The sequence below is a fragment of the Hemiscyllium ocellatum genome, chromosome 4, assembly GCF_020745735.1.
Source record: "Hemiscyllium ocellatum isolate sHemOce1 chromosome 4, sHemOce1.pat.X.cur, whole genome shotgun sequence".
Classification (NCBI taxonomy): Eukaryota; Metazoa; Chordata; class Chondrichthyes; order Orectolobiformes; family Hemiscylliidae; genus Hemiscyllium; species Hemiscyllium ocellatum.
Genome location: NC_083404.1, coordinates 51475415 through 51619593, shown reverse-complemented (window position 1 = coordinate 51619593; position 144179 = coordinate 51475415). Strand labels below are relative to the sequence as shown.

Sequence of the window (144179 nt, the reverse complement as noted above, 5' to 3'; positions counted from 1 at the left end):
AACCAGCTGTGAAAGCCACAACACCACACCATGCCAGTCTCTGCCGTCTGGAAGAATGCCCAACACAGTAAGAAGATCACTGACCTGCTCCTCTTCACAAGGTTAAGTGTCACCATTTTCTCTCCAATACCTCATACTCATTCCACCTCTGCTAATGTACCCACCATCCACCAAGTTTCATGTTGTACCATTCTCACTATTGCCTGCAACATCTTCCCTCACTTGCTTTCACCCACCTCAGACCCTGAAACACTGACTCCACATGCTGTCTGCACTGCCTAGGCACTTGCTCATGACACCATCTACCTACACCAACAATAATAGTTGTATGACCTACTTTCAACTCCCTTAATCCTGTCTCTCTCTCCCTCTCTCATTCCATGAAGTAAACAGGCCTCAGTAAGGCAGAAAGAGAGAAGAGGTAGTGTGTTACCCGATGTTTGGCTCCTTGGCCCCTATAACAAGTCGATCCTGCCAAGTAGTCCCTGGACTGGTATTGCTGGCATTGGAGGATGTCCTTGACCTACTCTTCTGGGCACAACTGAGCAGAGACAATCCCCTTTGACTTAACTGAGGTCTACTGACAACCATGACAAACTTTCATGCTTTGTAACTGCGCTAAAATGGCACAACAATATAGGAGTCATATAAGCCTTGTATCTCTGGCTGAGGGGTCAAAGCCGTCAAAGCCTAAAAATGCAAGACAGGGCAAAGCAAAGTGGGAATGGAATGTGCACCCAGGTAGGCTCAAAGTGAACAAATGTTAAAACAGTAAGGAAACCTCCCAGAGATGATACCTGGTGTAGTCCATCAGTTGGATGGATGTCCCTTTGCGCGGTGTCAGTGCTGCAGAATTACAATGACAGCTTCAGCCTGAAGTGCAGCACTGAAGTGCAGAAGCATCCTGTAAATGGATCAGAATATGCTATGAGGGTTCTCGGAGGCTGGGAGAAAGTGAGGAGTGCAGATGTTGGAGAACAGATTTAAAAGTGTGGTGCTAGAAAAGCACAGCAGGTCAGGCAGCATCTGAAGAGCAGGATAATCAATGTTTCAGGCATAAGTCCTTCACCAGGAATTTGTGTGGGGAACTACGGGGCTGAGAGATAAATAGGAGGGGTGGAGGTGGGGCTGGGGGTAAGATAGCTGGGAAGGCGATAGGTAGATGCAGTTGGGGTTGATGGTAATAGGTCTGAGGGGAGGGTGAACTGGATATGTGGGAAGGAAGATGGACAGGGAGGACAGTTCAAGAGGGCGGTGTCAAAATGGAGGGTTGGATCTGGGTTGAGATGGGGGAAGGGGAGATTAGGAAACTGGCGAAATCGATGTCGATGTCGTGTCCCACGGCGGAAGATGAGGCGTTCTTCTTCCAGGCATCAGGTGGCTTGGATTTGGCAGTGAAGGAGACCCAGAATTTCCATGTCCTTGGTGGAGTGGGAAGGGGAGTTAAAGTGGTTGGCCACAGAGCAGTGGGATTGTTTGGTGTGTGTGTCCCAGAGATGTTCCCAGAAACGTTCTCCGGGTTGGCGTCCTGTCTCCCCAATGTAGAGGTGACTAGATTGATAGGCTGGCATATGTCAGATGCCAATGTTTGTGGATATGGGCGTTTGTGTGGCTGGTGCCCAGGGAACATCTCGTGAGATATTGGTGCCAGCTTCCAACATAGAGGTTGTTCGAAGTAAGCGGTGAGCTGAATCTGCCAGGTGCTGTCTCTTGTTGGATTTTCCTGGCATTGAACCTGTTCGTCAAGTTTGACAAGAAGGGAGGCTGAATATTAATGGAGCGAGTTATGACGTTATCAAGGCATTTAATAATCAGTAACATTACCAATAATTGGCGAGTCAATGATGCTGAGCAAGAATCTCACCCTGTCGATCGTGAAAAGCATAAAAGAATACACAGGCTGCTCACAACCTCAAGATGGGCCTTGTCAGACACATCTTCTGATTCTGCAGCTTAGTTTGCCATAGTCCACATCATTCCAACCCTTATAAGATTTTATTCTATGCTTTTAAAATAAGCATTGGCAAATTGTGCCAGTGTGGTTGGTCAGTCATGATCTATGCTTTCCTTCACATACTCGGTTGCTGTATTGCGTTGGCATCTAGAAATTCCGTCAGTAGCAAGGCCATATTTGAAACTTGATTGTACAATCTGGAGAAAAATGGGGTTAACATCAGAAGCATGTGTGATGATGATGATATAGAAATTATTATGTGAGAGAGTCAGAAATGAACAGAAGTTCTAGCCAAGTGTCAAGGTAGTGTGTTTAACTATAAGTAATGACTCATAGAGTCATACAGCATGGAAACAGATGCTTAGGTGCAGCTTGTCACAGAGACCAGTCATCCCAATCTGACCTAATCTCATTTGCCAGCATTTGGCCCATATCACTGTGAACCCTTCCTATTCATATACCCATTCAGATGCCTTTTAAATGTTGTAATTTACCCACATCCACCACTGTCTCAGGCATACGCTGCGGGATTTCTAGCTTCTGACCTGCTGTTATAGCCACAGTATTTATATGTCTTGTCCAAAACTATTTCTGGTCAATGGTAATACCCAAGATGTTGATAGACAGGAAATCAGTGATGACAATGCCATTGATGTTAAGGATGAGACAGTCACATTTCTCTTGTTTGAGAAGATCTTAGCTTAGACACTTGTGTCGTGCAAATGTTACTTACTGTTCATCAATCTAAACCTGGAATTTATTCAAATGTTTTTGCATGAAGTCCCAAGGTCTTGAGCAGCATTATTTTGAAAGACAAGACAACCCCAAGCACTCAATGAAACACAGTCCAGCATTCCACATCTTACTTTTCTTCTTGAATGTTGCAGTCTTCTCAATAAATTTCAGTTCAGAAAAGAAAGCGCATTTGGAAGGCAGCAGTCAGAATAGTAAAACACTGAAGTAATTCTTCAAGGTGAATCATTGATTTTTTTTAGGTCCTCCTTTGCAGAAACAGATTTGCTAACAGAGGTCTAAACTTCACAAATTAGCAGTGGTCGCAGATGCATTTGAAACAGATGGCAATTTAGGATTCATTCTTTTCAAGCAAGGGCTTGGCAATGCAGCATGGGAATGTGCTATGATTGGCTCTGACCTGGTGATCGAGAATAGACTGATAATACTCATAAAGGCCCTGCCTGAGGAGCAGCAATCACTGTCGGATTGTCCTTCTGCTTGAACATTTAAAGGATATATTGGTATTGGAGGCAGTTCAAAAAAGGTTCACTAGGACCTCATCTATTCCTGCGATGAAGGATTTAACTTGACAAGAACAGCTCAACAGTTTAGGCCTTTATTCACTAGAGTTTAGAAGAATAAGGATGAATTAACTAAAACTTGCAAGAGTCTAAGAATCTGACACACACTTCTATACAGAAAAATCCTTCACGATTATTATGCTTTCCACAAACTGGTGAGGCCATAGCTAGATGCTTCTTTGTTTGTTGCTACCACAGTTATTAGACTTGTAAATGCAACTAAAACTGTTCAGTATTAAATTATTCAATTAAGTATTTATTGAAATAGCATTTGCTATGCCTTTGTTGAAAAGTTTGAAAGTGCTCTGGCCCCTTTCTCAGCCCATTTCCCCACTTTGTACCTCTTTTTTACAGCCCATACTCCTTTTTCAGCCTTACTAGTACTTTTCAGTCTTTCTGATTCTTTTGCATCCTTTCCATCAGCCCTGTTCATTTTGCACACATCTCTCTGCCCAACCCAATGGCCTTTCTTCCTGGGTCTTGGCTTCCACAGCCTTGATTTCTGTTCCATCCCCCTGCTGTCACATCCTCCCTCAGGCCCCATTAACTTCATACCCATTCCCTCCAATCTCTGTCTAGACTTCATTTTAAAGTAATTTACTCACACACTATCATCACCCAAGTTTTTAAGGGTTGGTCTCTTTTTTACAGAAACATACAATTGCTAGAATATCAAAAATAGGAAGTATTCCAAAGATAATGTATGATTATATTTGTTTTTACTTGCTGTATATGAGAATGATGAGCATCCTTGTTGCATTATTGCAGCATTTTCATCTGTAGTAAATAGGAAGGCATTTTCATACTTGGTAAAGCAAAGTAGCACTCTGTGAGAACAGCCCTTTCTTTATTTTTTAAAATTTGTTTCCCTTGAATAAATTTGAATTCACCTGGTGCTGCTCACCAGCTTTGCTAATTGTGGGTCTACCTGACAATTTTCCAACATCTCTTCGTGTTCCTCCTTCTATGCTTTCTTCCCACATGAGTACCAACCCTGCATCCCCTAGGAAGTCACCCACATGGCTCACCTGTGAGGGCAATTCTGCTCAGTAAGCACTTGCCCTCTTTTTTTCATGGATTCCTGGGAAAGTGTTCACAGCTGCAAGGGATCCACGGGACACCATTTTGAGAATTGTTGGTATAAAATGACAAACAATCAATTCTTTTCTACTAAGAGCTGTGGAAAATAATTTGGGCTCTTCAGATTTAAAATAGATAACATTTTAGACATAAAAGAGATAGGAAATGGCATAAAAGGTACATCTGGAACATTAGTGAACTAGTAACCAGTGAACAGCCAGATAGAGCATGCAGAGAGTCTGTGAGAAGGGATAGAGAGTTGATAGGGAAAAGTTGCAGTCAGTGTGATGGGTTGGAGTGTGTCTATTTTAATGAAATGAGTAAAAGGAGTAAGGGTGATGAATTTAGATGGATCAGTACCTGGAACTATGATGTTGCGGTCATTACGGAGATGTGGATATCACAGGGACAAGAATGGTTGTTGGATGTTCTGGGGTTTAGATATTCCAAAAGGAATAGAGAGGGAGATAAAAGAGGTGGGGAAGTGGCATTGCTGGTCAGGGATAGTATCACAGCTGCAGAAAGGGAGGTTGTCGAGGACGGTTTGTCTACAGAGTCAGTATGGGCGGAAGTCACTTTATTGGGAGTTTTCTGCACAGCCTCCAATAGCAACAGAGAAACAGAGGAGCAGATTGGAAGGCCAGGTTTGGAAAGGTGCAGAAATAACAGGGTTGTTGTCTTTAACTTCCCTAATATTAATTGAAACCTCCTTAGTTCAAATAGTGTGGATAGGACAGTTTTTGTCAGGTGTGACCAGGAAGGATTCAATATATAGATAGGTCAACTAGAGGTGTGGCCATATTGGATTTGATGCTTGCAACAAACCAGGCCAGGTGTCAGATCTCCTGGTTGGAAAGTACTTCGGTGATAGTGATCACAAATCCCTACAGTAACAGAGAGGGATAGAAGCAGATGGTATGGGAAAGCATTTAATTGGGGAGGGGGAATTACAAAGCTATTAGGCAGGAACTGTGAAGCATAAAGTGTGAAGAGATATTCCCAGAGAAATGCACGACAGAAATGTGGAGGTATTTTAGGGAGCACTTGCTGATATTACTGGATTGGTTTGTCCCATTGAGGTAAGGAAGGGACAGTAGGTTAATAAGGTATATGGAACATCTCGTCAAGAGGAAGAAGGAAGCTTCCTTAAGGTTGAGGAGGCAAGGATCAGACAGGGCTGTAATAGGTTACAAGGTAGCCAGGAAGAAACTGAATGTTGGACATAGGAAAGCTAGAAGGGGGCATGAAAAAACTTTAGCAGGTAGGATTAAGGAAAACTCTAAGGTATTCTAACTTATGTGAGGAACAAGAGGATGGCCAGAGCGAGGGTACAGAAGCACCATGCTGGAAGAACACAGCAAGCCAGGCAGCATCAGGAGATGGAGAAATTGACGTTTCAGGTGTAACCCTTCTTTAGGACCAAAGAAAGGTTCAACTCAAGACATTGACTTCTCCACCTCCTGATGCTGCCTGGTTTGCTGTGTTCTGCCAGCCTCTTGCTTGTCAACCTTGGATTCCAGCATCTGCAGTTTTTTTGTCTCTCACCAAGAGTGAGAGTAGAGCGATCAGGGACAGTGGAGGGAACTTGTGCCTGGAGTCGGAGGAGGTCCTTAATGAATACTTTGCATCAGGATTCCCTACTGAAAAGGACCTTGACATTTATGAGGACAGCGTGAAACAGGCTGATATGCTCAAACAGGTTGATGTTAAGAAAGAGAATGTGCTGAAAATTATGAAAAACAAAAGGCTAGATATGTCCCCTGGGCCAGAAGTGACATTCCCTAGGTTACTACAGGAAGCGAGGGAAGAGACTGCTGCACCTTTGGCAATGATCTTTGTGTCCTTGCTGTCCACTGGAGTAGTGCCAGATGACTGGAGGGTGGCAAATGTTATTCCCTTGTTCAAGAAATTACAGACCAGTCAGTCTTACATCTGTGGTGGGCAAATTATTGAAGAGGATTCTATTAGACAGGATTTATGATTACTTGGAAAACCATTGTTTGATTAGAGATAGTCAGCGTGGCTTTTGTGAGGGATAGGTCATGCCTCACAAGCCTTATTGAATTCTTTGACAATGTGACAAAACACATTGATGAAGGTAGAGCAGTCGATGTGGTGTACATGGATTTATCAGGTGTTTAATAAAGTTCCCCATGTAGGCTCATTCAGAAAGTAAGGAGGCATATGATACAGGGAAATTTGGCTGTCTGGATACAGAATTAACTGGCCCATAGAAGACAGAGGGTGGTAGTAGATGGAAAGTATTCAGCTTGGAGCTCGGTGACCAGTGGTGTTCCACAGGGATCTGTACCTCTGCTCTTTCAGATTTTTATAAATGACCTGGATGAGGAAGTGGAAGGGTGGGTTAGTATGTTTTCTGATGACATGAAGGTTGGTGGAATGATGGATAATGATGGACAGCTATTGCAGGTTGCAATGGGACTTTGACAGGATGCAGAACTGTGCTGATTAGTGGCAGATGGAGTTCAACCTGGAAAAGTGTGAAGTGATTCATTTTGAAAGGTTGAATTTGAATCCAGAATACAGGGTTAAAAGTAGGATTCTTGGCAGTGTGGAGGAACAAAGGGGTCCATGTCCATAGATCCTTCAAAGTTGCCACCCAAATTGAGTTGTTAAGAAGGCGTTTAGTGTGTTGGCTTTCATTAGCGGGGGATTGAGTTTAAGAGCAATGAGGTTATGCTGCAGCTCTATGGAGCCCTGCTTAGACCACAATTGGAATATTGTGTTCAGTTCTGGTTGCCTCATTATAAGAAGGATGTTGTTGTTGTTGTCTCGAGGAATTAAGGGCTACGGGGAGAACGCTGGTAAGTGGAATTGAAATGCTCATCAGCCATGATTGAATGGCGGAGTGGACTCGATGGGCCGAATGGCCTTACTTCCACTCCTATGTCTTATGGTCTTATGTGGAAGCTTTAGAGAGGATGCAGAGGAGATTTGCTAGGATACTGTCTGGACTGGAGGGCATGTCTTATGAAGAAAGATTGAGGGAGCTAGGGCTTTTCACATTGGGGTGAAGAAGGATGAGAGGTGACTTGATAGAGGTGTACAAGATGATGAGAGACATAGATAGAGTGAATAGTCAGAAACTTATCCCAAGGTCAGAAATCACTATCATAACAGGGCATAATTTTAGGATGACTGGGGGGAAGTTTAGTGAAGATGTCAGAGGTCAGTTCTTTACACAGAGAGTGGTGGTGTGTGGACTGCACTGTCAGTGGTGGTAGTAGAGTCCAATATATTAGGGACATTTATGTGACTCTTGGATAGATGATAGTAAAATGAAAGGTATGTAAGTTAGTTTGATCTTAGAGTAGGATAAGAGGTGGGCACAACACTGAGAGCTGAAGGGCCTGTACTGTGCTGTACTGTTCTAAGTATTACTTTTTAAATTCATTCAAAAATTGATGTATAATGGATTGGGCTCCAGAATGATCAAACACCCTGGGTTAATTGTAGAGTACAAATTGGGTGGAGGATAAATGCTGGGACCTTTATTAAAAGGAAGTAGAATGGCACTCCATGCCTAAATCTAATTTGTATTTTAATGAAATATCTAACAAGAATCTTTTGAAATCTGATGATGAGCGAACTGATTCAGGGGGGAACCTCACAATCTGTCAATAAAGGAATAGGGAAAGCAGGCATGATAATTATTTTGCTATTTTCATTTTCTGTATGTTTTATATCAAGAGTAACTCAGAACTTTCAGCTGGCTATGACAATCTTAAACTTCTTGTTTAGCCTGTCACACATTAACATTGACACGCACTGAGATCTAAACTTAAAGTATTCAGCTATTATTGTAACAAGTTTCTGAAATTAAATTCCTGATAAACTGCCTCTGGGCCTCCCTCTGGCAGTAGCTGTAAAATGCTGCCAAGGGTAGTCCTAAGGCTGGAACCAGTCAGGCATGGTTTTCGCTTCCTCCATGATTGTGACAAGAGAAAGAAGTTGAATTTGTAAGCTATTTTCATTGGACAAAAAACAAGCTACAGCTTGAAGTCACAGGAGCAGGACTGGGTTGTTCAGGCTGTAAAATACATTTTAATGCTGGTAGTATTGACGGGATCAAGATTAGTTTCACTGTTTTGGCATTTTTGCTTCAATTTCCTTTTTCACCATTATCCAACAACATGTAGGCCCCACCCTACCCTTCCCTCCAACTTAAAAAGCATTTTACCACCATCAATAAAGTCAAGAACTTGTATCTATGTATCACCTTAAACATATTAAAACTTCCCAAGGTGCTTCACTGGAGTGTTGTCAAATAAATTTTGATCAAATCCATCAAAGAAGATGTTAGGGTAAGATATGGTCAATGACGTAGTATTTAAGGAATGCTTATAAATAGGAAACATAGCGGGATGGAGAGGTTGAGGGAGAGAGTGTGAGATTTATGCAGTTTAAATTGATTAAGCTAGGCACAGCTGCCAAAAGAGGAGTATTCAAAATGAGGATGAGTGAAAGGTCAGATTTGAAGAAGAAGAGAGATCTCAGGGAGTTATAGGACTGAAGGAAGTTATAGAGATAGGCAGAGATGTGGAACTATTTAAAAACATTGATGAGACTTTTAATATCAATATGTAGCCAAGCTGGGAGTAATAATGCAGGTCAGCTGACACCAGTTTTGAATACCTTAGTTGTTTCAAAAGAACAAGTAGTTATAACTAAACATGCCCCAAAATGGAATACCTTCTCCTATTAGGACAGATTTAAACCCATAAAGAAAAATTAATTGAGGTGTGGAATGTTTTGGAATCTGTTGCTCTGATGTTCTAGCGTCAAGTCACTAATGAGTTACTAAGCAAGCCATATGGTTGTCTCTGAAGTATTGCAGACACAGCTTGCTAAGGAAATACAATCTTAAGATATTTCTTTAATAAATCTTTCATGAGAATGTCGAAACACATTTTTGGATCATTGGAATCTCTTCTGGGGTTGACGTGACCTGTATAAGAAGGACGATTGCACTAGAATTGGAAGGGGACTAATGGCAGGGAGATTTGCCCGAGCTGCTCTAAAGGATTTAAACTAGTAAGAGGGTTGGATGGGACCCAGTGAGGTAGTGAGAAAAGAGATCAGTCTGAGACTGATACAGCTGGGGAAAAGGAATAAATCAAACAGACAGGCAAGGCAAGAACAAAGCAGAGAATGAGGTAGGACTGATAAATTAAACTGCATTTATTTCAATGCAAGCAGCCTAACAGGGAAGGCAGATGAACTCAGGGCATGGTTAGGAACATGGGACTGGGATATCACAGCAATTACAGAAACATGGTTGAGGAATGGATCAGACTGGCAGCTTAATGTTCCAGGGTATAGATGCTTTAGGAAGTACAGAAAGGGAGGCAAGACAGGAATGGTGTTTTTGATCAGGGATAACATTGCAGCTGTACTTGGGGACATATTCCTGGGAATACATCCAGGGAAGTTATTTGGGTGGAATTGAGCAATGAGAAAGGGATGAGCACCTTACTGGGATTGGACAAAGATTCCCCCCACCCCACAATAGTCAGCAGAAATTGAGAAACAAATTGGTAAAGAGATCTCAGTTATCTGTAAGAATAATAGGGTGGTTATGGTAGGGGATTTTACCTTCTAAACATAGACTGGGACTGCTGCAGTGTTAAGGGTTTAGATAGAGAGGAATTTAAGTGGGTACATGAACATTTACTGATTCAGTATGTGGATGTACCTACTTGAGAAGGTGCAAAACTTGACCTACTCTTGGGAAAGAAGGCAGGGCAGGTGACTGGTGTGTCAGTGGGGGAGGACTTTGGGGCCAGCGACCATAATTCTATTAGATTTTTAAAAATGATGGAAAAGGATAGACCAGATCTAAAAGTTGAAGTTCTAAATTGGAGAAAGGCCAATTTTGATGGTATTAGGCAAGACCTTTCGAAAGCTGATTGGGGACCAATGTTTGTAGGTAAAGGGAGGGCTGGAAAATGGGAAGCTTTCAGAATTGAGATAATGAGAATCAAGAGAAAGTATATTCCTGTTCAGGTGAAAGGAAAGGCTGGTAGGTATAGGGAATGCTGGATGACTAAAGAAATTGAGGTTTTGCTTAAGAAAAAGAAGGAAGCATATGTAAGGTATAGATAGGATAGATCGAGTGAATCCTTTGAAGAGTATAAAGGAAGTAGGAGTATACTGAAGAGGGAAATCAGGAGGACAAAAAGGGGACATGAGATAGTTTTGGCAAATAGAATTAAGGAGAATCCAAAGGGTTTTTATAAATCCATAAAGGACAAAAGGGTAACTAGGGAGAGAATAGGGCCCCTCAAAGATCAGCAAGGCGGCCTTTGTGCGGAGCCGCAGAAAATGGGGGAAATACTAAATGAATATTTTGCATCAGTATTTACTGTGGACTGAGGTGTCAGTGGGGGAGCACTTTGGGGCCAGCAATCATAATTCTATTAGTTTGAAAATAATGATAGAAAAGGACAAACCAGCTCTAAATGTGAAAATTCTAAATTGGAGGAAGGCTAATTTTGACAGTATTAGACAAGAACTTTTAAAAGTTGATTGCATCGGCTGGAAAATGGGAAGCCTTCTGAAATGAGATAACAAAAGTCCAGAAACAGTATGTTCTTGTTAGGGGGAAGGGCAAGGCTGGTAGGTGGAGGGAATGCTGGGTGACTCGAAGAATTGAGGTTTTAGTTTAGAATAAGATGGAAGCATTTGTCAGGTATAGACAGGATAGATCGAATGAATCCTTAGAAGAGTATAAAGCAGTAGGAGTACATCCAAGAGGGAAATCAGGAGGGCAAAAAGGGGACATGAGATAGCTTTGGCAAATAGGGTTAAGGAGAATCTGAAGGGATTCTACAAATACATTAATGACAAAGGGTAACTAGGGAGAGAATAGGGCCCCTCAAAGATCAGTCAAGCCACCTATGCTTGGAACCACAGAGATGGGGGAGGTACTAAAGGAGTATTTTTCATCATTCTTTATAGTGGAGAAGGTTATGGAAGATAGATAATGTGGGAAAATAAGTCGCGAGATAAAATGTCCATATTTCATAGGAGGACATGCTGAACATCTTAAAATACATAAAGCTGGATAAATCCCTGGGTTCTGATCAGGTGTACCCTAGAACTCTGTGAGATGCCAGGGAAGTGATTGCTCAGCCACTTGCTGAGATATTTGTATCATCAATAGCCACAGGCGAGGTGTCAGAAGCCTGGAGGTTGGCTAACGTAGTGCCACTGTTTAAGAAATGTGGTAAGGACAAGCCAGGAACTATAGACCAGTGAACCTGACATTGGTGCTGGGCAACTTGTTGGAGGGAATCCTGAGGGACAGGATTTACACATATTTGGAAAGGCAAGGACCAATTAGAGATGGTCAACATGGCTTTGTGTGTGGGAAGTCATGTCTCACTAACATGATTTGAGTGTTTTGAAGAAGTAACAAAGAGGATTGATGAGGGCAGAGTGGTGGATGTGATCTACATGGACTTCAGTAAGGCTTTCAACAAAGTTTCCCATGGTAGACTGGTTAGCAAGGTTAGATCTCATGGAATACAGGGAGAACTAGCTATTTGAATAAGGGACTGGCTCGAAGGTAGAAGACAGAGTGTAGTGGTGGAGGTTTGCTTTTCAGACTGGAGGCCTGTGACCAGTGATCCACCGCTTTCCGTCATTTATATAAATGATTTGGACATGAACATAGGAGGTATGTTTAGTAAGTTTACAGATGACACCAAAGTTGGCAGTGTAGTGAACATCAAAGAAGGTTATGTCAGTGTATGACAGGATTTTGATCAGATGGGCCAATAGACCAAGGAGTATCAGATTTAATTTAAATAAATGTGACATGCTTCATTTTAGAAAGGCAAATCAGGATTGGACTTATACCCTTAATGGTAAGGTCCTGGGATGTGTTCCTGAACAAAAAGACCTTGGAGTGCAGTTCATAGTTCCTTGAAAGTGGAGTTGCATATAGATAGGATAGTGAAGAAAGCTTTTGGTTTGCATACCTTTATTGGTCAGTGCATTGAGTATACGAGTTGGGAGGTCATGCTGCGGCAGTACAGGACATCAGTTAGGCCACTTATACAATATTGTATCCTGATCTTCCTGTTATAGAAAGGATGTTGTGAAACTTGAAGGAGTTCAGAAAAGATTCGCAAGAATGTCGCAATGGTTGGAGGGTTTGAGCTTTCAGGAGAGGTTGAATAGACTGGGGCTATTTTCACCAGAGCGTTGGAGGCTGAGGGGTAGCCTTTTGGAAATTTATAAAATCATGAGGGGCATGGATATGGTAAATAGACAAGATGTTTTCCCTGAGGTGGGGGAGTCCAAAACTAGAAAGTGTAGATTTAGGGTAAGAGGGGAAAGATACAAAAGGGACTGATTGGGAGGAGAGAGAGTGACATGGTGGTTTCATGAGTAGAGGAGTGATCCGGGGTCTCAGGCTAACATTCTGTGCTCAATTCCTATTGCATCAGCTTGTGGAATGTTAATTCAATTTGAAAAAATCAGCTCTGTGACCAGGGTTCTGTCACTGATCTTTATAAAAATCCCTCCAGTTCTCTAATGCCCTTTAGGAAAGCAAATCTGTTGTTCTTACCCTGTCAGGCCTACATGTGACTGCAAATGAACAGTGGTCTACATCTCATCCCATGCGTAAGTGAAGAGTGCACTTGACAAAGTAAACAAGGCCACAAACAATCTTGAGACAGGATATTCCCAGGAATTGTTCATCATAGCTAGACCATAATCAGTAAGAGTAGGCAACAACAGCTTCTCCACCATAACCCTTAGCACTTAGTACCCCACAAGGCTGTGTACTCAGCCCCCTACTATACTCTTTATACTCAAAACTGTGTGGTCAAATTCCACCACAACTCTATTTACAAGTTTGCTTACAACATCACCATTGTAGGTCAGATCTCAAACAACGACGAGACAGAATACAGGAAAGAAATTGAGTGCTTAGCAGCATGATGTTAAGCCAACACAGTCTCAATAAATGTCAGCAAAACAAAAGAACTGGTCATTGACTTCAGGAAGTGGAGAGGAGGGCACTTCCTCAGTGATGCTGAAGTGGAGATGATCAAGAGCGTCAAGTTCCTGGGAGAGATGATCACCGGCAATATGTCCTGGTCCATCCACGTCAACATTATGGTCAAGAAAGCACAACAATGTCTCCACTTCCTCGGGAGGCTAGGGAAATTTGACATGCCCACAAGGACTCTTACTAATTTTTTATAGATGCATCATAGAATACATCCTATTTGGATGCACCACAGCATCGTTTGGCAATTGCTTTTCCCAACTCCGCAACAAACTAGAGAAAATTGTAAACACAGGCCACTCCATCATGCAAACCAGCCTTCCATCGATTGACTCCAGCTATATTTCTTGCTGCTTTGGGAAAGCAACCAACATAATGAAAAACCCCTCCCATCCTGGTTACACTCTCTTCCACCCTCTTCTGTCCAGCAGAAGGTATAAAAATTTGAATACATGCATGAATAGATTCAAGAACAGCTTCTTCCCCGCCATTATCAGACTTGTGAATGGACCTCTCAAATGTTAATTCTGATCTCTCTCTCTTTCTCTGCAAATCTAACTTTGTGTTCAGCACTCTGTCCTGCTACCCTAATGCACTTTGTATGGTACTATCCGCCTGAAGAACATGCAAAACAACACTTTTCATTGTATCTCTGTACATCTGACAACAATACATCAATCAATCAAATGTGCAGAAATGTGGTTAACTTATAAGTGCTCTCTGAAATGGCCCAGCAAACCACTCAGTTCAAGGGTTATTTAGGACATGCAACGAATATAAGCCTCGCCAGTGACACCTACATCTGATGAACACATAAAGAAACCAAACAGTGTCACAAGATCTTTTATAACCACCTGCGAGAATGAACGGGGTTTCAGTTAAATGTCTCATCTTAAAGAATGGCATCACTGCCAACCTGGATTTAATAATCAAGAATCTGAAATGGGACTTGAAGAGATGATTTTCTGACTTAGACATTACAGTGATAACAACTGAACCCTTAAAAAGCTCAGTAGTTAGTAATTGTAGAGAGGAGAGTTGAAATATCATTGAGTTATTTTGGTTATAGAATTACTTGAATCCTGGTGAAGTCTGTTGAATGACAGGCTGCCATAAATACCTATAACATTTCTCAAATAACTTTTCTAGTGCCACTGCAGAAAGTGCAAAAAAAGATTTACAAGATTAATGCCAGAATGGAGTGATTATACCCATCAGGAAAGACAGAAAAAGTTTGAGGAGACTCTGGTGATCTGGTTTGGTCGGGTAGATGTGGGAAGGTACTTCCACATGTTTGAGAGACCCATGCTGAGAGTCAAAAATGTAAGATTGCCACTCATATATCCTATAGGAAATTGAGAGAATTCTTTGCTCAGAATGTGAACATCACCATCTCAAGAAGTGGTTGAGGTGAATAGCTTCAATTCATTGCAGGAAAAATAAACACATTAAGGGGAAAGCATTCCGTTAGTCATTGGAGGGGCTTGCTGTCCCTTTAAGAGAACAGGTTTGGTCACCTGAAGCAGGAACTTTCAGCCAGTCTAGGTCTGACTTGTAGCTGAAATGACATATAACAAATTGCTCCTGGTTCAAGTGCTACTTATGGTCTAATTATGATTTATAAATTGACCTAAATGTAATAGGAAGGAATACAAGTCATATTGATTTAGCTAGGGGTGAAAGAAGGCTTGTTTGAAGCATAGCCAAATTTGAGCACAAGAACTGTTTCTTGTATAAGCTATGCAATTTTTGTGTAACTCAGGACATTCATTTGATACCACCTTCTGTGCATGTTAACAGCAGAAGTTACTTGAGGTTTATCCGTCCCACTAGGCGATTGGAACATGTTTGTGATGCAACAGTAACAATTATACACCAACCCAAGTGAGTGCTAGAGCTTATAAATTGTTCTTTGTGTTGGTGATAATTTTACCTCAGGCAAAGGTTCTTGTTGAAGATAATATGTTTCTAATGATAAGGGCGTGGTATGAAGATCTATGGTGAAATATTCTTCCTCGTCTTGTGCTAGCAGATGAGAAAAATCTACATGTGAATTTACAGCTAATGGTTAGGCCTTTGCAAACAATATTTGAAAGTGTTCTTTCTCCCCTACACATACACTGAATCAAATCTGAAGCCGTGAAAGAATTTTTGGGGGCAGGTGCTGGAATCTACACTTCAGGAAATGATTAGCAAGTATCTTCTAAACAGAGTTTTATGCAGTACCCTAGTCACACAGGAATGCTTTCATACTGAAAATAAAGCCAAAACACTGCAGCACAGATGCTTTGAAGTTAACCTTAAAATTCCTCCAATCCACTGGAATGTCAGATCTACATTATTGTTAATCATGCATTGAATTGGAAGTGAGAAATGATGGTTCCGTCTCCTTTCATAATAATTATAATCTGGTGGCAAGCTTTATTTTAGTTATCTCTTCCATTGCACAGCCTTCTGAGATATTTTCATATAACCGTGGCCTCCTGAATATCCATTATTTTAATCTCTCTGTTGTCAGCCTTCAGTTGCCTAGGCCCTAATTTCTGGCACTTCCTTCCTATGCACTTCTCCATCGGTCTTTCTTCCATCCAGAAGTTTGTGAACAGCTACTTGTCAATCAAGTGTTTGATCATATGCTCTAATATCTCCTTGGTTGCTTTAGTGTCATATTTTGTTTTTTGGCATTCCTACTTAGGGCCTTGGAATAATTGATTGTGGTTAAAGATGCCAAATGAATATAGTAGGTGTGTATGAACTGAGGCTCATCAACTGAATTCAAATGACATTCAGTGAAATGGTTTGGGCTTCTCAACAGTGGCTTGGAGTGGACACATGGCTGGCCCCCAAAACATTTCACAGTCATTTTGCACCCAGTTTAAAATTCTCCCTCAGAGGTTTTCAGTGCTGGACTTTGTTATTGATTATGTTACTGTGTTGACACAAATGAGTGAGGGTTCACAATCTAGCCCATCTGCTTCATTCAGTACATTTGGGATACAGTTAATGATAAACATTGAAGCCAATTATACAAATTCAACAAACTAAGCCACTAAGTTTCTTTTTAAGCAACAGCAACTTGCATTTATATAGCACCTATAAGGCCATAAAGCTTCCCAGGAGTGATTATGAAATAAAATTTGACACTGAGCCACATAGAATAATAGAATGACGACAGCCTATTGGCCATTTGGCCTATCATCTCATGTTGGCTCTCCAAAATGGCAATACAGCTTGACCAATCCACAATCTTCTCATAGTAGCTGTGTAAATCTTTTATTCTATTGGTGTCATCCAATACCTTGTTGAAAGCCTCAATTATATCTGTCTACACCACACCCTCAGGCAGCATACTCACTTAACCACTTCAGTGTAAAAAAAAATTTCTCACGTCACCATTGCCTCTTTTGCCAAAAAAAGTACAGCTTTAGAGATCTTTCATGGGTATAGTTCGTTTGAAACAGATTGAGGAATGCATGTTAGCACGACACTCCCTTTTGCAAATTAATCTGATGTTACATTCCACTTCCAGTTTGTTTTTGTTATGACATTTCAATCAATGAATATCGATCACAACCTATAAAAGTTTGCGCGTGTGTTTATATTTAGAGTGGAAAATATAAAAAAGATTCAACATGCAACTACTGACAGGTTCCTCGTGAGTTTGATTTTGTACATTACTGTGAATGCTACATTTTCGACAAACTGTATCTCTGGCTTCTCAGAAACAAAATGGAGAAAGAATACCTATTGGCACTCAATTCGGGTTCGATTAAATTCAGTACAGTAAAAAAGGAAACAAAAATGTTTAAAGATGTATGGAAATCTGAAGTAAATACAGGGGATAAATAGACATCATTCAAACAAAAACAGAGATTAACGTTCCAGATGTTGATGTTTTGTGAAGCACTTAACCCTTAGTTTGAATTAAAGTTCACTGACAATTAGGCTGAGTTTGCAAATGATGGATTGATTTCAATAAAATCAGGGACTTCTGTTCTTTGGTATCATTTAAATTGAAATCCAGGTTTGAGTTTAATTTTGGTGAAATGCCAGGATATAGAACTTTAGTGTAATATTGAAATGTAATGATAGGTTTTGGGTGCAATTATGATGAGGATGTAGTCAATTTTCTTGTCTGTTGTAAAAATAAGTACATCTTCAGGAGGGATAACTGGATCCACCACAGCTGGTTTGTAACACAATTATTTGATAGAATCCATACAGAGTGGAAACAGGCCCTTCAGCCCAACAAGTCCATACCAACTAATCTACACATCCCTGAACATGATGAGCAATTTAACATAGCCAATTCACCTAGCCTGCACATCTTTGGATTGAGGGAGGAAATCAGAGCACCCAGAAGAAATCTACGCAGACACAGGGAGAGTGTGCAAACTCCACACAGACAGTCGCCAAGGTTGGAATTGAATCCAGGTCCCTGGTGCTATGAGGCAGCAGTGCTAACTACTGATCACCCTGCCATTCCTCAGCTCTGAGGAAGGGGCACTCAACCTGAAACATTAACTCTGATTTCTCTCCACAGTTGCTCCTCTTATTGACAAGAGGCCAGGAGAAAAAGTCACCTCTGGAAGTCAGGGAATGATAAATGACCAGAGAATGAAATCTATGAGTTGATGCGACTTAAAACAAATGGAGATGCATTAAACAATATTACCTAATGCCATCTAATTCATTGTAGATGCTTACAGCATTCAACATTTCATTCAAGGTGAAACCAAATTATTGAAATGGTTACTTTTATGTTGTTTCAGACAGAGCTTCTTGAAGAACCATTTTCTGTCTATGTTCTTGGTGGTTGCAAAAGTCATGTAAATGCTACATCATCATATTTCACCTTGCGTTTTGGGAATGTTTCAATACAGTATCATATTTTATACTGATAATCACAGCATATTAACAAACAATTAATTGAAATGCAGACATGTAAAAACATGCAAACAACTAACTACTGTTAATATCCAAAAGATTTGCAGTTGTAGGTTTGCTTGCTGACCTAGAAGGTTCATTTTCAGACATTTTGTCACCATGCTGGAAACATCTTCAGTGAGCCTCTGGATGAAGCACTGGCCTGCATTTTATTTATGTGTTTAGGTTTCCTTGGTTTGGTGATGTCTTTTCCTGTGATGATGTCATTTCCTGTTCTTTTTCTCAGAGGGTTGTAAATAGGATTCAATTCAAGATGTTTGTTGATAGAATTCTGGTTGGAATGCCATGCCTCCAGGAATTCACACACATGTCTCTGTTTGACTTGTCCTAGGATGGATGCATTGTCCTAGTCAAAGTGGTTTTCTAGCTGTTTGTCCAATGTAGTGTTTGTTACAGTTCTTGCAAGATATTTTGTCAATGACATGAGTGTTGCTTGTTGCCTGTATATAGGGTCTTTCAAGTTCATTAACTGCTGTTTTAGTGTATTGGTGGGTTTGTGGGCTACCATGATGCCAAGTGGTCTGAGTAGTCTGGCAGTCATTTCTGTGATGTCTTTGATGTAGGGGAGAGTGGCTAGGGTTTCTGGACGTGTTTTGTCTGCTTGTTTGGGTTTGTTGCTGAGAAATTAGCAGACTGTGTTCATTGGGTACCTGTTCTTTTTGAATACTGTGTATAGGTGATTTTCCTATACTCTTTTCAGTTCCTCTGTGCTGCGGTGTGTGGTGGCTTGTTGAAATAATGTTCTAATGCATCTTCGTTTGTGGATGTTGGGATGATTGCTTCTGTAGTTCAGTGTTTGGTCCATATTTGTTGTTTTCCTGTAGACCATAAGACCATAAGACATAGGAGTGGAATTAAGGCCATTCAGCCCATCAAGTCCACTCTGCCATTCAATCATTGTTGATGGGCATTTCAACTCTGCTTACCAGCATTCTCCCCGTAGCCCTTAATTCCTTGTGACATCAAGAATTTATCAATCTCTGCCTTGAAGACATTTAGCGTCCCGGTCTCCACTACACTCTGCGGCAATGAATTCCACAGGCTCACCACTCTCTGGCTGAAGAAATGTCTCCGCATTTCTGTTCTGAATTGACCCCCTCTAATTCTAAGGCTAGTCTCCTAGTCTCCTCGCCTAACGGAAACAATTTCCTAGCATCCACCCTTTCCAAGCCATGTATTACCTTGTAAGTTTCTATTAAATCTCCCCTTAATCTTCTAAACTCTAATGAATACAATCCCAGGATCCTCAGCCATTCCTCATATGTTAGAAGCTAGTTTGAAGTTCCCCATTGGCTGTTCGCTCTACTGCAACATCTAAAATTGGCAGTTTGTTGTTGTTTTCTTCCCTTTTGGTGAATTTATGCCCTTAAGGATATTATTGATGGTCTTGAGGGTTTCCTCTAATTTATTTTGTTTAGTGATGACAAAGGTGCCATCCATGTAGCGGACCCAAAGTGTGGGTTGGATAGTTGGCAGAGCTGTTTGTTTGAGTCTCTGCTAAGAACCCTCATATCGGAGATCCCATGGGTGTTCCGTTGGTTTGTTTGTAGGTTTTGTTGTTGAAGGTGAAGTGGATGGTAAAGCATAGGTCCAGTAGCTAGACGATATTGTCCTTGCTGATGAAGTTGGTGGTGTTTGGTGTGTGTGTCTTTGGTTCTTCTAATAGTGTAGTCAGTGTTTCCTTGGCCAGGCTGATGTTGATGGATGTGAACAGGGCTGTTACGTCAAAGGAGATCATTATTTCATCTCTTCTCTCTTGGTGTCTTTGATGGTCTTCAGGAATTCTTAGGTGGAGTGGATGGAGTGGTGTGAGTCTTCTACTCAGTATTTTAGTCTTTGGTGTGGCTCCTTGGCCAATTTGTAAGTTGGTGTTCCAGGTAGCGAGACTATTAGTGTGAGCAGGGCTCCTGGCTTGTGAATTTTGGGTAATCTGTAGAAGCATGGTGTGTTGGATTTGTCTGGTTTCATTTTTTGGACGTCAGTCTTATTTATTTCTCCAGATTTCTGAAGTTTTTTGTGTAGGGCTGTGATTTGGTTCTCTAGTTGTGGGGTCAGGTCTATCGCCACTTGTTGGTAAGTCTTGGTATCTGCACACAGTGTGTTCGCTTTCTCAAGGTAGTCTCTTTGATTTAAAATGACTGTCAAGCGTCTATTGTCTGCAGGTAGGATAACAATGTTTTAACCTTTTTTAGTCCTTCTAGTGCTTTTCTCTCTTGTGTATTAAGTATGTTTCCTTACTTGTTCCTGCTTAGTGTTGGTGCGACTGTCAGTCTAATTGTTGCTGGGTTTCTTCTGTGAGTTCGTTGTCTTTTAGTGTTGTTTCTAATGCTGCTAAGAAATCTTTCTTGCCCACATCCTGGAAGTTGCAATTTAATCCTATTACTAGGACGGCATTTTTCAGTCTTTGTTAAGGGTTGGTCACATAAGTTTTTTTAATCCATGCTTCTGTGTTGATATTTTGTGTAAGTTTGTCTAGTCTTTTTTGCAGGTGTGTTTTTTTTCCCCTTTTCTGTGTTTGTCGCTGTCTAATGTCACTGGTTTGTTTGACTGTGTCTGTCCATTCATGGTCTGTTGCATTTGTGAGTAAGGCTTGGCAATTTATCAGCGTTACCATAGAAACAGATACATTCAAAGCTTGACTGAGATTTGAGGTCATAGCACAACCATATACTAACGTAATCAATTTAGTTAGATTACTTCTCAATCTTTTATTACTGACAAATCTCTAAACATCAAAATATTCAATAAATGATTTTTGGTTGAGTTCTGAGGAAAGGTCACTCGACCTGAAATATTAACTCTGATTTCTCTCCACAGATGTTGTCAGGCCTGCTGAGCTTTTCCAGCAATTTTTGTTTTGTTTCTGATTTACAACATCCGCAGTTCATTTGATTCTCCTCTTCAACTCTCCTCTTAGGCGGTTACAATTCCTTTAGTTTCTAATATGTTTCCAATAAGAAAAATCAAGTGTGTTACAAGGAAAATACTCACAAGACTGCAACATTCTATCCACTTTCCTGTATGTCTCAGAAACGAGGACAATAAAGTAAATAACTAACGATTTACGGGAGAACATAGAGATTTTTTAAAATGAGTGCTATGACAAATATTAAAATTTCCATACGTGAGCTTAAGTCTTAGGAAGAGGTGCTTGAAGTTGCAAAGGGTTAAAAGGACACAAAATAATGACATCCAGTAAAGAAAATGTCAGTTTTCAGTCAAAATCTATAGAGATTTCTTCTAGAGAGAAATACTGAGTAAAGCAAAAGGAGGACTCAGTTTAGGTTTCGGATAAGGGAATGTCACAAAGTGGTTGTTGATGAGTTGGACTGGAAGTCAGATGAGTGCAGTTTAACAACGATGGCATACCTCCTAACATGAGTAGCAACAAGCAGCAATATCAATGTCTAATGGCCAACTTGGGGCATAACTAATACCTGTTTCACGATGTTTTGTTCCTCGTGGAGCAAGTCATGTCCTGAGCCATTGCAGAGTTACTTACACAGCCTACTAGATAACTCACCCTTACTGCACGTGGGCTGGAGGTCCTGCCAGCTTCAATTCAAACAGTATAATGCCAGCATATATATTTTAAATGCCATATTTCTGCATCCTGGTTTTCTGTTTTCCTACTTAATGTGTACTGAGTTATGCATTTTCTGTCTAACAGATGTATTTTTATTTTTAACTTGTCAGGTCTTCAAATGATCTTTGGAAATGTTTATATTAATTTTGTCATGATGTAACTCAGTACATTGTGCTGATAATCATAATCCCACTGTTTCTCAAATTATCACAAAATGTACAAATGTATAAAATCCTAATGAGACCTCTCGAGATTTTCTTGACTGACTGCTATGAAGGACAAAACAAATTTGCACCACTTTTCAAGGTAACTGAAAAAATAACTATTTATTGTAACACACTTAACTTTAACAAGGACAGTGATAAGAGAAACTCCTCACGTTCCCAATTGAAACTATAACCCTGCACAATCCCAACCACACATGACTCAATCAAGATTAGGACAGATAAAAGCCAAATGGTTTAATACATATGCTATGGGTGGAAAACAATACACAAAGGAAAGTTAGTTTTCTCACAGTTCTTTTGCTTTTTGCAATTATGAGATTATATTGTTTGGAGAGTGACAGTCATCCTTCAGTTTGATGGTTTATTAAATAAACTTAGGTATTTTTCTTGCATGAATTCTTTCTTTTAAGCTTGCTTGGGTTTTCTGTCTTTTTTTCTGACAAGGAGAGGGAAAGAGAGACAGAGAGAAAAGCCTTCTGCCTGCAGACTGGATGCTTTTCCACTCTCCACTGCTCTTGGCGCTGACTGTTTATGTTAAACTCTGCATCTCAGCCAACAGAGGGTCTGTCAGAATAACCTGAACTTAAAAGGTTCTTGTTTCATTTCCATTTCAAACTCTCCATCTTAATGCTTCCAAAAACCAACGTTGCATTAAACAGCTCAATAACATGCAATGCTTGATTGGCAAGTTGCAAAATGTTTCTGGTTTTTCAATCACAGCAGTCCCATTTCCAATTCAATGTATAGGTTTTGCAGCTTCTTTTAAAACTCTACATTTAATCTTGTAACTGTAGGCAGAACCAAGACAGCAATGTTCATATTGTAAAAGAGACAGAATAAAGATATGGGCTTGAAATTGGGCAGCACTTGCACATTTGAGGACAGTAGAGAGGAATGGAAGATGGGACAGGGTAGCAATTGAATGGATAATGGGCTGAAGGTGGCTTTTGAGAATAGAAGTTTTGAAGATGGCAGGACTGTGGAAAGAGAACCATTATTAATCTTTTGAACAATGGGTTATGGTGATCGTTCTATAAAGTTCTCTGAGGATGGAAAGGTTGCAAAGAGATGGAGAGTCTGATAGAAGAGTCAAGTTTGATAAAAGGTCTGACATTGTGTGGAATAAATTATTGACTGAATGAAATGAGGTGAGTATAGGCAAACAATCTACAAGATGCACTGCAGCAACACATCCAGACTCCTCTGACAGCATCGTCCAAAACCAGAATCTCTACCATCTAGAAAGCCAAGAGCAGCAGAGGGACAGGAACATCATCACTATATGATGCCCTTCAAGTGACTTTGAACTCTTTCACTGTTCTTTCACTGTCACTGATAGATCCTAGATCACTGCCCCTAATAGCACTGTGAACGTATATACAGCACATGAACTTCAGCAGCTCAAGAATGTGGGTCACCACCATCTTCTTGAGGGCTACTAGAGATGGAAACAAAATGTTGTTGTTATCAATGGCTCTTGGATTCAAGAACCAATTGAATTTTCTTCAAAAGAGTCAAGACTGGTTGATTTATTTCCTTCAGAATTTTATTGCATTCTGACTCTAAATATGTTTATAGAGCTCTTTTAAGAAACACAATAATGTATTTCATGGCTATCGGATATGGAATAAGGCTTTTTTTAAAAAAGTGTAATCCAGTTATTAACAATTTTAAACTCATCATTGTTCTGGACAATTCCAAATCTTAGCATACTTACTAACTTTTCACTTTTCAAAGTTGGACATCAACACACCTTTAAATATTCAGGCAGACAGGAATGCTTTCCACTTTGAGCAAACAAAAGATGAATTAACTTGCTACTGTTCATCCATAAAGGCCACTACTGGCTGCCTCCCACATGCACTGTTTTTGACAAACCCAAGGCTGTGATTGCAGAGGAGTAAGTAGAGAGAATGATTGATTCATAGAATTGAACTAAAAAGGAACACTGATCCCTCCTCTGATCCTTTCAGCTATTTCCCCACTGACTATGCCAGTATTTGCAAATGTTTTGCATTTGTTTATGTTTCCTGATGCCAATGAGATTGTCAAATCCAAATAAGCTGTGTGCACACAAAAATCTTCTTGAGGATTCTCCTAACTGGCTTTCAAATACCAAAACAATTCACTCAGGCAGTATCATGGCTGAAGTCATTAATGGAAGCAAAAGCAAATTCCCTTATCATGAGGTTTTGCAACCAGTTTTTAAACAATGATCAGTAAAATTAAGATCACTACAGGAGATTTGGAAAGAGTGAGGCAGGGGACTATGTCAAGTGAGCCAAATGATGAATTGAAGTCTAGACATTCATTTAATAGATAACAAACAATTGTAATCAAATTCCATCAGAATTTAAGATAATAATATGGAATTCTGCCAACTCAAAACCCAGATACTCACTCTACATCACATTCCTAATTCCGTTCTCTCCCAATTACTTACAGAATGCAAATTCTACACCTCAAGGCGCTGGAGCAACGTTGCACAAGACCCTGCAAATCTACTGGGAAAACAGATGCACCAACACCAGTACCTTCAATCAGGCCAACATCCCCAGCATGGAGGCACAGACCACCCTTGATTGGCTACAATGGGCTGGACACATTGCTCGCGTGACTGACACGAGACTCCCCAGGAAGATGATCTACTCCCAGCTCTGAAATGGCAGACATGCCCCAGGTGGACAGAGGAAGCATTTCTGTGATACTGTCAACGCCTCACTGATGAACACCTGGGAATCGCTGGCCCAGGACCATCCAAATTGGAGGAGGAGCATTTTGGAGGGCATTGAACACCTCGAGACTTGTCATCAGGAAAAAGTGGAAGCCAGGCAGAAACTGCGGAAGGAGACCACTGCTACACCAATGCCCACCCACCTCTTCTCACAACCACCTTCTGTCCCAAGTGGAGCAGATCCTGCTGACGCCGCATTGGTCTATATATCACTCACTGACTCACCCTGAGAGTAGAAGAGAGTCATCCACGTCTGAGAGGGACAGCTCATGATAATGATGACAAAATGCAAATACTATTTTGAATCTTGGTGTCCTCTTTGACTACAAGCTGAGATTCAAATACCAATGTTTCATGTCTCTAACCTCCCTTTGCCTCTATAGCTGATGAAACTTTGTGCTTTTACAACTGCCAGGTTCAACTTCTCCAATACTCTCCTCAATATTTGGTATACTTAATAGCTTTTCATTCCAAGCTCACTGATCAAAATCTTCCTGCCCTTATAAGATCTTACAATATCTCCTGCCCATAAACTTCCCCACAGTATTGCCCACTACTCTGAGGTCCTGACTTGCATTCTCTACACATTCATTCTACTTTGTTTACTAAACCTCTCCTTCCTTCAAATCTGCTATTGGTGGTATTTCATGTCTCTATTCTTTGATTTTTTTTCTCTACTTAATCTTGCTACAATGTTCCATATCTTCAAAGATATCATCAAAATCCATCTATTCAAGGACACAGTTCATATCCTGAACTCTTTGAGCATAGTGTTGGCATCTACTTCACATCACACTCACTTCTTTAGATGCAATGGATGGTGACAACTAAGTTGTTTGCTCAGCTACTTTAAAAGACAATTAAGAATCAACCCACATTATGCATCTCGAGTCACATGGAAGTCAGTCAAGATCAGGATGTCAGATTTCCTTCCCTAAAGGACCTTAGTGAACTAAATAGGTTTTTATAACAATCTGATGTTTACATTACTGGTGATAATTTTATTTTCAAGATTTTAATCATTAGTTTAATCAAATTCCACCAACTGTCTTGGTGGTATAGTACTTTAAACCATGTTCCACCAATATTAGCCCTGGCCTCTTGGATTACTAGAATAATTCCAGTGTTGTGCAATAGATATATCTACACCAGATATAAAGCAGTGCTTCAAGAATGGGTGCCATCCCCACCACCTTCAAATGGGCAATTAAAGTGAGCAAAAATGCAGACCTCATCAGTGATGTTCACATCCAAGAAAATGATTTTTTAAAACGAAGCAGCTTCCAAAATTTTCTATTCACAGTAATGTATAAACACTGTTATTTGGATCTTCAAGGCTAATCAGTCACATAACCAGCCTCTCAGTCTAGTTGACTCCACAAGTATTCCCTTCTTGCTTGCCTTCCCAATTAACCCCATTGGTTTTCATCTTCCTCACATTCCCACCCAGTCCATTTATTTAACTACTCATCTCCCTACTTTACCCCCAAACCCTAGGCATACTATGACATCATGCCCCATACTGAGGTCAGGATGGTACTGACTGTCAAGAACTTCCCACGCCCTGTGTTATTACTTTCCTTCCAATGCTCTATACTGCCCCTTATATAATGCATTGCCCTCTTCATAATTGTTATCCTCTTTGCATGCTGTCTCCAATCTCCACGGTTGAATCAGCCCCTTCCATATCATACAGCAGTGGCCCTTGCGAATTCTCTTGACTATTAGTCAAGGATGAACCACCCATCAAATGACTCCAACTGATGCCTGACCAGACCCCAGATTAATCTGTGTGCAGCTCATTTATTGCAACTCCTAGACTGGTTACACTGGACCTGGAAGGCTGATGGTGTCCAAACCCCTGGACAGCTATCCTTGACTCACTCACTCACTATACCTTACTGAAGGTTTGACTTGATTAAGTAGAGACATGCTAAGGTACATCTTTGAAAGCCATTAAGGAATGGTGCAAAATCTGAGGAAAGCAAGAGAGGTTCTGTAATTGTCAAACATGAGCAATTAAATCCAAGGATCACTCAGCCAGCACAATGCTTGGAATGAATACCAAGCTAACCAAGTTTGAGAGCCACTACTGACACATGACATCCCAGACAGATTATGGATGAAGCTCATTCTCACAGAAACTGATTACCTCATTGTCATGGAGAACAGGTGACTTTCACTAAGAGGAAGTTTGGCCTGATGAAGGAAGCATATGAACTGAGTGTGTTGTGCGGCTGTGAGATCACACTTATTATCTTCAACAGCACCAACTGGCTCTTCCAATATGCCAGCACAGACATGGATCGAGTCCTATTCAAGTAGAATAGCAACAATAGCCCTGAGTTTGGGAATGAAGAGTTTAGCCGCTTCTTAAAAGATTGCGAAATTCAATACCAGCATTCTCTCCACAGTATGTCAATGAAATAAAAGCATGAGGTGACAGTGAAAATCACCAAATTAATCAGAAAGAAACTGAACGGACCCTGAAGAGGTATGTAAAAACCAAGCCTCAAATGGACAAGCACACCTACTGAAGGCATGAAGTCCAGTACAAAGGCTATGTCATACAACACCCAAACTATATTCCAATGGTAAAAGCCTTAAGTTCTAATAGGCAGTGGACAAAATGGTCCAGCTGAAATGTTATTTTTCTTGTTTTTCATTTAGAGTTCTAGCCTTTTAGGAAACTGATGACTGGCATTTCTATGACTCTTCCTACCCCTTATAGCTACTTTTGCTCTTTTGCTGCTTTGTCTACTTTTTCTTGTCCAGGAAATTGTGAGGGCTGGTCTCACTCAATGTATCAAAATGATATAGAATGCAGAAAACCATAAAAGAATTGAAAATGAATAGGATGTGCATTGCAGACTTTGTCCAGCTGACAGCAGAATTATATTTTTAAGTATTCTAATTGTTTTTCTCATTTATGAGTCATTTATGCAGATTGGCCTTCATTGGATACAGCCATAAGCCATGTCTAGAAAATGAGGGGATGACATAGTGGTGGGATGAGGGTGAGGCCAATATCCCATGTTACCAAGTAACCAGCTTCTGAGTGTGTAAATGAGATTGAGGTCCAGCCCATGATGAATGCAAGAAACTGGACATGGACTCGGCATCATATGAAAACCTTGTGATAATGAAGCTGTATGCCAAAGGAGTGGTATCACTTTCTGTTGAAGAAGATTCTTGGCTGGTGATAAGGAGTGCACAGGAGAATATGAATGTAGTCTACAGCACTTTGGGCACATGGGAAACTACAAAGGCTGAAAAAGGCAAGGGTTGTCTTGCCTACTTTGCCTGGTCCACAGTGACATCGATGGAGGTCTTCCAGCTGGTGTGGTGAGTACTGCTAAGGTCCATAATACAATGCAAACTGTGACATGGCATCTATCATTGATGTCATCCACTACATACTGGAATGATCCATCGACATGAGGTTTAGGGCAACAGTTATTGGCAAATACGATATTGCTCCTGAAAAAGTTAATGCATGCAAAGCTCACTGAACATACACAATATTTACAGCTTCCTCTGTAGTGGTCTTTTCCTCCTCCAGCTTCTGCCAGCAATCCTTGCACATTGCTGCCTCCTTTCCTTACAGCTAATGCTCTCCTAGACTGAAAGGTATGACCCACAATACCTGCCATGAGTAATGTAAAAGTGTTTTAAGCAAAAGTTAGTGATATTGCTTTTTTTTCCATCCTACTTCAATCCGGATAAATGCATGAATGCACAATTCCATACCGCAGGAGATAAAAGGTGCTGATTGGTTGACATGTTGATTGTGATTAGCTGAGGTGTTGCCATAAACAAAGCAACAGGGAAGAGTGGGTTCCTCAAACTCCTGGATAATTCAAAAAAGGCGTAAGGTTTGAACGTATTCCTTTTGATTGTAGAGAATGGATCACTGTTTAAGAATGTATGTCTCATCCAGCATGTTTTAAATAAGCCATATTACGAAATTGACTTGAATTGTTTGTCAGTGTAACTATTGCATACACAGAATTGCTCAGTAAGTACTAACCAATCATGGAATAATGTTTAACAATAAACAATGTGCTTTGGCTTTTACAAGCAGGGGCTGTTTGAGTAAGGTCTGTAATCTGTTAATTTGAAACAACCAAAGGAACATGCTGTATGATTCGATCAGCCAGTTGCTGAAATGCACTGCCTGAAATTACACCGGCACTAAATTCCATACCTTCAAATTCTTTGTCCTATTCCTTTAAGCTGTTAAATCTAATTGAATTCTATTATTACCTGCAAATGTGCTCCCACTGAGACCCTCTCCACCTGACCCAGCTTCATTTCTGGAACTAAATCCAGAACTACCCCTTAAGAGGTTGGGCTTACTATATATTAGTGAAAAGGCTCCCCGAATTTATTTTAAGAATTTTGTGAGCGCTAGACTCTTTGCACTGATTTTCAACCCACTTAATATTGGACTTATATACAGTGACTTCTGCTAATGTTCAGCATCTAGGATTAGCCATTAAAAATTACAACAAAATACCTGAAGGCTGCCAATGCCTGTGTGGAATTGCAGACTTCTATTAATTATTGCCTTCAAAAATGAATGCTAACTGGAAAAAATATCCCTGCTCAGTTATCAACTGAAAAGCTTTCCTGTATTCAATTCAAAACATGTTACATTGTTTAACATACTGAGTGAGAAACGTACAAATATTTTAAATGCAACTGAAATTTTAATTGCATAAAAGTGAAAACATGCTCATAACAAGCAAGTAAAAACCTGAATTGACAGAGAACCAAAAACAATTGTACCCTTGTACCTTCTGCTGGGAGAAGGTGTGGTTTGAGAGATTGTCTGACAGGCCCTCTCTGAGTACTGAACTCTTTTCATTGCCTCTTAACGGATAACTAATGTACAAATAAACTGATTGTACCACATCACAGCAACAGAATAGTTAGTAATAAGATCACAATAAAACAAATCATCTTGTGACTCACCTCTATTGCATTTGCAAAGTCTGGTTTATTATTTTCTAAACCTTCAAAAAGTGGCCGATTTCAGACATTATTAATGTGGGAAGACAGACTCTGCACAGAAATAAGGGAGGAAAAATACTGACTTATCACTTTCAAAACCAAAATTGAAACTATCTCAGTGATCATTGACCGGAAATACTGGAAATATTCAGCAGATTAAACAATAAGGCAGCATGGTGGCTCAGTGGTTAGAACTGCTGCATCACAGCGTAAGGTTCAATTCCACCCTTGGGTGACTGTCTGTGTGGAGTTTGCACATTCTCCCCGTGTCTGTGTGGGTTTCCTCCAGGTGCTCTGGTTTCATCCCACAATTCAAAGATATACAGGTTAGGTGAATTGGCCATGCTAAGTTGCCCATAGTGTTCTGGGACGTGTAGGCTAGGTGCATTAATCAGGGCTAAATATAGGGTAGGGAATTGGGTCTGGATGGGTTACTCTTCGGAGGGTCAGTGTGGACCTGTTAGATTTAATAGCACATTAGGACATGAGAACCATGGACTTAGAACTATTACCATGCCAGGACTAATTAAAAGAATAATTCGTAAAACAAATTGAATTTTCATAAATGGATATATGACTATAAAAATATGTTAATCTTTATAATGCTCTGATTAGGCTGCAACAATAGTATTTCAACTAGTTCTGGTTATCACACTTTAGTAAGGATATAAAAGCCCATGGGAGAGCATAGTGGAAGATTACCAGAATGGTTGCAAGGATAATGGATTTTACCGACAAGGTAAGATTGGAGAAATTGTTATTGTCCTGTTTGGAGTATAAGGAGGTGAGGGAAAATAGAGGTGTACAAGATTATGACATATCTGCAGCATCTCTTGTCAGGACAATGTCACCAATGCAAAGGCCCTGGACTGTGGAGCATGCTCAATCTATTAGCATACACTCATTGCTTAACCAACAATGTTTCGACTGGTTCAACAATATTTTTCAAATGGATGAAGGGAATATTTAAAAGTTATTCTAAACTTTGCCCACTGGTCAGAACCCCTGGGCCTTCATTCTCATTTACAAAGGCACCCTCAAGCAAGGTATGGAGGTAGTGGATATTGAGAGTGACAACTGTGAGACAGTTACAGATGGCTGTGACCTCTGATGGCTGACTGTTTAACAGGTCAATGAGAGAGATAAATAGTAACAAAAAACTCAGCTGGCAAAGAAGATGGTCCAGAGAAAACAGAGATCAGCAAACCCACTCCTTCTCAGCCCACTATCTTTCTCTGCAGTAAACGCTACAAAGGCTACTTTGCCAAACTGGAATTCCTGAGCCACATTAGATGATACTTAACACAGAACTGACCACCAAAGGTGCAAACTGTTCTCTCATGAGATGGATGGTTGCCACCAGATTTAAAAAAGATAAACAAAAGCAATTTATTCCCATTTGCCTATTGTACAAGGACTCGGCATGAGCAGAAATTTAATATCTTTGTCAAACAATGCAGAGGAGATTTTCATAATGCATTTAGAGTTCATGTAATTTACTGCTTACAAGGAGTGGTGGAAATGGAGAAGATGTATGATTTCAAAAGAAAACTGGATGGGCACTTGAGGGATAGAAGCTTACTAGATTTATGAGGATACAATGAGGGAATAGTAATGACTGGATTGCAATACAAAGTGCTTGCATAGATGTAATAGCCCCATTCTGTGCTGTAATAATTCTATGGACAGGATCCATAGCAAGCCTGGAGGTGGGAAGACTCTTTAATTATTTAGGATAGTAGTACACATGAACCCTGCTCCTTCCTGCCTCTGTCAGTATTAAGTGCAAGACAGAAAGGTCCATGGTCAATGGTCCCACATCAATGCCTATTAAGGCCCTTAATTGGCAAATTAATGACCGTTCAAAGACCTCGTGTTACCTTGTGCAATAGCCAGTTGGCATTCATGTAAGTTAAAAATTGAACAGTGAACATCTCATCTCTACATGGAAAGGCCCTGTGGCCCTCACCCCATGACATCCCCTCAGACTCTCCCACCACCTGTGGCCCATCTGTGATCCTGGGACTGGATGGTATTTCTCCTAATACAGCCACGGCTCTCCCTGTGTCACAACTTCACACATGTTCTTCTCGGCCGGCAAGACTTCTAACCCTGCGTCTTGAAGAGAGGGATGATAGTGGCCTTGTCATCACTGTTTCATTGGCTTCAGTGGGTCTTCTCAAAAACAGCATATAGGTCTCCTGCTGAGTCTGCAGCGAACAGGTGAGACCCTTGATGTTTCAGCAAGTATCTACCCCACGAGTTTGTAATAGATCTTCTAGGTTTTCTGGACCCTTAGTAGTACTTACATTTTCTTGGCCCATGAATAAACAGTATACATTTCTTATTAGCCATGGTGTTAAATGATGTAAAATTCACCTTCATCCTGAGATAAGAGCCCGTCTTATAAAATAATTGCTTGACATTATTCTTTTTGAGTAAATGTCAATGTTTCTCATTCCTGTTCATAATTAGATTAGATTCCCTACAGTGTGGAAACAGGCCCTTCGGCCCAACAAGTCCACAGCGACCCTCCGAAGAGTAACCCACCCGGACCCATTTATTTACCCCTGATGAATGCGCTTAACACTACGGGCAATTTAGCATGGCCAATTCACCTAACCTGCACATCTTTGGATTGTGGGCGGAAACCAGAACATCTAGAGGAAACCCATGCAGACACAGTGAGAATGGGCAAACCTGGGTCCCTGGCGCTGTGAGGCAGCAGTGCTAAACCACCATGCCACCCAAATGTACAGGAGATATACACAGATTTAGGTATTTACACAAATTCCACAATATTTTGCAAATTATTGTTTCTATGTATGAGAGATGTCTCAGGACATGCACAGAAGAAACAACTTATTGTGTATTCCACATTGCTTTAAGGAACATATGGCATGCATATTGACAGCTCTGCGTACTGTAAAACATTATGCTTTAAAGTATTAAGTTTGAATTAACTGATAGCAGTCAGCTTCATACTCGTTACTGTATCTTTCATTTACACAGAGTGGCCACATTGATAAATTATCAGGAAATCCAACCCTGTTACATGCGGCAACATACAGGTTAGATTTTCCTCCATGTCCTACCTTAAACTGAAGTTACAAAACTGAACTGCCAGGACAGAAATGGAATACAATGATACGAAAGGGCTAACATTTGACTGTTTTCTAAGAGGGTGTAAGGCTGTTTTCTCAGCCAAGAATACATTATGACAATAGATGATGCAGGATACTTTGCTCAGAGTATGTGAAATCTGTCAAGATCTATCAAATAAATCACAGTAATTGGTCAGACTGAAATGCAATGTACACACTATGTATTGCTATTGAATTTAATAAAGAACATGCACACTTACTCATTTGTGAATTCAGGAAAGCTAAATTGTATTTGTATAAGTTAAGAATGAACACTGCTGAGATTCCTTTCTTCATGCCCTCTGTTTTCCTCAATATCTAATTCAACTGCCCATACTTTAGCTTTTCAAGAAAGCAATATTTTCATAACACTATTTGAATAAAGTTATTCAACCTGACCATGTCTACTGATACTTCTAGTTAATTATGATTACATTGTTGTAATATTCACCTTTAGCCTTTGCCTGCTAAGTTTAAGGGTATAGTCAATGTTAAACCAATGGTCAATGAATTGTTGAACTAAGGCTGATACTATGCCAATGGCCAACTTAATCAAAGACATACTATTGCATATCATGTCATAAGTTGCAGGAATTTTAATTATTTGATAACAAGTGCAGCAAAACAGTTTGTTTTACAAAGGAAAATACCTCGGTATACATAATACTTTGCAATTGGTACTATTTTACAAAACTAAAATAGACTTATAATTACAGACTTCACTTGGTAAATATGGTCACAAATATCTGTAAAATGAGTGAAATTATTGTTGATAATTTCAGGAGTTAACTTCTTTTTATCCGTAGGATAAAAACTTATTAAGTAAGGAGAAGTACAGTTATTGATAAGTGATGAGTAGTATTTTTTCTTTTACAAAGTTGTCTTTTACTACTGTCAAATTATGTAACATAGAAATTTGGTTTGTCTCATAGAGACAAGGAAGGTATAAAAAACTTAGAAGAAATGGAAACATGTAATAACCGTTTACATTCATAAAGGCTAAGGGTACTGAGCTTTTAACGATAGAATACAGTAATGCCCTGCTGTTTACAAGGGGACGCATGCTTGAAGAACCATCACAGTCAATAATTTTCGAATGCGCATATACAATGCATGTACATTGTGCAAGTTCACTCCCAGAAAATCAAGGATGAGTGATCATTAGAATCTCAATCGACAAAAGGTGCAGAGTAGGTTTTGTGTGGATAAGTGAACTTGAGAAGGGTGGGCATGCAAATGGTGGAACTTCCCTGTAACGTAATATAAACAGAATGCTGGAGAAACTCTGCAGGTTTGGCAGCATCTGTGGAAAGAGAAACTGTGTTAACCTTTTAAATCCATTATGGTTCTTCTTTGGAACGGTCTGAATGTCCAAACCATTTTCAGATGCGGTTGTAATTCCAATCTTTAAATGCATGTTTAAGTACTATGACTGTATGCTAAACAAAGCTATGATACCTGACTTCAATACTCAAGAATCCCATTGGAAACTTCATGTTAACATCTTCCTGTGCATTCAAATGTCATAATTGCACCTTTATATTTGCATTCATAATATGATGAATGGAACTTGATATATTTCCCTCTATATATTGACCTATTTTCTTTTCTGCATGGAAGGTGATATTTTTTGCTATTTCATGTTGAATACACTTGTACCATCAAACTACTTTTGTCAATAGATTTGATTACATTATGAATGTGACTTTGCACACAAAACCTAACCTGACTATTGTGCATTTGGTTGGAACTGTTAGCTTATTTTTTTCTGCTTACAAATTCTACAATGAGAGATATGCATTGAATTTAATACTAGGTGTGTGCATGTCATACATGTTTATGAAGTGATTTCAAAAACCCTTCACAGGTGTCAACATGTTCCAGTAATATAGCCTACTTGTTTTTGATTACTGCTTTGGATGACAAACATCTATGCACGAGGAAATGTCCTATTTTAATATTACAACAAATCTTTTATACACATCTAAATATTTTAAAAGCTATTTGGGTTTCATGTGGAATTTTTGACTTCATTCAATGTCTAATATGAATTTTCATTAAAAAATATTCTGTGTTATTGTGAGGATTCTCCATCAGATATTTGGATCTTGATAATTCTGCTGAGGAGGACTGTATGATTTGAAAAGTAAATTAGCTGTGTTAAAGATGAGATATACATGATATGATTTTCAGGTTTGTGTATTTGCTTCTCTCAATATTCACCTGAATACATCTAACAGCTGTAGAATGCTGAATCTATAATTTTAAGAAGTTATAAATTATTTACCTAATAGGAGCAACTTCCTTTGGATGATACATTTAAAGTTTATGAGGAATTGCCAACCTACTCTTATTGCAAGTTGTGTTTCCACACTATCATGTGATAGCCACTTCACTTTTCCATTTTTATGTGGCTTGCTTTGCTACATAAAAATCTTCAATGAATTCAACAAAATATACATACTTTCTAGGATCAGATATGGATATTGTGGATCATACATTCTGTATTGTTGATAGCACTAAATCTTGAAGGTTGATGGGACTGACAGCAATATTTCCAGTTCATTAGATGAACTGGAGTTGGCTCTGTGGAGCAGAATCTTTGTCATGATTTTAACAAACCATTTAAGCCACTCATAACTTACCAGCATACTTGTACTTTTTGTAGGCTTACAAATTATACAGTACTTCATACAAGGTTTCTTGTTATTATGCTGGAGTGAAAGAGACAATAAAAAACATTACAGTAAAGCGTCGAGATGACTAGTCCAGTGACATTAGCATAATAGTAATTTCATAAAGTATCTCTGTGTTTTATCTGTGAGAACAAGGAAAACAATTGTAGAATTGGGCGAATTTATGAAAAGATTGTTTTTCATGGTTTTAAGGTATCAATAAAGTCCTTTAAGGAAGTTATAGAAGAAGGGCGCTTCAGAACTTGGGCCATAAAAGGTTGAAAGCTCTGCTTCTAATAACGGACATTGGTGGGAGATGAGAAGGTAAAAAGTACTGTAGACCAGAATAGAGCAAAAGTATAATGCAAAACTAGTGTGGTACAAAAGCATGGAGGAATATGGAAAACTATAGCATATTGGTTATTTTTCTGGACTGAAAGGTTTTGACTAATGGTGTAGTGACAAATCCCACAATGATGGCTGAAGTTAAATGAAATAGTTATGGAATTTCTAAAAGGTAGGAATGGTGACCTAGAAACTAGTGGACTTTTGCAATAACCCAACTGATTCAATAATATCCTTTAGTGAAGAAAATCAGCTATCTTTGGCTGGTCAAATCTTACATGTGACTCCAAACTCACAGAGATATTATTGATTCTTAATTGTTCTCTGAAATTACCTAGCATTCCTTTATATTCAAGATGACAGCACCTTATTACTGTCACAACTGTATAATTATAAAGTTTTATATTTCTAAAGAAAGTCAGTCTATCTGTCTTTTAAATGGACAAAAACTGTTTTAAAAAGGCCCCAGAAGTCAAATGACTTACACTTGCGGATTGAGCTGCAAATGGGAAGACACTACTTAGCTCAGGAAGAAAGCATAGAGACCTTTTGAAATTCTATGAACATTTCCAAGGGTAAACAGAAACTGCTTGATAGTGGTTTCTCTGGAGGTGTGAAAAGCTAGATGAAAAGTTATACAACTTGACACTGAAAACCATTCAAGTTAATAGCTGAGATAGTGAAAATAATATATAATTACCTTGATTGAAAATATATTGGATTAGTCTAATACCTAATATGAAAGCATGATTTGCTGGTTTTAAGGTAGCAGCTATTTAATTTTTTTGCTCTGTATAGGACAGGCTCTGAGTGAGTTTGTGCAGAATCCATAAAAAGGAATTTACAAATGTACTGCACTTTGACATTCAGAAGGCATTCCATAAGGAGCCATATAAAATGTTATTGTGGATAATTAAAGCTAATGATGAAGTAAGTAACACAGTCAAATGGAGAGAAAGAGTAAGTGAGAACTGCAGATGCTGGTGATCAGAGTTCAGAGTGTGGTGCTGGAAAATCACAGCAGGTCAGCAGCATCTGAGGAGCAGGAGAATCGATGTTTTGGGCATAAGCCCTTCATCAGGAATGACACCCTGGCCCACAAGCCTCATTCCTGATGAGGGACTTACGCCCAAACGTCGATTCTCCTTCTCCTCGGATGTTGCCTGACCTGCTGTGCTTTTCCAGCACCACACTCTCGACTCATATGGAGAGAAGATTAGCTGGCTGGAAGAAAATAGAGTGTCTACCTAAATTGGTCTTTGTCTGATTGGCATGATTAATGAGTGTAGTCTTGTAAGTGTTTGTACTGGGGCCTCAACACTTGTATTCTGGCTCAAACTTACTGGTCACTTTTCACCTCAAAACATCAACTCACTCTCAGACTAATATTTCTCTCCCAGGTCTGCTGCAGTGTTCCAGAGAATTCCAATGCAAATTCGAGGAACAGAATCTCAGTTTTCCTTTCCTTGTCAGGACTCGACATTGATATAAGTACCTTCAGACCATGAACTCTGCCTTTCATCTTCATTACCCCTCTCCCTCATTCAGTGCCTTGTCGGAATGCATTTTACTCTCAATAGAGTTGATCCATTTCCTCCTATTATTACATGGGAATAACACTTATTCTTCATCTATATAGCTTCTCCATTATCATCAGGATTCCCGTTGATTTTTGTTCCAGGGTGCCTTACCATCTGTTTAATTTGCTTTCTCCTCCCCCCTATTTCTACAGCATAATAGCCATCATTTTTTCAGACCCCCTCAATTTTGTAGAGGACTCACATCAGACTCAAATTGTTAACTCTGCTTCTCTTTCCACAGATGTTGTCAGTTACATAGAGTTTCTGTTTATATTTTAGATTTCCAGCAGCTACAGGACTTGGCTTGTATTAAAATAAATCAGGTTTTTTAAAATGAAAATATATTTTGGTTTATTATCTAAACAAAGCATAAGGTTTTAGAGTCATAGAGTTGTACGGTATGAAAACAGATCCTTCAGTCCAACTCGTCCATGCTGACAAGATATTTTAAATTAATCTAGTAAAATTTGTCAGCATTTAGCCCATATCTCTTTAAACCCTTCCTATTCATATATTCATCTGGATGCCTTTTAAATGTAATCGTACCAGCCTCCACCACTTCCCCCAGCAACTCAATCCATACACACACACCACCTTTTGTGTGAAAAAGTTGCCCCTTAGGTTCCTTTTATATCTTTACCCTCTCATCTTAAATCCTCTAGTTTTGGATTCCTTCCCTGGGTAAGACCTTGGCTATTCACCCTATCCATGCCCCTCATGATTTTATAAACTGCTATAAAGTCATCCCTCAGCTTCCGATGCACCGGGAAAATAGCCCCAACCTATTCAGCCAGTCCCAATAGCTCAAACCCTCCAACTCTAGCAACATTCAATGAAAACACAATAGCTGGTTACTACATACAGTGGAATAGATAGAAATATAAATGATTAACCCTCCAAATATCTCATCATGCACATGCAAACACATATACACTTCCAAATACTGTAAATCCTTTCACTCAGTGAACATACATTGGATACAGAACTGGCTTAAAGTAGAAGACAGAGGGTAATGGTGGAGGATTGTTTTTCAGATTGGAGGCCTGTGGCCAGTGGAGTGGCACAAGGATCAGTGCACGGTCCACTACTTTTCGTCATTTACATAAATGATTTGGATGTGAGCTTCAGAGGTATAGTTAGTAAGTTTGCAGATGACACCAAAATTGGAGGTTTAGTGGACAGTGAAGAAAGTTACCTTGGATTCCAATGTGATCTTGATCAGATGAACCAATGGGTTGAGGAGTGGCAGATGGGGTTTAATTTAGATAAATGCGAGGTGCTGTATTTTGGGAAAGCAAACCTTAGCAGGATTTATACGCTTAATGGTATGGTCCTTGGGGGTGCTACTGAACAAAGAGACCTTGGAGTGCAGGTTCATAGCTCCTTGAAAGTAGAGTTGCAAGTAGATAGGATAGTGGAGAAGGTGCTTTCCTTTATTGGTCAGAATATTGAGTACAGGAGTTCGGAGGTCATGTTGCGACAGTACAGAACATTGGTTAGGCCACTTTTGGAATATTACGTGCAATTCTGGTCTCCTTCCTATCAGAAGGATGTTTTGAAATTTGAAAGGGTTCAGAAAAGATTAAAGGGTTCGATGATTTGAGCTGTAGGGAGAGGTTGAATAGGTTAGAGCTGTTTTCCCTGGAGCGTCGGAGGCTGAGGGGTGACATTATAGTAATTTATAAAATCATGAGGGGCATGGATAGGGTAAATAGACAAGGTCTTTTCCCTGGGGTGGGGGAGTTCAGAACTAGAAGGTATAGGTTTAGGGTGAGAGGGGAAAGATATAGAAGAGACCTAATGGGCAACATTTTCACGCAGAGGGTGGTGCATGCATGGAATGAGCTGCCAGATGAAGTGGTGGAGGTCAGTACAATTGCAGCATTTAAAAGGCATCTGGATGGGTATATGAATAGGAAGGGTTTGGATGGATATGCGGTGGGTGCTGACAGGTCGGACTAGATTGGGTTGGGATATCTGGTTGGCATGGATGAGTTGGACTGAAGGGTCTGTTTCTGTGCCGTACCACTCTATGACTCTCTGACTCTATTTGGCCAATGGTTAGATGATCTGCTATCTGTTTTTCTAATGTCACAGGACATATGGTCAAGTCAGGAATATGCATGTCTGTCTCTGGAATCACTATCAACAAGACTAGCTCAGAAATACAATATTGTGATGTTCCTGCAATCATTCTTTCAGAAAAAAAAAAGCAGGTTTCAAGCTGAAGTTAACAACAGATTTTCTTTTCAGAAAAGGTTGGGCAGCTCTATCTGGCAATTCCCCTCCCTTCCCTGCCTCCCCCAACTGCAGACCAAATCAAACCTGAAGCTCCCCAGACCAGCAAAGCAAACCATTATCACCAGTCATATGAAGGCTGATTGAAAGAAAGTTTCCAATGACCACAGTGACCATTCAATAAACTCTTTTAAAGAAAGCACTTCAGATATTTCCTCAAAATATGATATAAATCCATTTTCCACAGCCCTTCAAAACCTACATCCTCCAAGAAATACTAAATCTGAAGTACCTTTGCAACAATTTTCTCCATAATAGAATGAACACACAATGTTTTAGCTATTGGCATTGAAGGTTAACTGCAGCCATTGAATTGACACCTAGAGCGCTTGTACAACGACATGTTTTAAGACATAAAATATGAGTATGCATAACTCATTCCTTTAAAAAATGCAAGTTTCATTATACTTCATTTTGTTGGCAAGCATTTATCTTTTAAATCTACTTGTGAAGTATTGTAAATCTATTCACTCAGTGAAGCCTCTGCCAGGTCACAAACATTACAAGTTGGCTGCCACACCCAGGAGTTAATGTATAGATCATTGTGGTTTCTGCAGTTGTTAACTTCCCACACTCAAGTCTCACTGTACTTCAGCGATATCGATGGCGCAGATACGTGAACTGATGAGTCAGAATGTTCCAGGCTCAAGTTCCACTTGAGCTTAAAAAACAAGGTTGAACACCCAACCCAATGCAAGTTTGACTGGCTTATATGCTGTTCCAAGCTCTGTCTACCAGATTAAACATCAAGCATGAAGGTGAGCAATCCCTTCGGTCTTGGCCAATAGTTATCCCTCAATAAATATCACAAGGTATTATTATCTGGTCATTGTTCTTAGTGGGAATTTATTGAGTACATATTTATTTGTCATATTTCTTACATTTCAACAATGCTATTCCTCAAAAGTAACTCCATTATAATGCACTTTAAGACATCCAATAGACATGAAAGGTGCCATGTTAATGCAAGTCTGTCTTCATGATTGCACAAAAACTGATTGTCTTATAGTAAGAGGTATAAACTAACATGCTTCCACTCCTAGACATATATTTTGATTCCTTCTTGCTTAATTTTATTTTGTGTGGGAAAAAGTTTACATTGAAAACTCTTTGCTCTGAAGTTAGTTATCTTTAAATTTTCCAATCAAAGATCTTTTTTCTTCCTATGCTTTTAATTCTCCCTTAATCTTTATTTCCTTCTCTTTACTTCACTTTCTAGATAAGATGACAAATTCAATTCAAACTTCTTGTCAATCATTCCTGCGTTTATTTCCCAATCTTACAATTTATTTGGTTAGGGACTAATGGGCTTATTTGGGTCTTGGATGTCCTGCTTCCTGTTATCACCTTCATTTTCAGCAGTTTGTGACCAAAAACATTTTTGAGCTGAAGAACGCAAGACCAAGTTAGTAGACTCTATTAGATGCCCTTCTGCAGCAAAATCTGGCCCAAAGCAAATGCAAAAATTAAGGTTTATCAGCGTACTATTTTATTTAAAATGAGAAATACACAACAATTTATGTTTTGCCTTTGGTGCCTCCTATTTCTGAACTATATGTTATCCCTTGGCAATATAATTTGAAAATACAACTCCAAATATACACTGATAACATCCAGCTCTACCTGACTGTCATTTCTCTGAGCCACTGTCTCTGACTTATCACAAGAGCTAAGGCTGATGCTTTTGCAGCAATCTTCAGCCATAAGTGCTGATTGGATGATCCATCTCGGCCTCCTCCAGTGATCCCCAGCATTACAGATACAGTAGCGCCTCGACTTCCGAACTTAATCCGTTCTGGGACCCGTTTCCAGAACCGAAAAGTTCGCAAACTGAATCAATTTTTCCCATTGTTCGGATAGCGTAAGAATGCTTGGACGTAGCAACGAATGCTGTTCACAGCGCACGTGCCAAAGATGAACTGAATGAGATCACACGGGGCCCGAGAGCTTTTGCATTCACCAAGTGCGTAGCAAAGCAGAACAATGAAACCACATGGTCGCACATGGGCTTTTTGCATTCATACCTTCATTCGTACCTTGAATTTCGTATGTACGTTGAAGCAAAATCTTACGTACAATCCTGATCGTAAACCGATTTGTTCGTGTATGGGGTCGTTTGTATGTCGAGGCGCTACTGTACCAGTCTTCAGCCAATTCAATTCACTCCATTTGATATCAAGAAACAGTTGGAGACACTGGATACTACAAAGGCAATGGCCCCTGACAACATTCCACCAATAGTACTGAAGACTTGTGCTTCAGAACCTGCTGCTCCCCTAATCAAGCTGTTCCAGTACAGTTACAACACTGGTATCTATCTGACAATGTGGAACATTGCCCAGGTATGTCCTGTACATAAAAAGCAGGACTAATCCAACCCAGCTATTTACCACTCCTTCACTCAACTCTCAATCATCAGTAAAGTGGTGGAAGTTATCATCACCATTGCTTTCAAGCAGTACCTGTTCAGCAATAACATGCTCAGGGATGTCCAGTTTGGGTTCCGCCAGGACCACCCTGCTCCTGATCTCATTACAGCGTGGGTTCAAACATGGATAAAAGAGCGGAATTCCAGAGGTGAGGTGAGAGTGACATCCCTTGATATCAAGGTGGCTTTTGACTGACTGTGGCATCAAGGAATCCTAACAAAAATGCAATCAATGGGTATCAGGAGGCAAACTTTCTGGTGGTTAGAGTCATACATAGAACATAGAACATAGAACATAGAAAAATACAGCGCAGTACAGGCCCTTCGGCCCTTGATGTTGCGCCGACCAAAGTCTACCTAACCTACACTAGCCCAATAACCTCCATATGCTTATCCAATGCCCGCTTAAATGACCATAAAGAGGGAGAGTTCACCACTGCTACTGGCAGGGCATTCCATGAACTCACAACCCGCTGAGTAAAGAATCTCCCCCTAACATCTGTCCTATACCTACCACCCCTTAATTTAAAACTGTGTCCCCTAGTAACAGCTGACTCCATTAACAGAAAAAGGTTCTCAGTGTCTACCCTATCTAAACCCCTAATCATCTTGTACACCTCTATCAAATCTCCCCTAAACCTTCTTTTCTCCAATGAGAACAGCCCCAAGTGCCTCAGCCTTTCCTCATACGATCTTCCTATCATGCCAGGCAACATCCTGGTAAACCTCCTCTGCACTCGTTCCAATGCCTCCACATCCTTCCTATAGCATGGCGACCAAAACTGCACACAATACTCCAGATGAGGCCGCACCAGAGTCTTATACAACTGCAACATGACCTCAGGACTCTGGAACTCAATTCCTCTACCAATAAAGCCCAGTACACCATATGCCTTCTTCACAGCTCTATTTACCTGGGTGGCAACTTTCAGAGATCTGTGTACATGGACACCAAGATCCCTCTGCTCATCCACACTAGCAAGTAGCCTACCATTAGCCCAGTAATCCATCTTCTTGTTACTCCTACCAAAGTGAATGACTTCACACTTAGCTACATTGAACTCCATTTGCCACCTTTCTGCCCAGCTCTGCAACTTATCTATATCCCGCTGTAACCTGCCACATCCTTCTTCGCTGTCCACAACTCCACCGACTTTCGTGTCATCCGCAAACTTGCTCACCCAGCTTTCAAGCCCCTCCTCTAGATCATTTGTAAAGATGACAAACAGCAATGGTCCCAAAACAGATCCTTGTGGAACACCGCTAGTAACTGCACTCCAAGATGAACCTAGTCCATCAACTACTACCCTCTGTCTCCTTCCAGCCAGCCAATTCCTAATCCAAACCTCTAATGCACCCTTAATGCCATACCTCCGTAGTTTTTGCATTGCATACCTGACACATAGGAAGATGGCTGTGGTTGTTTGAGGTCAGTCATCTCAGCTCTAGGACATCTCTGCTGGAGCTCCTCAGGATAGCATCCTGGACCCAACCATCTTCAGGTAGTTTATCAATGACCTTCCCTCCATCATAGGGTAGAAGTGGGGCTATTTGCCAATGATTGCACAATGTTCAGCATCATTCATGACTCCTCAGATACTGAAGTAGTCCATGTTCAAATACAACAAGATCTGGACAATGCCCAAGCTTGGGCTGACAAATGCCAAGTAACATTCCCGCCACACGAACACCAGTCTATGACTATCATCAATAAGAGATCATCTAACCACCACCCCTTGATATTCAATGCTGTCACCTTTACTGCACCCCCATGATGTTGGTAGTGGGGGATTATTATTGACCAGAAGTTCAACTGGACTCACTGCATAAACATAGTGACTACAAGAGCAGGTCAGAGGCTAGGAATACTGCAGCGAGTAACACACCTCCTGACTCCCCAAAGCCTGTCAACCATTTAGACTGCACTAGTCAGGAGTGTGACGGAATACTCCCCACTTAACTGGATGAGTGTAGCCCCAACAACACTCAAGAAGCTTGACACCATCCAGGGCAAAGCAGTCCGCTTGATTGGCATTACATCCACAAGCAGCCACAACCCACCACCAATGCTTGGCAGCAGCAGTGTGTACTATATACAAGATGCACTGCAGAAATTCACCAAAAATCCCCAGATAGCAGCTTCCAAACCCACAACTACTTCCAACTAGAAGGACAAAGGTAACAAATATATGGGAACACCACCACCTTTAAATTCCCTTTCAACCCATTCACTATTCTGACTTGGAAATGTATCACCTTTCCTTCACTGTCACTGGGTCAAAATCCTGGAATTCCCTCCTTAATGGCATCACGGTCAACCCACAGTAGGTGGAGTGCAGTAGTTCAGGATGGCAGCTAACCACCACCTTCTCAAGGGCAACTAAGGATGGGTAATAAATGCTGGCAAGCCAGTGATGCCCACATCCCACAAGTGAATATATATTAAAAAATTTTCCACCATCCATTTCTGGCTGAGCAGATATTTCCCATAAATAAATATTGCGGAGGTCCAAACCATTGTCTTCATTCTCTGACAACACTGGCTACCAGATCTGTCCGTCTCTTTCGTTGCCCTCTGAGACTGAACCACACAATTTGTCATCTTCACATCTCATCTGACCACAAGATCCCATGTTCACTCAATCATCATGACCACCTACCTTTGGCACCTTGACATTGCCTGCCATCACCCCAGATTCATCTATGTATTTGTTGTCATTTATACTTGACTATTCGAATGTCCTTCTGCTTATCTCCTATCCACTGTTCTCCATACTCTAATCAAAAACACTGCTGTCCATATCTTCACTCACACCAAGGCTTGTTCACCTATCACTCCTGTGCTCACTAAAATGCATTGGCTATGCCCTAGCCTCTGGGCAAGAAGGCCTGGGTTCAAGTCCCACTTGCTCTAGATGTGCAGAGGTGTGTCGTAACACATCTGGAATAGGATGATTAAAAATATCTACATAGGCTATGTCATTAGCAATATTTCGATTTTAATACTCTCATCCATATTTTCAAAACACTTTATGATCTCATCTCTTCTTACCACTATATCTGTTTATCGAGCTCTCTAATCCCTTTCCCTCTAGCCCCACAAACTTCCAAGATCTATGCTCTTCTCCTATTCTAGTTGCTCCACTGTTAGTGGCTGTACTTTCAGCAGTCTGGGTCCTATGCTTGGAAATCCTCTTTCTAAACCACTCCATCTCACTCCCTCCCGCTTCTTCTTCAAGATGCTCATTTGCATAAGCTTTAAATAGAGCTCCTGTAAAGACCTTTGGATATTTCAATACATTACATTGGCCTTTATAAATGTGAGATGCCATTGTCAAAGAACAATACACTAAAGGACTGAAAATGAACATCTTGTCTATTCAGGTTATTAAATAAGTTGAAAGTGAATATATCCTTACTTTAATATTGGGTTGTGATGTTTAGCAAAAGGTAAATTCTATTTCAATTGAGATTATGCTGACTAATTAACACAGACACAAATGGCATCATTTTAAGCAGAAACATGAATTGACTTATAATTCAAAATAAAGAACAATTATGAATAAATCATTGGCATAATATGGATATTTTGATCTTCTGTGAGTTTCAATGTATAGCAGATTTCTCAAAATCTCATTAAAAATATCTAAACCTAATTTCATATTGCCCAAATACTTGGAAAGTCTGCCTTGCGTTAAAGGTGCAAAATGCAAATATTAATCCTATCTTGTGCCGGAATATGTGAATATATTCCAAAAACATTGTGCTAGAAGCAGATGATTAAGGTGAGGCTGGTCTCTATATGGGATATGGTTCAGCTGGGGCTGGACTTTGACTTTGGGTCCAGCCCAAGTTTGGGCGGGGCTCCAGTTGAAGAATTGTTTACATTATCACCTTATTGGAATTAGCAAGTAGCTTTTGGCAACCTTGCATTTGTCGAGTGAATGATTGATTAACTGCATTCTCAGATGTGAACACAAATATTATATTAGTATGCAGACAGATTTAAAGCGTTAGAAAGAAATGTAACCAATGTAATTATTTCCTTACCTCAATCTGTTTCTTCATTAACGAGATTTCAGGAGTAATACACTAATTTGATCAAGAGAATAGTAATTGATTGAAGTACAGTTTCTGTGAAAATTATTTGCATTATTTGCTAACTATCTATTGCTGTGATCAAATGAGAAAGAGTAGATCTTCTCCTCACTTTTCAAACTTCTGAGTATATTCTTTTTAGCATAAGGCCAATTAAAGTGTAATACTCAATGTCTACTGTATCAGTGAAGAGCCAACTGCAAAGTTTCCTTGAGTGAAAGAAAGATTTTTTATCATCTGCTAACCCTGAGTAAACAACTGGGCAGATTTTCCATTGGCCAAATGGTCGGATGGTGAGTTGGGATTGATGTTGTACTTGGAGTCACTGAAATCCCCAACATAGCAAGCTCCAAAGGAATTCACCTGGAAATTTAATTTTCTGCTGGGCAATTCCCTCTATACCAAAAACCCATGGAGGTCTATATAATCTGGAGACTTCAGATGATTCCAATATAATTAAGAAAAACTGTTACTCAGGAAAATTTAGTCGATTAAATACATATAATTCGCATGTAACTATTAAACAGAGACCATACATACCCCACTCACACATCTCAAGCCACCTTACATCCCCAGAACCTGATTTAACAGCCACTCAACCCCTGACTTGACACTCTGCCTACCTTTCTTGGTACTAAACAGCTCCATTTCCCCCACCTCCAGGAACTGACAGAACCACCCCCACCCCACATCACCACCCAAAACACCGTCTGTTGGACCCTCACTGACCCCCCAACTCCTAACACACCACATGCTATTGTCACCAGATCTGGCCCTCACTATGTGCCAGGGACTTGACATTCACCCCTTCCTGCAAACGACACCCCCACCCATTCTGCAGCTGAACTCTACCTCTGCCAGACCGACTCCCCTGTCACTGGGCCCAATGTGACTTCAAACTCCTGTCGCTGGACCCAACTGTCCATTCCTCTTTGCCCGTTGGCCGTACCCAACACCTACCACCTCTCCATGCTGGACCTGAAGTCCCCCAGTTCTGACACCTAGAATCTGCAACTCCTACTGGACCTGAATTCTCTAGCCTGCCCAACATATCCGAAACACTTACTTGCTCCCTTGGTTCCTTGCATTCTATGTTGGCACCCTACCCCTCTGTAATTGACACCTCTCCAGCTGGCATCCTAACACACCCAGGTGGTACACTAACCCCCCCACCTCAGCTAGAGTGCTATCTTGTACCCCAGATAGCACACTACCCAGTTGGCACCCTACTTACCTGGTACACCAAACCTCTATCCATCCAGCATCCAACCCTCCTAGCACCTGAACATTACTCTTACCTTGTGTACTTAGCCTTTGACAGCAGCTATCAGAGTGGCTGTCAGTACCTCCACATTCCTGGTTATGACAGCTAATGCTGTCAAAAGAGCCTGTGGCTTGCCTCTGACAGGTCTGCACTGGGAAAGAACTATCAGAATGCAAGTAAGCTTCTGCATTTCTGAGGGAGCGCTGATTGGAATCTTTTCTCAGAAATGCTTTTCTCCTTTTCAAGTTTGAGTCCAGTGACCCTTCTCCAGACCAAATCAGAGTCCCCAGCAAAGCAAGCAGTTATCACCAGTCATATAATTTCCAGGAAGCCATGATTAAAAAAAGAGTCTCCAATATTCATGAATAAAACCAGCTTGAATAGCAATCTACAGCAGCTTGACACTCACTGCAAAATCTGTTCCAAAACAGATTCAACATCAAACGTACTGTTATGACCAAGGCTAGAAGAGTGCAACATTGACGAGTTACACTATTGCATAAAATATAAGTACTTTTTCCAGTTATCAAGGTGGCCAATTAAATAGGTTACGTCAGATTTTAAACAACAAGTTAGATCAATCAGGTTTCTTAATGAACACAATTATTGGTTTATTATCAAATAAAACAGTCAATTAAATACAATAAGTGGTTAACAATCAGTGATATAAAAGCACAAATGCTATCACTCTAAATATTTGCAAAATAACCACACATTAAAGAGGGAAAACAATAGATTTCTGTTTCCAGTGATTCACTTTAAACAGAAAAAAACTGTCTGGTTAAAGATGGTTGTTCTTCGTGCAAAGAAGAATAATGTATAAAATGTTCCAAAATTTGTTGAACTGTTGTTCTGGCACATCTGACTCTCACTAATTGCACTATTGTCTCTGGTGACTTTCGGGCACAGCTTGCTCAGGAAGTACAATATTGTGTAATTTCTCCAATAACTCTGTCAGAAGAACAAATAGGTTTCAACATAAGCTCAATAAGAGGATTCTTTCAGAAATAGAAAAGATCAGTGGAGTGGACCTTCCTGGCAGACTTCATGTCCTCAAGTCATTCAGATACAAAAGCACTTTCTCCAAGCCAATTCATGTCAGGATAATAAAACAGAGAGCTGACGATACTGAACATCTTAAACAAAAACAGAAAATTAGAGAAATCAGAGTTAAAATTTTGAGTCCAGTGACCCTTCTCCAAACTATTCAGGATCCAAAGCAAGCAGTTATCACCAGTTGTGTGATTTCTGAGAAGCCTTGATTAAAAACTCCAATGTCCATAGTGACTTTTCAACAAACTCTTTGAGAGAAACTACTTCAGATATTTCCACAATAATTGAAATACATCGTCTTCCACATTTCCATCCTTCAAAAATATTAAGAGTCTTTGTGTAATAAAATTAATTTTAAATTTTGTGAACTCTGTAAATAGCAAGGCTTGATTTTCAGCATTTTAAGCCAGCGAAGCATAACAGCATCTATTAGGCACTGTATGCAACTGGCAACAGAACTGTACCTACTCATGGCATGGCATATACCCAACTCTACATTACCATCACACCTGGGGATCAATCTTGGTTCAATAAGAAATGCAGGAGGGCATGCCAGGTGCAGCAGCACTCATACTTGAAAATGTACCTCCACCATTTTTGCCACCACCCCACCCCTATTTGCATTCTGCAACTCCCTCATTAAGGCCACATCTCTCACCAACACACCTCCACTCCCAGCACAATACCTTGCTGCCACAAGAGGTATTAAACCTGCACCCAAAACTCTCCCCTCACCTCTGTCCAAGGTCCCATAGCATCCTTCCACATCCAGCAGAGATTTTTCTGCACACCCAAACCTCATCTACTGTGTCCATTGCTTTTGATGTGGTCTCCTCTACATTGGGAGACAGGACACCAACTCGCCAACATGTTTCAAGGAACATCTCTAGCTCACATGCACCAAACAACCCCACCACCCTGTGGCCGACCACTTCAGCTCCCCCTCCCCCTCCTGATGAAGGGCTTTTGCCCGAAACATTGATTTCGCTGCACTTTGGATGCTGCCTGAACTGCTGTGCTCTTCCAGCACTACTAATCCAGAATTGTCAATAAATGCTAGTCCAACCAGTATTGCCCAAATTTCATAAATACATTTTAAAAATATAAAAGGAATACACAGTCTAATGTGCTAAAGGTATTCTTCAAAAATAAAGGTTTAACCTGAGACCCTGATTTTTTTAACCATTGTTTTACATCCTTAGTAGTAGCATGAGGATATGTTGTTAATGTCTAGGTTTATCTCCAATTTATTTTGTCAAGAGGTGTTTTGTCCTTTGAGAGGCCGAGAGAAACCGAGAGTTTTATCCAGTTCTGCAGTCACAAGTCTATCTTCATCAAAAATTGGTTTTCTGAAATACTAGCAGATTTGTGAACTTCAATGTTTGAGCCCATTTCCAAACTCAATATTACAGGTGATTTTTTTCATCTTCAAGATGTAAAGCCTATCACACAGGAGTAAATAAAATGGAAGATGGAATGAGCTAGTTGCAGTGTGTGTTGATAAAAGGTTAATTTCATTTGAGTTGATTTCAGTTATTCCACTTTGGTTTCATGAAGCATGCTTCACTTGTATGATCAGCTGTTTACTTTTAAAATCAGTGGTTTTCCTTTGCAAATCCATTTCAGTCTATTAAAATTCTAGGTATTAAAATTAATGATGAACCTTTAAAGTAATAGTCCATATGTTATCACTATCACGACACTTGTCCATCATAACTAATGAATACGAACAATACTTCTCTTTCCTGTTTATGGTGAGCATTCCATTTCGAGACAAGAATGAAATAATGATTCAGAAATTGGAGCAATAACACACACACATTGTAATTTCACTCTCTTCTTTCCAGCCCAAGTTCAAAACCTGCTTTGCGAATTGTAGCTAGACATGTTCCCTGAGCATTGCTATCTGTCTGAGTTTTAAAACTCCACTGCCCAGTCCTTCAATCCATGTACTAGATTCTGACATTTTTTTCAAATTTGATTTCTTGGAGGTTAGTGCATGGTGATCGGACATTTGCATCCCATTCAATGCCTGTATGTGCATCTGCAAATGCACTGAACTTTACCTGAACCCAACCGTACTAGTTGAGGCTTGAAACTTGGTTCTGTTTATTTGATCTTTCAATTAGCAGCTTGCTGTTATGTCTCTGTTGGTCTCCACAAGTAGTGTCCGCTTTGGGGCATGAACTGGGTTTTTCCTTAATCCATTCCGCTTTCGCTGGAACACTACTTTTCTCAGGCAAAATTTTAGGATCGATGATATTCCTTGTGGCTCTTCCACAAGTTGAAACTTCAACTTGTCTTTTTTATTACTCATGGGATGTGTTGCCACTGGCATATCAGCATTTATTGCCCATCCTTAGTTGACTTTGAGAATCTAGTGGTGAGCTACCTTCTTGAACATCTGTTGTCCAAATGCTGGAGATAGACCCACAATGCTGTTAGGGAGGAAATTCAAGGATTTTGAATTGGTTACAGTAAAAGAATGTCAATATATTTCAAGTCAGGATGGTTATTAATTTGCAGATGGTGGTGTTCCCATATATTTGCTGTCTCTTGTCCTTCTAGATTGAAGTAGCCATGAGTTTGGAAAGTGCTGTCTCAGGATTTTTAGTGAATTTCTGCAGTGCATCATTTTGATATTGCTATTTCATTGTTGGTGGTGGAAGGAGTAGATACTTGTGGATGTGGTTGACTTAATAATATCTAAAACATTGAGTTCCTAAGGGTCCTTATGTCACTGTTGTGGTGTCCCTACCTCTGGGCTAGAAGATCCAAGTTCTACCTGTTCTAGAGGTGTGCAACGGCATAGAGTCATATAGTCATAGTAATGAACAGCATGGAAACAGACCTTTTAGTACAACTCGTCCATGCCAACCAGACATCTTAAATAATTTAGTCTCATTTGCCAGCATTTGGCCCACATTCCTCTAAATCCTTTCTATTCATATACCCATCCAGATGCCTTTTAAATGTTGTCATGGTTCCCAAACTACTCCACTTTCTCTTGCATCTTATTCCTTACACACACTATCCGCTGCATGAAAACGTTGTCCCTTAGGTTCCTTTTAAATCTTTCCCCTCTCACCTTAAACTTTTGCCCTCTAGTTTTGGTCTCCGCTACCCTGGGGAAAAGACGTTGGTTATTCACCAAATCTGTGCCCCTCATGATTTTTTAAACTTCAGTAAGGTCACCCCTCAGCCTCTGATGCTCCAGGGAAAACAGTCCCAGCCTATTCAGCCTCTCCCTATAGCTCAAACCCCCCAACCCTGGCAACATCCTTGTAAAGCTTTTCTGAACGCTTTCAAGTTTCACAACATCCTTCCTATAACAGGGAGATCAGAATTGCATGCAATGTTCCATTAGTGGCCTTACCAAAAGTGTCCTGTACAGCTGCAACATGACCTCCCAACTCCTATACTCGATGCTCTGATCAATAAAGAAAAGCATACCAAATGCATTCTGCATTATCCTATCTATATGTGTTTCCACTTTCAAGGAACTCCAAGGTCTCTATGTTCAGCAACACTCCCCAGGGCCTTACTATTAAATATTTAAGTCCTGCCTTGATTTGCCTTTCCAAAATGCAGCACCTCACATTTATCTAAATTAAACTCCATCTGCCACTCCTCGGCCTATTTGATCAAGGTTCTGTTGTACTCTGACATCTGTTGTCAGATAGAAAGGTAGCCATTCCAGGCCCTATTACCCTTTACTCCTTAACATGTGTCAGGATTAGAAAAGATATGATGTCTTTGAACTCCTTGGAGAATTAAGTGATGAAGGTGCCCTTAATTTTAAGCGTGTTTTGCCACTAATCAAAAGAAAGTTACTTAAGGCATTCAAATTCTCTGTATATCTGGTTAGGCCATTTCCTGGAGCTTTTGCTGGTTTCCTTCAGGCAGGCACTTAAAAAGCCCCTTTTGTTGCCACATAGCTGGTTGCACCATTCTCAGGCAAGAAGGAGTAAACTTCGTGAGCTTTGTTTTTTGTTTGCTTACTCTACAACAGTTGATTGGCCATTTTAGTTGCTCTCCCAACTATTAGGACAGGTTAGGAGAGGGGCCAAAGAAATGGCAGATGGAGTACAATGTGGGTAAGTATGAGGTCATTCACTTTAGTAAGAAGAATAGAGGCATGGACTATTTTCTGAATGGGGAGAAAATTCAGAGGTCTGAAGTGCAAAGAGACTTGAGAGTCCTAGTCCAGGATTCTCTCAAGGTAAACTTGCAGATTGAGTCAGTAGTTAGGAAGGCAATGCAATGATAGCTTTTATTTTGAGAGGACCTAAATATAAAAGCAGGGATGTACTTCTGAGGCTCTATAAGGCTCTGGTCAGACCATATTTGGAGTATTATGTGCTGTTTTGGGAGCCATATCTCAAGAAGGATGTACTGGTCTGAAAGCATTTTCAGAGGTGATTCATGAGAATGGTCCTAGCAATTAAAAGTTTAACATATGAGGAACATTTGAGGATTCTGGGTCTATATTCAATAGAATTCAGAAGGATGAGGGGAGATCTAATTAAAACACACAGAATACTGAATGGCCTGGACAGAGTAAATGTTGGGAAGATGTTTCCATTGATAGGAGAGACAAGGACCCGAGGACACAGGCTTAGAGTAAAGGAAAGACCTTTTAGAATAGAAATAAGAAACTTCTTCAGCCAGACAGTCTGTGAAGGCCAGGTGATTGAATATATTTAAGGCTGACATAGATAGGTTCTTGATTATCAAGGGGACCAAGGGTTATGGGGAGAGAATGGGGTTGAGAAACTCATTAGCCATGACTGAATAGCAGAGCAGATTCAATGGGCTGAATAGCCAATATCTGATTCTAGTCTTATGGTCTTATTTGAAAAAGATAAAGATGCTCAACTTGTCTTTGTTAAACTTTCGGGATTAAATAGGGGAACTGAATATCTTGGTCCTTACAGCTGCTTTGGGGTAATTCCCTCACCAGAGGTACCTTCTGTAGAGACTCTTTTCTCACCTAACATTCCCCACAACACATGTGTTTCAATTTAAATTTCCTTCTGCTTTCCCAACTCCTCCTCCACTCTTCCCTTTCCTTAAATTTCCTTTCTTTCCCTGTATCTTATTTTCTGTTCTTCCCCCTCTTTTTGACGTCTATTTCCAATTTCGGCCTCTCTAATTCTGTCTCAATTTCCACGACTAATGTCTCACCACCCATTTTACAGTTTCGTTTTTTTTCATGGCTTATGGGCAGAATTCTGACTTTAAGTACAAAAATGCATCTTTTGGTTCTTCCAAGGCTTTTAATTCTTTGTAAATTACCTTGTCCTGTACTATGAAATTATTAACTTCAAATATAAACATCTGAAAACCTTAATAGTATGGGCCCCAAAAAAACTTTTTTGTTACTGTTTAAAAATAGATTTTCAACAAAATTTATTCTCTCCCCCAATTCATTCACTAGATCTATATGAACTAACTTGCAAAATTATTCCCTGATCTTGTTGTGAACAGGTGAGGAGGGATTTACATTTGTTAAAGCAGAAAATTACATTTCTCTTTCATTAGTTATCCAATGTTGTAGTGGTTCTGTTCGCCGAGCTGGAAGTTGTTGTTGCAAGCGTTTCGTCCCCTGGCTAGGAGACATCATCAGTGCTCTGGAGCCTCCTGCGAAGCGCTTCTTTGATGTTTCTTCCGGCATTTATAGTGGTCTGTCCTTGCCGCTTCCGGGTGTCAGTTTCAGCTGTCCGCTGTAGTGATTGGTATATTGGGTCCAGGTCGATGTGTCTGTTGATGGAGTTTGTGGATGAATGCCATGCCTCTAGGAATTCCCTGGCTGTTCTCTGTCTGGCTTGCCCTATGATAGTAGTGTTTTTCCAGTCGAATTCATGTTGCTTGTTGTCTGAGTGTGTGGCTACTAGGGATAGCTGGTCGTGTCGTTTCGTGGCTAGTTGGTGTTCATGTATGCGGATTGTTAGCTGTCTTCCTGTTTGTCCTATATAGTGTTTTGTGCAGTCCTTGCATGGTATTTTATAAACTACATTAGTTTTGCTCATGTTGGGTATTGGCTCCTTTGTTCTAGTAAGTTGTTGACTGAGCGTGGCTGTTGGTTTGAGTGCCGTTATGAGTCCTAGGGGTCGCAGTAGTCTGAAACTGACACCCGGAAGCGGCAAGGACAGACCACTATAAATGCCAGAAAAAACATCAAAGAAGCGCTTCGCAGGAGGCTCCAGAGCACTGATGATGTCTCCTAGCCAGGGGACGAAACGTTTGCAACAAAAACTTCCAGCTCGGCGAACAGAACCACTACAACAAGCACCCGAGCTACAAATCTTCGCACAAGTTATCCAATGTCTATTTGTCAGTAAGGTGTCAGTTTCAGAGTTTTTTTGCATGCAAGTCCAATTTAGAGTGGATACTGATGATTTTCACCAGGACACTGCCTCAGTTGGAGTGATTCTGCTATGAAGAGACATTACCCTGGGGTTGTTTCCTTAAAGCAGAGAAGGCTGAGGGAGGGATTGGATTAAGTTATACATTGACAGGGTAGCTAGAGAGAAATGTTTACCCAGAAAGGGGTCAATAACCAGGGGACACAGTTTTTAAGTTAAAAAGCTGGAGATTTAGAGGGGATTTAATGAAACATTTTTATAGATACCTGGATTTGATGAGAAAAATGGTGGTAGAGGTGGGAACACTCATGATATTTAAGAATGATTTGGATGAACACTTGAAATGCCATAGCATGCAAAACTACAGGCCAAGTGCTGGAAAATGGGATTAGAATAGGTGGACATTTGATGACAGTTATGGACAGGGTGAGCCTCTTTTCATGCAGGACTCTCTATGTCTCCAGTTTTATTATGTCAACATTGAGAAGAAAAAAGATACAACACTAAGCTTGTATATGCACTGGTGGGATAAGAGTTCAGTAGTGTGAGAAATGTACAGCACGGAAACAGACCCTTTGGTCCGACTTGTCCATGCTGACCAGATATCCTAAATTAATCTAGTCTCATTTGCCAGCACTTGGCATAAATCCCTCTAAACCCTTCCTACTCATATATCCTTACAGATGTCTTTCAATTGTTGTAATTGTACCAATCTCCACCATTTCCTCTGGCAGCTCATTCCATACACACACTACCTTCTGTGTAAAAATGTTGCCCCTTAGGTCCTTTTTAATCTTTCCCCTCTCACCCTAAATCTATGCCCTCTAGTTCTGGACTACCCCACCCAGGGAAAATACTTTATCTATTTATCCTATCCATGCCCCTCATAATTTTGTAAACCTCTATAAGGTCACCACTCAGCCTCCAATGCTTCAGGGAAAACAGCCCCAGCCTGTTCAGCCTATAGGATTCTCCCTATAGCTCAAACTCTCCAACCCTGGCCACATCCTTGTAAATCTTTTTTGAATGCTTTCAAATTTCACAACATCCTTCCAATAGGAGGGAGACCAGAATTGCACACAATATTCCAAAAGAAGCCACAAAAGATGAAAGGTTAAATTCCTTGAGGCATAATTGTTTTAACCTGAGACTTATAGTAGAGTAGCTTTCATTTGTCATTTCTACCAAATGCAACAGATACAGTAATAACGAGACAGCATTTCTCCAGTACTAAGGTGCTACATGGACAGAACAAATTTCACAATTGTACAACATAACTTGCAAAACACACAAGTTACAGTGTAACAGATGAATGATGACTGATAGACATTTTTCTACCAGCATTACGAACGAATTTCAGATCAGACTGTTTCCAATTAAACTTTGTTAAGGAGCCCGATGGCTTGGGGCAAAAAACTGTTGCACATCTGGCTGTGAGACACTGAATGCTCTGGAATCCTCTGCCAGATGGCAGGAGGGAGAGGAGTTTGAGTGAGGGGTTTGTGGGGTCTTCACAATGTTCTCAGCCTTTCGGATGCAGCGTGTGGAGTAAATGTCTGTAATGGAGGGAAGAGAGACCTTGATGATGCCCTCAGCTATCCTCACTATCCGTTGTAGGGTCTTACGATCTGAGACTGTGCAATTCCCGAACCATGCAGCAGCTCAGAGTACTCTCGATGAACCCTCTGTAGAACATAGTGAGGATGGGGGCTGAGAGGTGAGCTTTCCTCAGACTGCACACAAAGTAGAGATGCTGCTGGGCTTTCTTGGCTACGGAGCTGGTGTTGCGGGTCCTGGTGAGATTCTTCATCAGGTGTATGCCAAGAAATTTGATGCTCTTCAAGATCTCCTCAGACGAGTCAATGTCCAGTAGAGTGTGGTCGCTATGTACCCTCCTGAAATCAACATCCATCTCTTTCGTCTTGTCCACGTTCAGAGACAGGTTGTTGTCACTGCACCAGTCCGTTAGCTGCTGCACCTCTTCTCTGTATGCTGACTCATCATTCATGCTGGTGAGGCCCACTACAGTTGTGCCATCAGCGAACGTAATGATGTGATCGACCTTTGCATTACTGCACAGTCACATGTCAGCAGGGTGTACAATAGTGGACCGAGCACTGGGGGACCCCCTATGCTTGGTGTGATGGTGTTGGAGATGCTGTTCCCAATCCGGACTGACTGAGGTCTCCCAGTCAGGAAATCCAGGATCCAGTTACAGGGAGATATTTAGGCCCAACAGACTCAGTTTCCCGATCACGTGCTCAGGAATGATAGTTTTAAATGCAGAACTGAGGTCTATGAACAGTAATCAGACGTGAGTATCCATCTTCTCCAGGTGGATGAGGGCCAGATGGAGGGTGGTGGAAATCGCATCATCTGTTGAGCGGTTGGGTCGATACGCGAACTGCAGGATGTCCAGCAGGGTCTTAACATGCCTCATCATGAGCCTCTCGAAGCACTTCATGATGATGGGTGTAAGCGCAACAGGGAGGTAGTTGTTAAGACAGGATGCTGAGACTGCTTCAGCACAGGGATGATGGTAGCGGCCTTGAAGCATGTTGGAACGATGGTGCAGCTCAGGGAGATGTTGAAGATGTCTGTGAGAACTGTGGTGTGTGCTCAATTCTTGTATCCTGAGCACTTGCAAATCTTATAGAACCTCCTAAATTTTTGATGTCTTGGATGTAGGTTTGCTTGCTGAGCTGGAAGGTTGATTTTCAGACGTTTCATCACTATACTGGGTAGCATCTTCAGTGGGCCTCTGGGCAAAGCTTCGTCCGAAGATATGACCTAGTATGGTGATGAAGCTTCTGAAAATGAACCTTCCAGCTTAGCAAGCAAACCTACATCCAGGACATCAACCCGAGCTACAAATCTTCTCAAAAAGCAGCTCATTCTTGATGTCCACTTGTTTTTCTCCACTTTGTGTTGTAAGGGGGTGCTTTGTCCTTTGAGAGGCAGAGAGAGAGAGAGACAGAGAGAGAGCATTCTCAGTTCTGCAGCTACAAGTCCTTACCCCTGCTCTGCAAAAATCAATTCTCTGAAATACAAATTTGTTTATATATTTCGTATAAATATTCAATGCTTCTGTGTTTGATGATTGCAGATGATGTCTTTCAGTTTCAATATGTGAAATTTATCATATGGCATAAATCAAAATATGAGACTAGGGTTTCTGCATTGCCTGACTGGATTGACGAGCTTTGATATCTTTTTAAAATTTCAGTTCAGATTATTTTGTTTATTTCATGTTGGTTTCAACCATTGTGATCATCTGATTGCTCTGGCCATTTTTAGCAGCCATTTTTCATTTTTAAAACTATTTCAATTGTTATGGACTAGGCCAGACCACTCAAAACATTCTTAAGCAGGTATCCCTAGACCTAACTTCGCAATTTGTTTTGCTAAGTGTACAGTAGCTAGGTCGACTACTAGATTTTAAAACGGACAAAAATGTATTCACAAAATTACACAATGAAACACAAAGAACAGAATAAAGAACCCCTACAGAACTCAACCTATCCATCAAGACTTAATTATGGTGTTCTGAATACACACAACAGTTCTAATAAGCAAACTCGCTTTAAAAACCAGTATAAATGGAACACACGCTTACAGGTTGAAGTTGAAGGGCAGAAAAGAGAGGGAGTTTCCACACAGCTCCCTCTGGAACTTCCTAGTTTAGGACTGAATTAAAACTGCTCAGCTCAGGTCAGCTCATAGAGATGTACAGCATGGAAACAGACCCTTCGGTCCAACCCATCCATGCTGACCAGAGATCCCAACCCAATCTCGTCCCACCTACCAGCACCCGGCCCATATCCCTCCAAACCCTTCCCATTCATATACCCACCCAAATGCCTTTTAAATGTTGCAATTGTACCAGCCTCCACCCCTTCCTCTGGCAGCTCATTCCATAGCCACACCATCCTGTGTGTGAAAAGGTTGCCCCTTAGGTCTCTTTTATATCTTTTCCGTCTCTCCCTAAACCTATGCCCTCCAGTTCTGGACTCCCCGACCCTAGGGAAAAGACTTTGCCTATTTACCCTATCTATCCAAGCCCCTCATAATTTTGTAAGCCTTTATAAGGTCACTCCTCAGCCAGGGAAAATAGCCCCAGCCTGTTCAGCCTCTCCCTATAGCTCAGATCCTCCAACCCTGGCAACATCCTTGTAAATCTTTTCTGAACCCTTTCAAGTTTTACAACATCTTTCCGATAAGAAGGAAACCAGAATTGCACACAATATTCCAACAGTGGCCTAACCAATGTCCTGTACAGCCGCAACATGACCTCCCAACTCCTGTACTCAATACTCTGACCAATAAAGGAAAGCATACCAAATGCCTTCTTCACTATCATATCTACCTGCGACTCCACTTTCAAGGAGCTATGAACCTGCACTCCAAGGTCTCTCTGTTCAGCAACACTCCCTAGGACCTTACCATTAGGTGTAGAAGTCCTGCTAAGATTTGCTTTCCCAAAATGCAGCACCTTGCATTTATCTGAATTAAACTCCATCTGCCACTTCTCAGCCCATTGGCCTATCTGGTCAAGATCCTGTTGTAATCTGAGGTAACCTTCTTCGCTGTCCACTACACCTCCAATGTTGGTGTCATCTGCAAACTTACTAACTGTATCTCTTATGCTCGCATCCAAATCATTTATGTAAATGACAAAAAGTAGAGGGCCCAGCACCGATCCTTGTGGCACTCCACTGGTCACAGGCCTCCAGTCTGAAAAACAACCCTCCCACCACCACCCTCTGTCTTCTACCTTTGAGCCAGTTCTGTATCCAAATGGCTAGTTCTCCCAGTATTCTATGAGATCTAACCTTGCTAATCAGTCTTCCACGGGGAACCTTGTCGAATGCCTTACTGAAGTCCTTGTAGATCATATCTACTGCTCACCCCTCATCAATCCTCTTTATTACTTCTTCAAAAAACTCAATCAAGTCTGTGAGACATGATTTCCCATGCACAAAGCCATGTTGACTATCCCTAATCAGTCCTTGCCTTTCCAAATACATGTACATCCTGTCCCTTGGGATTCCTTCCAACAATTTACCCACCACTGTGGTCAGGCTCACTGGTCTATAGATCCCTGGCTTGACCTTACCCCCCTTCTTAAACAGTGGCACCATGTTAGCCAACCTCAAGTCTTCTAGCATCTCACCTATGACTATCGATGATACAAATATCTCAGCAAGAGGCCCAGCAATCACTTCTCTAGCTTCCCACAGAGTTCTCGGGTACACCTGATCAAGTCCTGGGGATTTATCCACCTTTATCCATTTCAAGACATCTAGCACTTCCTCCCCTGTAAATACTGATGCAAAATACTCATTTAATATTTCCCCCATTTTCTGCGGCTCCACACAAAGGCTGACTTGCTGATCTTTGAGGGGCCCTATTCTCTCCCTTGTTACCCTTTTGTCCTTAATGTATTTGTAAAAACCCTTTGGATTCTCCTTAATTCTAATTGCCAAAGTTATCCCATGTCCCCTTTTTGCCCTCCTGATTTCCCTCTTAAGTATACTCCTAGTTCCTTTATACTCTTTTCATCTTCTTTAATGTGGATAGAGACAAAATAGCATTTCTGGGTTACCATCTGTAAATTACTATACAAGTAAAATCTATTTTGGTGGGATTTTTATTCTGTACCAAAATACTACAAGGGTGCTGGGAGTAAAGCCAACTTGAGTGAAAACTTGGGGCTTAAACTAAATCAAGCTGAACCAAATGGAAATCTTCACATGGGTGGAGTAGGGTTTCTGTGTTGAAGTGGGAGGGTGTGTTTCAGGTAGAGAATTAGTCAAAATAATTTGTTGGTGACAGGATACTGGATTTGAAGACAAAAAAGGACCGCTGCTTCAACATTTCCATAGGTGCATACACCCACCTGAGTAATTCATGATTGTTGAAAGTATAAATTAAAAAATGAAAATCTTTTGCTCATCTTCACTTTTGCTTTAACTCTTTATTGCCAAGGAAGGAAATGTAAAATTCAGTTAATAAAACTTGCAATATACAGACAGAATTATATGTCTAAAGTAAATTAAACTGGATGCTGAACCATATTGAATGGACTCTTAGAGTTGCAGTAAAGGATAAAGCCCTAATACATAAAAAAGCACAAATGTTTCATCCAAGCTAAAAACTGAGAGTAAAAAAAAAGCCAAATCCTAACAAATTTTTCTTCAATGATTATGAACATCATACATTTCACATCAGCTAAGGAAGGTTTTGTGTGATCGCCTCGTGAATCTGTTCTGGGACAAATATCCCAGGAAGGGAAATGAATAATCAAGTTGTGAATGCGAATTTAGTCAAGATTAAAGCACAGAAACTCTCGAAGCACTTCATGATGATAGATGTAAGTGCAATAAGGAGGTAGTTGTTGAGACAGGATGCTGAAGACATCTTCGGCATGGGGGCGATGGTAGCAGCTTTGAAGCACATTGGAATGATGGCGCAGCTCAGGGAGATATTGAAGATGTCTGTCAGAACTGTGATGTGTGCTCAATTCTTGTATCCTGAGCATTTGAGAACCTTACAGAACTTCAAAAATTTTGATCTAACTGATCAACCCTGATGTCTCTGTGCTAAGCACAGGCTTCCTACCAACACTTATTCATCTCATCAGTAACCCATTTTATCCCTTTCTTCCTTATCTGTTAATTTAGCTTCCCCTTAAAAGCAAATATATTGGCCATCTCTACTATCAGGTTCCACATTTTCCCTATGCTCTGGTTAAAGGAGTTTTTGCTGAATTCCCTATAAGATTTATTATCAACTATCTTATAATTATGGGTCTAGATTTGGTGTCCTTTGCAAATGAAAACATTTTATCCACATCTACCCTATTGAATCTTTTTACTATATTAAGTCTTCAAATAAGATCATTCCTCATACTGTTTTCTGGAGAAAAGAGCCCAGTTTATCCATTTCTTTTGTGATCTTTAGAATTTTGTGTCATTGAGTTATACAACACAGAAATAGACCCTTCGGTCCAATTCCATGCCAATCAGATATCTTAAATTAATCTAGCTCCATTTGCCAGCATTTGGCCCATATTCCCCTCTGCCCTTCCTATTCATATACCCATTTAGATGCCTTTAAGTTTTGTTATTGTACCAGCCTCCATCAGTTCCTCTGGCAACTTATTCCATATATGCACCACCCTTTGAGTGAAAAAGGTTTCCCCTTAGGTCCCTTTTAAATCTTTTCCCCTCACCAAAACCGATCCCTTCGAGCTTTGGACTCCCCCACCCTGGGAAAAACACATTGGCTATTCACTGTATTCATGCCTTTCATGATTTTATAAACCTCTGTATGGTCACCCCTCAGCCTCTGACGCTCCAGGGAAAATCCCAATCTATTCAGCCTCTCCCTATAGTTCAAACCCTCCAACCTTGGCAACATCCCTATAAATCTTTTCTGAAACCTTTCAATTTTCATAACATTCTTCCTATAGCAGGGAGACCAGAATTGCACACAATATTCCAAAAGTGGCCTTACCAAAAGTGTCCTGTACAGCTGCAACATGACCTCCCAACTCCTATATTCAATGTTCTGACTGATAAAGGAAAGCATATCAAACACCTTCTTCATTATCCTGTTTACCTGCAACTCCAATTTCAAGGAACCATAAACTTATACTCCATGGTCTCTTTATTCAGCAACACTCCCCAGGACCTTATTAACTGTATAAGTCCTGGCCTGATTTGCCTTTCCAAAATGCAGCATCTCTTATTTATAAACTCCAGCTGCCACTCCTCAGCCCAATTGCCCATCTGATCAAGATCCTGTTGTACTCTGAGGTAATCTTCTTTCTGTTCACTACACCTTCAATTTTGGTGTCATTTGCCTACTTCCTTTGTTTGCATCCAAATCATTTATATAAATGAGGAAAATGAGGAAATGAGGAAAAACAGCACTAATCCTTGTGACAGGTTTCCAATCTGAAAAGCAACCCTCCACCTCCACTCCCTATCTTCTACCTTTGAGCCAGTTCCCTAACCAAATGGCTAGTTCTTCCTATGTTCCATGTGATCTAACCTTACTAACCAGTTTACCATACAGAAACTTGTTGATCACCTTACTGAAGCCCAGATCACATATTCCACTCTACCTTCATCAATCCTCTTCATTACTTGGATGTAAGTTTGCTCGCTAAGCTGGAAGGTTCATTTTCAGATGTTTCGTCACCATGCTAGGTGACATCATCAGTGAACCTCTGGTGAAGCACTGGTGGTATGTCCCACTTTTTATTTATATGTTTAGGTTTCCTTGGATTGGTAATGTCATTTCCTGTTCTTTTTCTCAGGGGGTGGTAAATGGGATCCAAGTCAATATGTTTGATGATAGAGTTCTGGTTAGAGTGCCATGCTTCTGGGAATTCTCGTGCATGTCTCTGTTTGGCTTGTCCTAGGATGAATGTGTTGTCCCAGTCAAAGTGGTGTTTTTCCTTAGCTGTATGTAAAGATACTAGTGAGAGTAGGTCATTTGTTTTTGTGGCTAGTTGATGTTCATATATCCTGGTGGCTACTTTTCTGCCTGTTTGTCCAATGTAGTGGTTGTTACAGTTCTTGCAAGGTATTTTGTAAATGACATTAGTTTCGCTCCTCCCAAGAGGGAAGGGTAGGTTGGTGGGGTTGTGGACCTGACAAGAGAGTCGCGGAGAGAATGGTCTTTATGAAAAGTGATAGGGGAGGGGAGGGAAATCTATCTCTGGTGGTAGAGTCCGTTTGTAGGTGGCAAAAATGGCAGAGGATGATGGAATGTATATGGAGGTTGGTGGGGTGGAAGTTGAGGACCAGGAGGGTTCTGTCCTTGTTGTGGTTGGAGGGGTCAAGTTTGAGGACAGAGGTGCAGGAAGTGGATGAAGTGCACTGGAGGGCATCATCGGCCATGTAGGAGGGGAAATTGCAGTCTTTGAAGAAGGAGGCCATCTGGTGTATTCTGTGGTGGATCTGGTCCACATGGGAGGAGAAATAACATTGCAAGAGCCTAGCTAATACCCTTAACATCAGATATTGAATGTACATTTCTCCAACATGAAATTAAATAAATGATGTTTAGTTATTGCGATAACCACATTAATCTGTCATGCTTAAATCTTGCTAATGAATTAAATTAACAAGAACTTTACATACTGCTTATTGTTACATTGATAATCTTATTGTCACATTTGTGTTAATGAAGTAACGCTGCTTCTCAGATTTCTATACCATACTCCATCTATTGATTATTTTGGCAAGACCAAATTAATTCACTTACAATAGTAAAAAGGTACTTGCTTAGTTCACATAAATATGAACATACACTAAACTGGTGAACAAAACATGGTTTGAAAATGCATTGGAAGTCTATCAGTAAAATTTTAATTTTATGTAACAAGAACTTCTGGTAGCATTGGCTACAAAAATGACTGCAGACAATCAGAAAACTTTGTCTTCTGAAGTCAAAACAACAATTGGAAAATGTAGCCAATGGCTGGACAGTTTACAGGATTGCTCAGCAGGCATCCAGAATGCTAAGTATTTTTTTCAAGATATTTTATGAATGAATCCTAATCAAAAATTAAACAAATATTGCTAATATGCCAAAATCTGAGCTTTGTGAGGAGCATCTGTCTCTTCTAAAAGTAACTTGGATGTTCGAGTACTCTTTCTTCCTTTATTAGGGTTTCCCCCAATCATTGTTCTGTGCCAAAGGACCCCTGCACTGTATGCGAGACTGTGCGAAGGGGTTCGTGAAAGCTGGAAGAGCAACAGGAATTTCTGTCATTGGGAGTATTTCCTGGTATGTTCAAACAGGTAAGGGTGAAATTACAGACAATCTTCTTGTGTCCCCTTGTTTGAATACAACTCCTACTGTTTCAAAACCTCCATGGCCCTCCTTCGACTTTTCCAGGTCCAAATAGCATCCCATTATCAATCTGTCCATTGGGCTGGGAGGGTGCAGTTAAGTGATGAATGTGAAGGCAATGACAGCAGCAAGAAATGAATCCTGATAATGGTCCATCCTTACTCTTCCTTTCCTCTTTGAGTTACTTGAATGTGTTGGTTGCATGTTTAAACTCTTGCAATTCACCATTTGAATCTATTTGTATTGTCTGCCCTGTTGGTAATAGCTGATTACCCTGATCAAAATCACAAATTTCATCTTCTGGACTTCATCCACAGTACAGTATCCCTGCTTATACTCTCAGCATCATCCCTACAGCATTTGACAAGTTCAGCTAAGCTGTTCTCCAATAGCCTGCAATAGCTTTCTGACATTATCTAGTTCCATTGAATATCCTTTGAATATTTTTATTCTGCCAGAAAAGTTTTTTTTGTTTCTGCATTTTGCCACTTTTGGGCACATTCTTTGACTATATAAGATAATTTGTTGTGACTGCCTTCTATTATGTCATAGTGTGCATCAAGGGTATCAGCTTCCCATAGGATGCTAAGAAGTAGGAACAGGAATAGGCCATTCGACCCCTTGAGCTTGATATGCAATTCAGTAGAATCATGACTGATCCAACACTCCTTTCACCTGGTGTCCTACCCTTTCTCCACAACCCTTAATTCCCCTACTGACCAAGAATCTAGCTCAGCCTTAAAAATACACAAAGTCGCTGCCCCACAGGTCTCTGTGACAAGGATTCCAAAGATTCTCAACCCTTTGACAGAAGAAATTCCTTCTCATCTCAATCTTAAATTGTCACCCCTTAATTCTGAGTCTATGCCCTCTGGACCTAGACTCTCCCATGAAGGGAAACATCCTCTCAGCATTTACTCTATCAAGCCTTATATGTTTCATTGAGATCACCTCTCATTTTCCTAAAGTGCATAGAGTAGATTCCTAGCCTGTTTAGTCTTTGCTCATAACTCAATCGCTCCATACTGAGGGTTATCAGCCTTCTCTTAAACTACCTCGCATGAAATAATATATTTCCTTAAATAACCAAACCAGCTTAGAGTACTCCAGATGTGGTTTCTCCTTGTACCATAGCAGTAAGACATATATTCCAATGTTCCAGTAGCCTTCATGATTACCTGCTACATCTGTGTATTAGTTCTCTGTGCTTTATGCATAAGTATTTTTTTATTCTGCCAGCAAAGTTTTATTTTGTTTCTGCATTTTGCCAATTTTGGGCACATTCTTCGACTGTAAAATAATTTGTTGTGACCGCCCTCTATTATGTGCGAGACTCTTTGTGTTGCAGCTTTCTGCAACTTTTTTCCCGTTTAAATAATTCTTTGTTTTTTCTGTTTTCTCTTCCAAAATGAATAAATTCATATTTTCTCCCATTGCACACCATTTCCAACTTTTTGCCTACCACTTAACCTATCAATACCTGTCTTTCAGTTGTTTTATCCCTGTCATAACCTGCCTTTCCACTTATTTTTGTGTCATCTGCATATTTAACTGCTTTCCTCCACCAAGTCATTAATTTTTGGGAAAGCAAATCTTAGCAGGACTTATACACTTAATAGTAAGGCCCTAGGGAGTCATGCTGAACAAAGAGACCTTGGAGTGCAGGTTCACAGCTCCTTGAAAGTGGAGTCGCAGGTAGATAGGTTAGTGAAGAAAGTGTTTGGTATGCTTTCCTTTATTGGTCAGAGTATTGAGTACAGGAGTTGGGAGATCATGTTGCAGCTGTACAGGACATTGGTTAGGCCACTGTTGGAATATTGCGTGCAATTCTGGTCTCCTTCCTATCGGAAAGATGTTGTGAAATTTGAAAGGGTTCAGAGAAGATTTACAAGACTTTTGCCTGGGTTGGAGGATTTGAGCTATAGGGAGAGGCTGAACGGACTGGGGCTGTTTTCCCTGGAGTGTTGGAGGCTGAGGTTTACAAAATTATGAGGGGCATGGATACAATAAATAGACAAAGTCTTTTCCCTGGGGTCGGGGAGTCTAGAACTAGAGGGCATAGGTTTAGGGTGAGATGGGAAAGATATAAAAGAGTACCTAAGGGGCAACTTTTTCATGCAGAGGTTGGTACATGTATGGAATGAGCTGCCAGAGAATGTGGTGGAGACTGGTACAATTGCAACATTTAAGAGACATTTGGATGGGTATATGAAAGGGAAAGATTTGGAGGGATATGGGCCGGGTGCAGGCAGGTGGGACTAGATTGGGTTGGGATATCTGGTTGGCATGGACAGGTTGGACCAAAGGGTCTGTTTCCATGCTGTACATCTCTATGACTCTCTGACTCTATGTGGCAGAACTAAAGATAATGGAATGTGTCCTGATACACTTCAACATCCACTACATAGCAGAATTGCTATTACAATCTTTATCTCACTGCAGAACTCAGTATATCAAAAGGCATTAAAATCTATACTGGCAGTCCACTTAAACTGGTCACCAAGTGACATAGAACTCAAATCCGTGACTGTGGCCTCTGTCATAAATGTTTATCATTTTCCTTCTTTATTTAATTGTTGGATTCACCACTATCTCACTCGGGGCCATAGGTTGGAACATAGCTTCAGCGCTCATCATACTTCAGACAGAGACACAATATATAATTAGAAACTTTACTCAAGCTCTGATCAAAGAAGAAATTGTTTACTGCACAAAGAAGGACACCGATGAGCATTTAAGACACAGTTGGAGTCACTCTTTACCTGGAGACAATTATGAGTGGACTCCTGGATCTGATCGTTGTTCATGGTGTTGTCTTCTAGCAAGAGACCAGGACTGTAATAACAAATGGCTCAGTGTTCATTACTTCTGACTTTTTAAATTAAAAAATCAGGTTTAAACAGATGTTTGCAACCGGCCACATTAGAGTATACAAAAGACATTAATCAGATTATCAGGAAAGTGTTAAAAAAATAATTCCAAAGCAGAAACCAGATGTAAGTTAACTCTAAAAGTTCCAACTCCTTTGCATTCAGCATATTGAAGTATATTCACATTGAGGTAAGGTGAACTAGGATTGAAAAGGCACCCTAAAATTCAAAATGAATCTGAAATGAAAATTGCCTAAAATTCACAATTAATCTTAAATGAAAGTCACCTCCATTTTGCAGATGGTAAATTTCTATTTAAATTGGTTGAATCAGTCTCGATGAAGTTCCAAAGGACTTGTTGTGAATAATGGAATGATGGAGTGTTCATGTTAAGAGATGAGGATGACGAACTGGAGCAGGTGGACTTCAGGATAGGCAGCAACACAAAGTGGCTGAGCAGAGGCTGATAACCAAGTGCAGTTCCCATGAGGATGGCCCCATCCAGGATCTTGGGTTCATGTTGCGCTACAGGTGACTCCACTACACCACACTCTCACACACACACTCTTACATACCCACACACTCACGCAGACTCTCTCTCATACACACACACCCTTGCACAGCCTTTGCTCCATCACACCCACACACTTTACCAAGCTTTCACACATCCAAACACTCTCTCACATTCACTCAAACACACACACTCTTTCTCTCATGCATACATATACACATACAAGAATATGGGGTGAATCTATATTTGCAGACACATTGCTGCATTTTAAGCAAAATACAATCTGCAGGCAGTTAATACATGTAATATTTTGTAAATTTTATTTTGGAAACAGAACCAGTCTGACTCAAGATTGGGATACAGACAGACTCTGACCTCACACTTTTAATGCATTGTCTGAGCTGAGATGTCACCTTTTGTTGTAGAACCTTAAGTTATCTTGAGAAGATGACTTCAAAGAAGGTCTGGGATTTACATATTAATAAACAGGAACCTGCACTCTAACAATCCAGATTTATTCAATATACCACTGTATGACTCTAATGTTTTGCTATAAATTCTGTGTCTCCACAACCACCTGATGAAGGAGCAGTGCTCTGGAAGCTGGTGCTTCCAAAGAAACCTATTGGACTATAACCTGGTGTTGTTTGATTTTTAATTTTGTCCACCACCGTGCTCCTCCACATCAGAACTAGAGCAGTGTTGCATTGAAACTATTACATAGTTCAGCCTAACCAATTTGTTCACCCTTTACCCTTCACCTAATCGAAGTTTCTTCTACATTTTGGGTGAGGATGCATGACACTTAAATGAGAAACCGGAAGTGGAAAACTGCAATTACTTGTGACGCATTTACATTTGTGTAACCCTTCACCTAATCGAAGTTTCTTCTACATTTTGGGTGAGGATGCATGACACTTAAATGAGAAACCGGAAGTGGAAAACTGCAATTACTTGTGACGCATTTACATTTGTGTAAACATCTCTGTGTTTATTACCGTCGACGTTTTTTTGAAAAAAAAATCAGGTTAAAACAAATGTTTGCAAACGGCCACATTAGAGTAGCGACATAAAACGTGTAAATTCGAATTAAATTGAAACATAACCTGACTCACTCCACCCACTGGCTCTCCACTGCAAAAGGTTTCGTAAAGCCGGGGGGGTTGAGGCATTATACTTTTTAAAGTCAAAACACCAACAACCTTCATTCTCCCAAATGTCGGATCATTTTCAGTGTGAAAGTTATTACATTACGAATGCACAAAACATTGTTCCAGATCAAATGCTAGCCGCTCGGTTATTAACAACCCAACATCTTGGGCGCCCTACTACCTCCACTTGGATTTTGTTTTATAGGAAAACTGTGCATTTCATCGACCCGAAGTCGCTTGATCAGAGTAAATATTAGTCGAAATCAAAAGTTTTAAAATTCCAAATTACAGTTTTAACAACTGGAGCTTAAATTAATTGGATCATTGGATAGATCTGACAATAGAGAGCTGTGTAAGTTTGTCTCCTGATTAATGCTATTCCACAAACAGCTCGATGACAACCCAGGTCACTCATGAACTGCGTAACTTTATCGCCAAAACAGACCTCTTCCCCCACACAGTAAATAATTAACAACGAGATACCAGCACTCCCACAACAGTCAGTCGTGTCCAGTTTTATTTCACTAAATTCTTATTAATACTCCGCTTGGTTTAGAGGGAAAAAAGAATGAGAGAGTGGCGGTTTGATCTTTGCCTTATTTGAATATATACACTTAAGACACACACACCCTAGACTTTACTGCTTCAGGCATTTCAGATCCGAGGACACAAACACCGGTTGGGCCTCACTCAGGTATGGGCGGATGCCGAGAGGGTGTAACTGTGTCGCGCCCTCAAATTTCAAGGCGGAGTTTCTGCAGCCAAAGGGGAATTTTTCCTGCGATTTGTTCGCAGTGTTGCGGGAAGGTGTGGAGGCGCTGGGCTTGTCCGTCTTCCTGAGCCAAAGGCTGGATTTTTAAAAAAAATTCTCTCCCTGTCTCTCCAGTCGCGGCTGGACCTGAGGAGTGCTGCAGAGGGTTAGCTAGCTAACAGCGAAGGAGGAGGAGGAGGAGGAGATGAGTCTGCACGGTTCTCAGACGGCGCTGAATCGCTACTCGGTGTCTGACCGACACTACACCATCCGGTCGTCCGGTGACTATTCCACCCGCAGCGATGGGGCAGGCGATGTCTTCACGTCTCCGATCCACCTGCAGTACGCAGCTGGCGGGGGTGACCTCCACCTGTCTGGGCAACATCCATACGGTCTGGGCTCAGGGATTGGCGGTGGGAGTGAACTGCTCGGGACCACCACCACCACCGCCAACCGAATGACATATTCCTCCAAGAACCCCCGGATCTCCGAGTCCAGAATTTACAGCATGGTCGAGACAGCTCCCTACTCCAGGTAAAGACAAAATGAATCACTCTTCCTTCCCGAGCGATTTAACCAACTTTGTGGTGAAGTTTTGGATTTTTTTTTTAAATTGCATGCCATCTTGTTTGTTTTTAATGCTGCGGGTAGAGAAAAAAATGAAAATGAACTGTGTGAGAGAAGTAGGAAGTACAGTATTTACTGTTTCAAAATGGACACTGGGGGTTGAGAGAGAGCCTCACCTGTAACTGGGCGTGTCAAACTTTAAAAAAATGAAGTTCTGAAACAAGCCAATTGTGTTTCGATTAGTTCCTTTATTCACTGATATTAACTGGAACGACAGCTTTTTTTTTAAAACCTTAAAAATGTTAACAGAAGATCAGTGCTGGGTCCACTGCATTTATGTAAATAATTTGGACTTGAGCTTAGGAGGTCTGATTAATAAGTTTGGCAGCGTTTGGCCAAGAAAGATATCTCTGAGTACATGAGATGGACCAAGAAGTGGCAGATGGAGTTTAATTTAGATAAATGTGAGATGCTGCATTTTGGAAAGACAAATCAGAGAAGGACTCATACACTTAATGGTAAGAACATGCTCAACAAAAAAGACCTTGGAGTGCAGGTTCGTTGTTCCTTGAAAGTGGAGTTGCAGGTAGACAGGATTGTGAAGAAGGCACTTGGCATGCTTTATTGGTCAGAGTATTGAGTAAATGAGTTGGGAGGTCATGTTGAGGCTGTACATGACATTGGTTAGGCCACTTTTGAAATACTGTGTTCAATTCTTATCCCCTTGCTATAGGAAGGATGTTGTGAAAACTTGAAAGGGTTTAGAAAAGACTTAAAAGGATTTACAGTGAAGGAGGGTTTGAGCTATGTGGATAGGTTTGAATAAACTGGGACTATTATACGGAGTGTGTCGGAGGCTGAGAGGTGAACTTTATAGAAGTTTATAAAATCATGAGGGGCATTGATAAGGTGAATAGCCAAGGTCTTTTCCTTGGAGTAGGAGAGTCTAAAACTAGAGGGCATGGGGTTAAGATGGGAGGTGAAAGATTTGAGGTACCTAAGGAGCAGTCTTTTCACACAGAGGGTGGTACGGGTATGGAATGAGCTGCTAGAGGAGGTGGTGGAGGCTGGTACAATTACAACATTTAAAGGACATCTGGATGAGTGCATAAAGAGGAAGAGTTTAGAGGGAGAGGAACCAAATGCTGGCAAATGGGACTAGATTTATTTAGGATATTTGGTTGCCGTGGACAAGTTGAACTGAAGGGTCTGTTACTGTTGCATAGCTCCCTCTATGACTGGTCAAATTTTATTGTATACTTTGTAAAATAATGCATTTTGCATAAATAAGCATTATAGAGTTGGAATTTTGTTTTGTTCTGGATAATGTCTATCCTTCAGCTCTCACCAGTAAAACTATTTATCTAATAATTAGATTCCCTACAGTATGGAAACGGGCCTTTTGGACTAACAGGTCCACACTGAGTCTCCAAAGAGTAATCCACCCAACCCCATTTCCCTCTGATAAATGCACCTAACACTGGGCAATTTAGCTTGGCTAGTTCACCTGACCTGTACACCTTTGGACTGTGGGAGGGAACCAAGCACCCAGAGGAATTCCACACAGACAATTGCCCAAGGTGGAAATCGAACCCAGATCCTTGGTACTGTGAGGCCACCCCTGATGATCACAAGATGATCTATAAGACTATGCCTTATACTAATGAGTTGTTTGTTCCCTATATTAGGTCAGTAACAATGCTTCAAAAGGAGTTCATTGGCTAGAAATACTTTCAGATATTTTAAATGGGAAGGTTAACTTAATCTCCGTGACATTGTCTGTCATTACCCTATTGCAGCTCATCTGCAGGAACCGTGTCTTTCTTCCCTGTGGGCTCATGACTGTTGCCTTCTCTCTTTCAGAAATATAAACCTGCGTCATACAAAACCATGTTGCCTGTATCCTGAATTGCACTAATGTCATTCATCTGTGATTCTGGTGCCTGCAAACCTTTTAGGCTCCGATTTGGCAATAGCTTAACTTTCAAATTAAATTCAGTTTTAAGTCCCTCCATGGTTTTACCACACCCAATCTGTCTAATTTCCTCCCTTACAATCTTCGAGATCTTTGCACGCCTCCAGTTTTGGCATCTTGCATATCCTTTATTGTAATGCTTCAACCACTGATGCCAGTACATTATACAGCCTAGGTCCTAATGTCTGCAATTTCATTCTGCAGTGTTCAGAAATGATAAAGGGACAATATAAATATCCTGGTGTTTCATTCTCCTTACTCATTCTTTCACATTTTTTGTGTGTGGAGGGAAGACAGCGTAGAAATCATAGAATCCCTGCAGTGTGGAAACAGGCTGTTAAGCCCAACAAGCTCACACTGACCTTTGAAGAGTAATCAAACCAAACCCATTCCTTTGCCCTATTACTTGACATTTACCCAGACTAATGCATCTATCCTACATATCCCTGAACTCACTGGGCAATTTAACATGGCCAATTCATCTAACTTACACATCTTTGGATTGTGGGGGAAAACCAGAGCATTCGGAGGAAACCCATGCAGATATGGGGCAAGTGTGCACCCAGACTGAAATCGAACCTGGGTTCCTGGCACTGAGGCAGCAGTGCTAACCACTGAGCCACCCTCCAATGAGATGATAGGATGAGAACTGTAACTTACTGACACATATTTAAAATCAACCTAAAAGCTGCATGTTCTGAGCAATTTTTGTCCAAATAAATAAACAACGGTTGACTATCGAGAGGAAGGCATTTCCTTTTTCTTTTACAATTCTTTTCCTCACTTCCTACCATGAACCCAATGGTGAGAGTAAAACGAGTAGTCAGAAATCTCGTGTGCTTGTGATCTTCCAAGATCTTCCAACCTATTGCCACACCCTTCCTCCTCTCCTCTCCCATTGTGAACCAAAAGCTGAAAATGTCATTATCACTGAATTCACTTCATTTTGTTTGAATGGCTGATTGTGAAATGTTTAACTTTCTCAGTTAAAATATGGTTAGGTGTGCTTTTTACTTCATGCACCTTTTTTTTGAACAATTGCATTCAACCTTTTGTCTTAGCATTTTGAATTGCTGGTCTAAATATTTCCAACATTCAAACTGTTTTGTGGCATATGAGAGTTGAGATGTATGAACCTGTAAGGGAAACAACAACTTATACTTGCGCAGCCTCTCTACTGTAATAAAATGTCACAAGATGTTTCACAGAAGCATTATAAAGCCCAAAAAAGGTAAACCAAGAGATTTTAAGGGAGATGTTCATAAGCTTGATCTGATGTAGATCTTTTAATGGAAAAAAGTGAGGTGATTTGAAGGAATTTCCAAGCTCAAAACCTTGACAACTGAAGGTGAGCTAATTCAAATTAAGGATGCTCATGAGTACCTGATATGAACATTATGGAGTTTAGAGGGTGAGGTCATGAATGGATCTCAAAATGAGGATGAATCATTTTTAAAAATTGACTTTGTGATGAAACCTCTCAATGTAGTTGAGTGAGCATGGAGTTGACTAGTGAATGAAACTTTTTTTATGCAAATTCAAACATGGGTAGATGTGTTTTAATTGATTTCTGGTTTCGAATGGAGGGGAGAACGGAATATGGAACACCAGCCAAGGGTGTATTGGAATGGTCAAGCTGAGAAGTAGGAAAGATTGGGAAGAGAGTTCCAGCAGCAGAGGAGCTGAGGCATGAACAAGGCCCAGTAATGCTACAGAAGTGGTGACAGGTAGTCCCGCTGATGATGTGAATGTCTAACCCCAGCATTTTATTGGGGGTCAAACATGACATTGAGGTTGTATTTATTCTGGTTCAGTGTCATCTTTGCCAGAGTAAGGGGTGGAGTCAGTGACTAGGTTGTGAATCTCTGTTGGACACTGCAGCCAACTTCTTCACTCTTCCCAATATTTGCTTAAATAGAAATTTCCTTCAATCATTACTGGCTGCGAAATAAGGAATCTGACTTTTCACAGCGTGTACAAATTGATTAGATTAGATTAGATTCCCTACAGTGTGGAAACAGGCCCTTCGGCCCAACCAGTCCACACCAACCCTCGGAAGAGTAACCCACCCAGACCCATTTCCCTCTGACTAATGCACCTAACACTATGGGCAATTTAGCATAGCCAATCCACCTAACCTGCACATCTTTGGACTGTGGGAGGAAACCAGAGCACCCGGAGGAAACCCACACCATTGAGAGAAATAATGTGAACCAAGTGATGTTAACTTGAATATGGTAAATAATATTCTTATATTTGAGGGACAACACGTAGACAAAAGAGTGCAGTGGTGATGAGAATTGATGTTAACATTAGAGATTATGATTTGTGAATACGAAGGTAAGTTATTGAGTGATACTGACCTCCTTTAGTGCAGTCCCACACAGTTGAATAATGGTGGAGAGATTTTGGAGAAGGAGGATGTGGTCAGTTGTGTTGAAAGTTGCAGGCAGCTTGAGACTGATCAGACTGTTTGACCATGATCAAGTTAAAGCAAGATATTTTTTATGACTTTGAAAGCAGTTTTGGTAAAGTAAAAGTTGAAAACTTTTAAGAGGTGATCACACATGAGAGCAGAAAAGAAGGGAGAAAGGAGGTAAGATGGTTAGTCCTTTTTAATGAGAGGATAATTTAAAGCAGATTTAACTTGGGGACCTGTGGCGGTACCAGAAGAAAGAGAAGCTTGAGATAGTCAACACTGGAGCCAAAAAGGAAATTGGGTGGTCAATGCTTTGGCAGTAGGCTCACTGGTGGGTCTTGTGGACAAGAAGAGCTCAGAGTGGGTATTGTGGGTGAAGGTAGTGGAGAGGTATGGAATAGGGGGTTAGGTGACAAAAAGCAGCAGATAGATTGAGATCGTCCTATGTGACCAACATGCCCATGGACTCCTTTCAATTGCACTTGGTGGAGACAAAGTCAAAAAGTATGGTGTTGGAAAAGCACAGCTGGTCACGCAGCATCCAAGGAGCAGGAAAGTTGACATTTTAACAGCTCAACAGCAGCTCTCCTACTCCTTGGATGCTTCTTAACTGGCTGTCCTTTTCCAGCTCCACACGTTTTGACTCTGACCTCCAGCATCTGCAGTCCTCACTTTCTCCCTGGATTAGATTGGAGAAAGGTATAAGTAGATGATTTGCTGTTGAGAAAAGGACCTAGGTTTTTCTTTATTTCAGGATCATCCTGAAGTATAATGAGCAATTTCAATGGGGGTGCTGACATCTAACCTGATCTGGTAATGAATGGCTATACCCATTGTTCACCCTATCTACATCCCTGTCCTTATGGAGCACAGCAGTCACAGTGAGAGAGAGAGTACAATGATTTCACTAAGAATTGGAGCATCAATTGTGAAGGTGATGGTATGTTAGATGCAGCAAAGTTTATTTTTGAGACTGAGGCTAAACAGTTGTATTTTTTTTTAAATAATTTTTTTGTCAGGTGGATTTAATGCCATAGGCTGGAGTGGGTAGATGAGAGTGGACAATGATTTAATGGAGTGATCAGAAATTGCCTTACCTATGTTTGATATGATGACCGCATTGAGGGGGTTGTGATGAATATAGGCTGTGGTGTTTTACATGGAGGGAGAAATTAAGAAGGCAATGAACTTAGAAGAAAACATGAGTGGAGGTTGAAATTGCTGAGGCTGAGAAACTACTTCAGGTAGAGGATGAAGGATGGAAGCAGTGAAAATATCTTGGTGAGAAAGCTGTAATGGTACATGGGTCCTCATCGGGAAAAGTCCCAAACTTTAAGGGAACAGATCAAGACATATCCGATAATGAGTGCAGAGGAGAGAAATGAGCACAGATGTGAAGGCAGGAGTGATGAGGGTAAAATGCAATAACTTAAAGATATTCATGTGTACATTAGCACAGTAAAATGATTTTTGATAAATGTATTTACATAATGCACACTTTCTTTTCCTTGAAGTAAAATGGACTCACTTAAAAGACAACATAACTGGATCCAAGGGATGACAGATGACTGTGCGAACAATCTTAATCGGGCTGAGGCTCTGCTCCAAGAGGTAAATTCTTGTTCTGATCAAAAGCTATCATTATTAAGGTATAAGAAGAACTTACATTACAACAAAATGTTATATTCACTCAATTTAACTAAAATCAAAAATTACTCACAAATGAGCTCCGTGTTTGATCTGGTGCACCACCATGAGGTTTTTTGTGTTCTTAAAACTTTCTAGAGTTATTTTTCTAGTGTTTTTTTTCAAATAACTGTGTATTGTTTTCATTCCACCCTCCATAAAGTTTTGAATGTTCTTTTATTAGATCTATGATAATTCGGCCAACCTTCAACTTTACAATTGTTACTATGTTCTTTAGAGGTAGAGCAGTCAAAAGCATTCTAAGATGACAGTACAAAACAACAGTACAGAAAATGTCAGCTGTTAGACATCACATCAAATTTGGCTTATCCTTTTAAAGTAGAAATAAAAATAAATATCATGTATTGCGTATTCAGCTATGCAACAAAATGCCAAGCACCAAGACAAATATCTATCTCCCAGCTTTTTAAAAAAAGAACATGTTGATTTAATTAACATTGGCATAATTATAATTAAAGCCACCCAAATGTATTCCCAGGAATATCCTCCCTAAGTACAGCTGTAATGCTATCCCTTATCAGAAATGCCACTCCCCCTCCTCTCTTGTCTCCCTTTTGTATCCTGGAACAGTAAACTGCTAGCCCTGTCCATTTTTGAGCCATGTCTCTGTAATTATCTCTGATATCCTAGTCCCATGTGCCTAACCATACCCTGAGTTCATCTACCTTTCAATGCAAGAGGCCTAACAGGGAATGAAGTTCTGTTTAGTTTATCAGTCCGACCTTGTTCTCTGCTTTGTTCCTGTCTTCCCTGACTGTTTGTTTGACTTGCTCCTTTTCCAAATAGACAGTCAAGTACAATTAGGAAGGCAAATGTGTGTTGTCCTTCATTGCAAGATGATTTGCATTCAAAAGTAGAGATGTCATACGGCAGTTGTATGGGGCCATGCTGAACTGTCTGCAATTTTGGTCTCACTACTTGAGAGGATATACGACCATATAGGGGCTTCGAGGCTGATACTGGAAATGGCAGCACTATCCTATGAGGAAAGATGGGTTCACCTAGGCCTGTATTCACTAGAGCTTACAAGATGAGACGTAATCTCATTGAAACATAAACTTCTAACAGGGTTGGACAGATCAGACACAGGAAGCATGTTTTCCCTGGTTGGTGAGTCCTGTTTCAGGGCCCACGCTTCTAGGTTACTGGGTAGACCATTTAGCAAAACAGTAATAAGGAAACATATAGTTTTGTAGAGTAGTGAACCTGTGGAATTCTTAGTCTGTGGCAGCCATGTCACTAAATGTATTCAAGAAATAGATCATAGTTTTTTTTTAGGTTTTAAAGGCATTAAATAGTATGGGCAGAAAGTGGAAATATGGTATCAAGATAGAGGATGAGCTGTGATCATATTGAATGGTACATCTTACTTAAAGGGCCTTCTGTTCCTAGTATCTATATTTCTATGTATTGCATGGATGCAGCCACCTAGAAGAAGACCCATGAATGTAAGGTCCTTCTCCACTCAGCCCAGGTAAAACCCATCAACATCTTCTCTCCAAAACCCCTCTCTCACTGTATGCCATTGTAGCCATCTCCCAGTAAGTCTCATGTTCCACCACTATTACTACTGCTTGCAACTTTTCCACTCTGTCTCATGCATCTCAACACCACTAATTTCTGCATGCCCTCTGCACTTAGGATACCTCCCCACCTGCACCAAAAGTAACAACTGTGCCACCCACTTTCAACCTCTGTCTGTCTCTGATTGTTCTGATGGTGCACTGCCCATCATTCAGCTTCTCACCTGGTGATTCTGACCACATCAAGAAAGCCTGGACTGGTATTAGAATCTGCCTGGGAGCTGCTGAGCAAAGGCAATGCTCCTTGACCTAACCGATGTCTCTGGCAACCATGACATGCTTCCTGCCTTTGTGTCTGTGCTAAATGGCAAAGCAAGACTGTATTCATATGAATCTGGTGTATCTGGCTGAATGGATAAAACACACAGTCAAGGCATGCAAGGAACGGATGTTGTGATCACCCCAGAGATGCGACACAGTTCAGACCACGATCTCGGTGTTCCCGAGCACAGAGTGTCCTTTTTGCAGCATTGTAACGATAGATGCCATTGCAGCATTAGTGCAGAAGCATCCTTTAAGTGGAATAGAGATGTACATGAACAACACTCGCTCTCTTTTCAATATGTAGACCTCTGAAATTTATGAATGGCCATGTCTTCTGGAAGAAGAGACAAATGGATCAGGAAATGGAGTGGAGTGTATGGAATTTTCCAGCTGTGCAGCTTAGAGGGAACACCAGCCATGTGGGTTCTGTGAGGTTGGCATGTGTCAGATGTTCATGGTTATGGAATCCATGGAGTGGCCTGTGCTCATGGGGTTTACCGTTAGACTTTGGTGCCCAGTGTCCCAACATGGATGCTGATTGAAGCAAGCATTGAGCTGAATCTTTCAGGTGCAGTCTCTGGTCTTGACTTGTTTGACAACTTTGATACGAAGGGAGGTTGAATATTAATGAGTGATTTGTGACTCATACAAGTGCTAATCCCTGTCAAATGGTATCTGTGCAGACCCCTTGTTGAAAGTGTAAACAATGGACTGCGATAATCTGGGCATTGAGAGGGGTCTATCTGCAATTGTCAGCTGATTGTGCAATGTATCTTGCCATAGACCACATCATTCAGACTCCTCTAAGATTCTGCCCATTGTGTGTGTGGAAAGCTAATCAATAAAAATGTTTGTAGCCTGATTTGTGCCGTGGAAAATAAATTTCTACTTCAGTGCTATGTCAAATTTTCTGCTGTGTGAAATATTGTCTCACTACATAAGATTGTCATCCAGCATAGAAACTGACCCTTTCATCCAACTAATCCATGCTGCCAAACCAAACAAGTCTGACTTTTCTTTGTTTGGCCAATGTTCCTCCAAACCGTTCCTACTCATATAGTTATCCAAATGTCTTTAATGTGTTGTAGCTACCTGCATCCACCACCATCTCTGGCAATCCATTCCACATATAAACATCTCTATTTTTTTTAAAGAAAAGTTTGCCCCGGATGTCCTTTTTTAAATATTTCTCCTCTCACCTTAAAAAATATACCCCCTAGTTTTGAACTCCTGATTCTGTCAGTCCAATCAAAGAGCTGGCATCTGTGAAACCTCACCAGTGCCAAAAGGGAAGGTGAGCGCTGATGAGGTAGGGGGTGTATCCTCGAATTCCAATGGGTAAGTAAATGAGAATGAAATGTTGAGGGTCAGATGGGAAACCCCTGGTGACTGGATTACTGGGGCTATAGGGACAGCATTACCTGCACACAGTCCTCTCCCTGGCCCATGACTTTGATTCTCCACATCCATTTCTCTCACTTGCTGTTGCAAGGGCTGGGAGGTATGGCAAATGCCTCCATTAATCTGGTCACCATTCTTTTATGGGGGGATCCAGTCAAACCACCAGAAAAACATTGGTAGTTTGTAAATTGGTCTTTAAATATGAAAACTGACAACCTGCTTTTTTTTTTCAAACACAGATTTTAACATTTGATCTCGCTACTGGCAAAACGCTCTGATAACAGAACTACACAGGGAGCTGCCCTTGCATGACTATCCATTGTTTTACTACTCATCCCATTATCCTGTCTCCCAGCTCACCATCCAGAATCTAGTAATACTCTGCCTATATCGTTTGCTCAACTTTTGCTTTTGGTATTCCTACAATGGGTCATTGGTTAAGAATGAGCAGCTGGGTTATGAAGTGCAGGATTCCTTTTTGTAAAACATCTTCCTTAGTTTGTGGGAATTACTGCAGGGCTGGCTTTTATTGTCTACCTATAGTTTTCATCTATCTTCTTGAGCTGCTACAGCCATACAATGTTGGTGCTCATGCAGGGCTATTTGGTGAGATGTTTCAATATTTTGATTTGATAGCAATGCAAGAACAACAAGACATGTCCAATTTCCTAAGAGAATTTGGATATCATGGTTTTTCTTGACATCTACTTGCATTCCCCTTCTAGTGCAGAATCATCCAACACCTTTTAGATCAGATTTCTAAACCTGAGAGATTAATCACATTCAGTAAATATAAGTTGGACATCTTGGGCTAGAAGTTGTCATATGTCAGTTTTTGGGCATGAAATTTATTTTAGCCTGTAGTCAGTTACACAACAGTCACATTATTGATCTTTTACTGTTCAGTGGCATCTCTGATGGCCATCTCAAAGTGGTGTTAGATCAATTTTAAAGTATAAGGAACGATTCTGCACCTGCTTCACGTATCTGTTACATTAAAATGTGTAAAAACAAATAAAGATGGAGTATGTGTTGTGTTTGTTGTGACAAGTTATTCCAGTTCTGCAGTGATCACAACAACAATCCTTTTATAGGGACTGCTAAAAGGTACAGAACAAGGAAAGGACTCGCTCAACAGCATTGCTGTGAGTCCTTAACTGATGGGTTTTCCCATATAAGTCCGTTCCTACTCTCAGTCATATCTTCCAGGATTAGCTCATTGTCAATTCAATCCACAATGCTAGATGCATAACCACTTAAGTGAGGTATGTTTCTCCTGGAGAATAATCATAATTCCCTCAATCTGTTTTCATCTTAAGATATTCCTCTTGCTGATAAGCAAAGCTCAGGTTGCATACTCTGCAAAACCCCAAGTGAAGTACTGGGGGGAGGTGGTGGTGGACAGCCCCATTGTTTATGGGGCTTGTTATCCTTGCGAAGAACCAAGGATATGGAGGTGCTGCTGCCTGACGTGTTAACCCGTTATTTGAAGCTTGTAATCGTTATGATAAAAGTTGTTGCCATTACTGGGCAGCTCAGATCCCAGAATGAATTATGGCTTAATAGCTTATATTTGCTTCTTCAAATAAGTGGTTTCTGACTAAAACACAAGTACACAATGCTGCAGATTTGGTTTTAACAACAAAACATTGGTTTATTTGTTTTTTTTTTGTTCTGCAAAATAAACTTAACTACTTACATATGATATAGTTCAAAGATCCAAACTCTGTATTATGTTATCCTAAATTGTATATGAATCTCACACTTCTGCATTGCACCAATCCACCAAAGAACAAAAATATATCTTTGTTTTAATTATCTATTTCAGATTATCTTAACACTATTTCTATATCATATTAACAGTAGTAACATATTAAAGTGAGTTACACAGCAACCGTATTTTAGGTAAGTTCATGGACACCACAACATATGGTTGATAGTGAATAGATTGTCCACTAAGCATTTTCTTTTCCAGGCATGTGAATGATTGTTAAATTATAGTAAATTATATTAAAATATATAAAAATCACACACCTCGCAATACACAGTATAAACCAGGCCAATTATTAGCCACCACGGTAGGTGGAACTTAATCCTACAGTTGCCTCCCACCAGGTTACAATTACCCTTCACTTGCCTGACATTGAGAGTCACTTGAAACTGCATTTTCTTGGCTTCTACTGAGCCACCTTACTGCAGTGAATGACTGACATCAGGGGAGTTGATAACAGAGAGCATAGAAATGTTGGGGTCACACAGTCAACATTTTTTTACAGTGGAGGATGCTAGTACAATCCCAATAGTAACAGATAATGCAGAGATTATGGAAAGAGGAACTTAGAATAACCATCATCACTAGGGGAAAAAGTACTGAGCAAACTATTGAGGTTGAAGTCAGACAAGTCCGCAGGCTGATGGCACACATCCTAGGGCCTTAAAGGAAGGGGCAGCAGAGATATTGGATCCATTGGTTATAATATTACAAAATTCTCTGCATACAGGAAATGTTGCAGTGGATGGGGAAATAGTAATCTAATGTCCTTATTCAAAAATGGATGGAGGCATAAAGCGAGAAACTATAGACCAGTTAGTTTGATGAGCCATTGGGAAAATGTTAGAATGGATTATGGAAGTAATAACAAATCATTTGGATAGTCAAAACACAGTCCGTCAGAGATCTTGATATTATGAAGGCTAAATCATGTTTGGCTAATTTGCTCATTTTGCAAGCTGAATTAGGGGATGTTGTAAAGGTAGTATATCTGTATTTCCGGGATGCATTTGATAAGGTGCTGCTCAAATGGTCAATATACAAGTTAAGATCACGTGGACTTGGGGGTAATTTATTAGCTTGGATAGAGGATTGGCTAACCAACAGAAAATAAAGTTAAGATAAATGAATCTTTTTCTGATTGGTAAGATGTAACTACAGGTAGTGGAGTACCAGATTATTCAGTCCTTTGGTTGCAACTATTTACCACCTACATTAATGACTTGGATATACAGGTAGAAAGTGGAGTAACTCTCTACAAAGGCTGGTATCCCATCACTAAAATGAGACATCATAGTTTTAGTATAAGGGGTAGCAGATTTAAAATGGAAATGAGAAATGACTTCTCTCAAAGGGTTGTGAACTGTAGAATTCACTGTCCAAAAGAGTGGTGGATGCCAGGAAATTGAATAAGTTTAAGGAAAAGAAGACAGATTTTTAAAATTAGTAATGGGATGAAGTGTTAATGAAGGTGCAACTGAAGCCAAAATGAGGTCAGCCATGATCATATTAAATGGTGGAGCATATTCAAGGGCCTGAATTGTCTGCTGCTGTTCCTGCTCCTAGTTCTTGTGTTTTTGTATTCCCCTAATTCAGGATACAGTCAAGAATTTGTGCAACATCTAAAAACTGCACAAAATACATCATGTGTTTAAATAACATCAGTTAAACTAGGAACTCAAACTAAAGAAGTAATATGTCATCTTCAGATATTCAAATAATTATTTGCAAAATGATAACGTGTTGGCCAAGAAAATCCATTGATCGTATTGTTGCACGAATGTGAATTGGAGTTGTGCGTTAGGACCACCTGGAGATCCCCACAGGGCTGACTCTGTGGAAATGGAAATTTCCTTGGGGAATTGACATGTGTTTAGAAACCACCAAAAACGTCCCAAACTCCAGATGGAGAGTTAGAGTTTTTGGAGGGCTCTGACTGACTAGAGCTTAATAGTTATCCAAAAAACCTGCTGTTAAACTGTTAAGCTGGACTCTAATTCTCTATGTGCCAACATTACACCCACCCACACCACACACACACCATATTAACAAAGGGAGATCCAATTAAAAGGTAGACTTAGAGTCATAGAGATATACAGCACGGAAACAGACCCTTCGGTCCAACTTGTCCATGCTGACCAGATATCCCAACCTAATGTAGTCCCACCTGCCAGCACCCGGCCCATATCCCTCCAAACCCTTCCTATTCATACACCCACCTTGATGCCTTTTAAATGTTGCAATTGTACTAGCCTCCACCACTTACTCTGGCAGCTCATTCCATACACACGCCACCTTCTGCGTGAAAATGTTGCCCCGTAGGTCTCTTTTATATCTTTCCCCTCTCACCCTAAACCTATGTCTTCTAGTTCTGGACTCCCCCACCCCCGGGAAAAGACCTGGTCTATTTACCCTATCCATGCCCCTCTATAAGGTCACCCCTCAGCCTCCGACACTCCAGGGAAAACAGTCCTAGCCTATTCAACTTCTCCCTATAGCTCAAAGCCTCTAACCCTGGCAACATTCTTGTAAATTTCTTCTGAACCCTTTCAAGTTTCACAACATCTTGTCGATGGGAAGGAGACCAGAATTGCGTGCAGTATTCTACTTCACTTGGCTGATTGAAATTTCTGGGCCATGTTTTATGAACTGCGAACACAACTACAGTTGCAGTGGAGTAGAATTTTCCTTGGTTAAAACTTTCAGAAGCTCAATTTTCTTTCTCACGCTATTTCATTTACAGGATTTGGATGCTTTTGATGTTGGGCTGCATGGAAGACACAGAATAGAAATTGATGAATTGTTGAAAGTGGCTGGGGAACAACTGGCTACAATTGAAGGCTATGCTAATGATTTAAAACGCAGTGGGAAACCTTATGAATCAATCCAAAAAAGGTAAGGAAAACTGCTTTGAGTTAAAAACTGAAATATACTGGAAATCTTGTTGAGTTATATAAAGATGTGCTGTTTGCCGCCTTGTGCCCTACTCCACTATTCACTGGTCATGGTGAAGCTCTTGCTCGATTATGTGTCATTCCAAACCTGTTAAAATGTTCAAGAAAATCTGTAAATCTCAGTTTTGAATCTTGTGATATATAACAGAAAACTTTGTCTAGACAAAGCAACATTTGGGACTCATTATGTAGAATTTTACAATCTCTCGCAGGCTGTTTTGAAGGTGATGGAAGGGGATGATAGTTTGTAAAATACAGCGTGTGTGTTAACTGCTCATTCCTGACCTGTCTCCCATTTTAAGAATGAGAAACTGATATGACTGGGCTAACCATTATTGCACCTCCACTTGGCCAGCAGCATTCTAAGGCAGGAGTTTCCCCCAAAAGGGGGATGGAAATCTTATCCTTATGCAAGTAAAGCCACATTGTCCATCCACCAGCGTTTTGGGCAGTGAGACAGGAAACCCCTTTCACTATGCAAAAAGTATATTGAAGACTTAAAGTTTGAGGTTTAAAAGAAGTAATTTCTTTTGCATTGATTGAAATAAAATGATCCTTTAATACACTGTCTTTAAAAAAACTGATACAGATATCCCCCGCTTTTCCCAAAGCAGAACATTCCTTTGAAACATTTGTAAACCAAAATGGCATAAAAAAAGAGAAGCATTAATTTATATTGGAAAAATTGGTAAAAGCAAAAATCCTCTTTGGATTGCTTTTGATTAGCAAAAAAGGTTCCAATATAGGTCTTTCATAAAAGCCAAGTGGCGTAAAACAAACTTTCGAAAAGCGGGGGATACCTGTACACTGTTTCAAAATGTGACAAGTCAGAGTGTAGGTGTTTGATTTAGCACAAACTTCAGTAGCCCAACACACTGTAATGAAACAAAATACTGATAGTTAAGTGAATGCTAAGCAACAGGAAGAGAAAATGTTATACTATAACTTTAGGAAGATGACCTTTGACATACTTCATTTCGTGAAACAAATCCTACACTATAATTAGATGATTTATTTGTATTAAAAGAGAAATTGCACTGGAAAGATTTCAATGCATACTATGTTTTTAATAAATAAACTAGTTCCTATCTCCTTGTTGGTCCTCCTTTCTCTGTCCCTACCCTACTTTCTTTATCCCTTTTTGCTATTACTGTTAATGGTTGTTATCCAATGGGCTATTTTATATCAATATAAGAACTAGGTGCAGCCCCTGGAGCCTGCTCTGTCATTTAATATCATCATGGTTTATCTCATCCCGGCATCAACTCCACTTTCCTGCTCATTCCCCACAACTCTTCAAACTGTTGCTTGTGTCCTCGTGTCCACCACAGTATAGCATAGTGACTTCCACAGACTCTCGACCCTTTTGAGAGAAGTAAATTGTCCTCGTTTCTGTTTAAATCAGCCACTCCATGACCTAAAACTTTTGAGGTTTTGTCCTGAATTGCCCCACAAGTGGAAACATCTTCTCTGTCTGCTTCATCAATTTTTTTTAGCATCTTTTATACCTTAAGTAACCACCTTTATTATCATAAATAGCTCAATAATGAATCTGAATGATAAAACTTTGAAATTTTGAAAGCTATTTCTTCATAAAATTTTTGCCCAATAATGAATGCTGTCATGATAGAACCCAAATAGACTTTGAGGTCATAATGATTGATACACAATATCAGGACAGTTTTACAGACCAAGACAGATTTAACTGTACAGAGTATAAGAAAGATCATGGACGTGAACCTTTTGAAAAGGGTTCTCTTTAGCTAGAGTCCAATGTTTAGTTTTGAATTAACACTAATTATCTCAGTTCTGTATCTTGTTATGCTGCTACATCATATTGTTAGAATGTTTACTGGTATTCTGAACTGCTCAAAAGATCTTACTCCATCCCTCTGAGAGTCTGTTTAAGATAAGGCAATCATTGTAGGAGAGATCCAATCTGTCAGACAGTGATACAGCTTATCAAACGTTTACCGGTAGGACAAAGTTTAAAAATTCCAACTCAAAAAGCTGCTGGGTGGAGATTTATTTCACATTTTATTTCCGTTGCATGCTCAGCTTTTTCTAATCGAACTTACTATTAAATTTAGTTGCCAGGACAGGACGATGTTGGATGACCTCAAGTTACTGACGTAATCACAAACTAGTTTCAAATCAAAATAATTATGGAAATCCAACAATAAGCAGGGTTAACAGAAAATAAACTGGGCCACATTGTTTGTTTAGTTTTTCTAGTGTTGGAAGTTGATCTGCATTGTGATAACATGATTATCTGTTGTTGCCCTGTTTGGGACCAATTTTAACTCCCCTCACTTAATGAGAATAGAAAACTAGTTTAGATTAAGTCAAATCTACTTATCAGCCTGAGATAATGCCTAGTGATATCTTGCATAAATTTTCAAATCAGCTGAGGCTCCTGCTGCAGTTGAACAAGAGCATAATTTAAATTTATGATCTCATCTTGGTGACAGCGTAGTAACTGGACAACATGGAGATGAGTGAGATTTAAAAGAAATATCAGTTGAGTTCCTTAGGAGGATGTGTAATTAAGTTAGCCTCAATCCTCTCTTTGCTTGGCCCTGCCAGGCAGTCTCTATTATCAACATGTTATCATCCTATTCCAAACCCCTTTACTGCTTCATAACATTTTACACCTAGAAAGCAAAGATGAAAATTTGAATCCACAAAATTGCTGGAATAGTTTAATCCACATAAGAAAATTGATGTAGATAATGCAATTTAAAAACTAAGAGTGGAGGATCAGTAAGATAATTTGTTGGTGTCCTCTTCAGCTATTTACTGATTAGTATTCACTATCTTCAAAACTCTGTGCAGTGTGAATTTCCATCGTAATCAAATGCGTGCCATTTCAAAAGCAATCACTGAGCGAATGGTTGACCGCACCAGGACATTAAGGTCCCAGAGATCCAAAAAATCCTGGGATGAAGGGCTCTCAAGATCAACTAAAGAGCTGTTCAGTTGGTTACATCAGCAGAAGGTAAGTCTAATTGCAGCATTAAAACATTTTGAAATACTTACACAATAATGAAAAGGGGAATTGGCATTTTTGTATTCAAGGTTTTAAATTAGTATTTCTTTTCGCAGTTTTCTGTCCTTGCATTATACTACTAATCCCCTAAATTGTAATTTTATTTTTAAAAATTGCACAGAGAATAATGAATAAATCATAATAAATGTTATAGTTATGTTATAACTAAATGATATTTGTGTTTACATCAATTAGGTACAAATTGGACATTTTTTTTTCCAAAGTGAATATAATGGGAACATTTGAAGATATGCAATTATTTATTATAAGATGATGGGCCATATTCAAGTCCTCATCTCGATACAAAGTGGCTTGAGTGGAATTTACTCGTCTTGGGTTGAAGAAGAGATAGAATTCTCCTGCTGTTATTCTCTATGAATTATGACCAATAACTGACTCATTCACTTTATCATTTAAAAGATTTCCCTCATATCATTCCTTACTTCACTTCCTCAATCCAAAGATGGAAATGTTTGAGTGACAACTTGAGGGACTCTGGCATTGCCGAACATTATCACATTGAAATGTCTGTAGAACCTCAATTATTAATCAAATAGCACTCAATACATCATTGTTTACAGCTTTTGTCCTTGATTGACAGAGAAATGTCATTAATCATTCTTAGTCATGTTGCTATGATTATGTTTCAAGTATCGCAGGTGGTCCTAGAACAAAAAAATTGCAGCTGCTTCCTGCATAATGTGCAGAATAAAATAATTAACTTCAATGTTAATCTACATCATTGGACTTGTATTTCCAAATGAAACCTTAATTGTCACATTGACCTAAGTATACTGCTCTTGTAGGATTTCACACTAAAAAAATTATTGATTTCTCTGTTGCTCCCTTGTACCCTTTTAGTGTATTCCTGCCCACATTTTAACTGTTGCTTGTTGACTATTACCTGAGCCCTCTTGGAAATGTTTTGTTGAATTAACAAGTTATAGTAGTTGTCACACTTGCAACTGTGTCCTTGTATCCAAAAGCTGCAGGTCAAGTGCCAATAGTTGACAAATCTCACTTTATGCGCTGAGGGATAGGGAACTTATACAATGCCAATAAGAAAACCCTAGATAAGGAACTCTTTGGTTTGTCAACTGTTTGGTGCCTGTACTCACAAGTTGGATGCTCCCTTTGTTCAATATGCTGTCCATTCTCGGTTTCCTTCTTCTCAAGCATGTAGCCTCATCATCCTCTTCTTCCAAGTATGATTGCCATGGAATTGCAGATGATAATGTTATATGTTTCTGCAATATCAATTTTTATCACTTTATGCTTATCATGCTAAGTCCATCTACACAATGATTCTTCAGGTGTTTTTAAAAAAGCACAGTATATATTGGTCTGTTGGGCTATTTTGATATGTTTTGCAGTGGCTGGCTGGTTTAAGGGCACACATCTGTCTATGGATCCCTCTGTATTTAATTTAAAAAGTGCACCAAAGATGATGAATAATTCGTAATAGATATTAGAATGGATATTAGCTGATGTCGGTGTTTGGATCAGTTCGATTTTTGAGCAGCATGGTGGCTCAGTGGTTAGCACTGCTGCCTCACAGCACTAGGGATCCAGGTTCAATTCCACCCTCTGGCAACTGTCTGTGTGGAGTTTGCACATTCTCTCCATGTCTGCGTGGGTTTCCTCCAGGTGCTCTGGTTTCCTTCCACAGTCCAAAAATGTGCATGTCAGGTGGATTGACCATGCTAAATTGCCCTTAGCATTCGGGGTTTTGCATGTTGGGTAGGTTAGCCATGGAAAATGCAGGGTTACAGGGATAGGGTGGGACTGGGTAGGATGTTGTTTGGAGGGTTGGTGTGAACTCGATGTGCCGAATAGACTGCTTCTACATTGTCAGGATTTTATGATTAGATACAAATTAGACAATTTCCCAAAGTGAATACAATGAGAATGTGTTATGTTACCATATGTTACCATTTACTATGAGGTGGTGGGCCATATACATGTTCTCATCTCAATGCAAAGTGGCTTGAGTGGAAGATTAAAGGGCAGGCATCTGTCTATAGTCCTTAGATGGTAAAGGAGAGTTTATTCAGCTCTGTGTTTACATGTAGAAAATATCATTGGTATTCATTTTATGCTGAATCTTGTGAATCATGTGATGGAACTGTGCGCACACCTGTTTGTTTTTAGCTTTGATGCCATTTTGATGTATCTTATATTAAGGCAATATATCAACCATATTTCCTTTAAAAGTTAAAGGCCATCTAAATCACAATAAAAAAGGGGATAAAATGTCAATATTACAAAAATGTGGTATTCCATTTTCCAAACAGAGTCTGATGGACATGCAAGATTGGGGAGTAGATGCAACCTCAGTAGAGCGTCAGATAAATGAACAACAAAATTATCATAGGAACCTCGAAGACTTTCGCTGGAAAATAGATAAAGCTAAAATGGAACAGGTAATTAAACAAAGTCATTGTTAAGTATTTTGTATAAATAAGTAAATTGTGTTACTGTAAATGAAAGGATAAATGTAAAAGAATGCCATTACTATACTTTGGGTGAGTAGCTGTCTTGAATTTAAAATATTCCAACATTAGAAAGGTATAGTGACTGAGGTTTTCCACTCCTGTCATGGGCACTGGGATTTGAATTCTATTAAAGTGAATCGATTGAAGATCTTTCTGTGGCAAGTACAGAATCAGAAATCTGTGGCCAATGTTTTGATGGAGGAGTTTTTGTTTTGTTAGATGAACAGTACTTGAAGCTCCAATCATTTATAATTTTCAGCGTTTGAAAAGGAGCATGATGTGTAGTTAGAAACTGTGTTTAGAAGTATTAAGCTTGTGTGGGAAGTGTGTATGAAGAACACCGAAGTGAATGAGAGGAGCATGTTTTAAAATCGAGCCTAAGAAATGGTGTACTTGACAACAGCACAACGTTTTGCTCCAATGTAGTTCATGTTTTGTTGAGATTTACCGGCCCAAGAAGTGCCTTGCTATGAGAGATGTGGAATTGTACCATTAAGGACAGTGCAATTTCTTAACCAGGAGTGGAGTTGTCATGTAGTTATTACCACATCACAAAGTTTAGCTTTTATTTTGCATTAGAAGAGGAAAAGAAGCTAGACCTTGATTCTAGCAGCATGCCAAGGCTAAGACAATTCTGAGCAGACAGCAAAGATGTGCAGTTGATGGTTACAGTCAAGGAGATGACTTCTGCAAGTGGTCTATGTGTTAATTTCTGAAGCGCATTATGTTATGAGAATCACTACCTTAGCAAAAGCAATATCTTGGAAACTTTATTTGCAGGGTTGTGAAGACTGGAATTTTGTTATAGCCATTACTAAAGTTTTACTGCTGGTCACCAATAGGTTTTCAAGATGACTATTCCTATAAAACTGTCTTAACTTTTCAAGTTATAGATGCTAAATGGCATGCTGCCCTCGGTTGGTAATATTTACAGTTTTATTTGAGCTTCTATTCACCTTTTGGGAGAGAATCTTTATAAATAGATATGAAAGCGGCTTATTTTCAGCAATGTATTTTACGGTAAAAACAATGAATAGGCACTTAGCATTGACTTGGTCAATAAAAAATTGTGTGCATATCATAACTATTCTAATGTACTCCAAAATCCATTTTTATTCACATAGCTGTACTTTTGTGCTTTAAATTGTCTCTTCCCTCAAACTACTACAAGGCAAGCAATTGATGTGCTGCTCAAATAGGATTCCTTTGCACTGGAAGTAAAATCAACATAAATTGCTGAGGTCAAGAATACATTTTGCCATGCATTTTCAAGCTCAATTTACAGTTCCACTGTGGCCTAATTCGCAGTCTATGAAGGGACCACTGTTAGTCAATGTGTGGGCCTTCCTTATTCTTATGTGCACCAGGAATCTGTTACTCACTGCAAATATTATAACTAGACACATTTTTTTATTGAGCTGCTGGACGTTTGGTGCAGCCTTGTGCTGGATACATGCCATCGATTTTGCATCTTCAATCTCAAGCCCAGTCAGCATTGATTTACAAAAGGGAAATCATGTTCAGCAAATGTAATTGAATTTATTGAGGAGTAATTAGTGGAATTGGTAAGATGGAGCCAGTTGATGTGATTTTCTTGGACTTTTGGAAGTTTTTCAATGAGATCCCTTAAATGAAGTTAGCATGAAAAAATCAAGCATAATGGATTGGGGGTAGTGTACAGACATGGATAGAGGACTGGTTGGCAGATAGGAAACAAAGAGTAGGAATAGACTGGTCTTTTTTCCCAGTGGCAGGCAGTCACTAGTGGTATACCATAGGGATCAGTACTAGCTATTGATAATATGTATGAATAATTTTGAGGGAAATTGTTGTAATATTTCCAGGTTTTCAGAGGAGACAAAGCTGGGCGGGACAGTGAACTTTGAGGAGGATGCAGAGATGCTTCCATGTGATTTGGATAAGTTGATTGAGTGGGCAAATGCATGATGGATGAAATATAATGTGGATAATAGCAAAAACAGAAAGGCACATACTATTATACCTGGAGTATTGTGTCTAGTTTTGGTCTCCTTATCTGAAGAAGGATATTCTGGCTATGCAGAGAATGCAGCAAAGCTTATCAGTCTGATTCCTGCAATGGCCTGGAATAGTTAGGACTATATTCACTGAAATTTAGAAAAATGAGGGAGAGACTTTGTAGAATTGGATGATCAGCACTGATAATGTTGAATGGCAGAGGAAGCTCGAAGGATCAAATGTCCATGTTACAATATATTGGCAAAACAGAAATGGTGAATATTTGTGGACTAATGGAAATATCAAATAGCCCAATTGGATATCTGTAGAATACTTGTATATTAATCTTTTGTAATTCACATACCAAGATATCCAGATTCCTCTATATTACAGGGTCCTGCAGTCTGTATCTCCATTTTAAAAAATATTGTATGCTACTTTTCTGTTCTTGCCAAAGTGGACAAGTGCACATTTCCCACATTATGCTCCAACTGCCGAACATCTGTTTGCTTACTCATGATCAATCTATAATTTCTTTGTAGGCTGTTTACCTTCTTTTGCAACTTAATTGTTTTATCAGTCAGTGTGCCATCAGCTATGTTGCAATGTGTTTTTCATATTCTTCTGGCAAATTCTGTCAAGCGTTCTGGTCAGAGCAAAGTACTTAACACGTAGCTGTACAGAGCTTATGCCATTAAGGACTGTGCATGATAGAAAACAGGTTTTATTTAAGTTACTAATTGCTCCTGAATGGGGAATTGAGTACCACAAGAGACTTGATTACTGTTGGAAATGCTTAACTAGAGAAGTGTTTCTTTATGCAAATTTGCTAAACTAATTGCAATATCTGGATTGCATGGCAATTGCCAATGCCTTTTTTTCTGATATGATGTCTAAATCAGAAACTAATTGTGCATTCAAAAATAATGATTACTTTGTCTTCCTCATGTAGCAAGGCAACTTCTCTGAAAGCAACAGGGAGCACATGTATGCATTGCAAAATGAATACGACATTATTTTGGTGAGCAGAAAGCCTTCACAAAGATAAAATCAGAATTTTTTTCGAATTTGGTATTTTAGTTGAGCAAGTAATGAGTCTTGGTTTTATGTTTGTGTACCTCAATAGAAAGCTTCCACAGAGAGACTTGAACAACTGAGAAAACTCCAGAATATCATTTCAGCAACTTCAAATGAAATAATGTGGATCAATGACCGTGAAGAAGAAGAACTTGTTCATGATTGGAGTGATAAAAATACAAGAATTGCTGAGAAACAAGAAGCTTTCTCTGTAAGTTCATATATTTCAGAATACCACAAAACTCACCAAAGCTGCACTTTACAGTTACAAGTTAGAATTGCAAATTGGTTCTCTGTGTTTCATAGCCATTGCTTCTAACCCCCCCCAATAATTTAGCTAATAGGATTGGGTGAGGTGAGACTATTAACACAGTCATAGTGTACATACAGACCCTTCAGTCCAACCAGTCCATGCCAAACATAATCCCAAATTAAACTAATCCCACCTAACTGCTCCTGGCCGATATCCCTCCAGATGTTTCTTATTAATGTACTTAACCAAATGTCTTTTAAATGGTGTAATTGTACAGACATCCACCACTTCCTCAGGAAGTTCAGTCCACATACGAACCACTCTCAATGTTAACAAAAATTGCTCCTCATGGCTTTTTAAAATCTCTCTCCTGTCACCTTACAAATGTGTCCCCTAGTCTTGAAATCCCCCATCCTAGGGAAAAGACAATTACAATTAGCTCTATCTATACTTATATCAGGTCACATCTCTAACCTCCTATGCTCCAGTGGAAAAAAAAGTCCCAGCCAATCCAGCCTTTCTTTATAACTCAAACCTTCCATACCCAGCAACATCCTGGTAAATCTCTTCTGAACCCTCTCCAGCATAATAATATCCTTCCAGTAACTGGACACAGCTGGAAAGAAATCTTTGTGTTAACTTCAGAATTATGCATGTGAGTTGATGCCAAGCACTTTTAAAAGATGACTGACACTTGATAATTGGCTTGCTTTACCAAACCACATTTGAACAAAAATAAACACTCATGACTATGCAGGCCACATTACTACTTCTGTCCCTGTACTCTGCCTTCTCAGCCTCTTTCCTCAAATTTCTAAAGTGAGTGAAATTTCAAATTATTGGCAAATTTAATGCTTTCAAATTTGAAATTTTAATCCACCAAAATAATTGGCAAAAGCTTCACATGTTCAGTCAAAATTTTCCATATTTTTGAATAATCAATAGGTACCAATCATTATATCTTTTGGTTAATTTTGGAAACTCTGACTTCCTGCATGAAACATTGCTTGGTATGGGAAGATTGGATATGGAGAGGGAATATTTCAGCTTTATTGTTTTGTTTTCTACATGGAGTTTTGTTGTGCTTGCATCCTGTATAATTAACCTCTGGTAATGAATGCATAATTATGAATATCTTACAGTAAACTACTCTTAATTGTAAAAAAGGAAATTATGGAAAGCAAATTGACTTTTTTAAAAAAAAGTCTACTGTATCTCAAGAGCTGGAACACTGAAAGAAAACAGAATATGGTGGTGAAGCTAAACTGTCTTGAAATGATAACTTGATGAGCTTCAAGTATTATACACATTGTACCTGTAAATGTCCTTGCAGTCTAAATAGTAAGAATGGTCCTCTATTTTAAAACATATTTGGTCAGTGAATGTATCCCTATTTTCTCCGACAATAAAAGGGAGATGTTCACGCCTTGGATCTTTGTTTTGAATTACCCAGAGGAACCTGTAGTTCTGTTGCATTCTGCAAAGCACTGCCTCAGACAGGGTTGACTTAATAACACAACTGCTCTGTTATCCTATTGCTCTGTGTAAGTTGTTGTGATCATTTAAAATTTGGCATTCTTGTGTTTGGCCTAATGAGAACCAAATGGAAAGCTTTGGCAATATTGGCGTTTTGTACTACCAAGTGACTGCTTACTGCTTTACTTACCAGCATTTAATCATTTAAATTTTACTTGCTTTTGTTAGATGATGATGAGCAAGTTGGAAGAAAAGGAAAAGCAGTTAAACAGACTCAAACAAGATGGTGACCAGCTAATAGCAAATAATCATCCCGCAGCTGACAAGATTGAGGTGGGGGTGCCTGGATAATCAATTATTTAGAAGCAGTGTTAATCTTGTATAAGTATAGTCAAGTTTACTATTAAGTTTTAAAGATGGGAAAGTGACTGCTACAGCCAACCCCGCTCAAAAATCTGAAGCATGATCACCATTTTCTAAAATAATACAAAGAACTGAAGATGCTGGAAAACTGAAACAAAAACAGGAAGTGTTGGAGAAACTCAGCACGCCTGGCAGCATATGTACTTTGATGATTGGAGTCCAAGTAATCTTCCCTTCTCTCTTTCTTTCTCTGTGTGTGTGTGTGTGTGTGTGTGTGTGTGTGTGTGTGTGTGTCTCTCTGTCTGTTAGTCTACAAATGCTGAATTTCTCCAGAACTTGCTGTTTTTCTGTCACTGTTCATTACCGAGGTATTTGTATGAGATGTTAGTGATAATTGCTCCAAACTTTTGATCAGGTATGATGCTTATATCAGACTTGTTTGCTATTTAAGAACGTGTTTAAAGTAAATGAGTTCATGTCACAGGAGGCAATTGATTGATACAAAAGTGCAATGGAGATCATTGTTGTTAATTGCTGAATTATTCATTGGTCGCATTTGTGGAATAGAAATTGCATTGTTTGATATCTAGCGAAGACATTCCCTGTATTCATTTCCTATCTTGATCACATTTATTTTAACATATTAAAAGCCTAGAAGTTTAAAACAAAACTTGCCATCCAATTCTGCCTTGAATAAAATCCTGTTTCAATGGGGACATGATTTTTTTTTAAAGTCAGCATGTGTGGATAAAAAAAATTAATACTTACAATTAAAACTGTTTTAAATACTAATATTTCAGCTTGCTTTTTAACAGAGTCGCTGCTATTGTCAACCCATTTTAGTATTTCCGTTTACAATACAATGGAAAAAAATACTAGCATCTATAATTAATGTAATTGCATCCTTGCAAATTGTCAGTTTACATTCTTACTAGACATTTCTGTTCTCTCATGCACTGAAAATGCAGAAGTATTAGATTTGCATTCTGGTAGTCTTTTGTTTTAAAAAGTAGCCTCATTTGTTTTTGAAGAAGTAGAGTTTTGATTTTTCTATGCTAAACCCGACAGAGACAAAGCACCAAAGGCTGAATATTTTAATAATAACAAGCATTGGAATTAAAAAGGAGTTCATCAACTTGGGGAATGGGTTGGATAGACTAATCTTCAGTTCGTAGAGTTTTGGAGTTTTTTTAAAAAGATCTAACATCTGATCATATATACATATGATGGATCATCTGCTAGGCTTTTTTCCAAATGACAGGGCACGAGGACCTAAAATGATATTGATAACTGAACTTGTATAAGAATAATTTTCATTGTCAAAAATTACCCACATTATTAAATAACAATCTAATTTTGTATTCAATCTGCTTTATGTATTGATTGAGAAATCTGTGCATCTTTTATAAAATTGCAGGCCTACATTGATACTCTGCAGACACAGTGGAGTTGGATTCTCCAGCTTACAAAGTGCATTGAAGTTCATCTCAAAGAAAACTCCAGCTATTTCCAGGTATGCTATACAATCCTGCAGACCAATTGATTTAATTTAAATATGTACCACCCTCCCACCTGCAGTAATCAGACAAGCCTCAAATTACTTCATTCAGATGTATGCAAGGACAAGATGTCTCAGCCAAGCTGAAACATGATCTCACTTATTCAATTGCAAGCAAAGGCTTTATACTTCATTTGCAATGATTACAATACCAACTAATGTATTATCGCAGTCATCCAATTGAGAGCTTGCACAGACTGTTCATGCACTAAGTACATGATCCATGGCCAATTCCACTGAGATTTGTATAAAAACATCACGGGCCAGTTGTAGTTATGCTGTGTATACCTTAGGAATTTACTGACATCACTTTTTAATTCCATATTAGGTACTAGCTACATTCTTGTTGAACCTCTTAGCCTTCTATGGGCCTTCCAGACAGTGACAACATACTAATCTTATATAAACTGCTTCAGAAGCTAGCTATATTTTTCCTTTTCAGTATCCTATCAGTCTGGATGGTTGTTGAGATTTCATAATCCATGCTTTACGATGTGTTCTGATCCCAGTTGAGGCAACCAGCTGAGTCATATCCCTCAATATTGGATTTTAACTGTATCTAATGACAGATGTTAAATTAACTGGTCTACTGTTTCCTGTGTACTGTTGCCCTCTTTTTTTGAATAAGAGCATTATATTAGTATTGTACCAATCCGCTGAAACTTTTCCGCTATCCAGAGAATTTTGAAGTTTTATAATCAGTGTATCCATTTTTCTGTTGCCACTTCCTTTAAGACCATCAGGCTTTGGAACTTGTCTGCCTTCCATCCTGATAGTTTGCTCAGTACTTTTTCCCTCGTGATGTTGATTGTTCTACCTTCCTCCTTTGACATAATCTTTGCATTACCTGTCACTGTTGCGATTGTACCTGTGCCCTCCACTGTGAAAATGTTCATAATGTTTCTGCCATTTCTGTTTATTAACTCAGAAGCCTCGCCTTCCAAAGGACATCATTCTTTTCAGCATCTCTGTTTCCTCTTACATACTTCTGTACCCTCAATCAGTCTAACTATGGCATTTAGGTGGGGGCCAAGCCGAGGATATAAATGGTTAGGTGATCAACTGCAACAAATTAATCATGATTCTGTTCATGCTAATAATTCAGTGACTCGCATGCTACCTTCATTTTATAGTTTTTTGAGGATGCTCAAGCAACTGAAAATTCATTGAAGAAAATGCAGGATTCCCTAAGGAAGAAATTTGTTTGTGATAGATCAACATCACTGCCACAACTGGAGAAGATGATCGCAGAATCTGAGGTATTCAATATGATTTTCAAAGTGAAGACTTTTTTTTTTTGGATGTGTAATGTTTGCCAGATTATGATATTGGTTAGGCTTCTTAAAGATCTGACAATTAAGCATTAGGCCTAACATTCCTGCAGTTTGCCTTGTGGAGTGCCTGTTCTCCAGGTATAAAGGGCTAGATACCTACTTTGCCATGTATGATCCCCACCGCCACCCCCCCCCCCCCCAACTCCCCTCCACTTCAGTGTTGCACAGGCATTCCAAGGAGAATAGTGTCTCTGATCCCTGTTGTTCAAGAGCAATCATAAATCAGGAAGGTTGATGCTGAAACGTACAGCTGCAATCTCATTAGTGCCTTCCCTAACTTCTCTTTCGTGATCCAAGGGTCTGTGGCATGGTGATAATATTCTTGGTCAGAAGGTTGGGGCTGAAGTCCCATCTGCTTTGGAGGTGTTACATACCATGTTCCAACAGATTGCTATTTTTAATAAAGCACCTCTACTAAGACACTGGCCTGTATCTGATTTGTTGCATGTTGTTATTAACAAACAGCAACTTGTGATGGCTCAGCTTGAATGGTGGTGTTTGTTGGAGGAGGGAATTAGAGAAATCAAAGCACTTAACCTTGTGGGTTGTTACTTTTGTTCACGTGCTTTCTGGAATGTTCTAACATGAGACATTGCTGAAAATGTGTTGCTGGAAAAGCGCAGCAGGTCAGGCAGCATCCAAGGAGCAGGAGAATCAACGTTTCATGCATGAGCCCTTCTTCAGGCATGAGGAGAATCATGCCCAAAACGTCGATTCTCCTGCTCCTTAGATGCTGCCTGACCTGCTGCACTTTTCCAGCAACACATTTTCAGCTCTGATCTCCAGCATCTGCACTCCTCACTTTCTCCTAACATGAGACATTAGCCAGTATTCAACTATGTAACTGCTCAACACTTAGCTGTAATGCAGTGGTACGTTTTCAAGAGTATGTGATCCTCCGTGACCTATTTCTTCTCTTCCCTTTGTCTTTTGTTTATGATACATGTTTTCTTTGTTTTAATTTGGCAGAAAGATAAAGAAAAAATCCATGAATATAAAAGACAGGTGTCAAACTTGGTAAACAAATCCAAGAAAATAGTACAGTTGAAACCACGCAATCCCCTGATTGGTGCTGATCAGCGAACTTCAAACCAAATCGTTCTCAAGGCTCTTTGTGACTATAAACAGGATCAGGTACAGTTTCTGCTGAGCATTTTCCTAAATGGCCGTATCAGTTCAGTCAGTTTTGAAATCTTGAAAACAACCATTGCACAGTGGGATTTCTGTTTTTAAGTGATGAGATACTGACTAGTGCATTATATTTGTAGTAAATAGTTACAATAAAGCATTGTCATTTAATGCTTTGAGGAAATGTATTTGATTTACGCGGTTAACGTAAGCCATTGGAACAATACAGAGGAGGTGGTGCTGGATGTCTTAAAATGCATAAAGGTGGATAAATTCCTAGGACTTGATCAGGTGTACCTTAGAACTCTATGGGAAGTTAGGGAAGTGATTGCTGGGGCCCTTGCTGAGATATTTGTATCATCGATAGTCACAGGCGAGGAGCTGGAAGACTGGAGGTTAGCTAGTGGTATCACTATTTAAGAAAGGTGGTAAGAAAAAAATCAGGGAACTATAGACCAGTGAGCCTGACATTGGTGGACAAGTTGTTGAAGGGAAATCTGAAGGTCAGAATTTACATGTATTAGGAAAGGCAAGGGCTGATAGGGATAGTCAACATGGCTTTGTGTATGGGAAATCATGTCTCACTAACTTGATTTAAGTTTTTTTTGAAGAAGTAACCAAGAGAATTGATGAGGACAGAGTGGTGGATGTGATCTTTGAGCTTATGTAAGGCTTTGACAAGGTTCTTCATGGTAGACTGGTTAGCAAGGTTAGACCTCATGGAATACAGGGAGAACTAGCCATTTGGATATAGAACTGGTTCAAAGATAGAAGACGGAGTGGTGGTGGAGGGTTGCATTTTAGTCTGGAGGTCTGTGACTCGTGGTGTGCCACAAGGATTTGTTGTTGGGTGCACTGTTTTTCATCATTTATATGAATGATTTGGATGTATACATAAGAGATATGGTTCGTAAATTGGCAGATGACTCCAAAATCGGAAGTGTAGTGGACAGGTTACTTTAGAGTACAACGGGATCTTGATCAGATGGGCCAAGGAGTGGCAAATAGAGTTTACTTTAGATAAATTTGAGGTGCTGCATTTGGAAAGGCAAATCAGAGCAGGACTTGTACACTTAATGATAAAGACCTGGGGTGTGTTGCTGAGCAAAAATACCATGAAGTGCAGGTTCCTAATTCCTTGAAAGTGGAGTCGCAGGTAGATAGGATAGTGAAGAAGGTGTTTGGTATGCTTTCCTTTATTGGTCAGAGCATTGAGTATTAGAGTTGGGAGGTCATGTTGTGGCTGAACAGGACATTGGTTAGGCCACCTTTGGAATATTGTGTGCAATTCTGGTCTCCTTCCTATGAACAAATTTATAAGCATGTTGCCAGGGTTGGAGGGTTTGAGCTATAGGGAGAGGTTGAATAAGCTGGGGCTGTTTTCCCTAGATCATTGGAGGTTGAGGGGTGACCTTTTGGAAGTTTATAAAATCATGAGCGGCATAGATAGGGTAAATAGATAAAGTCTTTTCCCTCGGGTGTGGGGAGTCCAGAACTTGAGGGCATAGGTTTATGGTGAGAGGGGGAAAAGTTTAAAAGCAACCTAAGGGGAAAGGTTTTTATGCAAAGTTTGGATGAATTGACCCAATTTCTATGCTACACATCTTTATGACTCTGAGTCTAAATGGGAAATGTCCAGTGAAAATGAGAAATTCTCGTCGTGTAATTTTAAGTTTAAAGTTGAAACTATTCAAATCTTTCCTCAATACTCATAGATTGGGCAACAGAAAAGTTCAATTTAAGTGTTATATCTTTAAATTTACCTTGATTTCCTTTTTGAATTATATCCATATTTACTCACTTAAGTGTAAAATTAACCATGAAAATATGGCGACTTTGCAATAATCAAACAACATAATTAACCTTTTGGATGTGATAACTAAGTAACCAATGTGTGAACTGGACATAACTCAGGGAAGTTTTGTGGCTTTTTTTTTTCATGAAATTTTGAGGTCACATTTATGCTGAAGTTAGTATCATCAGTTCAAAAGAGTTATGCTGAAACTGCTCTGACTCAGGTTGGATCAAGTCCATTATGATGTTAGTGGCATATATGTTTGTTTGCTGTGCTATCAAATTGTCTAACAGTATCATTCATTTATAAATGCATTCTTTTCAGCTTTAGATTATGTCTGTAGTTCTTTTTTTGATGATGTTAATGGGGAGGTGGTGGCACAGTGGTGATGTCACTGGACTAGTGATCCAGAGTCCCAGACTAATGTTCTAGGGACATGGGTTCCAATCCAACCATGGCAGATGGTGAAATGTGAATTCAGTAAACATCTGGAATTAGAAAACTGGTCTAATAGCAACCATGTAGTCATTGTCCATGTGTTATAAATAGCCACCTGGTTCCCTGTAGGAAAGGTCATTACCAATCTTACCTGGGTCTACTTATACCAACATTTGAGCCTACACAGCAATATGGTTGACTATTAACTGCCTTCTGAAGTAGTCTAGCCAGCTACTCAACTCAAGGGCAATTATGTTAGCAATAAATGTTGGCCTTGCCAGCAATGTACAATACCTACGTATGTATAAAACAAAAGTACTGTACAATCAATATTTTATGAATTTTGAATTGCCCAGTAATTTGAATAAGCAATTGTAATTAAGCTTAATTGAAGACTATTTTTAATGCAACCTTAATTATCAACTGATTGAAATTCAGCAATTTTGAATAGGTGGAATAGACTGCATTAGAGCTTTTTACGTTAGCAATTGAGAGTCATTTGAGATTCAAATTAAAAGTATCTCCCAGGAACCCTTTTACCAAATACTGAAGTGTGTTTGGTATAGGTAAATCATAGACTCACTACAGTGCAGCAAGAGGCCATTTATCCCATTGAGACTGCACCAAACCACCGAAGAATAGCCCACCCATTTCCCATAACTCTTTATCTGCCATGGCAAATTCACCGAGCCTGCGCATCCCTGGACACTTTGGATAATTTACCATGTCCAATCCATCTAACCTGCATATCTTTTTGACTGTGGGAGAAAACTGGATCACACGGAGGAAACTACGCAGGCTTGGGAGAATGTGTAAACTCCACACAGAAAAGTGCCGAATAGTGGAATGGAATTCAGGTTGCTGGCGCTGTGTGGATGGTTTTTGTTTCCTGTGGTTTATTGGAACCAATATGCTTAGGACTTATGAAATGTACTCCCTTATGGATACTTTAAGGTGATATAATTTAAAAAAACATAATTTTGTGTTAATCCTAATATAGTAATTTTCTTTGATTCACAACTTTTAGAGGGTTGTTCATCGGGGAGATGAATGCATTTTATTGGACAACAGCCAACGCAGCAAGTGGAGAGTGATAGGACCTGGGGGAATGGAAATGATGGTTCCATCGGTTTGTCTTCTCATCCCACCTCCAAATTCTGGTGCAATTGACCTTGCAAACAAGTAGGAAACTCCATCCTTGTTCCTTTATTTGTCACGCTAAGTTTCAAATACAATTTTGGGTGCTTTGTTAATTAATAAATGGTGCTTTTTTTATATCTTTTGAAATCAGAATTGATCAATACTATGAAGCTATCCTTGCTCTGTGGAATCAATTGTACATTAACATGAAGAGCTTGGTGTCTTGGCAATACTGCATGATGGACGTTGAAAAGATACGCAGTTGGACCATGTCAGTGGTAAGGCCTTCAAAATAAATTTTTATTCCTGAAATTTTATTTATTTGGAGGAAGTTAATGAAAGTAAATAAGGTAATACATCGTACAAACGTGGCAAAAGTGTATGTCATTCACTCTTGATTTAATGGGAGAGACTGAAGTTCCACATTAGTTGTATATGGTATCCCTACTGGAGAGGGGAGCACCTTTTTCCTAGAGGAAGGAAAGACTAGAAATAGTTATGGATTTGGCTGCAATAATAATATTAATAATAGGCATACTGTCAGCACTTGCCATCATTATTGCAGTGAAGCACCTTCAGGAATCCGAATGAACACAAGGTAAATGTAGAAGTTCAGATGTTGCAGTTGGGTCATCCACATTCACATGGTGCACTATAAAAGTTCCTGGGGCTGCAATCATGATTTGGTGAAAATGTCCACATTTATGCGATTAATCCTTCTGTAAAAGTTAGCACATTGTGAAACGAGATGTAACTGAATTTTTAGCAATGTGCTAACTTGAAAAATACTGATTTGGTATAAAATCCACTTTATAAATACTAACTTTATAAAAACCACTTTTTAATTGTACTCTTACTACACTGAAAAGCTTACTCTGTTTTGTGGGACGTTAGATTCCATTACTCTGGTAGCAAAAACTTATTCTTTAAAAATTCTGTCTTTTTTTAACCTGTTATCTTAATACAGTCAATTCTACAATTGAATTTTGTTCTCTGAAAATTTAGATTAATAGTAAAGAATTTGAAGTGCTTTTAACTTCCTGTTTCTGATGTACAAACATGCAGATTAGGAGCCATTTGGCCCTTCAAGTTCAATAAAATCATGTTTTAAATGGGAGGAGTAGTGGACAGCGAAGAAGGTTACCTCAGATTACAATGGAATCTTGATCAGATGGGCCAATGGGCTGAGAAGTGGCAGTGGAGTTGAATTTAGATAAATCTGAGCTGTTGCATTTTGGAAAAGCAAATCTTAGTAGGACTTATATACTTAATGGTAAGGTCCTAGGGAATGTTGCTGAACAAAGAGACCTTGGAATGCAGGTTCATAGCTCCCTGAAAGTGGAGTCGTGGGTAGAAAGGATAGTGAAGATGGCATTTGGTATGCTTTCCTTTATTGGTCAGAGTATTGAGTACAGGAGTTGGGAGGTCATGTTGTGGCTGTACAGGACATTGGTGAGGCCACTTTTGGAATATTGCGTGCAATTCTGGTCTCCTTCCTATCAGAAGGATGTTGTGAAACTTGGAAGGATTTATAAAATATTTACAAGGATGTTGCCAAGGTTGGAGGAATTGAGCTATAGGAAGACGTTGAATAGGCTGGGGCTGCTTTCCCTGGAGCGTCGGAGGCTGAAGGGTGACCTTTATAAAGGTTTACAAAAACACAAGGGGTATCGATAGGATAAATAGACAAGGTCTCTTCCTGGGTGGAGGAGTCCAGAACTAGAGGCATAGATTTAGAGTGAGAGGAGAAAGAAATAAAAAAGACCTATGAGGCAACTTTTTCATGCAAAGGATGGTACTAGCGAGTTTTGAGAAGATTTGTATGGTACATGTATGGAATGAGCTGCCAGAGGAAGTGGTGAAGGCTAGTACAATTGCAGCATTTAAAAGGCATCTGGATGGGTATATGAATAGGAGGGGTTTGGAGGGATATGGGCCGGGTGCTGGCAAGTGGGACTAGGTTGAGTTGGAATATCTATTCGGCATGGACGGGTTGGACCCAAGGGTCTATTTCCGTGCTGTACATCTCTGATTCTAAATTCCACATTTCTATCTACCTCTAATAACCTTAGATTCTTGTTAGGCTATAAAATCAATTCACCTCTGCCATTAAAGATATTGTCTCCACTGCTTCTGAAGCAGAGTGATTGAAAAATTCTCAACCATCTCTGAGGAAATAAAATCTCTTTATCTATGCCTTCAAAGAATGCCTCCTATTCAAAAGAGTTCTATATTCACTCACACAAGAGGAAATATTCTTTCTACATCCATCTGTTAAATTTAAATCAAATTGCCCTCTTCTCTTCTGAATTCTAGTAAAAGTCAGACTGCCTGTCCAATCTTTCCTCATAAGACAAGCCAATCATTCCAGGGAATAGAGGGAGTGCAATGAAGGTTCACCACATTTGTTCTTGGGATGGTGGGACTGATCTCTGAAGAGAGGTTGGGCAAGCTGGGCCTGTATTCTCTAGATTTGAGGAAAATAAGGGGTGATCTCGGTCAAATCCATAAAATGCTCAAAGGGATCGATGTGTAAAATGTTTCTCCTAGTTGAGGAGTCTAAAAGTCAGAGGGCACAAATTAGGGAGGTGCCACTTATTCAGAGGGGTGTGAATTTTTGGAATTCTCTAACACAGACGCTGTGGAAGCTCAGACATTCAATATTTTTAATTTTTGATTGCTAGTGGCATACATGGTTATGGGGATGGGGAGTAAAAGGAGTCGAAGCGTTTGATCAGCTATAATCATGTTAAATGTTGGGGCAGACTCGACTAACTGAATGGCCTACCTCTGTTCCTCTGTTTCTATTCTGGTTTCCTTGTCTGCCTGACTGGTGATGACATGTCTGCTGCATGTGAAGATATACCCTTTGACTTAGCACCAGATTCCCACCACAAGAATCCTTAGATCTTTTGATGTAACTTTCTTTTGAAGTCAGTGTACAGTACCCTTCCTTTGCCATTAACAATAAGATCCATGCTAATGATCTGTTAGGCTTCAGTGAATCATCTGCCTCTGTTAGTTTATGGATTTATCTGTAGTGTCAAAAGACCATCTATTCTCTCCATTGTGTGATTGCTCTTAAAATATTTGTGTAAGTAATTTTTAAAAATTGGAAGATGAGATGGAAATGAAAATGCACAACCTGTTTATTCAACATTTGCAGCTTATGAGGACATATTTGATCTCTTCTCATGAAGAGCCTGCCTGTTTTAGGAATGCATATCAGAAATTTGAGATTATGTTACTCCTGATTTTCCAATCTTTACCATAAATAGTGAGGAGCTTATCTAAAGCTCTCCCCACCGAAGAGCTGATGTGAATTGCTAGGGGAATTAAATCAAAAAAATTTCTCCTGCAATTAATATCCCTGCTTTGTGTTTTTTCAGTTACGGACAATGTCTCGTGAGGATTATGAACTTGTCATTAAAAATCTGGAAAAGAACTTTCAAACTTTCCAGATGTACAGCAAAACTTCAGAATATTTCACTGATGCAGATAAGAGAAAATTAGAATCTGATTTTGGCTCAAGCAAGACGCACTACGTAAACTTGGTGACTGTTTTGGAGGAAGAAAGAAAAAATGATCGTGGTTTGTAACATTCACTGTGATGCCTTTATATTTCTTTAATGCCCTGTATAATTTCAAAGATGAAAGATAACTCTCCATAATCAATGTTAAGAGTATTTTAGTTGCTTGCAAGATCAACAAGCCACAAGCAAACAGAAATTGAAATTGCTTCAGAAACTCAGCAAGTTTGGCAGCATCTGTGGAGAGAAACTAGCATTAATGTTTCAATTCCAGTTCTGCAGAAAGGTCCACAGCTGATCTCCAGATCAGGAATTCTTTATTTTCTTTTAGCCTCAGATTGAAATTCAAAACATTTCTTGCCTCCCAGGTTTTCTGTCACTTTTGTCCCATGTCCCCCACCATCTACAGAAAGCTGAAATGTCATATCATGACATCAAGATTAACTTATTAAAACAGTTTAGTAACTACCTGATTAAGAATGGAATTAAAAGAATTTAAGATAAGAATAGTTCAGTTAATCTATTACCATATGTAGCAGGGTGCTGCTATATTGATGGAATTGTATGAATCTCATTTAAAAAAGAATGGGAAAGGTTTGTACAGTTTGCAAGATTGCATTAAATATTTCAGAATTGTTTTGCATTTTGAGGGATTGGTGTGTTAAGAAAACAAATTTTGTTTTCTCTCTGGACATTTGAATTCTTTTGTGAATGGTCATTTGCTTGATGAGACTGGCTATGAGGCAATGTTTGTGTGTTCTGTGAATGTATTGCCCTTCCTAGTTATTGCTTTTTCTAATACCAGTCTTTTATATTGTCTTGAAATACGGGACCAGTAATAGTACAAACTATTGCAGCACCACCGCAATTAGCACCACCAAAGGTTGACGTGAATTTCCAACAGGAGCTCCAAAAGATACGTCGTCGTTTGGAACAGAATGAGTATAAAATGATGCAAAAAATACATCTCCTCATTGATGCTGATGCACACATGGACTTTGCACAAAGGATGTCTGAGTTAGAGGTAAGTGTGAAGAATCAGAAACCTGTGTACTCCTTCATGATTTATGCTGTATTCACACTTTACTGCTCCTGTGCCCTTCATCCAATTATCTACCATGAGCAGATTTCAGCACCATGCTGAGATACTCATACAATATGCACCATGACCTGATGTCTGGCCTGTTGTGAGATGAAACAAAATGAAGTTCTTAAGCATCTTTGATGACTTTGTTATGTTTTATTCAAAAGGCTGCATTTTGAATTCTTCAACAATATAATGTGTGATTAAAACAAAGACTTGGATTCATAGCCCAGATTAAAGACATTATGATCATTTGGACCTGACAGGTATCTCATTATGAGAATGACAAGGTGTAAAATCAGTACTGGAGACAAACCCTATAATGCCCTTGGACTTGAGTTAAAAGACAGAAGAAACTATCAGCATTGCTTTTTTTTATTGAAACTGCAGACTGTTTCCTCAAACATTTAATTGCCAAATGTTTTAAATGCCTTGATAGCTTGACAGTTCCAAGTGTTTATCCACTTTTTAGCAGCTGTCATGTTTACTGTTAACAATCCCGGAGTTCATCTACTCTCTTCCAAAGGGGTGTTACTGCTTCAAATGGTGTCCCTGTACTTATCCAAAAAGCTTCCCCTATCCCTCAAACAAATCATGCAGCTTTAATTTTTTCCTACTGAAGTGTCAAGTCCATAAGTCATGTTTAGCTTGGCATCACACCAGTAAAAATCAGGTGTTTTCCAGGAACTGCACTTGAACATGTGAACGTTAATCTCCATGAGCCATGGATGTGAAAACTAGAACAAGCCTCTGTTCCCTCAACCTGACTCTAATTTGCGCTGATGATAAATTGGCTGACAGCAGGCTCTGGGCAAATGCAGCTTACTCAGAAAATTACAGTATTGAGGAGCTTTCCAATGATGCTTCAAGAGGACAAACTGTTTTCATACTGGATTCACAAAAGCTGCTGTAGAAACAGAATGTTTCACAAACCCAATTCCAACTGAAATCCAAAATGCAAAAGTACAGTTCAATTAGAACTGCCAAAAAAACCCAGCTGTAAAAATAGTCAGGTGTTTTTCCTGAAGTGAGTTCAAGCAACCAAGGCAGTAATTATCTGAAGGCATGTAGTTTCTAAGAAATGCCTTGTTTAATAATAAAGTTCCAATGTTTTTTTGATTTTTTTTTTTAAAGTTCCAATATGTCTGTGCAATTCTTCAAACTCGTGCGCCCCAAAAAGGATAAAGTGTGAATCCATCGTAACACTGAATAGACTGCATACGGGAACATTGGACAGTCATGAAGGCTACATGTTTTTTTTCTTTCAATTAAATACCAAGAACAGAAAGCCAGCATTACCTATGCACATGACATTTGTCCTGTCCTGCCTAATTTTCATTTGTTTGCTCTTCCCAATATGCCATTTTTATCTGAACAGAACAGAACATCTGCCAATCTAGCTTTTGCCATTAAGATACTGTCTTTTCACCTCTCGACTCAACCCAAATTAAATAGAATGAAGCCTTCCTTCTTCTGCAAGGGGCAGAGGTCAGCAATGTTAAATGATTTTGGTCAGTCTTAAGCAAAGCCTTCTGGATGTAGGCCATCAACAATGTAAAACCAGCTTTATTAAACACTAGCCTTCTGTCTTGAAATGAGAACTAAATAACAATGTTATTTCCAAAAAAGAACTAATTTTAGATTAGGCCCAAGATGTGGAGTAGCAGATTAGAGGGAGTTTTGTAATTGAAATGGCTACATTCTCCCAGTAGCAGTCTTGTAGTGACAAGAAAACACTTAAATTTTGATTATTCAATTATTGGGCTCTCTTAATGAGTTTTTTGAATCTGATTTTCTTGGAGGTGTTAACTTTAAATGGGTTGAATCTTGAGGTCCTCAATATTGCTTATTATTCTAACAGCTAACTGATACTCAGCTTTAAATTTAATGAATACAAAATCACAGGCTTGGAGTAGAGAAATTCTGATATTTAGCTACCATTCCAAAGTGGATGATTTTCCAATTAATTTGAAGGTAGGTGTAAAATAAGAATATACTTTGTTAGACACTGTTAGCAACATTGATCATGATGGGTACAAAATTGACAAAATTAAACTTGTTCTGAGTTCCTTCTGAATAAGAAGAAACAGAATAAAATTGGTTATTAACATAAAAATGAAGTAACAGACCATTGCTAGTTGCTTGGTCTTTGTGCACCACGTTTTGGAAATTGTATCAGGCTTTTAGACTATCACTAAGTTCAAAAGCTGTTCTGAATTTTTACAGAATATGTTGCATTTAAATTCAGATTCAGATAAAATGAACGTTGAATTTTTGTCTGTGTCCTAATTTTTATTTTCACTTTTGACTTGTACAGCTTGCACAAGATGAGTTGAATACAATTGATGATGACTTTGTCAGCCTACAGAAAAGGTGGTATAACTCGCCCAATGCATCAAGTGAGTCAAGAGGATATTTTGAAACAGAATTTGGTCTGATAGGCCAGAGACTGAAGAATGGCAGTGATTTTTCATCTGCCTATTTAGAGAGGTGAGTGAAGAAAGTGTTAACCATGTTTTATACCATTTTAACTAATGTGAATACAACCACAACAGATCGAGTGTGTGTTCATATAATATAATATACAAATATATTTCATGGTGACATAATTGTCAAAAATACATTTCTTTCTTTTGCTTAAATCTTTTGTCTAGTGTAGGTTTCTGCGATTGGAATCTTTTTTCAATCAATGGTGTCCAGCAGCTCCAAATGTAAAATCTGATAACCATCAGATGACAACCCTAAGTAGGCTGCACTTCACATTCAACAGAGCAGATCTGTGTGATCACTTACTGAGAGCCCCATGACGAGAATGTCAATTACCTTAAAGCAATGTTCCTTTCCCGTGTTGGCTATCTTGACACCAAGCGTAACTGAAATGTGGCTAACAGTCACAGCAGTAAAAAGGCATTAGAAATTTGCTTAAAGTTACAATATTTTTAAAATGTAACCTTTGAAACTAAATGGCTATTTTTCAAAATTACAATATTTTGATCAAAAACCTGATCAATCATGCTAAAAGCTTGGATTTAATTTAAAAACAAAATTTTAGAAATTTTCATCCTAAAGATTCAGTCCATTGATTTCTTTTCCATGGCCTTTATGGATTGGCAGAGGAAGCCTCTTTTGCTCAGAAATTCTGGGCTAACATTTTAAAGCATAATAATTTCATATTTAGTGGACTTCAAACATAAAATCATTGTGGATTCTTGCTTGCTATTTGGAAATAAAGCTGGAGCTCATACACCACAGTGTGCATCAAAAAGTTGCAAGACCCTTGCTGATATCCAACAACAAGAGCACTCCATGCATTGTTGTTATTGGTAACACAAAATCAAAGCCTGCAGTTGCCTGTTTTGACCTTTCTCAGAAAATATCTGAGACAGTGCTTGAGTCAGTGGGGTGCATCAGTGCTCAGTAAGCAGGATCCAGAGATCTATGGTCTGCTGTGTGGGGCAGGACCCACTATGCCAAGCTTGGATATCTAGGCCCCAAGTCACAGCTGCACCAGGGGCTCTGATTTCCATCTCTGAGCCTGGTAACAATAATGTTGGAAAGTTTTACTCAGTCATTGTTAATTGCTTGTTGTTATATTTTTGCATGATAGCACTCATTTATGGTGGCACGGTGGCTTAGCACCAGGGACCGGAATTTGATTCCCGCCTCGGGAATCTGCGTCTCTGTCTGTCTGTGTGGAGTTTGCACATTCTCCCTGTGTCTGCGTAGGTTTCCTCCCATAGTCCAAAGATGTGTGGGTTAGGTGAATTGGCCATGCTAAATTGCCCATAGTGTTAGGTGCATTAGTCAGGGATAAATATAGGGACGGGGAATGGGTCTGGGTGGGTTACTCTTCGGAGGGTCAGTGTAGACTTGTTGGGTCGAAGGGTCTGTTTCCATGCTGTAGGCAATCTAATCTAATTGCATTGATTTATTTTTAGAATGAAGGCCTTGAAGTTACTCTTCCAAAATATTCTTGAGGCAGAGGATGTGATAAAAGTTTATGAAGCGAGATTAACTGAAGAGGAAACCGTCCCGATGAGTTTGGATAAAATAGAGTCGTACAGAAACAATCTGAAGGTAAACCGAATCTTATCAAAACTGCTTATGTTACTTTTAGTTCTCTTCCAGAAGACATTAGAAGTAGTTTTCTGCTCCTTCAAGTGGTTGATTCATTTGCTGGAGTGAGTTGTCTAATGATTGTGGAACTTGCCTATTTTATTCACTGTGATTTCTAAAAAGACAATGTAATCTACTATGAGAACTTATCACTGAGGTACATCTCAGTAAACAAGCATACCCCCTGCAATACAAAATGATCATTTTTGGAATGAAAGTCTTAATATTGAGTGTAAAGTTTTTTTTAAGCTATGCAGAGGGTTCCACCCAAGATTGAACCTATACTCACTGAACAGAGGTAAATATTCTAATAGTGGTCAGTGGATCAACAACAGGCTAATGTTTGTTAAGAATATGAATTTTGCAGTATTACATAAATGGACTGCAGTTTATAACTTTACTCCAAAATGCATTTAACATACAGTCAAATCTTGAGGATTGTTGCTGAACAAAGAAACCTTGGGTTGCAGATTCATAGTTGTTTGAAAGTGGAGTCATAGGTGGGCAGGGTAGTGAAAAAGGTTTTTGATACACTTGCCTTTATTGGTCAGGGCATTGAGTACAAGAGTTAGGATGTCATTTTGCGGTTGTACAGGTTTTTGGTTAGGCCACTTTTAAAATACTGCATTCAATTCTGGTTTCCCTGCTATAGGAAAGATGCTGTCAAACTTGAAAGGGTGCAGAAAAGATTTAAAAGATGTTGCCAGGTTTAAAGGGTTTGAGGTATAGGGAGAGGATAAATAGACTGAGGCTTTTTTCCTTGGAGTGTCAGAGGCTGAAGGGTGACCTTATAGAGGTTTATAAAATTGAGAGTCGTGGATACAGTGAATAGGCAAGGTCTTTTTCCCAGGGTAGGTGAGTCCAAAACTAGAGGGCATAGGTTAGGGTGAGAGGGAAAGATCTAAAAAGGGCCTAAGGGGCAATTTCTCAGGCAGAGGGTGGTGCGAGTATGGAATGAGCTGCCAGAGGAAGCGATGGAGGCAGGTTCAATTACAAATTTAAAAAGCATCTGGATGGGTACATAAATAGGATGGGTTTAGAGGGATATGGGCCAAATGCTGGTGAATGGGAATAGATTATTTTAGGATATCTGGTTGGCATACATGAGTTGAACTTAAGGGTCTGTTTCTGTGCTGTGCATCTCTATGACTTTAAGTCATTGAAGGTTTATTAAATTAATCAACATACCTGGGCTAATGATGTGATTATATAAGATGCAGTCATAGACGATGCGCGTTTTACAGTCAACCCTCCAGATGCAGATCTGGTTGATCTCTCAATCTTTCATTACAATGATTTTGCTTTAATGCTCAACTGACCAGGCTCCACATAACCTCCTTCATGACATTTAGCCTTGCTCTTGGTTTTCCACTAGGTATTGTTGATACAAATACTAAAAATCAAAGGCTCTACAGTGTAGGTTTCGATATAAGTAACAATATAAGCTATTTTATCTATTCCTTTCCACAGAAAAGAATAAGCATATGGTTCTTAACTAGTCCAATGCTGCTTTACTCACTGCTTACAGATTCATTGGTATCTTACAGATACTGTATGTCAGTTGCATTTGAAAGGTTTTCTCAGTTGTAAGATTTCAAATACAGGACTAACAATGGAAGCAGTGTGGCAATCTTTTAGCATAAAATGGATTTCTTAATTATTTCTCAATATTAATCTGTAACAAATTTCAAATCCCCCTCAGTTTAATTATTTCAAGAGCTTTGCTGACCTTGGAATTCAGCATAGAACATAAATGACCCAAACATTTATTAAGACTATATCTTAACATAATAAAATATTCAGTTGGGGCAGTAAAGGATTCAGCATTTCTATTTCAAAAGAACAAATTATTCGCTTCTGAGGTCATGTTATTATATTTTCATAACATTCTCATGCTACCCAATCCTCTAAATATGCCACCTCATGCTCAGTTAAAATTCCATGGATGTTGCCATCTCTGATAACTTGACACAATGGCCATTCATACACTCTCAAAATCTGTGTTGGTTGATCATTTCATTGAGACAGCTGATGCAGCTAAGCCTACTCTTTCATCCACTTGTTCACTTGCTATAGCTTGCAATTGCAACTCATTGAAATGTCAGTTTCGTTTCCTACCCTTCTCTAGCCTGGTGATCAAGGGGTTTTCCAATGCCATTAGCATTCTGTCTCTCTCATCCAATCTCAGCGCCCCTTTTTTAAGTTGGTGAGTTTCTCGTTGATCTCTGACAAAACACAATTTCCATTTAACATTTAGTTCTCTTTTGTCTGGGAATCTCTTTATTTAGGTTGCAAATGTATGCTTTTTTATTTTGGATAAAAAAGATTGTAAATCTTCCTACCAAAACTAATGGCCAAAGCATCCTGAAACCTAGCAGAAAGTTTTACTATTATTGTTTTTTTATACATCTTTTTCTTCAGATTTTTCAACAGCCTTGAAAGAAGTGACATATTTAACATGTGTTTTTATAGGATATCAGCAGACGGTAAACACAATAGAAATATTCATATATTTGATATAGCAGGATCATTCTCAGGATGTTAGTTGTAAGGCGTAGGGTACTGCAAGGATCAGTGCTGATCCACAACTATTCACAATCTATATTAATAAGTTGGATGTGAATACAATTCTCATACGTCTAACTTTGCTGATTTCAAAAAAACTATGTGGAAATGGAGGTTGGGAGGAAGATGCAAGGAGGCTTCAAGCAAATTTGGATATTGGCTCAGTGAATGGGCGAGAACATGGTAGGTGGAATATAATGTGAAGAAATGATCCACTTTGTTAGAAAAATTCAGACATGATATTTCATAAATACTGAGTGGCTGGAAAGTGGTGGTACAACAGGACGTGAATGTTCTACTCCATAAGTCACTAAAAATTAGCAGGCAGGTGCAATAATCAATACGAAAGGCAAATCATTGCAAGGTGATTTGAGTACAGAAGTAAAGATGCTTTTAGCAGTTGTATAGAGTCTTGGTGAGACCACATCTGGTGTATTGTATTTGCCGTCTTTATCTAAGAAAGGATATACTCACCATACGTGTGCAACATATGTACATCATACTCATCCTTGGGACGATGGCATTGTTTTATGAGAAGAGATTATGGAAACTGAGCTTGCATTCTCTGGAACTTTGAAGAATAAGAGATTTAAACTTATAAAATTCTTACAGGGAATGACAAGGTAACCATAGAGCATTTTGCCAGCAAGTGAGTCTACTTCCAGGGGACATAATCTCAGAAAGAAGGATAGGCCATTTAAAACTGAGATGAGAAGACTCTCTTCACCCAGGGGGTGGTGTTTTGTTGGAATCTCTGACCTCAGAGGATGAGGGAAAACAAAAATTGATAAATTTCTGAAGAATATCATTGCATCTTTTGATGTGTTTCGTATGGGTATGCGGCAATCTAATTGAATGTTGATGCAGGCTCGATTGGTTAGATGGCTTACCTACACTTCACATCCTTCTGATTTCTTTCTGCCCAATAGAGATTTGTATTTCTTCAGCATTTTTCATAATCCAGAATATTTCAAAACTCTACTGTCACTTAAGAACCATTACAATTTTAGAAGTATTTGTAAAATAATATTCCTTCCAAGTAAAAACAGACAAAACATGAGTGAGATGTTAAACAGGTATTTCAAGCATGTTTATAAGGTTGAAAGGGTGTTGCTCATATTCCAGCCCTGGTCCACCAGCATGTCCACAACAGAATCTGAAAACCCCAGGAACTTACAGATGGTCTGCAAACACATACTTCTAGTTACAGTTCTCTAAAGTTCGGTCTCTACTTTAGACAGACCCTCTCAGCAGTGCAGCACCTGAATTCCTGTCTCCCTTTTTTAATTCAATAAGCAAATATAACCGTGCTTCCAGCTAACAAATAGGTTTTTGTTTTAAGAAAGAATAGTCCAGAAAATGGCATAAGATTCCTCTGCTCTCGCTGGTCTACTCTGTCGTGCCCTGCTAGTTTCATGCTGGCTAACCTAGCTTGCGGCAATGTTTTGAACGAAAAGTCGGATTGTGTAATGTGGAAGTCGGATAAATAGTACCCAGTCCTTTTTTGTTTTTGAACAAAACTCATTTAATGTTTTGCACTTTTTTTTAGAAAATGAAGGGTGAACTGGATCAGAAGAGGAACTTAATCATGTCAATGCAGCAAAATATGCAGGAATCCCTTCGGATCAATGATGACATCATGCCATCTTTCTACAAGTGTGACATAGACCTCACTAAATACAATGAAAAAGTCACACAGCTATCTGACCGATGGCAGAGAATTAACAAAGAAATTGACAGCAGGTTGGGTATTGCTGATCTATGAAAGAAAATAACTTATTTGATTATATTGTTTTGGCTCTGTTTTGTGACAAAGTTAACCTGAATGATGAGATTGAAGGTTCAAATCCAATGTTATCGAGGGTCCTGGAAGACTGAATTTTCCAAAAACTATAAGAAGACTATTGAACAATAGATAAAGGGAGAGGTAGCACGGAGGGGGAGGGGAGACTGCAGAAGGATTTAGATAGATTAGGAGAGTGGGAAAAGAAGGGGCAGATGGAGTACAAGGTGAGAAAGTGTGAGGTTATGCACTTTGGTAAGAAGAATAGAGGCATGGACTGTTTTCTTAATGGGGAGAAAATTCAGAAGTCTGAAGTGCAAGGGATTTGGGAGTTCTAGGCCAGGATTCTTTCAAAGTAAAATTGCAGGTTGAGTCAGTAGTCAAGAAGGCAAATGCAATGATGGCATTTATTTTGAGAGGACTTGAATATTAAAGCAGAGATGTAGTGGCTCTATAAGGATCCGGTCAGACCACATTTGGAGTATTGTGAGCAGTTTTGGGCCTCCTATCTCTACGAAGGATGTACTGGCCGTGGAGTGTATTCAGAGGACGTTCATGAGAATGGTTCCAGGAGTGAAAAGCTTAACATATGAGGCACATCTGAGGACTCTGGGTCTGTGCTAGATGGAGTTTAGAAGGATAGGGCGAGATCTAATTGAAACTTAACGAATATTGGATGGCATGGACAGAGTGGATGTTGGGAAGATGTTTCAACTGGTAGGAGAGACTAGGATCATGGAGTACAGCCTTGTAATAAAGGGAAGACCTTTTAGAATGGAGATAAGGAGACACTTCTTCAGCCAGAGAGTGATGAATCTATGGAATTCACTGCCACAGAAGGCTGTGGAGGCCAGGTTATTGAGTGTATTTAAGACTCAAATAGATAGCTTCTTGATTTGTCAAGAGGGATCAAGGGTTCCGAGGAGAAAGCGGGAGAATGGGGATGAGAAACTTAGCCATGATTGGATGGTAGAGCAGACTCGATGGGCTGTATGGCCTAATTTCTGCTCCTATGTCTTATGGTGTTAAGATCTAAGTTTCAGTTCTAGATTGAGGAGATGTTGAAGGTATACAATGCACAGCAAAGATGTATCCCAGAGAGGAAGAAGGATTTTAGGAAGTGGATAAGTCAACCATCGTTAACCATGGTTAAGGAGTTATGGAAGTGATCAAATTGAAAGAAAACTCCTATAATATGACAACGATTAGTGGTATTTAAGAGGAATGGGAATTTTTTAAAAAACAACAATCAAAAACATAAAATTCTTAGGGATAGGTAAACATAATCTCAGAATAAGGAATAGTCTGTTTAAGACAGAGATGTGGGTGAATTTTCTAACAATGGTGATCCTGTGGATTTCTTTACTGCAGATGGCTGTCGAAGTTAAGTGCATTCACAGCTGAAATAGGCAAATTGCTATTCATTAAGGGAATCGAGGGTTATGGATAAAAAGCAGCAAAGTGGAATTAAGGATTATTAATCAGCCATGATCTCATTTGATGGGCTGAATGGCCTACATATACTCCTATATTGTATGTTCAAACAAAAAAATAACTACTAGATTATGTTTGCACCAAATCTACTTCATTGTATGCCGAGAGATGCACTGTAACAGCACCAAATCCTGCTGGAAAATGTTTCCATGTAGGATTTGTTTCTGTGTGTCAATCTTTTGGGGCTGATACATTAAAAAATAAGGTAAGAATTCCAGCTTGAAGGAAAGTCTCCACCTTGGCAGCTGGAGCCATAGTGATGAGGCTTTGGGTCACTTTTTTTTTGCACACTAACTGTTCAGTATTAGCCTTCTGATTGTATGTCCTCTTTTGACTCCTTGACTGACTTGAGGCTCAGCCAACCCTAGGCTGTTCTCTTATCATAGAGCCAGCAAAGAAGGGACCTTGAGATTCAGTGATGAGAAAATATAAGCTCAGTATTTCTTAACACAGGAATTAAATAATTAAACTCTCATCACTTGCATTCTTGCTTTGCAGGAAGAAATGCAGGTGAGGGGTATGGGTGGACTCCTGAACCTTTCTCAAATTGCATTGACTATAATTATGATATACTTGAAAAGAGGTTGAGAGGGTGTTTAGATCTGTGATAAATTGAAAGTCGAGGTACCTGTGTCTGAATTTCTTGAAGCCCTCAGAACAGGGATCAAAGTCTTCAAAGTATAATACTCATTGCACTGTAATAATTGTCATTGCACTGTAAATTTGAAATATTGGAATGAACAATGCATAATATATGTTCCAAAGCCATGTTCAAATTAACTAATCCAAATGACCTTACTCAGACATGCATCTCCTGTAGTTCCTTGCTAGAACCTCAACCTTCCTGAGGTTGTCATGCGAAACATTCAGAATATAACTTGGTTGCATAATAATTCACAAGAAAACTCATCACATTAGCTAATAGTTAAATCATTTTTTTAAAAAAAGTATTATTATTCTTGTGGAATTAGACTTTCTTTGCTTTTATTATGCAGATACTTGGATCTAGACAAGGAATATAGGCAGCTAAAAGACTATAGAGATTTGTTTCAGAATCTGAGCAAGTGGATTGATGCAACAAAACAGAAACAGGATGGGTTGCAGGTCAACAGATTTGGGGACACAAATGCAATTGTGGATCAGCTAAATGAGCAGAAGGTTGGTATGCCAATTAACATTTTATAGCATTTGCTTTCTTATAAAATGACTGTCCTTTCATTGTATTACTTAACAAACCAATTTTAACGGTTAAATCTAGATAGCCCAATGTAATGAAATTTCCAGATTATACCTTGTACTAAATCACAATGTGAAAACTAATTGTAATCATGGCTGCATATTTCTACAAAATACTAATTACAGTATTGGACATTCAGTATTTCTTTTGCTTTGATGTTGATATTGGAGAGTATGAATTATTAAATGATTCATTATACTTATGCAGAGACCTACAGATGGGGGGGGGGGGGCACTTTTGAACTTGTATTAGATGTGATGCAATTTGGCAGACCAATCAGTTTGAAGAATCATCTCCAAGACATGAAAAGTCCAAGCCAGGAAATCTAAACCATTTTCTGAAAGCAAAATAAAGAAGAAAGGCAGATGAGATTATATATGCGTGTGTGAGAGAGATAACAGACAAAAACAATTTAAAAATTTTTTAAAATTCTCCAAAGCTGAAAACATTCTTGGTTGGCTTTCAATTTCAGTCTGTTGGTCAGATGCTATCATGTTGATTCTAATGGAAGAGCAGCATGGCTGGAGCAGTAAATTTTAGTTTTCTAGATTTAATTGCATTGGTGCAAGCTCCAGAAATTTTTGTCTGATTTATTTTAGAAAGAGTAAATGTTCATTGCTTCACCATCTCTTTCAATCGAACATATGGACCATGGATTGTAGACTGGCCCACATTTAAAATACATTCAGGACCTTGGGGATGAACACACACATGATTTCGTTCTCTCGCTCTCTCTCTTTCATGCTGTCTCTCGCTCTCTCTCTCTCACACACACACACACACACACACACACACACACACACACACACACACACACACACACTCTTAACATTATGTTATCCATTACACATCAGTCTAGTTTTTCATATCCCTCTACACAGCACCAGCAGTGAGATAGGAAACTCATTGACATCTTTTCACTTGAAACCGACCATATGAACATTAATATTTTTCCTTCCTCTTGGCTCCGTTGTCTGTCAGAGTGCAGCTGAGTTCAAGGCTTTCCAAACACCAAATGCACCCAGTTACCCTGACTGGCCTATGCCTGCTGCTGAGTCCTTTTAGGCCTGAAGCATTAGTAAAGACGTATTATGAGAAAACACAAACCAGGGGGTTTTCGACAAATTGCACTTATGTGGCATGTTTAGCATTGTTATATGTCCGACTGTGTGTTATTGAAGTGTTGTCAGGCTTTGACACTTATTAAGACAAATGACAGAAACCTGGTTGAAGAGGAAGGTTGCAAAGTTCTCAACTAAGAAGGCTTCAGACAGTGCTTGTCATGTGGAGAAGTATAGGAAGGAATTTCTTGACCTTTAGTCAAAAGCCTGTTTAGAGTACTGAGGATTTTTTGAGAGAGGAATAGAGTTTACATTTTAAATCAAATATGCGTCAATTCTGAAAATATATTATTCAGTTGCCTACTGTTGAATATTATTACCGAAATGGGCTAATTTTATATCGTCTTCCAGGTTGGTGCTAATATTCTTTTATTATTGTTGAATAGAAGTTGTATGCTGAAATAAAGGGCAAAAGAGGTAATGTCGAAGCCTACCAAAAACATGCAGACCTATGTGCAACATCAGTGAAGGTAAGAAACTCCAATATGGACTGAAAAGTATTATTTTGTATGTGAGAGTGGGATGTCTCATATGCATAATCTTATTTGTGGAACAGGATTATGAGCTGCAATTGGCATCGTACAGTGCTGGTCTGGAAACACTGCTTAATATTCCCATCAAGAGGCAGCTGGCACAATCAATTTCCAGTAAAATTCTTCATGAGGTGTGTAAACCATTTACTTGTTCACTACTTTTGTCTGAAGCTGCAGTATTCTGCAATCTATCTCCCTAGTTTTAAAGATCAGAAGTTTCTTTAATTTTTATTAATAATTGAATGTTTAAGCTCTTCATACAGCATTCTTTGTTCACTTTTTGAATGTGAGCACAAACCTCCTTCTTTATTTAAACCATTAACCATCTGGCTACTCCTACAACCTACAGTAATTTTCCCGCTTTATTATTAATTTGTTTTAAGGTGTAAACCTGGTTTTTCAATTTCAGTCTTATTTTAGAGAGAACTACTGGTTAAAATTCCAACCTCCATCCATCATGCACCAACTTCCATTGTAGGGAGCAAACAATAATGTTAAAAGCATGACTGAATTTAAACAACTTTTAGAGTTTGTTTGTTTTTCTTCCACTTCAGAAATGAGCACCAGCATTTTGTTTGCTTTATTTTTCAGTATTAAAATTGACCATAAATTGAGAAATTCACCAATAATTTCTAAAGATGTCTCCTGACTATAGCCCCTAACTTCAGTCTAAGAGCAGCCAAAATGTGGAGCCTAATGGTGTGAATGGCCTTCAATGGTGTTTCATCAGGATTTGTACCAAAGTTCTAGTGAAAGATCAGGAAAAGCCCAAAGAAATTCAATCCCACTGTTAGCATTTTCCAAGTTACACTGCAGGCTACACTGTTGTCAAGCAGCTTATGTCAGATTTCTTTTCCACACCTCTGTTATGCTTCCATATACTTTATTTCTGTATTTGAAAGATACCATGGAATCATTTTCTATAAGTTATATGATGGTCATCAAGTAAGATGTTACGACTAGTTGTTAAGCATTTGTTTGCAGTTGTTTGTACAACCTTCATGTTTTCTCAGCTAATTCATCATTTAGATCATTAATTTTAAAGGGTGAACACCAATTAAACCTATTGGTGTTATATGTAAGTTAATATTCACCAATTCCTCATACTTTCTAGTGAGAAATTAATGAGATAAATTTTCTTCTGTATGTGCTTGTGTTTGGACAAAAAAGGATCATCTGGGTGTAGTGCAGAGTTAAATTCTGAGGTCGAATGTTTGTCCATAGGAGAGCCTGTCTGATATTCTATTGACATATTTAATAAGGTGTGAAATCAGCAATGACATCTTCTCCTTTCACATTTCCCAGTGTACTCTTTTTGAGTCCATGCTCAAATGCATATTGATCAGGCTGGCCTTTTGTGTCATTATTGATTTTCATTCCGTTAAGTGAAATTTCCATGTGGCAATTTTCACTCTGGACACAGTGGCAAACTGGATAATGTACACCAATAGTCTTGCATACCTCGTCCAATTTACAGTTCATTTGTGGAAAGGCAAATCAGACCGGGTGTATCATATCTGAGTCGAGAGTGTGGTGCTAGAAAAGCACAGCAGGTCAGGCAGCATCCAAGGAGCAGGAGAATCGACGTTTTGGGCACAAGCCCTTCAGCAGGAATCTGTATAGTATCTGCCCGCATGCAAAAGTTGGAAATTGAGTTCAGTGTGGTAAGAATGTGCTGCTTTTCCATTACTTGTGGTAGTTTATGTTACAGATAAATGTCATGTCCACATAAATCAAGATTAGATCATCCAGGCCTGATGTAACTATGGGGTGCCGGTGTAACTATGGGGTGCCAGTGTTACTTGCCACTTAGGTGCCAAGCTATAACCATGTCCAACAAGAGACAATCTAACCATCTCTCTTTGATGTTGAATGGCTCTGCCATCACTGAATCCCCCATTATCAACATCTTCTTAATTGACCAGAAACTGAAGAGAAATGTGTGTTTTTTTTAAAAATAAGTACATTCGCTAAAAAGAGTAGATCAGAATCTATAAATCCTGCCACAAGTAACTCACGTCCTAAATTCCCAAAGCCTCTCCACCATCCACAAGACCCAGGTCAGGAGCATGATAGAATTCTCTCCAGTTGCCTGGATAAGTTCAACTTTAGTAACATTTTGGAAACTTGACACCATCCAGAACAAAGTTGCCCCAGTTGATTGGCACCACATTCACTTCAACTCTACCTCCAACATACAATGTGTACTATCTAAAGATCCACTGCAGTAAATCGCCTTTGACAATAGCATCTACCTCCTAGAAGGACAAGGACAGGTACATGGAAACACCACCACATGTGAGTTCCCTTTCAAATTGTTCAGATCCATTCTTGATGAAACTATATCAGCAATCCTGCACTGCCACGGAGTCATGATTCCTTTCTAGTGGCACTAAGGGTGTACCTACCACCCCTTTCTAAATGCCAGCCATTTAAGTGACTCACACTTTCTGTGACAAAATAAAGAAAGCTATTGATGACTATACACGTATATAAACATAACTCTTTATTTATTTAATTAGTCCATGTGTTTAATTAAGCTAGCTTATTTTTAATCCTTCAGTTAATTTATTTCACCTTTATGTTTATGTATGGGTGGCACTTTGGTTGATGTTCTGCAATCGAAGCATGTGGATGTTTGGGGGATATTGTGAGTCACTGTTTCTGTCTTGAGAAACATCATCTCAGAGGTGCAGACAAAGCATGACATTAGGGAATGAAAGTGCTTTCTGAAAACGATTCCCAGCAATCCAGAAGCATAGTTGGAGCAGAATGAGAGAGGAACATTATTTTTAAAAAGATTTAATAGGCCAGTTTTCAGAGATATTCCTGCCTCCAGCACTTCTACTGGATGTGACTTCTGAGTGGTGGCAGCAACTCTTGCATTAGTGATGGGAAGCCAATAAGTGAATTACTACGGGACACTGGTTCAAGGTGCGAGAGGGGAAGTTTAAAAGAGATGTGCAAGGCATGTTTTTGACACAAACGGTTTTGAGTGCCTGCCAAAGGAGGTGGTGGAAGCAGACACAGTAGCAGCATTCAAGAAACACCTGGATTAATACATGAATAGGCAGGGAATAGAGGGATATAGATCCTGTAAGTAAGGGCAGTTTTAATATTGAAGATCAAAATGTGTCCATGCAGGCTGAAGGGCCGAAGGGCTTGTTCCTGTGCTGTTTGGTTCTTTTGTTCTTACTATAAAAGTGATTAGTAGATGGAAAGCTGTGAAATGTTACCTATGGACTGCATGCAGTGTTTGCAGTTATGCAGGAAATTGGCAGACCATGAGATGCATTTGAGGTGATCAAACAAATGTTTTCGATGTTGCTTATCACTTACATCAGTGATTGTGCTGATGAAGCAGTTTCTGATCAAATCAGCAATATGGTGTCCTTGTCTTGTGTTGCCGTCTCCTTCTCCAATTCCCTCAGAGCAGACAGCATTCATGTTCGGTTTGCTGGCTGACCTTTAACATGCGTGTTCTGATTGTCTTTCCAAATCTTAAGGCTGTCTGCTATTCTTAATTAAGGGTCAAATAAGGAGCAGGGGGATGCCATACTAACCTTCAAACCTGCTCCTTGATTAGATTCCTTGATTCCCTTTGCGTCCAAAGATTCTACCAATCAGCCTTGAATATACTCTGACTTGAGTATCCATGGCCCATTGAAGTGGAGAAATACAACATACACAACTGGGTGAGTCTTTTATCCACTTGAGATGGTCTACTAGGATTTATTGCCCATCCCTAGTTGCCCTTGAGTTAATGGTGAACTGCTGAAGACAGTGTGCTGTTGAAAGACCCACAGTGCCAATGACATTGAAAGAATTGATGTATATTTTCAAATCAGGATGGTGTTTGGCTTGGAGGGATACTTGCAAGTGGTGGTCTTCCCATGTATTTACTGCATTTGTCCTTAGAGATGCAAGTGGTCATGTGTTTGGAAGGTTCTGTCTCAGATGTTTTGGTGAATTACTGCAGTGCATCTTGTAGATGGTACACACAGCTGCTACTGAGAATTGGTGGAGGAGACTGTGGATATCTGCGGATGTGATGCCAGATAAGAACAGAAGAACTAGAGGCAGGAGTAAGCCATTTGTCCCTTTTGAATCTGTTCCACCATTCAGTAAGGTCACAGCTGACCTTTTCATGGCCTCAGCTCCACTTACCCGCCTTCTCACCGTAACCCTTAATTCCTTAATTGTCCAAAAAAAATCTATCTTAGCTTTAAAAACATCTACTGAAGTAATACTGGGGCAGGGAATTCCACAGATTCATAACTCTCTGGGTGAAGAAGTTCCTTCTCAATTTAGTCCTAAATCTGTTCCCCTAATCTTGAGGCTATGTCCTAGTTTCACCTACCAGTGGAAATATCCTCTACCTTAACTATTTCCTTCATAATTTTATATGTTTCTGTAATATCCTCCATCATTCTTCCAAATATGATCCCACCCTACTCAGTCTTTCCTCATAAGCCAACCTCCTCAACTCAAGATCTACCTAGTGAACCTCCTCTGCACCCCCTCTAGTGCCAGTACATCCTTTCTCAAGTAAGTGGATTGCTTTATGCTAGATGGTGTCAACTTTCTTAAGCATTGTTAGAGCTGCACTTATCCAGGCAAATGGGAAATATTCCATCACACTCCTGACTTGTGCCTTGTAGATGTTTGACAGGCTTTAGGGAGTCAGGAAGTAAGCTACTTACTCTAGCATTTCTCTACCTCTGACCTCTTTTAGCTATTCTATTATATGGCAAGTTCAGTTCAGTTTCTGGTCAATGATGACCCCCAGGATGTTGATTCAGTGATGATAATGCCTTTGAATGTTGCGTGATTGTTACTTTGTTACTTCGTCTCTTACTGCCAATAAATATTGCCTGGCATTTGTATGGTGTGAATGTTATTGCCTGTTTTCAGCCCAAGCCATGATATTGCGCAGATCTTACTGCATTTGGACATTAACTGCTTCAGTGAAGATGTTTCTGGTTATTGCAGCCCTTATGTGTTTCCCCTGATCTGGAACCAATACCCATTGTTATAAATTCTCTAGGCAGAACACACACAACTTCTGTTCTCATGTAATGATACTGAAGAGTGAGATTAGATCACTTCCTTCCCTGAGATTAAGAAAATTAAATGAGAACATTACAGATGCCTTAACTGGAATCATAAGTCATCTTGTTTTAGGAACTGTTCCTTTTAATGTAGAAATTTGTACCCATTCCTCCACTCTTTTAGGAAGCTGAGAGAGCACAGTCAGGGAATTATGGGGCATTTCATCTCTCAGGACTCTATGTTTAAGGACAGGGTGACTAGCCAACTTGAAAACTTTGAACTGATCAGAGTATCAGCATTACTTGTATAAAGTAAATCATTTGTGACAAAGATTAGTGAATTATTTTTGAAGAGGTGACTGAATTCAAGGGCAGGGTAATGTCTGTGGATATCTTTCATATGGTGTTCCTGATGGCATTCACAAAAGGCCCTCAGAATCTGATAACTGAAGTGAATAAAATTGTTGGCAAGCTATTGACCCAGTTAGGAAATTGGCTGAATAGTGTAGAAGACAGAGTAGATGTAATGGGCAGTTTCTCTATTTGGCAGGGTATGATCTAAGGCCTGCAGTGGGGTCTCAACTATACATTGTATCTATTAATAACTTAAAGTAGATGACCACATATCCAAAGTGACAAAGGTTGGGAGCATAATAAACTGTGTGAATGAATGCATACAAACTCCAGAGATATTAACACTTTTTAATTGAACAGATAGAACTATTACAAATGGATATCACGTTAGGAAATATGAACTTATCCATTTTGGAGATAAGATTGGAATAAGGTACCTTCTAAATGGTGAAAAGCCAGATACCATGAAGGTCTGAACAAACTTTGGGTCTAGGTACAATTATTATTAATGTTTCATGAACAAGTGCAGAAAGTGATTAAACTAGACCATTGAAATACTTGACTTTATACCTAATGACTAAAGTACAAGAAAGGGGAAGTCTTATTTTACCTCTACTATGCTCTGAATATTGAGAGCAGTTCTGGACATCACATCTTGGAAGGAATGCAAGTCTTAAGCTAGGTAAAATAAATCTACCTCATTTTTGTTTTACTTTTCTAAGTTTCCCATTGGTGCATTTCAGTCCCAACCTCCTATGTTTTACTTATGCATCGTCCAGTTGTTGGAATTTGCGATAGCTAGTATGTGCTTCCCAGAACAAGTTTTCTGAGACTGCATGTCCCTGGTTGACAGTCATTTTCTTCTTCAGAAAGAAAACCTATGAAATGCAATACAAATAGTAGAAAGCTTTCTTAGATGGTGATATAAAGTGAAGAGAATAACCAACAAATTGTCATTTAAAATCTGGCACTGAATCTGGCAGTTGCTATAGGTCACTGGATTTAGTAACAATACTTATGATGTTAAGCTAGTCATCCAAAGTTCATGGTTTGAGATCCTATCTCACTGGGGTCTGAATTCAATAATCATCATATAGTTCCAGAAATAATCCTTAAAGTAGCCATGTTGTTATAAAATTACTCTTTGTTTTCATTTAGTCTGCAGATCTACAGTCTCGTTACATAGAACTTCTTACGAGATCTGGTGACTATTACAAGTATCTAAGTGAGATGCTGAAGAATATGGAAGAAGTAAAGGTGAATTTTTATTTTTCTGTTCCGGGAAAGTTAATATTCATGCTGTAGCTGTTCTTAAAAATAATGAAATAGTAGATGTCTGTTTTCAAATAGGAAGTAAAAGTATTAAATTTATCCAATATATTCTCATGTCATTTTAAAAACTGAACGTATTTATTATTTGGACAGCCTTAACTATTTGCTCTCAAACTATATCTAAGGTTATAAATGTAAATAACTTTTTAGTTTGTTGAATTTATGTTTATATTAAAGATGTAGGATACAAAGCAAAATATCACAGGCCGCTTCCATCTAATTTTAATTATACAGATAAAAAACACAAAAATAGAACTTTTGGAAGAGGCACTTAAACATGCCCAAGATGAGAATGCTGATAGTGTTCAGCAGAAGAGGTTTCTTGATCAACATTTGAGCCAAGTTCAAACTGAGTATGCAGACTTCAGGAAAAGAATTATGATCCTAGAGGAGCAGAAGAGAAATGTTGAATTGGACCGTGATACCATCAAGCAGAGGGAGGACTCGTACCTTCTCCAAATAAAAGAAATCAATGAGAAGATTACAAAATTGACACTTGAAATTGATGAGGAAAGAAGGAAGAGAAAAGCAGCTGAAAACTGGTATGATCAGCAAAAGAATGAGCATGACAGTGCTTTCCGAATTAAACAAAAGGAACTGGATGAAATAGTGCTGATAAAATTGGAGATTGAGAAATCAATCAAAGACAAAGAGAGAGAGCTAGACAGGCTTAAGAATGCATTTCAGGAAGAGTCTTTAAAAAGGAGACAGTTTGAAAGTGAACTAGATGAGCTTAGGGTCAAGTATGAGCAGGAAAACAGGATCTTAAAGTCACGGGTTGAAAGAGAGGTTCATGAGAGAGAAACCATAGTTGAAAAGTTAACTATAAAAAAGGAAGATGATATTGCAACTTTGAAAATTCAATTGGAGAAAGCTGTGAATGAGAAACGGAATCTCATGGAAGAAATAGAACGATTAAGAAGCTCTATCAGAGAAATTGAATTCAATAGAAAAAGGGCAGAAAAGGATTCTTTGCAGCAGAAGTCAGTTTGTATTGAGGAATCTAGGAGGAGAGAGGAACTTGAAATAGAAATTCAAACACTCACAAAACTTAAAACTGATGAAACACTGAGGCTTAAATCACTTCAGCAGGATACCTCCAAGGCTATCCAAGACAAAGGAAAGGAGATTGAAAAGCTAAGAGTTTTATTAGACGAAGAAGTCAATAAGCGGAAATATTTAGAGAATGAAAATGATAAATTAAAACAACAGCAAATTGATTTTCAGAAGAAGGACACAGAAAAAATTACCAAACTTAAAACTACAGAACAAGAGATTACAGTCATAAAGGTAGAACATGAGAAAGTATCCAGAGAAAGATCTAAGTTGCAACAAGAAGTTGAACGTTTGCAAAACAATATAAGGGAAGCAAACAATGCCAAATATAAGATTGATGAAGAACTAATACAATTAAGAAGGAATGTACTTGAAGAATCATCAAAGCGAAAGAGGGCTGAGGAAGAGGCTGAGCGCCTTGAACAAAAATGCAAGGATCATACTTTCTCAGTTACGCAGCTCACAGAACAAATTAATCATATCTCACTCATGAAGAAAAAAGTTGAAGATGATCTTTCCAAACAGCAGAAAGCTTTTGACCAGCAGCTGAAAGAGAAGAATATTAGCACAGGAGAATTGAATAGACTGTATGCTGATGTTGAAACATTGCGTCGCCAGTTGAGTCAAGAGCAAGAAAGTACAAGACAGGCTTGTCAGAGATATGAGCATGTCCAAAAAACTAGTGAAGAAAAAACCAAGGCTTTGAATGAGAGTCTAAGTGAAATAGACAGACTGCGTTCAGTGGTAGAGAACCTCACAAAAGAACGACTGAAGCTGGAAGAAGAGTTGAGAAATTTGAAATCAAATTTTGATGATTTTAAGAGATTCAGAGATGATGCAGAAGATGATAAATCAAGAACCATCTCTGAATTGAGGCAGCAACTTGAACTAACAAACAAAAGAACCACTGACCTTCAAGGGCTAATTAATGAGTTAAAGAATGAAAGGGAAAAATTGAGACTGGAAGTTGAAACATTCCAAAAGCAGGCTCTAGAGGTACATGCAAGTTTTACTGTTTTATCATGTGAAGTATTTTGTATTAGTCTTATTAACAATGTTTACTGTGTTTTTAAAGAAAATGTCAAAGCTAATGTCATTCACTTCCTTGCAGTATTTCAGATATTCTTAGTTGGGTACCCTTAATTGTGAGAGAAAGTGAGGACTGCAGATGCTGGAGATCAGAACTGAAAATGTGTTGCTGGAAAGCGCAGGAAGAAGGGCTTATGCCCGAAATGGTGATTGTCCTGCTCCTTGGATGCTGCCTGACCTGCTGCACTTTTCCAGCAACACATTTTCTACCCTTAATTGTGGACATGAATTGAAGCAGAATTTCTGAAGTTCCCTAATCTAACATGAGTGATTCATAAAATGGCTGCATATATAATTCCCCCAGGGTTTCCATTAAAATTACTGGAGACAATGACTGACTTTCTACAGTAGTTATTGCTACTTTCTTCCAAGCCCAGAGGATAAAGGAAAATACAGAGGTTAACATTTTGTTTCCGATCTTAAAAATTGCATTAAGGCAATTGCGAATTAACTTCAACATTATGTCTAGGGATTTGTTATAAATTTGATTATTTCACAAATGTTGATCCATATGTCAGCAAAATGCAATTTATAGCCAGTCAAGTGACTTTAAATGCTGTATCTGAACAAATGCTGTTATTTGGGCAGAAAATCATCAAAACCTTCAGGAAATTAGCACAACTAATGCTGTTCAATTCAGATGATCTATTTCCAAGGTTGCAATGAGATTGGAGACTCCCACCAAAATGATCAGATTCCAGGAATAACTACATTTATATAAATAAAACATTTACGTAATATCTTCTGAGAATATTTTGAGCACGAGTGACCTTGTGATATAAGTCCTATGATTCTATCTGTCTCAAAAACAAACAAAGCTGTTAGCTTCACATAGAAGAATAAGAGGGCCAGATTCATGTGAGTTCCTTTCCGCTAGCTTGATTTGTAAAAAATATTGATGTTTGATTTTTGCTGGTGGGCCAAAAATAGAATTCTAACAGCACAGCAATATGTAACAAGAGCAATACCTTCTTGAGGGTAGCTTACAATGAGCTTTTCTAATGGTGCCAGTGAATAAAAAGAAAATCTTTGCAAATTTACACTTCCCTTGCCAATGTTGTGAATAGAATTAACTATGAATGTTTCTGACACAGAAGTGAGTTCTTATCTGTGCTGTGGCCAACAGATACCCTTTACTTGACGTTACTTTTAAACCCTGATGTCAGGTCATTACCTCTGCGCTGCTGGTTCTGCTCTTTCTGTGTTGTAGCAGTGACCACACTTCAAAAGCACTTTTAATGTCTGCAAAATGATTTGAAACATGTTGAGATCATGAAAGATGCTATACCAAATGGAAATGTTTTATTTCTTTACAATTTGAAGGTTGATGCTCTTGTTCTTTAAATTGCTCATTTTCTGCTACTAAAAGCACTTTTTATCATTTTGAGATAGAGAAGTGTTAAGGACTTCTATTATTTGCTCCTTGTCCTGATCCTTTACTGACCTAACTGTGTGCAAGATTGTTTGTTCTTAAATTTATTGCATATTCTAATTGTTTCATGTCATGTACTGGCTTTTTTCTTACCCTTTACCCTTGTGATTTAATGTTTTTAAAATTTTCTCATGAAAGAAGTCTATGACCTACATAAATGAAGCCTTCTCTGTGTCCACTACAAAGCTTCTTCCTTGATACTTGAGGATAAATTTATATATTCAATAGATGTATTCAATAATATATTCAATATATGTTATTTAAGTTAGACTTTTCAGTTTTGGCTAACTTCTATAATCCTAAGTATTATTGTAGTTGGTGGAAGTTGCAAAACACTGTTTTCAAGTTGCTACCTTTGAATCACCACTCTCCCATCCCATCTGATCTTAAGGTACTTTGTAGCAACATTATAGAATAGGATGTAACACTGAGTTTGGGTAAATTACCATAGCCTTGGCCAGTGTAGTAGGCTTCAAGAAATTCTTTAGAGAGGGAAACGAGGGTAGAATGGAAAAGAGGTTTAGGGAATACAGTTCTCGAGGTTAGGCCTTAAGCAGTTATTGACTTGGCCACCAATAGCGGAGTGACCAACATCAGCGATGCTCAGGAGATTAGAGGTGGAGAAGTACTGATAGTTTGGAGAATTGTAGGGTTGGAACAATTTATAAAGGTGGAAAGGGGCAAGACCATGGAGGTGTTTGAAAGCAAGGATAAGAATTTTAAAAGCTAAGCTAAGCATTAATGGGTGGCACGGTGGCACAGTGGTTAGCACTGCTGCCTCACAGCGCCTGAGACCCGGGTTCAATTCCCAACTCAGGCGACAGACTGTGTGGAGTTTGCACGTTCTCCCTGTGTCTGCGTGGGTTTCCTCCGGGTGCTCCGGTTTCCTCCCACAGTCCAAAGATGTGCGGGTCAGGTGTATTGGCCATGCTAAATTGCCTGTAGTGTTAGGTAAGGGGTAAATATAGGGGTATGGGTGGGTTGTGCTTCGGCGGGTCAGTGTGGACTTGTTGGGCCGAAGGGCCTGTTTCCACACTGTAAGTAATCTAATCTAATTTTGTGACTCCTGGCTTATGATCAATGTTAAGTTAGTTGAAACACGTAATAGGGGAACTTGTTGCTAGTTAGGACACGAGTAGAACACAGGAGTTTTGAATCACCATGTTTACAGATGGTGGAGCATTGAAGTCCAGCCACAAAGACATCACCATAGTAATGTCTCAAGATACTGAAAGGCATTGATGAGGGTTTTGCCAGCAGCAGATGAACTGTAGGATGGCTGAAATTAGTTAATATTGCAGAAGTGAAAATATTCTCATTGGCATGCTATACTATAGAATGGATCAGTTGAGATGGTTGCATACATTTAAAGGGATGTTTCAGAATAAAGAATGGGCCCCTGAACCTATTCTGGCAATAATACTGACAACTTGTGCTCCATGCTCTGAGCCAAGTTCAATACAGCACTGGCATCTACCTGACAATGAGGAGCTTTTCCCAGGTACATCCTGTACACTAAAAGCAAGAAAAATCCAATCCAATTACCATCCCACCCTCTCAGTAATCAGTAAGGTGAGGGAAGATGGTCATCAACAATATTATCAAGCAGCACTTAATTTCCAATAACTGCTTATTGATGTTCAGTTTGGTTTGGATTCTGCCAAGGGCATTTGGCTCTCGACCTCATTATAGCCTCTGTTCAAACATGGACAAAAGCTGAACTGAATACAGCATTTGACCAAGTGTGGCATCAAGGAGCCCGAGCAAATCTGGAGTCAATGGGAATCCAGGGGGAAACTCTCCACTGATTTGGAATTATACAAGCACAAAGGAAGATGTTTGTGGTTGTTGGAAGCCACTCGGCTAGCTCCAGGATATCTCTGCATGAATTGCTCAGAACAGTGGCCTAGGGTCAATCATCTTCAGTTGCTTCATCAATGACCTTCCATCCTTCATTAGGTCAGAAGTGAGGATGTTTGCTGATGCTTACAGTGTTCAGTAACATTCACGATTTTCTTTTACCCATGCTGTCCAAGTCTATATTCAGAAAGATCTGGACAACATCCAGATTTGGCAGGTAACATTTGTGCCACGTAAGTGCCAGCAAGAGAGAACCTAGACCATTGTCGCTTGACATTCATTGGAATTAGCATTGCTGAATCCCAAAAATCAACGTCTTGGGCATTACCATTGATCATAAACTGAACTGGACTATCATATAAATACTGTGGCTTCAAGAGCAGTGAAATGCTCAGGATCCTACAGCGAGTAACTCCCCTCCTGAATCCCAAAGCCTGTCCACCAAGTGGCATGGTGGCACAGTGGTTAGCACTGCTGCCTCACAGCACCAGAGACCCGGATTCATTTCCCACCTCGGGCATCAGTGTGGAGTTTGCACATTCTCCCCGTGTCTGCGTGGGTTTCCTCTGGGTGCTCCGGTTTCCTCCCACAGTCCAAAAATGTGCCAATTAGGTGAATTGGCTATGCTAAATTGCCCGTAGTGCTAGGTGAAAGATTAAATGTAGGGGAATGGGTCTGGATGGGTTGTTCTTCGGAGGGTCATGTGGACTTGTTGGACTAAAGGGCCTGTTTCCATACTGTAAGTAATCTAATCTAAAAGGCACAAGTCAAGAGTGCGATGGACTATTTCCTATTTGTTTAGATGGTTGCAGCTCCAGCAACACTCAGGAAATTTGATGCCACAAAGCATCCCTTTTGATTGGCACTATGCCCAAAAGCAATTACTCCTTCAGCCACCGATACACATTAACAACAGTGTGTACCATCTATAAAATGCACTAGAACAATTCACTAAGCCTTCTTTGACAGTACGCACAAACCTGTAATCAGTACCATCTAAAAGGACAAGAACAACAGATACATGGGAATACAATTCCCTATAAGTTCTGCTCCAAGACACTTACCATCTTAACTTGGAAATATGTTTAGTTAAAAATCACACAATGCCAGGTGATAGTCCAACAGATTTATTTGGAAGCACTAGCTTTCAGAGTGATGCTCCTTCATCAGGTAAGTTGTGGAACAGGACTATAAGACGCAGAATTTATAGCAAAAGGTTACACTATCATGCAGCTAACATATATTAAATAGACTTAAATTAAATCTTTCACCTTTTAGAATGGTTTTGTTAGTTTCGGTCCGAAAAGGTTAATTAAGAGGAAGAAATTAACGTATGAGATGAAGCTTGCTGGAGTTGTAAAAACAGCAAGAGTTTCTATGGGCTTTTTTAAAATGGAAAAGAGTAAATAAAGTGAGTTTAGCTCCTTTAGTAGACTATAAGGAAATGAAACAAACAAATATCTTGATCCTATCTTCGCAATAGAGGATAGGAAAAACATTCCAACATGTGGAAGGGATAGAGGAATTTGGTGAAACTGCAACCAAAAGGGAAGTGATAGAGTTGTGAGCTGACTAGTCTCCAAGTCCGAATGGACTTCATCCTAGAATCTCAAAGAGATTGCTAATGAACTAGATGCATTGCTTTAAACTTTCAAAAGGTTCCCTCTTTTCAGGAATGGTTCCTATAGATTGGAAATTAGCAAATACAATCCCTTTATTCAAGAATGAACAATGGCAGTAACCAGGAAACTAAAGATAAGTTAGATTGCCATCTGTCATGCAGAATGTATATAATTGATCATTAAAATATTTGTAGCTGCACATTTAGAAAACCTCAAGGTAAGTGGGAGGAGTCTGCATGCTTTCATCAAAAGGAAATCCTGTTTAACCAAATTCTTTGAACAAGTAACATGCTGTGGATAAAACGGAACCTGGAGACATACTTTACTTGGATTTCCAGAAAGAATTGTAGTAAGATATCACATCAAAGATCATTGCAGAAAATGAAAGCTCATAGTACAGGAGTTAACTTATTAATATGTATTGAATATTGGCTGGCAGGAAATACAATATGCACGACTGGGCTGTTAGTAAGATTATAGTGAGAGAAGTATCACAAGGCTCTGTGCTAGAGGCCAAACTACTTATAATTAACTCTGACTAGTCTTGGCATGCTAACTATAATTGTACATAGTTATCAAGATAGGTAGGAAAGTAGGTTGTGAAGAAAAGATAAGATGGTTGTCAGAAGATACAAATAAGGTTTAGTGAGTAGGCAAAAATCAGGCAGATAATGTATAATTTTGAAAAATATGAAATTATTCACTCTGATTGATAGTAGCAATGAAGAAGTTGATTATTACTGGAGAAATGAAAAGCAACTATGGAATTCTGAATTGCGGAGGGATCTTAGTGTTCTAGAGTCACTAAAAGTTAATATGCAGTTACAGGTCAGAAGAAGACTCGTGGAATACTATCCTTTTATTATAAAACTAGTTGAACTTAAAAGTGAGAATGTCATGCTTTGTTTATATTGCTCATTGATGAGACCACACCTTGAATGCTCTTATGTAATTTTAGTAACAAAATTGAGGGATGTAAATGCATTGAAGGTAATTCAGAGGAGATTTACTAGATTGATACCTCAAATGAGACTTAAAAGGATAGGTTCAACAGGCAAGGCTTGTTTCCACCGGGGTTTAGAGTGAGGACTGGCTTGATTGAGACACATAAGATCCTGAATGTTCTTAACAAAGTGGACATAGAATGAAGTTTCTTCTTGTGGTAGCCCAGAACTAGGAATCACTATTTTCAAATGAAGGATTGCTCCTTCAAAACAGATGAAGGGAATTTTCTTCAGAGTTGTTATTTTTAAAGAGGAGACATATTTGGTTTAGGAAAGGAAATCCTAGATTTTTGGGGGTAGGTGGGAATGTAGATGTTGAAACACAAACATTGCAATGAAAGAGTTTTCTTTATCATTTCGTGGAACATGTCCTTAATTTACTACCCCACTTGTCCCATCCAATCCTTGTTATTGTTAAGGATGAAAAGGAGACAGATTAACGGTCATTAATGCAATTTATATATCCTGTAAGTGTATGGTGATGTGTTTCTCTTATTGTAGAATGGGGGAACAGCAATGAAAATGACAGCTTAATAAAGTGTAGGAGGCAGTGTAAGAGAATTGATGCTATAATTGATGCTGAAAGCATTTAAAAGAGATATCCCTTGTTTCATTCTCTGCAGTATTCTTAGGTTTAATCGAATGATATGTATAACTTGTTTTCAAATCAAGTATCCACTAGGTGAATGATCATAGCTCTCTTCTTGGCCTTTTCATAAAATGTGAATTTCTCATCTTAATATCCTTTGAGTATTGCCAAGATATATCTTTCCAAAATCCTTTCTAGCCCTTAGTTGAGTATTGGCAAACAGACCAGACTGCAAATAGACTAATCTTTCATGTGTGTGTATCATACACCAGAAAATCACACATTCCTAAACTGCAAAAACATGGAGTATCATGTTGAGTTTGGTTGCATTTGAGTGACCTGTGGTGTTTTGCAGGGGTGGGAGGAAGAGTTGTGTGCTTGAAATGGTGTTTCACTGCCTTCCAGATGAAGTAAGACATAGCAACAAACTCAGAAGGGTGGTCACATATGAAAGGGCAATAGCAGTAAGCCTTGCAATGGCCCTACTTGAGAAAGTTTGTCTAAAATGGGCCCAGGTATCTCCTCTGCTTACAATTGTTATTGAGGAAACAATGACTTAAAGATTTTTTGGAGAATTTAATTCAGAATATTCCAAGGCCTCTCTTCCCCATTCAATACAGGCTCCAGTTCTTTACAGTCTTTAAGTTTGCTTAGCAATTGTTCTGATGAAGATCTCATAATGTTGCATGTTAAAACATTCCTGACTTTTCGTAGTAAAGTAGAAAATTATAACGTTAAAAATGGATAACTAAACCACAGGAGAAATATTTTTGAGATTGGTAACATAGAATAACTTAGTTTTTCATTTGAAAGATTAATCTCTGGAGCACAAACTTGAAATTAAACAACTAGTTGGAAGAATAATATTGATATTGAGCAAATATATATATTTGGTTTAAAGTAATCATTTTAAAAATCTGTATTTTGATGATTTCACTTTTGAAATGTGGAAAGAAATAATTATTTATCTTTTACCTTAACATTTAGGCGACTAATATGATTCAGCAGACACATTCTGTTCAAAAAGAGATTTTGCAAGAAAAGGAGTCTCTCCTACTAAAAATCAAGCTCTTAGAGCAGGATAAATCGAGACTTCAACGGTATGAAGATGATCTAAGTCGAATAAAGGCACAATTAGAAGCTGAATCCCGCTTGAAGCAACGACTTCAGGATGAAATTGATGCAGTTAAATCTGATCTAAGTTATTGGAAGAATCAAGCAGAAATACGACAGTTAGAAAAGGGCAAAACCAGCAATGAATTTGAGCAGTTAAAAGCTGAAATTGATAGATTGAAATTGGAACTGCGAATGACGGAAGAAAGGTATAGACAGAAACTGGAGGAAAGTGAAAGAGCAAAGAGATCTGAACTGGAAGCACTGCGTATTAAAACTAAACTAGAAATAGAAAAACTCAGTCAAGAAGTGCCAACCTTCAACAAACAGACTCAGACAGAGAATATAGTTACAGTTGATCCATCAAAACTTCTATTTGATGGAGTCCGTAAAAAGGTCACAGCAAACCAGTTGTATGATTGCCAACTTATTGATAAATCAACTTTAGATCAGCTGTTAAGAGGCCAGAAAACAACGATGGATGTTTCGGATGAAATTAAATTGAATCTACGTGGTTTAGAGAACATAGCTGGAGTCTACTCACAGAAAAATGGAGAAAAACTTTCTATGTCAGAAGCAATGAAAAGGAATATTCTTACTCCTGATGTGGCCTTGTCACTTTTAGAAGCACAGGCAGCTACTGGGTATATCATTGATCCAAACAAAAACAAGAAGATGACAGTGAATGAAGCTGTGGCTGTGGGCCTTGTCGAATATAAAGATCGAGACAAACTTCTGGCAGCAGAGAAGGCTGCAACTGGATTTAAAGACCCATTTACAGGAAAAGTTATCTCCCTGTACGAAGCCATGAAGAAAGATATTGTTGACCGAGAGACTGGTCTTCGTTTGTTTGCAGCGCAGATTGCAGCAGGAGGGATAATTGATTCGGTGAACAGCGTATATCTGCCAAAAGAGCTTGCTTATAAAAGGGGACTGATTGATGCAGAAATGTACCAAACACTTGCCTCTCCTTTTGATGACTCAAAAATTTTTGTTGATCCAAATACAAAGACAAAAGTGTCCTATCAACAACTGAAGTTGGCCTGTAGAACAGATCCTGGAACAGACTTGCTTCTTTTGCCAGTGGAAAAGCATGAAATAATGATACCAGGGATTAGAGCAGATGTGTCAATAGACAATCTCGTAGAAGCCAATGTTATAGATAAAAATACAGCTGCTGCTCTTGCGCATGGAACAGTAACAGTAGAGCAAATCAGTAACAAGTATAAGGGCTACCTGCAAGGCAGCAATAGCATTTCAGGAGTATATGTTGAAGCCACAAAGGAGAAGCTTCCAATCTACCATGCCATGAAGAAAGGCTTGCTTAGACAGGGCACAGCCCTCGAGCTTCTGGAAGCTCAGGCAGCCACAGGCTTTGTAGTTGATCCTGTCAATAACCAAAAGCTGACTGTTGAGGATGCCGCTGCAAAAGGAATTATAGGTCAAGAATTCAAAAGCAAACTACTTTCAGCAGAAAGGGCTGTTACTGGTTATAAAGATCCAGAAACTGGGAACATCATCTCATTGTTTCAGGCAATGAGGAAAGGCCTGATCGAGCACTGTCATGGTATTCGTTTGCTGGAAGCTCAAATTGCAACTGGAGGAATTATTGATCCAAAGCATAGCCATCGTTTGCCAGTTGATGTTGCTTACAAACGCAATTATTTTGATGAAAAATTGAATGAAATTTTGATGGATCCAGATGATGATACTAAAGGCTTCTTTGATCCCAACACAGAAGAAAATCTGACCTATCTTCAGTTAGTTGACCGGTGCATAACTGATAAATCCACAGGTCTTTGTTTGTTGCCACTGAGAGACAAGAAAAAGGAATCCAAAACCACGAGGTCATCTGCAGTGAGAAAACGTAGAGTTGTAATTGTACATCCTGATACAAATCAAGAAATGACAGTACGTGAAGCCTACCATAAAGATTTGATTGATTATGAGACTTTTCTAGAGCTTTCTGAACAGGAAGCAGAGTGGGAAGAAATAACAATAACGGGTTCGGATGGAACCACAAGGACAGTTATTGTTGACAGAAAAACTGGTAATCAGTACGACATTGAAGAGTCTTTAAAGAAAGGTTTAATTGATAAGAAGAGTCTTGAGGACTACCGTTCTGGAAGTATGACACTTACGCAGTTTGCAGACATGTTCACTGATAAGATTAATATCAGCACATATAATGGAAGTGCACCAAATAGTTTGACAAACCTTAATCCATGCCTATCCCCAACTATTAAAGTAACATCTTTTGAATCTTTAGATGATGCCAGTCCAATTGCAGCTATATTTGATATTGAAACATTGGAAAAGATAACAATTTCTGAAGCCATACGTCGTAACATTGTTGATGCTATTACAGGGCAAAGGTTGTTGGAAGCCCAGGCCTGTACAGGAGGTATAATAAATCCTGGAAATGGTCAAAAACTGCTCATTCACGATGCTGTATCTCAGGCTATTATTGATGAAGAAATGGGAAAGAGATTAAAGCCAGCACAGAAAGCATACGTTGGTTTTGAAGATGTGAAGAGCAAAAAAAGGCTGTCTGCGGTAGAAGCAATGCAAGAAAATTGGTTACCATATGAAGCCGGACAACGATTCCTTGAGTATCAGATGGCGACAGGTGGACTCGTTGTGCCAAATGTTTCGGGACGAATCACTGTTGATGACGCAGTAAGAAAAGGTTTGATGGGTGCCAAAACAGCGGAGAAACTGAAAGATACCAGTAGCCATTCAAAAAGCCTAACTTGTCCTAAAACAAAATTGAAGATTTCATATAAAGAGGCAGTAGATCGATCTATGGTTGAAGATAAAACTGGCCTACGGATGTTGGAAGCTGCATCATTTTCTACAAAAGGAATTAACAGTGCTTATAATGCAGGTGGATTCTCTGGACCAAATTCGCGTTCAGGTTCTCGTTCAGGTTCACGAAGCGGGTCGCGAAGAGGAAGTTTTGATGCCACCTCCTACAATGTGTCTGTCAGTACACACACAACCCATTTGAGCACTTCCATGCGCTAACCGTTTGCTACAAATATCAAAGCAATGTGGATTTTCGAAATTTGTTGAAGATCCAAATCTTTACTTTTATTTTCAGATTGTTTTATTCCACACCTGTGCCCTGTCAAAATCAGTACCTGTTTAATTTGTGCTATGTTTATTAATCAATATCCCAAGATTTCAAATAATAAACGATTCACTTAGGTTAGCTTGTCAGCTGAGATGAGGTATCAAGAGATTGCCCACTTGTGTGCATTATCAGCCACATGGCACCATTAGAGAGCTGGGATGCTATGGAAAACTGATGGCCCAACTCCCATTCAAAATTGAAGACTGCAGCTAACACACACATCCTCAAATGCCACAATAACTCTTATATAGCCAGTGATATTTATATGGGAACTATGAGGTTATGGGAGATTACCTAATACTTTACCATGCAATTGCTAAGCATCTGGCTCCTTTGATAGATAATACCTAAAGCAAAACAAAAACAAAATATTGACACTGGAAATCTAAAATGAAAGTATGGTATTGAAAATAATGAGAGACTGGGAGGCAGGGTTCAGGTTTCGAGTCAAGAGTAACACCTCTCCAAAATAGATTGTGTCCTCTATTCTGAAGAAGGGTCACCATTCACCTCTAAAAAGGAAATTCTGGAAAATCTCAGCAGGTCTGGCAGCATCTTTAAAGAGAGAAAAGAGCTGACGTTTCGAGTCTAACTGACCCTTTGTCAAAGCTGTGTGCAAGTACGGTGGCACAGTGGTTAGCACTGCTGCCTCACAGCGCCAGAGACCCGGGTTCAATTCCTGACTCAGGCGACTGACTGTGTGGAGTTTGCACGTTCTCCCCGTGTCTGCGTGGGTTTCCTCCGGGTGCTCCGGTTTCCTCCCACAGTCCAAAGATGTGCAGGTCAGGTGAATTGGCCAGGATAAATTGCCCCTAGTGTTAGGCAAGGGGTAAATGTAGGGGTATGGGTGGGTTGCGCTTCAGCGGGTCGGTGTGGACTTGTTGGGCCGAAGGGCCTGTTTCCACACTGTAAGTAATCTAATCTAATCTACCTGTAATCCTGGAGGCTGCATGCAGGGTTGAATTTGAGTTGAAATCCACGTGGAGTAAGTTGGAGGTGAAGACAGTCACCGAGGAAGGAAATATGGCTGTGGAAGCGAGTCTTAGTAAATACCTTGTCTAACACAGAGAAAAGGAAAGCAGTGAAGGTGGACAGGGGGAGAGAGACAAATGAAATCCCTGTCTGAGAGAAGAGCAGTACTACTACAGGGTAGGCATTCCTGGAAGAGAGGTGGCAGTGGATTAAACACTTGAATAAAAGCAAATTACTGCAGATGCTGGAATCTGAAACCAAAAGAGAAAATGCTGGAAAATATCAGCAGGTCTGGCAGCTTTGACAAAGGGTCAGTTAGACTCAAAACATCAGCTCTTTTCTCTCCTTACAGATGCTGCCAGACCTGCTTAGATTTTCCAACATTTTCTCTTTTTGGTTTCCAATTCCAGCATCCGCAGTAATTTGCTTTTTTTTATTACACCATTCACCTCACTGGCCTGAACTCTCTTTTCTCACTCTGTGCATGCTGCCAGACCTGAGTGTTTCCATCGCGTTCTAGAGCTGGGGGTACAATTTAAATCTAAGAGCTTTCCCATTTAAAATAGAGATGAGAAAGCCTTTCCTTTTGAGGAAATTCTTTTCCAGAGAGCGGTGAAGGCTATGTCATTGAATATGCTCAAGGCTGAGTTTTGATCATTTGGTGGGTCTGGTGTTAATGTGACAGGGAGAAAAATGGAGTTAACAACCTATTCAAATTGGCCTACTTTTCTTATTACTTATGGTCTTCAGTATGAAACCTATTGAAGAAATTCTTTTACATGGTTAACACTATCATATAGCTGGTTCAAAAATGCCTTACATTTGTGCCAATGAAGAAACACAGTTAAAAATGTTAATTCTTCATGGGATTTTATTGTGTAGCACTGAGTTTTTCTGTATTGAAAGGTTTGTGTACATAAAGAATATAAGTTGATCTTAAGGGGCTTCACTGGAGTGAATGTAATCTCATAACTGCCTTATAGTAGGATGTTTTTAGTAGTGGGGCAGAGGAAATCATTCTTAACATTGTATTTTTTTGATGAATATTCATTACTTGGATTTTCGGTTTGAGTGCATGCTGAATTTGAAGATTGTATTCTTTTCTTTTATTAATAAAGTTTCATAATTTCATTATTTTAAGTGACTTTGTATGTCATTAAATGTTATCAATCCTATTATGTTCACATGTTGAAATATCATTATATAAGTGGGCAATGCAATTTCAGGGCAGAGGAGGCATGTTTTTTGGTGCATGATTGGCCACACCTAGCATCCAAATGTTTCTCCTGGGCTGGGTGTGTGCAGAGACAGATGAATTTCCAGGTATGTGAACCTGTCCTTTTAAAATGGCTGCCACCTAATTTTCAGTGCAGGGCATTGGAAAATTGGCAAGTGACCTTGGAAGACCTGAGCAGGATGCCAGGTATGGAGCCAGATGGGCAGAAAGTCTGCCTGCCTTGGGACTTGAGCCTGGTGTATAAAGTTTTAAATTAAAAATTAGATACTCACCTCACTTTGTACACTTGTCTGGTGACCCATACATGTTGATTTATATCCCCGTTTGCTCCCTCAGGCTTATTATAGCATCCATGTATCTCATCCATTATCTTTGCCTTTTCACCAACCATGCCAACTCACCTAGTATGCATTCTGGGTAGACCTAACGACCCATAAATAAATCAGACAAAGTAAAAATAATTTAAATACTGTAAGGGTTATTTTGGATTTTATTATAGTGAAAGAAATGCTAATCATAAAAACCCATTTATTATATTTCAATTCCTTCTCATCAATGAAGTCTTAGAAAAGTCAACATTTTCTTTCATGTGCATTAAGCACTGGAATTGATAACCTCTCATCAAGGATTCAAATAGTTTTGTAGTTGTGAAATAGACAGTGTCCACCATGATAACTTTGACTTTTGCCAAGTGATCAGGTCATAGGAGCATAACCCTCAGTTTCTCTTCTTTGATAGCAATTCTTGACTAGCATCTTTAACGCTTTAGATTTTCCAATAGATTGCGAACAGTGGGTCTCTCAAGAGGCTTTTTTAAAAGTCACTTTACAGGATATCACTATTAGGTTACTGAGTAGTTCAAGCTGATGTTAATTGAACTTTACTTTTAAACCAAGATGTAATTAAGGTTTTTGGAGGAAAACTAATCTTAAGTCAGGTTCTGAACAATGAGCCTTATATTTGGGCTAGACTGACAGATGATGTTTCATGGTGTATCAGAAGTTGGAAAGGTTCCTTTGATAGACCAGTTTTTGCTAGTTTTGCACACTTGTGAAGTGTTCAAGATTATACAGTACTTAAAATAAAAATCCAATCTTTTAATCTTTATCGCTGTATTGATTTACTGATAACTTAAGATCTCTTTTTTGAAGAAGACTCAGTCATACAGCATGGAAATAGACCCTTTGATCTAACAAGTCTGTGCTGAATGTTATCCCAAACTAAGCTAGTCCCACCTTTCTGCTCCTGGCACTGATCCCTCCAACCTTTCCTATTCATGTACTTATCTAAATGTCTTTTAAGCACGCTAATTGTTCCCACATCCACCACTTCCTCAGAAAATTCATTTCACATGTAAATCACCCTTTTTTTTTTAAAAAAAAGGTCCCTCATGACTTTTTCAAATCTTTCTCTTCTTACCTTTAAAATGTGTCCCCTAGTTTGATATCGCACATCCTAGGGAAAAGACACCTACCATTAACCCTATCAATACTGCTCATGATTTTATAAATGTCTATAAAGTCTCCTCAACCTCGTAGTGAACAAAGTCCCAACCTATCTAGCCTTTCTTTATAACTTGAACCTTCCATACCCAGTAACATCCTAGTAAATCTCTTCTAAACCCTCTCCAGCTTAATATCCTTACTGTAACTGGGTGACCAAACTGACACAGTACTCCATAAGAGGCCTATGTCATGTACAACCTCAATATGCTCTATGACTCTATGACTTCCCAACTCCTATACTCAAAGGATTGAACGATGAAGGCCAGTACGTTAAACACCTTTTTAACTACCCTGTCTATATGTGGCACAAACTTCAAAGAATTATGGAG

At 39.4% G+C, this 144179-nt stretch overlaps 1 protein-coding gene across 3 annotated transcripts; it reads left to right on the top strand.

Annotated features, from left to right (window-relative positions):
• The first annotated feature begins 70302 nt into the window (after window positions 1-70302).
• On the top strand, window positions 70303-142248 carry LOC132813460 (desmoplakin-like). 3 transcript variants are annotated; one of them, XM_060823156.1, is made up of 24 exons: window positions 70303-70845; window positions 76787-76883; window positions 84742-84893; window positions 87788-87950; window positions 90296-90424; window positions 93426-93494; window positions 93600-93761; window positions 95508-95612; window positions 97060-97155; window positions 98334-98459; window positions 99504-99668; window positions 102923-103077; window positions 103187-103313; window positions 106425-106627; window positions 107397-107589; window positions 109967-110139; window positions 111588-111726; window positions 115880-116073; window positions 118603-118765; window positions 120352-120435; window positions 120522-120629; window positions 127062-127160; window positions 127470-129287; window positions 136875-142248. In XM_060823156.1, the coding sequence occupies exons 1-24, from the start codon at window positions 70517-70519 to the stop codon at window positions 140025-140027; spliced, it is 8202 nt and encodes a 2733-aa protein (XP_060679139.1). In that variant the 5' UTR covers window positions 70303-70516; the 3' UTR covers window positions 140028-142248. The 3 variants fall into 3 exon arrangements, with proteins under 3 accessions (XP_060679139.1, XP_060679144.1, XP_060679145.1); XM_060823161.1 differs by having other exon boundaries at window positions 70304-70845; window positions 106425-106626; window positions 107402-107589; XM_060823162.1 differs by lacking the exon at window positions 127470-129287 and having other exon boundaries at window positions 70312-70845.
• Window positions 142249-144179: the final 1931 nt, after the last annotated feature.

Excerpts from the sequence above, each read along its gene's own strand:
- LOC132813460 (XM_060823156.1), top strand. The coding sequence starts at position 70,517 with ATGAGTCTGCACGGTTCTCAGACGGCGCTGAATCGCTACTCGGTGTCT. Across the intron at positions 107,590-109,966 it reads AAAGGATGTCTGAGTTAGAG|CTTGCACAAGATGAGTTGAA; the intron begins GTAAGTGTGAAG and ends TGACTTGTACAG. Across the intron at positions 120,630-127,061 it reads CCAGTAAAATTCTTCATGAG|TCTGCAGATCTACAGTCTCG; the intron begins GTGTGTAAACCA and ends GTTTTCATTTAG.